We start from the raw sequence: 142,500 nt of genomic DNA on the forward strand, positions 1-142,500 counted from the left end.
ACGGCCAATTTAGCTTATTCAATTCACCTATAGCACATGTCTTTGGACTGTGGGGGAAACCAGAGCACCCAGAGGAAACCCACGCCAACACAGGAAGAACATGCAAACATGCAAGTCCACACAGATAATGCCAACTAACCCAGCCTGGGGCTTGAACCTGCAACCTAAAATAAAAATAAGCCAAATTAAGGCATAGTTGCGTGTTTGTGTAGAAAATGGATACAAAAGTATAAAATTTCCATACAAACATGGCATAAATGCAAAGTTGTGACTAAAAACTTATATATAGCTTATCATATACAAATATGTATTTCCCCATGTAGTTGGTCTGTAAATGTTTGGGGTCAGGAAGACCCCAAGGAACCTGACAGTGATTTTTTTTCCTGGCCTAGAGAGGATTAAATAATGAAATATGAGTTTTTAGGCATATTTCAGAATCTGAATATCAAAATTTCACAGTAAAATCAATTTGACCCAAGTATATTAGTCAAGAGGATCATGCAGAACCTTTGTATGCACAAACATAGCAAGATATATCGAAGTAGTAACGTTGTTGTCCCAACCCCATTTGATTTTCCAGTGGCGGGATTTGGCTCGCTTTGTGACATGATTAGATCCTGGAAAAAAAGCTAGCATTTCAAGCAAGCCCTTTACTGTAGTTATTATTGCAGTAATTATTTTATAATTGACAAAAGATCTACCTTTTAAGTGGATAAAACATAAACACAACACACTGACTAAAATAAAAAAGTGAAACACTATAATAATTGCACTTTAAGTAAGGGTATTTGGCCTTAAATTGCTTTATAACATAGAAAAAAAAACGATAATAATATAATTAACCAATTATTGCACTTAATCTCATGAATCACCACTTTTAAGACCACTTTTTTAATCAATGTGATTTAGTTAAATATTAAACTACACAGAAAATTGAGATATTGAAACGTAAATGTTTTAATTACTTTTTCCAAGTTCTTTCAATTCTGATGTCAAACGTTTGTCAGACTGTTAACAGGTTAAACAACTCCAGTATCCAGTGACCTTTGCACAGGAGCAGTGTAATAGTGGAGTGTGTCATTTGTTTGTTGATGTTAAAATAGCTTCTCCCACACCAGCTTTTAAATGCACTGTCAACTTTAAGAAAGCATTTACTCAACACAGTTACAACTAAACACCAACAACAGTTTACTGCGTGCATTTTGGCCATTCATTTTAACAGCAACGGCAAGTTCAGGCCTGTAAATGCCACATTTTGAATGTCATTATCTGTGTGAAACAATGACATTGTGTATCACGTGTCCAGTCTATGAGCATGTCTGAGTAGCCAATTTGAAATTCAAAACAACAGTTTCCATCCAATGATGCAAATTAAGCTTATGCACCAAACTGGAATATCGCATAAAACATTTACAAAATAAAGCACAGCTGCAATCCAATGAGTCAAAGAGAACAATAGTGTCACTTCCTGATAAACTGGCACAAAATATCAGAAAGAGAAAACTAGAATCAGCTGCAGCAGGAGAAACTTCTGTGGGTCTTTTTTCTCAACTTTTCGTGAGATGTAGAACTCTTTGGAAGAATACCCGCTTAACAAAGTCCTGGGGGTAATGATTAGGCATGAGCCAGTGTAAGATTCTGACGGTATGATAACCTTGGATAAAAATATCACGGTTGGATGGTATTGTGATCACTGCTTTAAAATATATTCTTTTTAAATGTCTGGGTGAAAACACTGTTTCTGCAGGTTTCATCACGTCAAATTTAAGACTTTTTAAGACCGATATCAATGAAATTTCAGACTATAAGTTTCTGTAATAACCAGTGGATTTTCTTAACTTGCCCAATTAAAATGAAAATTCAGTCATTTCTTAGCCACATATTTGAAATAATGTGTCAAAACAAGCAAACTCTTGTATATGAATACATACATATATATATATATATATATATATATATATATATATATATATATATATATATATATATATATATATATATATATATATATATATATATATATATGTATGTGTGTGTATATATATATATATATATATGTATGTGTGTGTGTATATATATATATATATATATATATATATATGTATATGTATGTGTGTGTGTATATATATATATATATATATATATATATATATATATATATATATATATATATATATATATATATATATATATATATATATATATATATATATATATATATATATATATATATATATGTGTGTGTGTGTATATATATGTGTGTGTGTGTATATGTATGTATGTGTGTATGTAAGAGTGTAAATTATGTAGCCAGAGCTACTTATGACTGCATTTTGTCTTCAAAACGAATGCTACGAAGAGCTATGACACCGCTGACAGCTTTTGTTTATTTTCATGCTACCAGCAGGCCGCTTACTTCCATGTGGACAGCTTAACCGCTGTTATCAGTTTGCCAAGTAGCTCGCCATGTACATCGGCAGACTTGAGACGCAGAGAGGAGTTGACTGTGATGACGGGGTTTGAGTCTGGTAAGGAATGGTTCCAGAAAGCAGGTACACCAAAAAGGCAAAAAATAAAATAAACAAGTAAATAACATGGTAGGAACAAGGTAAGATCTGAAAACATGGTGGTGTGGCGATCGTGAAGTGAAGAGCGGGGGCGGTGCTGTGGATGTCTGGGTGTTGGCAAGAACTGAAGGGGCACTTTCATTCATTTGAGGGGTATTTTTTTCTACATGAGAAAAAAGGGCATGTACTCTGCGCTAGGGCTGAGCGATATGGGCAAAAAATCATATCTTGGTATTTTTAGAAAGAATGACGGTATACGGTATTCGGTATTTTCCCATAAGTGGTTACTTGAGAGTTAAAGCCTTTATTAAAGCTTTATTGTACAATTTTTTGAGCAAAATAAAATTCAAACACAGGGGTTTCCCTTCCTGTTTACAAATAAACAGCTGCACAAAAAAATAACAGCTACACAAAATCTTTGATGAATAAAATACAGTACAGGTTTTTCTCCTGCTGAAAACTATACTTTGCACAACATTTCAAATTATAAATAAAATCTTTGATAAATAATTACATTACTGGGTTTTTCTTGCTTAACACTATACACAGCACTACTGTGCTGTTGTGCAAATAGCAAAGTAAACAGAACCATAGAAAACAGCTATATTGTCTATATTGGCAAAAACACACTTAAATAGTAACACAACAAAAAGTATTGTAGAATAGAAAAGAACCACATTGAATGTAAATGTAAAACACACAGTATTTAATGTCACAATTACAGTGTTGTTATAAGTGATCCTGTATACCGCAGTTGTGTGATTTATAAACAACAATTAAATCAGCTGTATATGTTTTTTAGTTACACATTTACATGTATGTATTGTGCACAATTATTAAACAGCGCACATATCGAAGATATCTAAAGAGAAGTCTTTCACTCCATGTAAAAAATCCTACACTTTTTCTTTTGTTTTGACTAAACTTGTTTTACTTAATATTAAATAAGGGGAAGAAAACGAATAGACTATAGGTATGAGAACGAAAAAGTTTCAGAGTACTGTGATGAAACGCTGGTTAAGCATATACATGTAAAAAGTCATTATAACAGACCAGAACGCAGAGCTAAATGTGTTATAACGTAAATGTAAAGAAGAGACCGTCGTGTGATAAATACTGAACTTATAATCAGTGAATTTGAGGTGGTTTCACTTTCAAAATGAGGCATAAATTTGTCCCATTTGGCGTTTTTAATTCTTTTGAACACATTCAGGTGCTGCTTGTCAATTTGACAAGGCTTCTGTGTTCGTTCTTGTTGTCAAATGCGGAAGAAATGATCAATAAAAGGTTTCTGATAAATCGCTGTGGCAGCTGCAGGCGCTGTGTGACGTGCGTGCACACGAGGGGGGAGTCAGATTTGGCCGGGGAGTCAGATTTCGATACAACACCAGCACTGCATGTTCCTCGAGTGTAGTGATGGGTCGTTCTTGAACGATTCGTTCATTTTGAACAAATCTTTTGTGAGGCTCATGGAGTGAATCATTCATTTTTGCAAGTGGAGCTCGCGTGCTACCTTGAAGTGGTACGTCAGTCCAGTGTTTCGAAACACTTGTGCTTCGAGGTCTCGACACTGTGTCGAAACGTCAGTTTGACGTCAGCCATCCCTAATTAAAATCTGTTTTATTTGTACTGTGCAAAGTATATTTGAAATTTTCTGTTAAAAATACGTGAAGGTCATGTGACCAAACAGCCAGTGACAGGCTGCAAAATGGCCGCCAATTATTGGCCTGATAAGCATGACAAAATATTCTCATTTGAACGTTTCAAAAGCACAAAAGAAAAAACTATTATTGTGAAAATGTACCTTAAAAAAGATGATTCACTGTGACATAGCAATATTGGCCAGCCAATAATATGAGCTTGAAGTTGGGCAGCTTGTTTGTTCAGCCAATGACAGATAAGGGGAGCGTTTGGGGAACTTGCTTATAATGATCATATTTACAACTACATTTAGCTCTCAAAATTGAAATCATAGATATTAAATCAATAGACAAAATAAAGCCTACTGACAGTAGTCACATTGCTCGGAAGCATTGCTACATGTTGACAGAATGAAATCCTCAGTAAATATTATCTTCTTAGTCTGCGGCATGTCTGAATTGGCCCGGTTGAAGAGCTCGGAATGACTGGAAAAGTGCGGTAAATCCATGTTAAATGTGGAAAAGGAAACCTAAAATCCCTCTACTGTCAAGAGATGCTTCCTTTCTTTCTTTTTTTTACTATATAAACCCAATCACCCGATTGGCTTTCAGGAAAGAGCTAGATCTTGTTATTGGCTCAAATACATCTTCGAGCCCAGCACGGCAGCCATAATTCCTCATGAAACGTCGGGTTCTTGGAGCTGACAGCGCTCTCAGATAAGCTTTTACAAATGAGGCTCAGAAGGGAGTATAACTTTTGAAGCATTTAACTTCAGATTTTTTTAATAGCTTTTTTTAACACGACCTTTCTGGCCTCCTGTTATGATTAGATGAAGTTGATGAAGGATGTTTTAGCATGGTGGAGATTACTACAATCTTTTCTGCACACGCACACCACGCTGCGATTACAGTATATTTTAGTCTATGCAGTCCTTGCCAAAACTAAAAATAAAAAATGAAACTGAATAAATCACAAGAGACATATGTGGATGTTTAAGACAAAAAAAAAAAGCTGAATTGTATGCACAAGTGTGAAGAAAGTGTATAATCATTACATAAAGAAAGACGAATGCTTCCCAGTTTTGCTTTAAAGCCAGCACAAACATTTGATCAATAAATCATTTCCATAATCATGCAGAAACACAGCATATAAATGGTTTACATCCACTATGATGCATTAATCACAATGCATAATACTTTCTCATTCATGATTTAAAAATAGATATTCACATTGCTGTAAATGTGCGTGACACGAGTTGATTAGTTAAATTTCCAAGGAATTTATTTTAATAGGCTTCTAAAACCTAGTTATATATCTCAAAGAGGTCCAACGTGTTCCTTGCAGATTATCTGGTTGCGAAAGTATGTCTTTTCCATTCTCAGCAACAGAGTTTTGCTCTAATATGTATGTGTGCGCATGCGAGTGTGTCTGATATTATACTGACCTCCCCCCCCCGGACCACAAGTATGACAATATCCCAGCAGCATCCACAAATTTCTCTCTTCTCCTCTCTTTCTGATTTGTACTCACTTTCATTCTCAATGGTCAATCTCAATGGTCTCTGAATGGACATTTACCACAAGAGCTCTGCGGCAATCTTGACAAAGCATTCTTCTCTCTGAATCGCTCGAATACTTGAGGACATAAAAGAATGCTGCGGCAATTCAGGGTTTTTTTTTTTAATGCTTTGACTTGTTAGTGTTATTAATCACTCATGTAAGTTCCTCTGAGTGTCATTTCTTTAAAATGTACCACTTCTTAAATAAGAAAGTGTGTCTTCTCACCGTGTGCGCAGATGCATGTGCATTTTATGTGAGGATAATTTTTTATCACTATTCAATATTGTCTGCAAGCTGATTCAGCCGCAGAGAGAAATAGTCCACAGAGTTGTCTTTGTTGAAATCGTATGAAATGCTGCATTGGAAAGGCAATGGTCCTCTTTTCTATGGGCACAGAGGGGTGCACAGGAAGCAAAAGACCTTTATGACAAAAGGTCAATGGGTGTACTCAAGTCTCACCGACAATGTGCCTCAGCAAGCAAAACCCAACTATTCAGCTGAATCACTAAAAGATGCTCTGATGTCGGGTTATTATCCATTCTGAGAACTTCTAATATCTATTATCCTAATAAGACAGAAAGTGCCTTGTATTGAGATTCAGGATGCCAAAAAAGGGATACAATAGGGAAGCAGTTCCCTTCAAAAACTACTTAATACAGTATCTACCACTATAAAATGTGTATTTCAGTACCTTAAAATTGTACTATTATGAAACTTTATGGGTGAATGAGGTACCAAGATGTCACCCAAAACATCTGTTACTGTATGTAGGTGATGGACAGGTGTCTTTTCTCTTTCATTACAAGAGTTCAGAACATTTTTAACTGAAAGTGTTACCCTTAATGATTCATACAATTCTACTGGCAATTCATAGTAAACATATACAAGCAAAATACAATTAAAGGTTACTCCTGATAATTAGGCATAGGACAATAAGGGTTTTCAAGATATACCGCGGTTTGGAAAAGTCAAGGTTTTAAAACCGTCAAAATTTTCTGTAATACCGTTCCTAAGGTGTGTGTAAGATTATTTATTTACATTTTTAAAAAGTTTTTTAGGACAACAGTATCTCCAGCAGAAAAAATATATCCAATGATCCCATTTTAAATTGTACAGAAATCTGTGTTTTTGAAACAAATGAAGACAGCAGAAGTCAATGATTCATTTGACTTATTTAGCCTGACATGTTTACTGTTCCAAAATATCATAAATCTTAAAAAAAAAATTAAGTTTTTGTTAAAAAATAATATATTTTAGTACAGTAATCACAATACCGTGATATTTTTATCCAAGGTTGTCATACTGTCAAAATATTATACCGGCCATGGCTACTGATAATACACCAAGTTCTTATAAAGCAAAACTATCAGTCTGAACATTATTTACAACATCAATACGGTTTATTACTATTAAATTATCCATAATAACGTGGAGGACAAGTTTCCTGTCACTTATTGACGTATTCAAAGGTGTGAACAAGTTTGTCAAATATTTTGTAAATAATGACCAGTTTTTGTGCACAAAATGATCATTTCAGTTTAGACGACATCAGTGTATTGCAGGAATTAATTGTATTGTATTTATTTATTTTTTTGTTGGTTTTCTTTTTGACTCTCAAACTGTTGGCAACCTATGACTTGCATTTTGTGAATCATCTCAGTTTCAGATAAACATATTCATACATCTTAAATAAACAGCCAATTAAATTTTTAGGAAGAACTATGTATTAAGTGGCTGAAACTTTTACCATTTTTGAAGCCTGAATGCAATAGAGTTTATATACAGAATGCTAATTTATAGGCAGAAAAGTGTGCTGCAACTTACTCTATTGTATTCTTATGTATTCTATTATGTCTACTAACTCCTTCGAGATATATATATATATATATATATATATATATATATATATATATATATATATATATATATATATATATATATGTATATATATATATATATATATGAGCAATTCCAGCGTTATGGATGTGACATTTGCAGCAAAATCTCAAAACATAAATTCACAGGGAAAGTATATGTCAACATTATATTGAAACATCTGTTTATATTTTCCAAGGGATCAGATAAATATCAATCTGTAAACATATTTTATAGTTTAAATAAGGGAAATAAACATGAGTTATGGATGTGACAAAAAAAGTCTGCAAGTTTACAGTAGACAACATACTTTGTAGAAATTCTGTGAATTAAACTGCACAACCCAAAAAGATAAGAGTTCTCTCTATAGAACAAAATTACTGATTTTAATGAGTTTGACATTTTTATTACAAATAATTACTTTTTTTTGCATTTATGAGGAAAAAGCTTCGTTATGGATGTGACAGATATGAAATTGGCACTTTTGTGATTTTGGTAAATATAATATAATAGTTTGAAAACATTAACAGATACATTTTTGAGTATTTTTAAAGTACTGTAAAATACTTGCTAACACCAAAAATGCAGAAACGGTTTCGATATTTTGGTGAAAACTTTTTTTTTTTTCATGGCAAGGTCGACATTTGCTCATATATATATATATATATATATATATATATATATATATATATATATATATATATATATATATATATATATATATATATATATATATATATATGATACTAGTAAGTAAGATAAAACTGACAAGACAAAATTATAGTCATTGTTGGAAGTGAAATTGAGACTTTTCATACTTGGAAACAATATATCAGAACTTGCATCATAATTCTAGCCAAAAACAATGCCATGTTGCACTTTACGGGTCCAACTGACACCATTAAATGTCACACGAGTTTACCAGAATGACAAATGCGTAAATGTGCGCAGCTGAACACATGCGGAGGAAAGCGGTGTCCCGCACGGACTTACCCGAGGACCAGTGGACTTCTGCGTTGAGGCTGCTGGCAGGCGCATCACCATCAAATACATAAATACACAAAGAGCCAGATTGTGACAGTACATTCTGTCTGACGATGAAGTGTTAACACGACTGACAGTCTACGGACAAGATTTAACTTAAGAATTGGCAAAGGTCCCAAAGTTGCATGAAATTCCAAAAGTTTGTTCCCAAATAAATTCGTCCTCAACGGGTTTCTCCTTTACATGTGTGCGTTTTCATAGTGCCAGAGAGAACGCGGACAAAGAGGATGATAGCCGCAGTGATACACTCTTTCCACTGTGCGGGATGTACTGTCCTTTTCAGAGCTACAGGTTGAATAGTTTGTCTTTCACTTTGGGACGCGTTTTAAACCTCAGGAGGTGGGATTGCGTGGCTTGAACGACAGGATGGTTGACCAATGACAGCGCAGTTAGAAGGGGCGGGGGCGTGCGACAGTCCGCGGATTAATCATCAGGCACTTGGTTACCGCAGTAATGACGCATTCTGTCTACGACTTTCTTCAACACGACGTTCCTGCGATAATTTATTTGTGGATTTCTGCTCTTTTATTTGAATCAACCTTATGCCCAGTTTTCAGCTCTGTTTTAAAAATGTTTTATTTGGTTTTCTTACATTGAACAGATTATTACACAAAGAGTACTTTTTGATCAATTTATTACTTCTGTTGGCAAAATTCAGTATACACAAAAGCCAGTACAGTGATTGTAAGCCATTATTTATTATTTTGAAGTCAGAGTTTAAGTTTATATAAAAACTATCTATGATCTGAGAAATAAGAAAACTGTTAAGTGTATTAATGTTTGCAAACATTTACATGTTTTATTTATTTATTTATTTATTTATTTATTTATTTATTTATTTATTTATTTATTTATTTATTTATTAATTTTTGTCTTTTTCTTCTTCCTTGATTGTTGTCATTCCCTGGCTTTTACTAATTGTTGTTAATTTTGAATTGTTCAATGAAAAAAAAAACACGTTCCTTCGAGACATTTTACATTACGTTTTTAACGAGTGTTTAATTAGCTTAATATATTTTACATTTTAATATTGTGATTATTATTAATAGTATTTTTAGAGTGATTTGTAATAGGGATAAATAATGTTTAAATATCATTGAACAAATTCAAACATAAATAAATAAATGAATGAATAAACTAACAAAAATATATCATGCTTATAAAAGGGTTTTAAATCCGTTTAGTATTTTACATTTAAATTTACTTTCAAGTAAATTTATTCTGTTAGTTAGAAAAACTGATATATTGATAAAATATAATAATAATAATAATAATAATAATAATAATAATAATAATAATAATTGTAAAATAGTTGTAAAACACATTATTTTATTATATATATATATATATATATACATATATATATATATATATATATATATTATATATTATATTATTTAAATTTGTATAATATATCAATAACAACAACAACAACAACAATAATAATAATAATTGTAAAACACATTAAATTATTTTAATTTGTTGTAATAATGATAATAATAATAATCATAATGATAATAACAATAACAACAACAATAACAACAATAATAATAATAATTGTTATCATATAGTAAATTAGTTTTATTAAACTGCTGTAAATCATTTATTAGAAGATGTGCTATTCTAAAAGTGCTATTTTTAGTGTGTGTGCATATGTATATGTATTTACAAATGAGAGAAAGAGAGAGAGAGAGAAATTCAATTCAATATAGAAGAAATATATAATTGAAGACTTGTTTATTTACATTTTTTGTTGCATAAATCAACAAATGTATAATATACATAATAAAATAGCATACAATTTGCATAACACAATATAATATATACTATAATATTCGCCATCCATTCGTCATTCTTTTAATAAGATATTTAATTTAATATTTTTGCGAAAGAGGGGTATAGTGAAATGATTAAACATAGAACATAAAAATATATACAGTTGAAGTCAGAATTATTAGCCCCCTTTGATTTTTATTTTTTTATATTTCTCAAATGATGTTAAATAGAGCAAGGAAATTTTTACAGTATGTCTGATAATATTTTTTCTTCTGGAGAAAGTCTTATTTGTTTTATTTCAGCTAGAATAAAAGCAGTTTTTAATTTTTTAAACACCATTTTAGGGACAAAATTATTAGCCCCTAATAATTGTGTGTCTTGAAAAATATCTAGTAAAATATTATTTACTGTCATCATGACAAAGATAAAATAAATCAGTTATTAGAAATGAGTTATTAAAACTATTATGTTTAGAAATGTGTTGAAATGTCTTCTCTCTGTTAAACAGAAAGTGGGGGAAAAAATAAACAGGGGGGCTAATAATTCTGACTTTAAATGTATATTTTATTACAGTCAACATTAAATGAATCCATTGAACAAACAATATAATGAAATAACCCCCAGTCAAAAACCTATTTAATTGCATTATATGGAGAACAAGAAAGAAAGAGAGGCAAAGCTCTGGCAAGCAGAACTCAGGTCTGCCTCCAAGCGGTGCTGCTATCAGATTGTGTTTTACAGAATCCACCTTCAAACATGACGGTTCTGCTGCTGGACAGTCCAGCTGGTCTCTGCCTGGCCGTGTGAAGTTCTTCAGGGGGGTGTTTAGAGAGACGAGGGGGGACAGGAGTGTCTATAATGGAATGTTAACGAGATCACTTTATGTCCTGTATCCACTTTCCTTTAACCATGTCCATGTACAAAACAAAGCTGCTTTCTGGCGTGTGAAATAAACTGTTGTTGGAGAAACGTTGACCAACACAGACGGCTGTTGTCACTTGGCTGGACTTGAAACAAATGTTTGACAAGGGGCAGAGAGAAAGGAGAGGGCGAACGAGCAGGAAAGGGCCGTGTTGCCCAATTATCACACCGACCCCTTCCACAGATCCTCAATGGCAGTTCACTGTCTGTTTATAGCAAGCAAAGCCGACAGAAAATTAGCAGGTGTCTGTAGACAAGAGCAGCCAGCCCAAACCAGCGGCTCCCTGCCGACTCCAACACAATTATTGCCAGGCTATGCACATTTCGTGGCTTTAATCAACACATTAGTCGAGAGAAGAGGTCTTTTCCCCCACCTTTACTTATTATGATGTCTAAGATAACCATGACAGGCCGCTTCACGTTAAGTGTCCTTAATACCTTTGTACTTTAAATTGTGCGGCGGTTCTTACTGCTGTTAAACCCATTTACAGCTTTTATAATTAGACATCTGGACCGAGCTTTATTGTGGTTTTACCAGCTTTCAGAGATGTTAAAGTTTTGACTCCGGCCCTGAGAGATTCCTTCAGCTAATGTCTTTGACAGCGATTGTCTTCTTCAAACACGTCTGTCCGACACTAGACGTCTAATCAGTCTATAAAGTGTTTTACTGCAGATGCTTTTTCTTTTCAGAAATGAGTGGCTTCATTTTACAACTAAAACAGTGTTTTTACAGTGCATCCGGAAAGTATTCATAGCGCTTCACTTTTTCCACAGATTTTTTATGTTACAACCTTATTCCAAAATGGATTAGTTTAATTTATTTCCTCAAAATTCTACACACAACACCCCATAATGACAATGTGAAAGAAGAGTTTTCGAAATTGTTGCAAATACATTAAAAATAAAAAACCTGAAAAATCACATGTACATAAGTATTCACAGCCTTTGCCGTAAAGCTCTAAATTGAGCTCAGGTGCATTCTGTTTCCACTGATCATTCTTGAGATGTTTCAGCAGCTTAATTGGAGTTCACCTGTGGTAAATTCAGTTGATTGGACATGATTTGAAAAGGCATACACCTGTCTATATAAGGTCCCAGGGTTGACAGTGCATGTCAAAGCACAAACCAAGCATGAAGACACAGGATTGTCTCGAGGCACAAGGCTGGGGAAGGTTACAGAAACATTTCTGCTGCTCTGAAAGTTCCAATGAGCACAGTGGCCTCCATCATCCATAAGTGGAAAATGTTTGGAACCACTAGGACTCTTCCAAGAGCTGGCCGGCCATTTAAGCTGAGTGATCGGGGGAGAAAAGCCTTAGTCAGGGAGGTGATCAATAACCCAATGGTCACTCTGTCTGAGCTCCAGCATTCTTCTGTGGAGAGAGGAGAACCTTACAGAAAGACAACCATCTGTCCAGCAATCTGTGCAGACGGAAGCCACTCCCCACCTGGAATTTGCCAAAAGGCATCTGAAGGACTCTAAGACCATAAGAAACTAAATTCTCTGGTCTGATGAGACTAAAATTGAACTCTTTGGATTGAATGCCAGGCGTTACGTTTGGAGAAAACCAGGCACCGCTCATCACCAGGCTAATACCATCCCTACAGTGAAGCATGGTGGTGGCAGCATCATGCTGTGGGGATGTTTTTCAGCAGCAGGAACTGGAAGACTAGTCAGGATAGAGGGAAATATGAATGCAGCAATGTACAGAGACATCCTGAATGAAAACCTGCTTCAGAGTGCTCTTGACCTCAGACCTGGGCGACAGTTCATCTTCCAGCAGGACAATGACCCAAAGCACACTACCAAAATATCAATGGAGTGGCTTCACAACAACTTGGTGAATGTCCTTGAGTGGCCCAGCCTCAGCCCAGACCTAAATCCTATTGAACATCTCTGGATAGATCTGAAAATGGCTGTACACCGTCACTTCCCATCCAACCTGATAGAGCTTGAGAGGTACTGCAAAGAGGAATGAGCAAAAATTCCCAAAGACAGGTGTGCCAAGTTTGTGGCATCATTTTCAAAAAGACTTGAGGCTGTAATTGCTGCCAAAGGTGCATCAACAAAGCGGTGAGCAAAGGCTGTGAATACTGATATACATGTGATTTTTCAGCTTTTTTATTTTTAGTAAATTTGCAACAATTTCAAAAAAATCTTGTTTCACATTGTCATTATGGGCTATTGTGTGTAGATAGAACTTTGAGGAAATAAATTAATTTAATTAAGTAAATTTTATGTAAGTCCATGGATTTTAAGGTATTCACTGACGGTCGAGGTGATTTTAAGTTCCCAGATGATCCTTCATTTTTTTTAGCAGTTGTTATCTCAGGATAACAGACTTAGAATGTTGCAACTGACCAATCAGTATCGAGTATTCCAAACAGCTCTGTAATAACTAGAGGTAATGAATAAGCCTGGTTATTCATTAACAGACATTTCACGCTGTTATTTCCAACATAGGCTCATTCTGAAAACATAGCCCTATATATTTCTGGAGAATTATGTAGCCAGAAGTATGTTTGGCTGCATTTTGTCTTTAAAAGGAATGCTTAGGGGTGGTATGGTGCCTTTCCATTTCGCACTTACCAGCTGACCGCTTACCTCCTTGTGGATGGCTTTTCAGCTGTCACCAGTTTGTCCAGCGGCTCGCAGCAGACGTCGGCGAACTTCAGACCCAGAGAGGAGTTGACCGTGATGATAGGGTTTGAGTTCAGTCAAGAAAGGTTCCAGAAAGCGGGTCAGAGCCAAAAAATAAAATAAACAAGTAAATAACAGGGTGAGAATATGGTAAAATCTGAAAATGTGGTAAAAAAATTAGGCTGCCTTTGATTTTGAAAACACAGTTGGTTGGGTTTAGGGAAGTGGGTCTGCGGGTCATTCTGTGCTTTTGAAAACACTATTGCTTGGGTTTAGGGAAGGAGGAGGTTGGGGTAGTCGATCAGTCAGTCAGTCAGTCGACAAGGCCACTGGTGGATTTATGCAAGAAAAGCAGGCACGAATGGCACTCGCAAGTGAAATTTCAGACCTGAAAAAGCATACACAACCGTCTATGGTGGATTCGCGAAAACAAAACTGCAAAAACCGTACCTCCTGTGATGTATTTGGCCCTCTCCAGAAATGTATATAACGGTACATTTTCAGAATGAGGCTGGGTTGGTAATTTTCTGACCCCCTGGTTAATATTCTTATTTGCATATTTGTGGTTTCATTGTCACTGATTGGACAAACAGCAGCCAGTATTAGGGCTCAATTATACAGAACACATCTAGAAAACGTGAGATGCAGCTTTCGGGAATGTCCTTTTTACTGTGCACCTCAGAGCACGAAGGTGTCTGGGCACATTCATTGAGTGCCTGTAAACATAAACTTCCAATGCTTGTCCTTCCTCTTGAGTTCTTCTTGGTCCACAGTTTTAGAACTGACACTGATGAATTGTGCTGCATATAGAAGTTGAATTTTTAACTTGCTATGCATCAAAAAAAAAAGCTGCTCTCATGTGCATGGTGTTTCATAAAGATGTGAGATGGAAGCGTAATGTTCATACACAAACAGTTGAAGTCAGAATTATTAGCCCCCCTTTGAATTTTTTTTTCTTTTTTAAATATTTCCCAAATGATGTTCAACAGAGCAGGGAAATTTTCACAGTATGTCTGATAATATTTTTTGTTCTGGAGAAAGTCTTATTTGTTTTATTTCGGCTAGAATAAAAGCAGTTTTTAATTTTTAAAAACAATTTTAAGGTCAATATTATTAGCCCCTTTAAGCTGTATACTTTTTTATAGTCTACAGAACAAACCATCCTTATACAATAACTTGCCTAATTACCCTAACCTGCCTAGTTAACCTAATTAACCTAGTTAAGCCTTTAAATGTCACTTTAAGCTGTATAGAAGTGTCTTGAAGAATATCTAGTCAAATATTATTTACTGTCATCATGGCAAAGATAAAATAAATCAGTTATTAGAAATGGGTTATTAAAACTATTATGTTTAGAAGTGTGTTGAAGAAATCTGCTCTCCATTACATAGAAATTAGGGAAAAAATAAAGACGGGGGCTAATAATTCAGGGGGGCTAATAATTCTGACTTCAACTGTATGTCAGTCATTTTTACATTGAAAAACAATGGAAACGTAGCACATTGGAATGAGCACATACAGAGCAGTTCTCAGTTATGCAAAATGTCACCATGTAGTTCTTTATCTAAGCCTCCATTTTGAGGGATGTAAACAATAACAATGTTTCAAACTTATTTCCTGTTTTACATTTTTCATTTCCGTAGCTACTGAGAATCCTGAAAGGTCCACATATTGATAACTAATGTTATGACAGAAAATATATTTTGTTCTTCAAAAAATCCAGCTTTTGTCCAAAGTTCTGTCACAGATTGTACTGGACACAAAAGAAAGATTTTCTTTGTAAATTTTCCTCAAGTCCCAATTGCAGATTTTGTTCTCACTAACAGGTTGGAACATTTATATGGTGTGGGAATGTGAAAAGGTGTATGATTTTGGGAAAAAAAACATCATAGATATTATCTGAAATTATAGAAAAGGATTTACCAGTGCAACCAGTTGTGCTACTTTTAAATGATGATTCCAGTTTGAGTTTGACCGAGCGACAAAGAAAGGTCTGGTTGGCACGTCTAACAGGAAAAAAAAGATAATTGCACAAAGATGGCTTCCTCCGCATTATTTATTCGGCAATGGCTATTTCAGTTTTATGATATAGTATTGTTAGAACTTTCAACAGCCAGAATAAATAAAGCTAGAGCCTCAACTCTTGATGTGTGGAAAGCAGTTGCAGACAAACTGGCAGAAAGACTCATGGATAACAGAAATTAATGTGCGACAACCTGAATCTTTAAATCTCTGATAGTCTGTGGATTTCTACTTACTTTTGTTAGTGTATTACTATGTGTGTATGGATGTATATACAGTTGAAGTCAGAATTATTACTACTTGTTTAAAATAAGCTGAAACAACACAATTATTCGAGTTTTTTTGGGACAACTTTATTGTTTTAAGTTCAATTCACTTAAATTTAACTTAACTTAATCCTCTCATGCTGTCCCTATACAAATTGATTGTGTGGAACCTAGCATTTTTTTACAGTGTACGTGCCCAGGGCTACATCTTTGGGAAACCGCAAATGTGAGCTTTGGCATACATCTGCCTGCATTTTGTGAGTAAAACGGAGGCTACAGACAACTAATAACTGACATTCACAGGGACACAGTATTGATGGACGAAGGTATGTTTTTGTGAGGTTAGTTCACATAACACAGAATTAACAGCACCCAAATGACTTGATGTGTACTTGAACACATTCGCCTCGCCTGCTTACCTCCGTATGGACAACTTTTCAGAGCAGTCATATGGCTCGATAGCTCGCCTTGTACAGCTTCTAGTTTTGACTTTCAAGTTGTAGTTCGGTTCTAGAAACCAAGTAAAACAAAACAACAACAAACAAACAACAACAATGTGAAATTGTGGTAAAAGCATGCAGCCGCGATACACTTTTCTCTTCTGGATTGCTTCTGAAAACACTATTCGTTGGGTTTAGGGAAGGAAGTAGGACAGTCGATAGCAAGGTTACATATTTTATTAAAATAACAGTAAAAATATATAACCGTGTAGCTAAGGCTAGCTAGTGAAGTGCCATGACCCTTTGCCTCCTTAGGAGAGCAACCAACTCCCATGCAGAAGTTTGCAGATTTGATACCAGCTTGGAGCGGATGGTGTAGAACCAGTGGGGTTACTCTTCACTCTTCTGACCTCTAAAATAGGTCCCCTAGTGACAGAAGCTAAAGGCCATGGTCTTTAGCCTCCTTGGTAGAGCAACCAACTCCCATGCGGAAGGTCACTGGTTAGATACCAGCTTGGAGCGGCTTGGGTGGTGTAGTACCAGTGGGGTTGCATTGGTCCTGTGACCCAGATGGGAGTGAGGTTCAGGGGGTTGAGTGTAACAGAGGCCAGCTAGTAAAGTGCTGTGTTCAGGTAAACATCACTCTTCTGAACTCTAAAATAGGTGCTCTAGTGACAGAAGCTAGAGGCCATGGTCTTTAGCCTCCTTGGTAGAGCAACCTACTCCCATGGGGAAGGTTGCCGATTAGATCCCAGCTTGGAACGGTTGGTGTAGTACCAGTGAGGTGCTACACATTGGTGCCATGACCCAGATGGGAGTGAGGTTAAGGGGGGTGAGTGTAGAGGCCATGGTCTTTAGCCTCCCTGGTAGAGCAACCAACTCCCATGCGGATGGTCACTGGTTAGATCCCATCTTGGAGCGGCTTGGGTGATGTAGTACCAGTGGGGTTACATTGGTGCTGTGACCCAGATGGGAGTGAGGTTCAGCGGGGTGAGTGTAACAGAGGCCAGCTAGTAAAGTGCTGTGTTCATGTACACTTCAGTCTTCTGAACTCTAAAATAGGTCCCCTAGTGACAGAAGCTAGAGGCCATGGTCTTCAGCCTCCTTGGTAGAGCAACCAACTCCCATGCGGAAGGTCGCAGATTAGATCCCAGCTTGGAGCGGTTGGTGTAGTACCAGTGGGGTTACATTGGTGCCGTGACCCAGATGGGAGTGAGGTTTAGGGGGGTGAGTGTAGAGGCCATGGTCTTTAGCCTCCCTGGTAGAGCAACCAACTCCCATGCAGAAGTACACTGGTTTGATCCCAGCTTGGAGCGACTTGGGTGGTGTAGTACCAGTGGGGTTACATTGGTGCTGTGACCCAGATGGGTGTGAGGTTCAGGGGGTGTAACAGAGGCCTGCTAGTAAAGTGCTGTGTGCAGGTAAACTTCACTCTTCTGACCTCTAAAATAGGTCCTCTAGTGACAGAAGCTAAAGGCCATGGTCTTTAGCCTTCTTGGTAGAGCAACCAACTCCCATGCGGAAGGTCACTGGTTCGATCTCAGCTTGGAGCAGGTTGTTTGGTGTAGGACCAGCAGGGTTACAATTGCAAGCCAATAAACCTAAACTTAAACTGCAACATTAACGATAGACTCTACAAATGTTCACTTGTTGTAACTTATCCATGGGTCAAATATTGACAGGTTCAATAAAAAAATAACTAAATAAATAATATTAAACCCAACTTTGGGTAATGACAACCTAAATATCACTAAGTAATGGCCAGTTTCCACTGAGAGGTACAGTACAGTACGGTATGGGCTCCTTTATCAGGCTTGCGTTTCCACTGTCAAAAGGGTACCCTTTTGGTAGGCATGGTGTATGACAGAAAGTTTCAGACAACGTCATTTGTATTCGAGTAAATCTGTACGGGCCGTTTACATTTCATATGAGAAGGACTTCTCATAAAACAGATGCTTTATACACATAAATACTTGTGTATAAATGTTCATGACTAACCTTTCTATGAACATCATTTGATTATAACTGCAGATCAATGATATAGTGCGAAATAGCCTACTGTAACGTCTGCAATTATATAAAATAAATAAACCAATGCAACATATATGATCACATATGAGCTCAAGAAGTTTGTTATTTCAAATATAGACGCGCAGTGAGCTCTCTAGAGAAAGTGAAACCTCTCGCACTTTTTCAGGCTTGTAAAACGACAACAGGACACAGTAGAATTTGTTCTTCTTGGCTTTGTGGCTGTTCATCAAGACGACGGCCAGGTTTGTTTGAGCTCGGTTCGACCATGGCTTGTTATTATATGTATATATTATTATGGTGTAATGTCTCGACTGTGTTTTTAAAAATGGTGGTAAACCAATAGCATTCAGCTGCACGTCTAGCTCCACCTTTTGGTACTCTTTTATCGTGCTAGGTACCCTTTGCAAAGGGTAACCAAAATGTGGTATAGTACGCTTCGCTTTTAGGTACCCTTTGATAGTGGAAACGGCCATAAAAGCACATCGAACCGTACCATACTGTAACACTCAGTGGAAATGGGCCATCAATAACACACAGCTAACCCTATACTTAAACATTAACATAAATCCTATAGTAAGTACTGTATGAGTTTACTCATTATCCTAATTACATCGTAACAAAACATATCTACACATGTCTATAAAGTAAACTAATAAATAAATGAACGTGAATAGTTATGACCTTCATTCTTGGATCATAAATATTGAAGTTCACAACAAATTCTCAGTGAAACTGTAAAGACGTTGAGTTCTTTTTTCACAGGAATCTTTGAATCCTAGCAGCAGAAGTCTGCGTTTCGTCTCAGCGTCTCACTGGACAAACAATTGAGATCTCATTTGTCATTGTGTGTTCCTACAGGTGTGTGTACAGTACATGTCGCTCTCTTGGTGTCTTAATCCTTCACGATGAAACATTGGGAGTTTGGGGACTCATATAACAAGACTTTTCAGATCTGAGGATTACTCAATACATCTTTGTCCATATTTCTCACAAGTGCCTTTTTGACCTAATCGTGGAAAAATGAAGAAAAGAGATGGACAGAGGACTTCAAACAAGAGAATGTGAGGTCAGATGCAGAGCCCTTTCACTTTAAAGTCCCTCATCTGGCTTTCATTTGTTGAATTCCATGTCTTTTACATGTACTGGCTGCAATTTTCACAAGCTCCCGTATCTGGAGGAGACACATGATTCCAGGCCTGGCTAAAGAGTTCAGATGGTCCAGCCGTTGACAGTTTTTACACCTTGGGGTCTGCTTCAATGGTTACCTCTCAATAAAAATTAAAAAATTTGAAATCCTCATGGTCAGGCGCACACCATATATATGAAATATATCAAATACCTTGCTTAATATATGAAGAGTGGGTAAAAAATAAAGAAAAAGACATAAAGAAAAATTAATAGGGTCAAGCTTTATTTTGATTGTCCTTTTGTTGAATTAAGTTACATTGCATCTACATGCTAACTAATTCTGATTAGATTATACTGTAAGTAGACTGTTAGGTTGGGGTTAAGGTTAGAGTAAGTTGACATTTACTTGCAAAGTCTCTTATAGTGCGGCTGCATTTCATTTTTTTTAAATGAACGTCTGACCACATACCTCTGTGTGGACGGCTTTCACACTGCAACCAGTTTGTCTAGTTAGCTCAGCATGTACGTTGACGAACTTGAGACACAGAGAGTAGTTGACCACGGCGATGGGGTTCGAATCTGGGAAAGAATGGTTCCAGTAGGTAAGGCAAAAACAGAATCCAAAAAAATAACATAAACAAGTGAATAACAGGGTAAGAATATGGTAAAATCCAAAAACGGGGTAAAAACCAGATGAGGGCTTTACTTTTTCTGGACGGCTTTTATAAATCGTTGGTTGTGTTTAGGGAAGTAAATGGGTGGGCGGGTCAATCGATAAAATTGGTTGGGCTTAGGGAAGGAGGAGGGTGGGTCAGTCGATTGGTCGGTCGGCCAGTCAGTCATTCATTCAGTCAGAAAGACAGTCAGTCGACAGCGGCCTCTGGTGGGTTTACTCGAGAACAGCGGGCGCGAATGGCACTCGTGAGGGAAATTTGAGATTTGAAAAGTTTGCACAGTGGCCTCTCGCGGATTCGCAAAAACAAAAACTGCAAAAATACGTACCTCCCGGAACTTATTTTGCGGTTTCCAGAAACGTCCATGGGACTACGTTTTCAGAATGAGCCTGGGTTGCACAATACAGCCAATTTAGTTTCAAGTTAAACTTTACATTAAAATAAATTAATTAATTAACTAATTAAATAAAGTTAATATTTATTTTAGTTGCAGCAGATATTAAGCAGACAGTCTACTAAGACTCAAATGCACCGTCGAAATAAAGTGTTATCATTAATAGTCCAGTAATGTTTTGGACATCAGCTGTCTTCTTCAAGACATGAAAATCTTCAATAAATGTTCAATTAATTCATGAAATGCTTAACTAAACATAATTTTAGTCAATCAACTCATAATTTTCTGTTTATTAATAGTTTAGGAAGTTAAGTTTAGATATTGGGTAGTGTTAGGTGTGTAAAATAAGGTCATAAACACCCAATCTCTTCGTAAAAGGCAGGTAATAAGCCAGCAGTTAGCTGTGAGAATTGGTAATTAAAATAAATTGTTCCTGATTTATTTTTATTATTATTTTTTTTCCACACAAATGCATAGTTTTATTATGAGAGCTAAAAGATAATTGGTATCACTTTATATTAATTTGTCCTTGTTAGTCTTTCTATGTACTTACTTCACTTTTTACAATTAATTATGCATAATTACATGCAAACTAACCCTAGATCTAACTCTCAACCTAACCCTAACCACATTGTAAGTTAAATAAACAGTTGCATTGTAACAAGTACACCTTAAAATAAAATGTAACCAAGATGGAAGTTCTATTAGAAATGTATTAGAAGTAATATCCATGTTCTGTGCAAGTTAAACTCATTCATTCATTCATATCCTTCAACTTAGTCCCTTTATTCATCATGGGTCGCCACAGTGGAATGAAACATGCTGCAACTTATCCAGCAAATGTTTTACACAGCAGATGCCCTTCCAGCTGCAACCCAGTACTGGGAAACACCCCTACACACTCATTCACACATGTACAATACAGAAAATTTAGTTTCAAGTTAAACTTTACATTAAAAATAAATGAATAAATAAATAAAAAGGTTAATTTTATAGTCTTTGTGAATGCATTGAATGCAATGTAGTTAGTGCAGAGCAGATGACATACAAAAGTGGGTCCCTTTATTTTAGGGTGTCCTTTTTACAGTGTAATTATACAACTAGTACTGAGTAATAGACACAAAAGTGATTGAGACAGAAATAGAAATTGTTCGGATGAAAGCAGGGTGTGAAAAGAACCATTGAGAGACAGTGTCCAACGAGTGGTGTGTCCAACACCTGCACCGCCTATTCACCCAAGTGTTTACACACTGTCATCCACAATTAATGGCTCTCAGGGGTAGGGCTGCCTGCTCTCTGCTGGGGCCCCAGACCCTTCCTGGGCCCTTATGAGTGCCTAATTGAGCATACCACCCTCCTGATTGAATTAACAGCTTGGTCCCAGAGACCTTCACCCCAGTAGAGAGGGGGGTTCAGTCCCTCTGTGCCAGCCGGACGGAGGAGGGGGGAAGGAGCACGGGGTTGAGAGCGCAAAGTTGTCAAAATGTCAGCAAAGCGTGGCCTTTGCTGTTGGCAAAACCAAGCTAGAAATGTGAACTGGGGGCATTCAGAGGTCCCGGTCTTCGCAAGGACAGGACTGCCAGGTGGACGCTGGGTCCTAAGGATGGATGTAGTCAGATTCTGTCCGGATTCTGTGGTAAAGTTTTGCATTCTTTAATTTGTGAACAAATAAATGTCTTTTTCAGTGGAATACTGATAACGGGCTATATGCACAGAAGTGTTTTTCAGCCACAGATACATTACAACACAGGCTCATTCTGAAAACGTAGTCCTATGTACGTTTATGGACACCACAATGAGTAGCCAGAGGTACATACGGCTGTGTTTCATTTTTTTAAACGAACGCTAAGGGGCGGTATGATGCTATTTCTTTTTTCGCTTACCAGCTGACCGCTTACTTCCGTGTGGACGGCTTTCCTGCTGCAACCAGTTTGTCCAGTTAGCTCGTCATGTATGTCGGAGAACTTGAGACGCAGAGAGGAGTTGACCACGACGACGGAGTTCGAGTCCGGGGAAGAACGATTCCAGAAATCAGGTAAGACAAAAACAGAATTCAAAAAATAAATTAAATCAATCGATAAAATTGGTTGGGTTTAGGGAAGGAGGAGGGTGGCCAGTCAGTCAACAACGGCCTCTGGTGGGTTTATGCGAGAACAGCGGGCATGAATGGCACTCGCGAGAGAAATTTGAGATATGAAAAAGCTCGCACAGTGCAAAACTCCAAAAATACGTACCTCCTGCGACGTATTTCGCGGTTTCCAGAAACGTATATATGACTACGTTTTCAGAATGAGCCTGGGTTGGATACATTTCTGGTGAAAGCTTAATGTTCGTTTTACAGCTTCGATAATGTAATTTCATTAAAATATAGTCAGTTAAGGCGACGCAGGGTTGCAGTAGGTAGTGCTGTCGCCTCACAGCAAGAAGGTCGCTGGTTCGAGCCTCGGCTGGGTCAGTTGGCATTTCTGAGTGGAGTTTGCATAATCTCCCTGCGTTCGCGTGGGTTTCCTCCAGGTGCTCCGGTTTCCCCCACAGTCCAAAGACATGTGGTACAGGTGAATTGGGTGTGCTAAATTGTCCGCAGTGTATGTGTGTGTGAATAAGTGTGTATGTGTTTCACAGTGATGGGTTGCAGCTGGAAGGGTATCTGCTGCATAAAACAAATGCTGGATAAGATGGCGGTTCATTACGCTGTGGCGACCCCAGATTAATAAAGGGACTAATAATAAAGGGAAATGTCATCATTTTCATGTGTTGAAAAAATCTTCTCTCCGTTAAACAGAAATTGGGGGAAAAAATTTTTTACGGGGGCTAATAATTCAGTAGGAGCTAATAATTCTGACTTCAACTATATATATATATATATATATATATATATATATATATATATATAATATATATATATATATATATATATATATATACATATATAACCTCTCTCTATATATAGAGATATATAACTTCTCTTTCTCATCAACTCATCAGGATGCACATTTACTGCAGGAAATACAACATAAATGTGCATCCTGATCTGATGCAGAAGACTCAAACAAAGTTTTCACAGTTTTTATGTGAACAAAAGTGTTCTTGGAGCTTCATTTGGTTACAGCTGAAGCACTGAAGGTTTTGAAGCACGTGGAATGTTTTGACAATGTTTTGGTTCCTTCCTTTGAACATCTTGGGATTATAACTGTCTATGGAGTCTGTCAATGTCTTTTGAAAAATGAATTTAATTTTAAATTTAAATTAATTTACTGGCTGCTTAAGACTGCTGTGGTAGAATTTCCTTTATAAGCCTGACTTAAAAGGACATTTCAAAGGAAATGATAATTATCTTATTTAATCTCCGTCATGTTGTTTTCAGGTTCTAAATATCAACTTTTTGTGTTCAATTCAAATGGATTTTAAATAAGTGAAGGGTGAATTGTCATTTTTGGGTGAACTATTCATGCAGAATACACTTAAAGTAGAACCAAACTGTGTGTCCTTAACTGCACTCACATTGTATTTACAATGGTGGTGCTAGAAGGGATACAGCTGCAACCGGACGTTAACGAGAATGATGTATATTATTTAATAAATTATCCATTAATTGTATTTTATTAACATCTACCCCGACCCCAACCCTAAACCCAACCATCACAGTAATGTAAAAAGAGTAATTATACAGAGTATTATTCATAATATTTATAAAATTTATTCATTTTCTTTTTTCGGCTTAGTCCCTTTATTAATCTGGGGTCGCCACAGCGGAATGAACCGCCAACTTATCCAGCATATGTTTTACACAGCGGATGCTCTTCCAGCTTCAACCCATCTCTGGGAAACATCCATACACACTCATTCACATTCATCCACTACTGACAATTTAGCTTACCCAATTCACCTGTATCGCATGTTTTTGGACTGTGGGGGAAACCGGAGCACCTGGAGGAAACTCATGCGAAAGCAGGGAGAACGTGCAAACTCCACACAGAAACGCCAACTGACCCTGTTGAGGCTCGAACCAGCGACCTTCTTGCTGTGAGGCAACAGCACTACCTACTGCGCCACTGCATAATATTAACTACATGTACTTACTATATGGTTATGGAAAGAATGAAGATTAGTTGCATATAATTATGCATAATTAATTGTAATGACTAGTACATGGAATGTGTAATAAGGATACCTCAAAGATCCTGTTAAGTGTAGCTCCTCCCCTTTCCCAAAAAAAACAATCAATAGGATTTTGTTTTATCATCTGAAAGTGAGAGTGGTTGAGCCACAAACGCTGTTCCACCGCTCCCTTTATGCAGAGTACGCAGGTTGCATAGGGTATCAACTCCGGAGGGGGCACAATCTCAGTTGCTCAAAAACAATTATTAATATGTACTTAATAATATAAACATAAACTGAAGCTGCTTCCCAAATGGCACACTATACACTATGCACTCATGCACTATGTATGCACTTACACACTCAACAGCATAGTATATGTATGTAGTGTCGTTCCAAATCGAAGACTAATGTTTTTTACTAAGCGGAAATTCAAACCGTTTCCCTGATGATGTTTGACAGTTGCCCAATCAGTGAAATAAATGACCAAACTACCCAATAATACCTGCCATTAGTATAACCGCATTCACCATCGGGAGGCGCTATAATCACTCTCGTAGGAGAATTTTGCTTTCGCAATTTAAAAATAAATAAAGTTATCCAACATGTGCACCCGATAGCTCCATTCACAAGTTTTCAGTACATAAGTAAGCGATTTGGGACGCAACTTGAGTGTAAATAAAATATATATTGATAATAAATACATTAAATGAATTTATTTTATAACAAATGCAACGCGTTGACGTTGACGGTCGCGAGAGTGAAAAAAAAACACGACTGAATGTTTTGAAGGAGAAGCTGTAATGTAGCCGTGGCGGGATCAATTTTGGCATGGCACCCCGCCATGGAAGAATGAATGTAGCGGAAACCATGTATATTATATAATTCTTTGCAGTTGTTTATTGTTTTGTCTATTTCTATACATTTCTTATTGCTGCTGTTGTTATTGCTTGTATCACTGCATCGGCACTAAAGTCTCTTTAGTCTCAGCCTGATCTTATGAGAAAACGTAAGTATTTTACGTTTTGACAGTTTAGTGGCTAATTCGTACGAATTCGTACGAGTTTAGTCGTACGAAATTGTGCGATTTTAAAAAGGAGGCGTGGCACCTAACCCCACCCCTAAACCCAACCATCATTGGCGGATGAGCAAATCGTACTAAATTGTACGAATTCGATCGTACGAATTCATACGAATTAGCCACTACATCAAAAAGTTACGAATTGTTGTGAGATTGTGTTGGTACATCGGTGGATTGGTGTGTTTTTAATAGGCCGGTTTTTCATTACTATATGAAATACTAAACCTGACTCATTATGTGAATTATGAAAGATCAATAATATAAAATATAAAGCCTCAGGCCATGAACCATTTTTATTGCATGCATTTACTAGTGATTATCTTTTTCTGATCGTTCACAAAGTTTTTGTTTAAAAATACACTCATTAATTCTTAAAAACTACAATTGCCTTTGATTTATACTAAAAGCAAAGGTCAGTTTTAGCCACCATAGATTATAGTGCAGGTTAAATCCACATTTTGGTTGTAGTTTAGACACATTATGAAGAGTGTTTCATACTAGCCCATTGTCTTAATGGTATGTCATCAGTTTTTCCTTTAAATGGCTAATTTCTTCTGTATTGTACATTGAGGTTCATTGCTGTAATTGGTCACAAAAGAAAAGGAGGTGGGCTGACCAGCACTTCTCCAGAGACACCAGCAGCTGCACAGGTACAGACACAGGATGCAGCATTGAGGATCGTCCATCTCTACAGGTACAGAGAGGGTTTTATTCCTTTCCTTTTGTAAATGTTTGAAATTAGGAATGTTTCTGCAGACGTCATGTCAGTTTTAATTTTAATGTAAACAATTATTTTATAATGTAAATATTTAAATGTTTAAGTATAATTTTGAGTGTTTATGTGCATATTTATGTATATAAATAATTAAAATACATGTTTAAATACATATGTGTGTGCGTACATGTTTGTGTGTTTTTATTCGTCTGTGGGGGCACCACAGTAAAATTTTGCATATGGCACCCTTTTGGCCAGCAGTGGCCCTGCACAAACGCATCAAATGAGAAGCATCTTGAAGGGGGATGTCAGATACTAGAGAGCATTTGATTGGTCACAATTTGATGAGAAGTTGAAGCATGAGGTAATGTTTACATGTTATCTCCTAAACACGTATTTTGGTGCCCACTAGCTTATACACATCCTCAAAACTAACACTACTTATGATAACATATATATACAAACTTTATTCTAATTTTAGGGGACCTTTAAAATAAAAAAAGTGTTACCAAAATTTCTAATTGAAATAAAATTTGGTATTTTAAAATCATCAAATGATATATCTCCACAGAAATACTAAATCGAAACTAAATCAGCATACTGGAGTGGTTTGTAAAGGATTTTGTAAAACTGACGTCTGAAGTACTGATCTTAAAAATTTTGCTTCGCTTTCACAGGAGGAAACTACATTTAAATTAAAATAGGAAACTGTTCTCCTGAAGGTAACAATGTTTCACAGTATTTATGCACTTTTAATCAGTTTAAATGCATTTTTTTACAGTAATGACTACTGGTTTAAAAAATAAGCTTAATTATTTATTTGTGTTCATTTTGGTTTGAACATGTTCTCATCCAACACAATCTCACGGCAATTCGTAACTTTTTGATTTAGTGGCTAATTCGTACGAATTCGTACGATCTAATTCGTACAATTTAGTATGATTTGCTCATCCCCCAATGACGGTTGGGTTTAGGGGTGGGGTTAGGTGCCTTTTTAAAATCGTACAATTTCGTACGACTTAACTCATACGAATTCGTACGAATTGGCCACTAAACTGTCAAAACGTAAAATACTTACGTTTTCTAGTGAGATCAGGCTGTCTCATCTCATCTAATGAATTTTGCAGTGCACCTGCATGCTGCATTCTTTGTTTTCTTAGGTTACTGTCCAGACATACATTTATTATGAAATGTCATGGAGGCAACTTGGCTTCCAAACAAAACATATCTAAGAGTGTAAACGAATAACGGAGCTCGGCCCCTAATTTCCAGTAAGTTGGTTGATTCCAAACAATTATTCAACCACAGAAGACTTCATTGTGTGAGCAGCTGGGGTTTGTATTCATGCTTTTTAGTCCTAAGAGGAAAGATATCATGCTCCAAAAGCAGGAATCAAATTCATACGTTTAACAAACAAAACAGATATCAGTCGACAGATCAAAGCCAGATTCTTCATCCTTAGTGGACCATTTTGAAAAATCCAATAATCAATTACAATTAGCCTTTTGACTACCGCGCCATGTGAATAATCAAACCTTAAACACAAGTATTCTTCAAAACCACAATCACATGGAGTCAGGTTTCTTTGTTAGCAATAATTTAGCCATGCCTTCATGCTGCATGATGGAGATGTCATTCAGTCAGTTAATAGTGCTCATAAATGAAATTCAAGCCAGATGAAGTTGTCTCGATCAAGGCAGAGGAAATTTTTCCAAGGCTTCATCATCTGTAAACCCTATCCATGGTCCTCATTTCTCTAGGACCCCCAGCACATTTTGGGGCTTACCATTGTGAACGGTGAACTACACAATGACTATATTTCCCATAAACCCCCACATAACACCTAGTTCAGATGACAAGATGGCTTACACGTTCCCCGATGTCCCTCAGCGCTCATAGTACGTAAGTAATGTGCGTGTATGGCCATACACCCAAAGCGCTTCACAATCATGAGGGGGGTCACTTGGATGATACGACGGCAGCCAGAGGACAGTGGTGCCAGTGCGCTCACCACACACCAGCTAGGTGCAGTGGAGAGACAGTGATAGAGCCAATTCGGTGGATGGGGGTGATTGGGAGGCCATGATCGTAAGGTCTGATGGAGGGATCTTGGCCAGGACATCGGGGTTACACCCCTACCCTTTTACCAGAAGTGCCATTGGATTTTTAATGACCACAGAGAGAGACCTCGGTTTAACGGCTCATCCGAAAGACAGCGCACACTGATGGTTTGATGTCCCCTTCACTTTTACTGGGGCATTAGGACTCACACAGACCGCAGGTTGAGCGCCCCCTGCTGGCCTCACTAACACCCCTTCCAACAGCAACCTAGTTTTCCCATGTGGTCTCCCATCCAGGTACTGACCAGGCTCAGCCCTGCTCAACTTCAGTGAGTAACCGGTTTTGGGCTGCAGGGTGATACGGCTGTGCCAATTAAACGCACACTGTTCCTACATTGGGTCAGAAGTTTAGTGGGTCATCACAGGCTCCCCCTCTGGTTATCTAATCCAAGTCTATAAAAAGTGTCTCTGGATGCCCCCCCAGAATCAAACCGCATCCTGAGTTTGTTTTTCAATTCCATTTAGCACGACTGATAATGCAATGATTTGTTATTGTTGGATTAAACTGATGACATTTAATCGCCCGTGAGATGTGAACTGGGTTTCATTCAATGTGACATTACGCTCTGGATAATTAAAGGGATAGTTCACCCAAAAGTGAAAGTTACTCACCTCCAAGCTGTTCCAAATCAGTATAACTTTATTATTTTTATTTTCCACATTAAAAATGGTTTTGAAAAGTGTATTGGCCAATACTTCTCTTTAATAAAAGAGAATCAGGACAAGGAACTTTATAAACAGTTTAATAATACATTTATATTATATTTACTTACATATATATTATATAAACTCACTGGCCACTTTGTTAGGTACACCTTGCAAGTATCAGGTAAGACTTTTTTTTTCTTCAGAAACACATTTGTTTGGGGGGTTCCTGGATTTTAGTTCTAACATCGGCATCAAAAAACACATAAAAATCCAATCTACATTCATTGTGAGGATACAAAATCCTGTGTAAATTTAGATCTTGGTAATGAAACTTTCTTTATAGCATAGTACTTTTTTTTGTGTCATTACTTTGGTGGTCAAAATGGCATCAAGGTTGGACGTCAAGGTTTTGACATTAAACCAATTTGCAATTTGACATGTTTTTTGATGCTTGATGTCAATTTGATGTTTCCATAAAATTCCATATACTGCCTTTACAACAAGTCTTAACTTAAGATATGATGCTTTTTATTAGGATTTTTTTGAAAACTCGTATTACAGAAGCAAATCTTTAATTGATTTTGGATCTTTATCCTATCTTTAAAAAACTGAGTCTAATCTAGTTAGTGAATATTAAATTGTATCAAGTTCAACAATCCATTCTCAAGTCTGTTACCAAGCAACAAACCCTGCTTGAGCTGCTAATGAGTTAAATAATCTGGATAAACAAAACTGGTAATGTTCTGTAGTAATGTTCTGAAATGCTTTGCTGTTCTCTGTATTGCTGGTTGCACGTTTTGTGCTATCTGTAATATAATGTTGCATGGCAGTCTGTAATTACTTATAAGGGTTTTGTTGTTGAAATGTAACATTTTCAGGGTCATCCAAAAGTCTTTCTAACATCAAACATGTTCACTTCTAACTTTCAATTATCATAGCCATTGTTTGACATCATACATACTGTATATGTTGAAAGCTATATATATATATATATATATATATATATATATACCAGTTTGAAAGCATAATCGGAGAGTCTAAAAACCTTTTTGTATGGGGAACTACTTTCGTCCGCCATTATTTCACATCTGCAGCTGACAGTCAGAACAGCAGAAACCATTGCTAATTCACAAACGTCACTTTAGACCTAGTATTTGAATGATTCTCTATGGTAATACCTAAAGTGATGACAAAACAGGTGATTTTGCTCACATTTTAAGATTATAAGGCTAAATGGCATTAAATGCCATCACTCTAGAGACATTTCCCAGTATTTCTCTGTTGCAATTAGGATATCACAATATTTAACCCTGAAAAGCCAAAGAAAAGCAAACACCAGACACACTACCAGAAACAATACCAGACTAAATACAGCACTACAACATACAAAAGAGAGAGAGATTGAAAATCTTAGAATTAGAAAGTAACTTACCAGTTTTATAATGATTTGATCAGCTGTAGTTTGAAATTACACAGTTTTTCATCTCTAAGGGTTTATTATGCGCACTCTGTCGCCATCTTGTGGCAGAACATCAAACGTCTTTGCTCTGCTCAGTATGACAGGCTAACTTATTCCGATACGCTATATCTTTTAAACTATGAATATTTAAATAGGCACTGTCCTATAAATAAACTGCATAGATGCAATCTAAACAATACATTGTTGCCTAAAAAAGCCTCAAAAGTACAATATGTTGTCCAACAGCTGCAATTGTTGTCAAACTGTAGTGAGTTTATTGATCCGCTGTCACTCTACGTGGGCGGAGTAATACAGAAGGGTGTGGAGGCTGTACGAGTTCTGATATTGCACGGCTATCAGCCAATAAGATTCGAGAGCCAGATAGAACTGTTGTATATTCATTCGTTCATTTTCTTTTCGGCTTAGTCCCTTTAATATTTTAATATTTCCCAAATTATGTTTAACAGAGCAAGGGAATTTTCACAGTATGTCTGATTATTTTTTTCAAAACCATTTTAAGGACAAAATCATTGGCCCCTCTAAGCTATTTTTTTTTCAATAGTCTACAGAACAAACCATCATTATACAATAACTTGCCTAATTACCTTAACCTGCCTAGTTAACCTAATTAACCTAGTTAAGCATTTAATGTCACTTTAAGCTGTATAGAAGTGTCTTGAAAAATATCTAGTCATATTATTTACTGTCATCATGGGAAAGATAAAATAATTCCGTTATTAGAAATGAGTTATTAAAACTATTATGATTAGAAATGTGTTGATATTCTTTCCATTAAACAGAAACTGGGGAAAAAAATAAACAGGGGGGACTAATAATTCTGACTTCAACTGTTCTGTGAACATTTCCTTGCTCTATTTTTGGGAAATATTTAAAAAAGAAAAAAGAAAAAAAATCAAAGGGGGGGGCTAATAATTCTGACGTCAACTGTATAAAACATTACACAATTTTGTATTTAAATCATAATTGGTTCAAATAATAATAATAGTAATAATAATAATAATAAGAAGAAGAAGAAGAAATGTTTTTCTTTTCCGTAGAAAAATGAATTAATCTGTTCATTCATTCATCAAAATGTATGTTTTGGACATTTTGCTTGGCAGTTGAGTGAATTGTTGCAGATTTTTGTTAAATTAATGACATTTTTTGTGATAGTTCTGAGTATAGTTTTTTATTGTGTGTATGGATGTATGTATGTGTGTGTGTAGTGTAAAGTTTATTTTATTAAGTGCCCAAATAGTTCAACCAAATGTGAAAATTCAGCCATTGTTTATTCACCTCTCACTTGTTCAAAGCCTATTTGCATTTCTTTCTTCTGTTTAACACAAAATAAGATACTTTTTAAAATGCTGGTAGCTGGCATCTTTTTACTTAGTATTTGTTTTCCTACTACGGAGGTTGATGGGTGCCAGCAACCAGTATTGTTCAATATCTTCTATTGTCAATAGAAAAAAATAAACTCAAAGGTTTAAAACTAACGATGGAGAGTAAACGATGAGGTAATTTTCTATCTCGGGTGAGCTGGCCCTTTAAGATCTATCATTGAGATTAGGCTGCACTGATTTTACCACAGACATATTATCATTGATTATAACGCCATCTAGTGTAAAGATGTGCTTATTACAATATTGGACAGAATGCCGCTGTCAGAATGTGTTTTTCTCAATCACCTGCTGTAACGTTTGGAAAAATAATCATATGAACGCAGTCTGATAATGTTACATACATAAATATACATATGAAATAACGCATTCTTGGCCATATGTATCACAACAGCATACGTTCACTCTCCGTTCATATGGACAAAGGGCTGAATATGGACGGTATTTTTAGAGCAGAGTCACACGGAGGCGGAGCGCGGATGCTTCACGGCCAAAGATGCGAGTGTCAAACAGCAGGTGGAGACTGACTGCTGAAGGAAAGAAACCAGACGAGAACCGACACATCCTATAAAAACCGATCTGATGGAGAAGAGAGGAAAATAACAGTGACTTGATGCGCTCTGAATGAGTGGGCCGGGATAGCGGTAAGGATCTTTTTTTTTAAGGTCGTGATATTTTGGCGATGTCGTGCGCTGTTTTGTGGGCAAGTGATTTCTAGCGCATTCGTGTAATCAGATATGATTGCGCTGGGTGTGAGGAGAACCGCATAGACTACTGTATGTGATATCAAAACATCTGCTCTGGAAAATCCTATGAGAAGTGAGAGGCTGTTTTGAGTAATTCTGTTTTAGATGACTCTTGCTTATGCAGCATGTCTGTTAAAACAGCGTTTGTTTACTGTACAAACAACATCTGCCTTTTTGGGGCCTGTAGACCTATTTTGATAATCAAAGCTTGCGATAGATGGGATTCGTATGCTAAATGTCACTAAAGTCATGGAAATATGTCATATTTTGACATTAAAATAACAAATATGTACATTCGATAGATAGATTGATAGATAGATAGATAGATAGATAGATAGATAGATAGATAGATAGATAGATAGATAGATAGATAGATAGATAGATAGATAGATAGATAGATAGATAGATAGATAGATAGATAGATACATACATACATACATACATACATACATACATAGATAGATACAGTAAATACATACATACTAACATAGATAGATAGATAGATAGATAGATAGATAGATAGATAGATAGATAGATAGATACATACATACATACATACATACATACATACATACATACATACATACATACATACATACATACATACATACATACATACATACATACATACATAGATAGATAGATAGATAGATAGATAGATACATAGATACATAGATACATACATACATACATACATACATACTTACATACATACATACTTAGATAGATAGATAGATAGATAGATAGATAGATAGATAGATAGATAGATAGATGGATTTCCTGTACAAACAACATGTATTTTTTGGGCCTATATAAAACTAAGTGGTTTTAAAGGCATCCAGTCTATTTCTTTCACATACCCAGCTGAATGTAAGTAACCAATAGGAAATGATAGTCAATCATTTTGACAATAAAATATGATATGTAAGTTTGACAATTGTGTTTGAGTAGATGGATAGATTGCATGACATATATTGAGGTTTTACATACATGCATGATTGCATCTGAATCACAAACTCTAAAAATAGTAACTCTATGAGTTCTTTTATATTGCCCAGCATGCATGTGTAACCTAATTACCCCGAAGCGGGAAGCGTCATCAAATGCAGAAGCAAAGCGTAAAAAATATGCATGCATGTGCAAGCTTTGTGGCATCACTCAACCTTAGATAGCACTCTTAAGCCTTGATCTCTACTCAGAACATAATAATCCCTGTGATTCCATGCTAGAAAATCTGCTTGTGGGTTATCCATTACCATCATTGAAACACTGCAGTATTCACTCTCTTTCTGTTTTATATTGTGCAGTGAACCATGGTGGACCCATTGGAACCCGACGACCAGAGTAAATTCAGGGGGGCCCAGTTTGAAAGCCCAGCTGCTGCCTCTGAAGCACCATGTCTACCTGAGCCAGGTGATGATAAAGAGATAGATGTTAGTGTGGATTCCAGCCCACAGACATCACCGGGTACTGAACCTGTACAAAGCTCTCAAGAACCATGCCAGCAGCAAAACAGTCAATCAGAAGAGGTAAAACTGCATCTGGACCTTTACAATTTTGATTCGCCAGTTGCAGAAGGTAGTCGGTATGTACTGACAAGCCCTCGCTCTCTTGAGGCATGTGCACGATGTGGAGTGAAACCTGTGGAACTTCTGCCACGTCCACTGTCTGATTTTGCACGTGAGGCACCTGGCCGCAGCATGCGTGTCGCAACAGGAATGTTTGAGATATATGAGCGGGATAGACATGCTAAACTCCGGCACTGTAGAGAAGAGAGAGAGCGGATTATCAGAGAGGAGAAAAGGCGATTTCTGCAAGCAGCTCTCAACAATAATAGTGATACACTGGCTTCAGAGAAGTCTGAGGAAACTGTAAATGCTGCATTGTCTCAACAAACCAATCATAGTTTAACAAATCCATCCTCTAAGATGGCTCCTCCTTGTAGCACCGCACCCAAAAAACAATCAACATCAACTGCTCCTAAAAGCATGATAGCAGGATCTGGACAGGTGACTTCAGTATCCACATCTAGTTCTCCTCCGGCCTCAAAATCAAGTCCAGTGAACTCTGCTGCTCCTCCCAAAGTAACCTCTGCAAAAAAATCCAAGTCACTTGAAGTAGAATCTGGGAGAAAACCAAGCAAACCAGTAATCCAACGATCAATTCAGTCAGTTCCTGGAGGTCAGGGTCTAAAAAAACCTTCCAGTGCTACGACAAAGGCTCCAAATACTTTCCCCAGATCAATACCAAAGCCTTCTTCTTTTCCAAGGACACCAACTTCACTTGCTCCAATAGTGTCGAAATCTGCTGTCCAAAGCCCTGCTAATGGCATCACGGGTGCATTTGGGCAGCATAATGGCCATATCATCTCCAAATCAAAGGTTAGGTGCAGAAGCCATTCTCTGGAGTCTTTGCAAAGAAGGCGTGACACATTTAGTTCTTCTACTGCTTCAACAACAAATACAACAATTACTACGTGTACCTCCTCTGAGTCTGCTTCTTCATCCTATAGCTGGGATGGGGCAAGAGATCACTGGGCTAAAACATCAAGCCCTCGTGCCCGCACTTTAGCGACATTTAACTCTCTGATGGGTCGCAGTTTAAGCTTGGGAGACCTTAGCCATTCTCCACAGACTACGCAAAAAGTGGAGCGCATCGTGAAGGAGGTGAAACGCAGAGGACTTAAAGCTGTTCCTGAACGTGACCGAAAGATTGCTGCATTAATGCTAGCTAGGTACCAAGAGGAGGATATAATGAGCCAGACACGCTATGTAGCACACCTGCAATGGGATAGTGAGCGGCGAGTAGAGGAGCTGAGAAGGGAACGTGAAGAGCGTGAGAAACAGAGGGCCGTGCAGCAGTGCCAACGTGCATGGCAATCACAAGTTTCTACCAGACAGCGTTGGCTTAATCAGCAGGAGCGTGAAGCTGCTAAAGCAAAACTTCGCCAAGCAGTGGAAAATGAGGAGCGTTGGAAGGAGTTGGCTGAGCAACAAGAACGCAGTCGCTTGCAGAAACTGCAACAGGCTGCTCGCGAGGAGAAACACAAGAAGTCATTACAAGAACAGAACCTCAAAGCTTTGGAAGAGGAGCGAGCTGCCATTCTTGAGCAAGAGAAACTGCTCCTCAAGGAGAAGCTGACAATTGCTGAGCTGAAGCGTCAGGAGCGAGAGCACCAGAATCAGGAAGAGCGTCGTGGACTCAACCGTGCTGAGAAGAGACGGCATGCAGCTCTTATCCAAGAAATTGCACGCCGTGAAACGGACGATCGAGAAGAAGCACGGAGAACTGCGGATGAGAAGCTAAGCAGGTCTTTGGAGAACTATGAGCAGATACAAGAAAAACGAGCACAAGAGTTGAAGGAGAAAGCTAAACGAGAAGGAAAGCTGATCCAGAAAGCGAGACGCAGTGCTGAAATACGTGAGCAACAGCAGAAGGAACAGATGGAGGCAAAAGCTAAGGAAGCTGAAAGACGAGCACAACAAGCCGCTCAAGTAGCTGAAGAACGGGCTCGGGAGAAGGCCCAACGTGCGGTGCAAAGCAGGCAGGAAAAAGAACGACTTCAAAGACTTAATCGTCAACGGGTGGAAGAGGAAGAGAAAGTGCGCCGCTTGGAATTGTTGCAGTCCATCGAGCGGAAACTGGAAAAAAGTGAACAAATTTTCAGAGAAAAGCGTGCAGTGTTGGAAAGTGCCCGATCTGTGGCACGTGCATCTTTTCATGTGCGGGATCGTGTTCGCGAAGAGACGAACATGCGTACCTTTGACAAGATGGCCCTGGAGGCTCAGCTACAAGCAAATTTAGTTGAAAAGTGAGCATTTCAACTGTGAAGGTTATTTGCTTTTTCCATGCACCTCTGCGTAGAAATAAGCTGTGCTTGAGCCTACATGCTAGCCACACCACCAAATTACAGCAACTCTTTTGATGGTCATGCCATCTAAAGATTCATTAACTCCTGATGCTGGATCATTTTCATCATGCCACCTGAAGAAATATTTTTCTGTACTTATATGTTTTAAATGTTAATCTAAGAACTGTGTGCTTATGTGTGGATGATCATATTGATGTCTGGGCATGATTGATTTTTGAAAACTGGCAGCCATGTTGCTTTGAGAACCGTATATAAAGAGTTCATTGTTTACAAGGAAGTTTGGCACTAGTGCAACAGTGATGACTTCTTTCTAAGGGTGGCTTTATTTCTCAGAACAAGAAAAAGAAAAAAGGATGGGAAGCCTTTCCCAGAGTAAATCTTTTAAGGGAGAGTCTTGTTTTTGGAATCTAGGCCACAGGAGTTTGAGCCATGACTTGACTGTGTGTAAACCAAACTCTAACGAAATGCTGACCCAGCATTACATCGTAGAGTCAGGACATGACAAAGAATGATCTCAGCACAGTGTAAGCGCTGATGAAGCACAAGAGTCGTTGGTCAGCAACAGACCCAGCAGGGCTCAAATCCATACTGACATCCCCTGCATTCCTCCAGGTGTGTTAATTTCCCTTTTTCCCTATTCTTTTTGTTTTCGCCTCATGAGCTTTATTTATGGTATTTTACTTCTTAACTGCGTATGGCATGTTCAGAATGGAATACCAGCTTGCTATTTGCTTTGCAGTATACTGCCAGTGTTTTAAAATGAAACAGTAGGCATTATGAACAGGATACTGCACAATCATCTTGACATTATAAAATACAAAACCCATGTGGTCATTATACAGAAATAATTGACCACAGAACTCTTAGACATGTATTATGCTTCTGGCAGACATGGTAAATCTTGCAAAAACATGATTAACACTATTAACACTCTTAAAGATCTGCATTTAAAGTTTTATCTGTTAATATATATATATATATATATATATATATATATATATATATATATATATATATATATATATATATATATATATATATATATATATATATATATATATATATATATATTAGTTGTCTTTATATTCTACTTTTTCAAATCTAAAGTTTGCATAGTCAAACTTTGGAATATGACATAAGTAATGACATTTATAACAATAATATCTTGCTAAAAATGCCATGTCATTCCACTTCATACCTAGAGGACAGAAGTGGATAAGAGCTTGATATCTAGGAGAAAAAGAACTGCAGTAGGGCATTTTTGGACACACCTCCCAGTCAATTCCTATGAGAGCTTAACCCAGAGTGATGATTGTCACGCCAGCCATCTGTCACAGGATTTTTTGTACTGTGCAGCAGTCAACAACCTGGACAAAAACTGTAGTTTATGCACAGCAAGTTTGTCAGTGCTTCTGCATAGACTTCATGCATATATTCATACACTGTACAAATGATGTCAACTTAGTGAATCAACTTTTATATATATATATATATATATATATATATATATATATATATATATATATATATATATATATATATATATATATATATATATATATATATAGTTGAAGTCAGAATTATTAGCCAGAAATTATTAGATTTCTGTTTAACGGAGAGAATATTTTTTCAACACATTTCTAAACATAATAACTGAATTATTTTATCTTTTCCATGATGACAGTAAATAATATTTTACTAGATATTTTTCAAGACTCTTGTATACAGATTAAAGTGACATTTAAAGGCTTAACTAGGTTAATTTGGTTAACTAGGCAGGTTAGGGTAATTAGGCAAGTTATTGTATAATGATGGTTTATTCTGTAGACGATCGAAAAAAAAATAGCTTAAAGGGGCTAATAATTTTGACCATAAAATTTTTCATCTGTAGGTTATGTAACCTAGCCTTTCTTTTATTCATTCATTCATTCATTTTCTTTTCGGCTTAGTCCCTTTATTAATCCAGGGTCGCCACAGCGGAATGAACCGCCAACTTATCCAGCACATGCAGCGGATGCAACCCTTCTCTGGGAAACATCCATACACACTCATACACTACGGACAATTTAGCCTACCTAATCACCTGTACCACATGCCATTGGGGGAAACCGGAGCACCCGGAGGAAACTCACGCGAACGCAGGGAGAACATGCAAACTCCACACAGAAATGCCCACCGACCCAGCCGAGGCTCAAACCAGCGGCCTTCTTGCTGTGAGGCGACAGCCCTACCTACTGCGCAACTGCATCACCTATATTATTAATTCATTCATTTTCTTTTCGGCTCAGTCCCTTAATTAATCCGGGGTCGCCACAGCGGAATGAACTGCCAACTTATCCAGCATATGTTTTACGCAGCGGATGCCCTTCCAGCCACAACCCATCTCTGGGAAACCCATACACACTCATTTGCACACGTCCATACACTAAGGACAATTTAGCCTACCCAATTCACCTGTACCACATGTCTTTGGACTGTGGGGGGAAACCGGAGCACCCGGAGGAAACCCACGCAAATGCAGGGAGAACATGCAAACTCCACTCAGAAACGCCAACTAACCCAGCCGAGGCTCAAACCAGCGACCTTCTTGCTGTGAGGCGACAGCACTACCTACTGTGCCAGTGCGTCACCTATATTATATTATATTATATTATATTATATTATATTATATTATATTAAATTATATTATATTATATTATATTAGTATATATTATATTATATTATATTATATTATAATAGTAGCCTTCTGTCTAACAAACAAAAATGTGTTATGGCATGGCAGTCAATATAAATAATAGCCACTGCCCTACCTTATGCAGCAAAATCCTCCTTTTAGACCTGGCATTATAAGCATTGATGTTGTCTTTGTTGTTTAGTCCTGTGGTTATGTCACTTTCGATATGCAGCCAGGGGCGAGGCCAGAAATGTAAAAATTAGAGGACCTAAGTAGGGTGGACCTCAGTGCCTACTCTTAAACTGAGGTATGTTAGCAAGTTTCTTATATTTATTATCTTTGATAATATAGTAATTTATTTAACAAGTGACATTTTTGAGTATCCAACCCTTTTGCAACAATAAATAAATAACTAACAATTTAATTTAACTCTGAAAACAAGTTAAACCAGAATAATATATTATACCTCTCTCGTGATACTCATTTGTCACGTTATTACTTATGTCCTTGACTAGCAAATCAGAATAGTTCGCTGGCCAGTACTTTTGGTTTCGTTTTAGAGCTGCAGCGAACTCCAGTAATAAACAGCGCTCATCAGTGCAAAGTGCGGAGTTGGACAGTTCCATTTTTGTGCGGAGGGAGACTTTAAATTTGTCTGACAAACTTATAATAACTAAAGTGTTTTGTTAATCATCAAAATTTAATTACATTCAAATAACGCCTTACACCTGTTACATGTTTCCCATGCAGTTTTTTTCTTTGCTGCTATCTCAGTGGTCTCTGGCCAGGGGGAGGCTAAGCCTTCCCCAGCCTTATACACTATCTGTCAAAATCTGTTATGCAGTCAAACTAATACTGTAGCTTAATTATGAGTGATTTGATATAACAGAGTGAAAAGCTTCTATGCCGTAATTGACTGTTGTCTGGTTTGTCTCCTTTGACGCAGGTTCGGGAGTGGAGAAGATGATGTTGACATCTGCGGTCTGATTCAGTTAAAATAACCCTCAAGAGACTGCAAAAGTCTTTCACTTTGATCATGGATCCTCATTCTCTCTCTCTCTGGCAGTGACTCAGCAAGGCATGATGTAATTGGGAGGTTTAATAAAGCCTGCAGCCATTTTAATTCCAGCACATCCAGATGGCACCACATTCGTGACTCTGGACCACAAAACCAGTCTGTATGAAATCTAAATTTGCAATAATTATGTTGCTAGCACACATTGTTATTCTTTTAGTGAACAATTAACCCATGCAAGCTATTCCACTGGAAAAAAAAGTTTGTTTTGGTAATCTTTAATCAAAGTCTGACCTCTAATGATGACAGTGTGATGGCCTTATCCACAACATTTACACTGCACTTTTCGCCCTATAGACTTACATTCATACGCACACGAACAGTTCAAGCTTGGTGAACTCTGACCGGCGAAATCGCATCAGGTGACTGCGTGAGACCAATTGAAGATCAAAACATGACCTCTCTGGACAGAAATGTAAAATATCAACCAATCGCTCACTTTTTTAAAAGTCTTATCATCTAGTTTAATCCCGCCCTTTTTCGCAGCGTCATACGACATAATTATGCATGCTCAAACTCTAGTGTGACCGCGGCATTAGTTTGCAATGGGGGAATGGTGCACACAAAGGGCGCAAAGTCTAAAGCACATGGCGCAAAAGCATTAAGGGCGTTTCCGAATCCACTTTTGCTATTTTAAAGATGGAAAAATACACTCTGCGCCGCAGCGCATGGTCTAACAGGGTTGAGCTTATTCTCTTAATGAGTTATGGGTGTGTTTTAAGAATAAACCAATCAGAGACTTATCTCCCATTCCCTTTAAGAGTCAGTTGCGTCACGCATGGCGCATTTGCTATTTACATTGCGGACTTTGTAAGTGGAAAAACTGAACGCTTCACTAGCAAGACAACAGTTTAACAGACCAGCCATTTGGCCTTTACTTTCACTTTCACTTTCTTTCGTGGATAAGGAAACGTGTTGGACGCATTCACTGAAAACATGCATAAGCCTACATCCTTAACTTTGTTTGTTAAGCGTAAAGATTTGTTTCAAAATTATTTCTAAATTCAGTTCGAATTTCCAGCAAACGAATACATGAACAATAATAACTAGTATTAAGGAGTTATATCCAAACACACATCCTATGCCCCATATGGTCCAAAACCTGACAGGTGGACCAATCTAAGCTTGTTTTTAATAAAACAAATATAAATATGCATATAATAAATAATACTACTACTAATAATAATAATAACATTATACAAAAGCAAGTTGTCGTGAATAAACTGAAAAAAAGACCTCTAAGATGAAGGCATGGAGGCAGTGGTTTTTATATTTATGTAGAAAATAACCATTTTTGTAATATTTTATTCCTTTATTATTTTTCATTTCTAAAGATATTTGTGTATTGCGATACATCCTGCGTGTTTTAAGCAATGTGTAAGCAAGGCGCAGAACTTACACGCTCTGCTCTTTCAGCTGGTCTATTGAACAGTCTATTTTAGTTCCTCAAAATAGCAACGTGCCAACAATGCGCCTTAACACACCTCTTTTCTAGACCAGAACACCCATGAGTCCACAAAGTGGGGCAAATGGATTTGCTATTTAAACAACGTGGCGGAAAACAGGTCAGTTAATGTTGCGGTGCTCTGAAAATAGCAACACATCGTGGAAATTATTACTGCGCCAGGTGTATGATAGGGCCCAAAGACAGTCCCACCTCCGACTCAATATTCAGAATCAGTTAAGCCCTGCTCACATTGTGAGATTTCAGCCAGGATTTTGTCATCTGACACAAATTTGGGAAATCCTAAATTTCTGAAATCCTTGGCTTGGTGATCTTTGATTGTTGGTTTGACATGTTCACTGACAGCCGCTTAGGGCCTGTTGCGATCAGATTTTCCCTCCCATGACGTTCTGGCAGTGTCAAAATTTCAGACACTTTCCTGCAGTGTGACAACAGCTGCGATGAGCGTCAATCCAAGAACCAATAGGAGCGACAAATTTAATATCGCAATCCATGCGACAATTCAAATGACCGTGGGGAAATGTCAAAACAGTTTTTTTTTTATTCCGTGTTTTATTATTGAGACTAACTGTGTACAATATTGCCGCTACAGATTGTTTACGTTTGCTGTGAGGAATCATTTCAGAACGCTGGAGAGTGAAAGTGTCATGGGTGGATGACCTCGAATGTTTTCTTTCATGTTTGGCACGTCTTCATTGTCGTTCAGTCTGACTTTATGACAGCTGAGATCTTTCAGTGTGACATTGGAGCCATGTTCGTGCAGTCTGACATGCTACAATCATTCAGGATCATATATATATATATATATATATATATATATATATATATATATATATATATATAAAATCGCATAGTGTGAGCCACCCTTTAGAAAATACACATAATGAATCATTCAACATAATGAAATAAAAGTCTCAACAACTTCCATTTCACGTGAATTTTTTAAGTTGAACAGGTATATTTGTAGGATTAGCTCAAATACATCATATGGGTCAAAATTACTAATTTTCCTTTAATGCAAAAAAAATATATATATTTAATAAATGAAGATCATAAATTAAATAAAATTAAATAAAAGACATTAAATAAAGACATTTTGTAAATTTCACACTATAATTACACCACAACATAATGTTTTTGTAGTATCATGTATTGATAAGAAATGTATTTGGACGAATCAATATTTAGATTTTTTTTAACGCTCAGATTTCAGATTTCTAAACAAACCATTCATGAATGGAGAGATATTATTTTTCCAGATGATGTATAAATCTCATATTTCCAAACATTGACCTTCATGACTGGTTTTATAGTCCAGAGTCGCATTTAATATCGCAAAACCACAAACCACCTGTGTACCTTGTTGTATATCACATGTTACATTTGTAGCTTTCAAATGGAGCCAACATAGTGGTGCTGGATCTGCTATTCCTTATTAGTGGAGATAATAAATAATAATTCATAACTCATAAGTTCATACATTTCTGAATGTTTCTGGAAGCTCTTAGGACTCTTGACAAAGCAACGCTTAAATGACAGTAAATAAATTACACATGCTGATTTGACTCATAATATCTGCCATGACATGAAGATGATTGTAGCTTCCTTATTTTACCTGTAACAAAGGAATATCTTATCAAATTGCTATATTTTTGTCTTAGCACCACTCTTTTATTACTGTAATGGAAATCTAGTGTTTCCATGTAGGCAGCAGATGCTTCATTGCTTCCACAAAAGATTTGTCATTTATGAAAGGGGGATATGCAGGGTTATACTTGCTTGAGAAACAACAGAAACTACTCTTTTGAACATCTGTATTTAAAAATAAAAATAAATTCTTAACATTTGATTGGTTGTGTTGTACTGTATAGATGGCTAAGTTATCAGCCCTTCTGTCTAATTATTCACAGGAAGGTTAATAATTCTGTTTTCAACTTTAATCACAGTTTACCTTAGGTTTAATTACACTTTTTGAAAGCGATTGTACAGGAAGCCTTGTATAAGTTATTTTATTTTGATTGAAAGCAAATAATTGACATTCCATATTTAATGATACTACAGTGTACAGAAAAAAAGGACAGAATCCATTAGGAATCAACAGAAGACTGCATTTGTAGGTTGCCCTTACTGAATCATCGCTACACTTTCAACTTAACTGCTTCTTCAGGTCCTTCTCTCAGTCATATTGCGGCTAGTCTTCAGACTGAAGGGTCTTCTGGCGGGTCATGATCTTGTAGGCTTTCTGTCTCAAGCAGCTGTCTGAAGTCAGACGGCGAGCCGTTTCTCTCAGCTCTTCAAGGCTGGTTGAGGAGGCTCCACGAGAGGAGGCAAATGACTGAGAGTGTTTCACTGTGCACAGGAAGCCAGGGAAGAACATGTGATGAGGAGTTAGATTATATACACAGAGTAATGTAAATGGAACCTTTAAAAAATAGAGCAGCTGGGGTATATACATACAATATACAGTTGAAGTCAGAATTATTAGCCCCCCAGAATTTTTGGCCACTTGTTTATTTTTTTTTCCAATTTCTGTTTAACCGAGAAGATTTTTTTTAACATCCCTGCTGAAAAATCCAGCTTAAACCAGCCTAGGCTCGTTGGCTGGTTTTAGCTGGTTGACCAGCCTGGTTTTAGAGGGGTTTTGGCCAATTTCAGGCTGGTTTCCAGCCATTTCCAGCCTGGTCTTAGCTGGTCAGGCTGGAAAATGACCAGCTAAATCCAGCTAAAACCAGCTTGACCAGCCTGGTTTAAGCTGGACATAGCTGGTTTTGGCTGGGCTTCCAGCCTGGCAAGTTGGTCAAGCTGGTTTTAGCTAGTCATTTTCCAGCCTGACCAGCTAAGACCAGGCTGGAAATGGCTGGAAACCAGCCTGAAAGTGGCCAACACCCCTCTAAAACCAGCTGGTCAACCAGCTAAAACCAGCCAACCAGCCTAGACTGGTTTAAGCTGTTTTTTTCAGTAGAGATATTTCTAATCATAATAGTTTTAATAACTCATTTCTAATAACTGATTTATTTTATCTTTGCCATGATGACAGTACATAATATTTGACTAGATATTTTTCAAGACTCTTGTATACAGCTTAAAGTGACATTTAAAGGCTTAACTAGGTTAATTAGGTTAACTAGGCAGGTTAGGGTAATTAGGCAAGTTATTGTATAATGATGGTTTGTTCTGTAGACTAAGGAAAAATATATAGCTTAAAGGGGCTAATAATTTTGATCTTAAAATGGTTTTAAAAAGTGTATAAACTGCTTTTATTCTTGCCGAAAAAAAATAAATAAGACTTTCACCAGAAGAAAAAATATTATCGAGCATACTGTGAAAATTTCCTTGCTCTGTTAAACATCCTTTATCATATATATATATATATATATATATATATAAAATCAGAAGAAATGGACAGCACCTAAGTTAATATATATGAGTGTGACAGCAAAGGGATATTTAGGAATACTCAAGGCCATGTCATATTTCAGTTTTTCTTTTTTTATAAATCTGCAAAAATGTCCACAATTCTGTGTTTTTCTGTCAACGTGGGGTGCTGTGTGTACATTAATGAAGGCAAAAATAAACTTAAATGATTTTAGCAAATGGCTGCAATATAACAAAAAGAGAGAAGTGAAAAATGTAAGGAGGTCTGAATATTTCTGTACCCACTGTATATCTGTGCACTTGTTAACTTTCTCAAATTTGGCAATTTATAATTTTACCCAATGATACTTTAACACAATACAACTTGAAATGCTAAAATTAATCAGAAAGTATTTTATTCACATGCAGTTGAAGTCCCCCTTTGATTTTTTTCTTTTTTAAATATTTCCCAAATCATGTTTACCAGAGCACGGAAATTTTCACAGTATGTCTGAATATACAGTATATCTCTATATTTTTTCTTCTGGAGAAAGTCTTATTTGTTTTATTTCGGCTAGAATAAAAGCAGTTTTACGTTTTTTATTAAACATTTTAAGGTCAAAATTATTAGCCTGTTTAAGCTATATATTTTTCAATAGTCTACAGAGTAAACCATCGATATACAATAAAATTCCTAATTACCCTAACCTGCCTAGTTAACCTAATTAACCTAGTTAAGCCTTTAAATGTCACTTTAAGCTGTAGAGAAGTGTCTTGAAGAATATCTAGTCTAATATTATTTACTGTCATAATGACAAAGATAAAATAAATCAGTTATTAGAGATGGGTTATTAAAACTATTATGTTTAGAAGTGTGCTGAAAAAATCTCTCCGTTAAACAGAAATTGGGGAAAAAATAAACAGGGGGGCTAATAATTCTAATAACTGTATATGATAAAAACAAAGCCAACAATTTGCTACATTTTTATCTTAAATTTCGAACCCAATGGTCAGGTTTGCCCATATTTTACCCAAAATTGAGTTAAAGCAATTCTTAAGAAGCATTTTTAGAGTGTGTTACTCAAGTTCTAGCAATAAATGACGGACTTCTCAAATTACAAGCACAAATATTCAGCTTTATAGGAAGTAACAATGAACGGCACTTTATAAAGATATAATCTGATTGTGTGTGCGCATATAGAATGTGTAAACGTATAATTTGATTGTGTGTTCATGCATGTAAGACTTACACCAATGATGTCTGGAGGCCCGTCTCTGGACACGACAGCTTTTGATCCGTCGAGCAGCAGCTTTATGCAGATACACTGCATTCTTCATTATAGATGGCAACTTGGCCTCGATCTCGGCAGCACAGATACATTCCTCAAAGAACTCTGGGAGAACAAGACCCAAAAATCAGTTCATACGGAGTTGACTAAAGCCACTTCATTTTGATCTAGATATTTGAAAATAATACAATCATTTAGATAGCTATGGGTTTAAAGAGCTTTCAAAAGAAGGTTTTTTGTCCAGTTTATGTAATGCAAAACATTATATGTAATGTAAAAATGATGTATTTGTAGCCTGGGTGTTTGTGACTCTGGTTTGTTATGATCTGAGTTTGATCTTCCACTCTTCTTTCAATTACAAAATAAGATACAAATAGTCATTTTATAAAGTCAAGCTCATCCAAATCCAAAGTTTGCCAACAGAAATGTTTATTACTGCAGCATTTCCTCTTAACCTGAGGACCGACTTAACTAACAACTTAGGCCAGACATGATGTGCTGAATTTTTATTTTATTTGTTTAGCTATTTCTGCACAGATGTTAGTAAAACATCTGCGGATTCATCTGAAATGATTTTGAGAGTGTAGTCACTAAAAACAATAAAAAATGAAATAAAAAATAATCACTTTTATATAATGTTTACAATGCAAATCCAGTCAGATCAACTTTTTTTGTAAACAAAGTCTCTCATATAATATATCTACTAATACAGTTGGCGTACGTAAGGCGTAATATGAATGTAATTTAATTTTGATGATTAACACAACGCTTTGGTTATTGTAAGTTTGTCAATCAAATTTCAAGTCCCCCTCCGCACAAAAATGGAACTGTCCAACTCCGCATGTTGCACTGGTGAGCGCTGTTTATTACTGGAGTTCGTAGCAGCTCTGAAAACCAAACCAAAAGTGCTGGCCAGCGGACTATTTTGTTTTGCTGGTCAAGGACATAAGTAATAAAATGACAAATGAGTATTACGAGAGAGGTATTATAATATATTACACCGGTTTAACTTGTTTTCAGCATTTAATTGGTAGTTTCATTGTAACGTAGTCTAGCCTATAGTGTAGTAATCTTGTTTAGGCAATCGTTTGGAGTTTTATATTTTAAAGGTCAAATATTTATTGCTGAATCACAAGTTCGGTTTTCGATAAAAGCAACAAGTAGTAATAATTTCATTTGAAACTGCTTTCAGTGAGTAATAAATAAATATTTAATAAATAAGTATTTAACAATATTTTTATATTTAATAAATGCCGCCTTGATGAACAGAATAATTTTAATTATATTTTTAAATAAAAGTAATAATAATAAAAAATAAATTAACTGACCCCAAACTTTTGACTGGTAGTGTAGATCAGTGAGTGAGTTTAATTAAATAATTTAATGTGCCATTTGAATATAATAGACGTTTGTTGATAGGCGGTGCTTTTGTTAAAACCTCTTCTTGGTCGGTCGCAAATCTTTTTAAATGCATTAAAGGGCAGCACAAATATTACCCTGGAGTTTGTTCACCCTCCGCCTATGAGGGCAGCACATATCTTAGCCTTACCCTGGAGTTTGTTTAACCTCCGCCTATGAGGGCAGCACATATCTTAGCCTTACCCTGGAGTTTGTTCACCCTCCGCCTATGAGGGCAGCACATATCTTAGCCTTACCCTGGAGTTTGTTCACCCTCCGCCTATGAGGGCAGCACATATCTTAGCCTTACCCTGGAGTTTGTTCACCCTCCGCCTATGAGGGCAGCACATATCTTAGCCTTACCCTGGAGTTTGTTCACCCTCCGCCTATGAGGGCAGCACATATCTTAGCCTTACCCTGGAGTTTGTTCACCCTCCGCCTATGCATAGATGGCATTATGAAGAAAGAACATCTCAACACAGCAACATCTCAAGACATCAGCCAGGAAATTAAAACTTGGCCACAAATGGGTCTTCCAAACAGACCATGACCCTAAGCATACTGCTAAATTAGTTAAAATGTGCTTTAAGGACAACAGAGTGAATGTTTTGGAGTGGCCATCACAAAGTCCTGATCTCAATCCTATAGACAATTTGTGGGCAGAGTTGAAAAAGCTTGTGCGAGCAAGCCAGCCAACAAATCTGATACATTTACACCAATTCTGTCAGGAGGAATGGGCCAAAATTCCGTCTAACTATTGTGAGAAGCTTGTGGAAGGATACCCAAAACACTTGACCAAAGTTATACAGTTTAAAAGCAAAGCTAAAAAATACCAGGGAAATGCATGTAAACTTTTGACTGTCTAGAAATTAATAAAAAATTCTATTAACAATTCTCTCATTATTCTGGCATTTAGCAAATGTAAATCATTTAGGTAATCCTAACGGACCTAAAATAGTAAACATTTAGTATGATTTACCATCAGACATTTAAAAAAATGTTCCTTTTTTTAGAGTGTGTGTAAACTTCTAGTTTCAACTGTAAATGTAATTGGGAAGCCTACAATTTAGACTTTTCTAATTAACAATAATTCCTACGTGTTGCCTTAAATCTACATAAAAATGTATAGTCTCTACAAAAAGGAACATCACTCTACAGAAACAAAGATGATGTTATTTTGTCTATAGTTTCTCAATCTTTAACCTTCATATTGTAAAAAACGTTCTGTATTTTATCTATTTCAGTATGTTCATAGTTGTTACGAGCTGTTTTCTGGTTTGGCATCACAAATAAAAAAATAAACTCAATATTATTTAAAGCATGGCTGGTGTAATGTACTCACTGCGCAGTTGGCTGACGTCTCCTTTCATTCGTTCATTCCTCTCGCGGCTGCGTTCTATTGTATTTAGACCCTGCTCTAAATCTTGAAGAGCCTCCTCAGCCAGTTTCAGCCTACGCTCAAGTTCCACACGAGACTCCATCTCTGCCTGATACACACAAACAACATATAATGCACATTATCAAGAGATGCAAGTTACTGAGAAGGAGACAGTCCAGTCATGGGTGTTTATAGAATTTCAATTGATTTTTATATCACTGAGACGTTATATAAGATGATGCAGAGATGGAGAAGAGGAAATCTGATAATGCTGTAAAAATACTATAGCACAGTAGTATTAGGCAAGGCTAGGCAAGTTTGTTTATATAGCACATTTCATACACAGTGGCAATTCAAAGTGCTTTACATAAACAGGAATAAAAGAAACAAGTATAAGAAACATAAAAACAAATAATAAAAATGGTTAAAAAAATAAAATAAATAAGCATAAAACTGATAAAATGTGTTATAAAAGAATTAAAAAGAAGAGAAAAACATAATAGTTCGATCTGTCGGACGTAGCACAGTGCTCATTCAGTAAAGGCACAGCTAAACAGATGTGTTTTCAGTCTTGATTTGAATGTGCCTAATGTTGGAGCACATCTGATCATTTCTGGAAGCTGATTCCAGCAGCGAGGGGTGTAGTTGCTGAAGGCCGATTCACCCTGCTTTGACTGAACTCTTGGAATTTCTAGTTTATTTGGTCCTAAAGATCTGAGTGATCTGTTGGGTTGTATTCAGTGAGCATATCTGTAATGTATTGAGGTCCTAGGCCATTTAGTGATTTATAGACCAGTAATAATACTTTAAAATCTATTCTGAATGTAACTGGGAGCCAGTGTAAAGACCTGAGGACAGGTGTGATGTGCTCTGATTTCCTGGTTCTGGTCAGAATTCTGGCCGCAGCGTTCTGGATGAGCTGTAACTGTCTGACTGTCTTTTTGGGAAGGCCAGTAAGGAGGCCGTTACAGTAATCCACCCTGCTGCTGATAAAAGCATGAACAAGTTTCTCTAAGTCTTCACTGGAAACAAAGCATCTAATTCTTGCAATGTTTGTGAGATGATAGTATGCTGATTTACTAACTGCTTTGACATGACTATTGAAACTCAGATCTGACTCCAGAGTCACACCAAGATTCTTGACCTTATTTTTTGTTGTTTGACCCTTAGACCCTGTGTAAAGAATCTTTACACAGCAAAGGAGCACAGAATTATAAAATGTGCATTTGCGTTAACTGTTTAATGCAGCAAAACATCTTTACACTGAATTCTGATCAGACACTGGCTCATTTTAGGGGTTCATAATGGGGTCCTATTATGGGGTCCTATTATGCTTTTTCACATATTTAAATCGGTTAGCCAGTGTGGCAACGTTTGGGCATTAAAAACTAAATAAATAAATAAAATAAATAAATAAAAAGTTAAATGTTTCTAAAAAGAAATTTATTTACAAATACTGCAACAAATGACTCAATGAAGCCGAGCCATTAGTGCCAAAGAAAAATCTAAGCAAAACATATTAAACCACCAGGCATAAAAGAATGTTATAGTGCTGCCAAAACACAGAATCAACCCTTTAAAAATGAATAAAATAGGACCCATTTAAATCGAATGTGTAAAGATGACTGACAAATAATCAAAAAAAAAAAAAATACAGTTTTTTGCCTCTATGACTGATTGGTGGTTTCATAAAGCATTTTCACATTCTTCTGAACTAATTTCATATCTTGATTATGTTGCGATCAGGGCTTAATTTGTGGCTCAACACCTCATTTTACCGATCCCCCTACTCACAGGCACCCCCACTCTTTACTTCCCCCCCAATTAAATTAAATTAAGCACTGGTTGTGATAATCAAATTGTCGTCAACTGCCTTTCTATATATATATATATATCTGCCTTTTATAAATGTGTCCTGGACTGATGAACTACACAGGAACATTTTGTTTTCACTATTTAGGTTTTCTCATTTGTGTTGGTACACTTCTTCACTTACAAGGTTTATACCAATAATTCATTAGTATGGCATAAGGCCTCCTTTTGCTGCCAATTCAGCATCAGTATGTCTTGGGAATGACAGATACAAGTCCTACACAGTGGCCAAAGGGATTTTGAATCATTCTTCTGGCAGAATATTCGCTAGGTCACTATGTGATGCTAAAAGAAAACATTTCCTGATTTGCTTCTCCAAAACACCCCAAAGTGGCTTAATAATGTTAGAGTCTGGTGACTGTTAAGGCCATAGGAGATGTTCAACTTCAATATCACCCAGACGTCCCTTTCAGCTTCCACTTGTAATTATTTTTGTTGAATGTGGTTCATCCTTCTTAGTGGTATACAAACATTACACTGGATATTGTGGCTCTTAATAGATCACAAAGACTTGCTGTCTTAGTCATAGATGCACCATCAAATGCACACCAACATTTTGTCCTGTTTTGAACTGATATGTCACCCATAATGCTGTGTGCATTGCAATATTTTAAGCAAAACTGTGCTATTACCCTGCTAATTAAACCTTCACACTCTTGGTCTTACTGGTAGAATGTGCAATCAATGAAGATTGGCCACCAGGCTGGCCAAATGTGGCCATGAATCCTCCAACACTAAACTGGACTGTTTCAGTTTCATTGTCCAACCCCCGTAATTAAGTCACATTTTGCCTGTCATATTTGACTCATTCCTAAATTGTGGATACATTTCAAGCATGTTCCATTCATTTTCTATAAGCTGGAATGATACTGTATACAAAATAATAATAATAATAATTAATTTACACAAACTGAATTAATTAATTCATTCATTCATTTTCTTTTTGACTCAGGACCTTTATCTATATCAGGAACCAACTTATCCAGTACATGCTTTACGCAGTGGATGCCCTTCCAGCCACAAACCATCTCTGGGAAACAATCATACACACTCATACACTACGGACAATTTAGCCTACCTAATTCACCTATACCGCATGAATTTGGACTGTAGGGGAAACCGGAGCACCCAGAGGAAACCCACACGAACGCAGGGAGAACATGCCATCTCCACAAACGCCAACCGACCCAGCCGAGGCTCAAACCAGTGAGCTTCTTGCTGTGAGGCTAAAGCACTACCTACTGTGCCACTGCGTCTCCCACTGAATTCATTATTAAGCTAAAATAATTCTAAAGGCTTAAATGTGATATGAAGCTTTTGATTCTGTTACTAATTACTGTTTAACTTATTGTTAAAGGTTCTGAGTTTGACAGTAACAGAGTTGACATTTCCACCATTTTGTGCTTTAGCTCAGGATGCTAATCTCAAACCAGATACCACTCAGCATGTCTAAAACAGCATGTCTAGATTTTTTTTAATGTCTATAGCATAATATTGTATTTAGAAAGTGAATGAGAGATTTACTGAAGTATCACAATAACAGAGTTGAAAAATAATCTACTAATTGTGGAATTCAATTTCTGTAATTCACCTGGAAGTGCTAAAAGATGATCCAGATATGGAGAAGAGGTAATGTAATACATAAGCTGCATGCAACATAATAATGTTGCAAAAATATCATAGTACACACATTAAAATATAATAATAATAATAATAATAATAATAATAATAATAATAATAATAATAATAATAATAACAACAATAAAATATTAGGCTAATATTAAAAAGAATTCTTTCAATCCATCTCACATTTAAATTGACTGTTTTATTTTACGCAATTTACCTTCAGCTCTTCCTCTGTGTGTTGTTTGTCTGCAGTGAGCTGTGTGAGGGACTGCTGGAGAGCTTGAGACTGAGAAGAATAAAACTCTCTCTCCTCCTGCAGAACTTTGGCTCGCTTTTCATTCTCTTTCAGCCTGCAGGGGGAGACAGAGAGAAGATTTGGATTAATAAAGGAGGAGACGAGATGCCAGAGATGCTGTAGCTGTCAACGTAAAGGGTTTTATTTTCCTATAATATAAATGTTTTGTTGTTTTTTGTGGAAATATATTTTGGTTATAAATCATTTCATATGTTATTAATTGTGTTTGGGAAATTATTGTATTTGAAATTGGATAATAGTGACACCAAGAGACAGTTTTAGTTTACTGTCAGTGATCTTGTTAGCCGTGTGATTATCAGTAAAACGGGAAGTTAACACGAGCAGTGAGATGCTTTTGTAAAAAAAAGAACTTCATATGGTTTTATATAAAAGAAGAACAAACTGATATATATATATATATATATATATATATATATATATATATATATATAGTTTTATTTAAAATATGTAGCGCTAAGCATCTCATCCAATGTGTGAACCCCTTTATAATTCAAATGCAAAATATACCACTGCTATTTTTTTCTGTCACTTCATAAACAAAAATCTGCTCAGTCATTTTGTATTAGCCGATTGGAAAATAAATCCTTCATAATATTATTAAGCATTTATCAGTCAATGTGATCACTAGTATACTGTGTGTCACTTTTTTTGAAAATAACTTTCGTCTGTGTCAGTATGGTGATGATATAAGATTTATTTTTAACATAGTGAAGAAATCAATGACATTTTATCAAGTTGTAATTGAAAATCTTGTTGTCTCATGCATAATGGACCGAACAGCAGAGTCACATTTATATAAATCCTTGTTTTGAGGTCATTCAGCCCCACTAGTCAATCCACTCTTTTTGTTTTCTGCTTCACTCACATCTAATCAATAGACTGGCTTATTTAGGGATCAATGTACATTTCCATTGTCACTAATGCACTTCCTGTCCTGTACAAACTATCTGTTTTCACAAGTGGGGTTCCAAATATTATATGCATACATTATACGTACATTTTTTAAAAATATTTTAAGAAATGATGTTTAACAGAGCAAGGAAATTTTCACAGTATGTCTGATAATATTTTTTCTTCCGGAGAAAGTCTTATTTGTTTTATTTCGGCTAGAATAAAAGCAGTTTTAAATTTTTTAAAACCCATTTTAAGGACAAAATTATTTATTTTAAAGCCCCTTTACGCTATATTTTTTTCCCGATGGTCTACTGAACAAACAATCGTTATACAATAACTTGCCTAATTACCCTAACCTGCCTAGTTAACCTAAATAACATAGTTAAGCATTTAAATGTCACTTTAATCTGTATAGAAGTGTCCTGAAAAATATCTGGTCAAATATTATTTACTGTCATCATGGCAAAGATAAATAAATCAGTTATTAGAAATGAGTTATTAAAACTATTATATTTTAAAATGTATTGAAATTTTTTTCTCCCCATTAAACAGAAACCGGGGGGAAATAAACAGGGGGGCTAATAATTCAGAGGGCTAATAATAATTCAACGATATATATTTATAATTTATTTATATTTATAATTTTACATTTATTTAGAAAATTTTCACCTCTATTATGATAGAATAGTAGCTGGACTGAAATGTATTTTCTTTTTTTATATATATATTACATCATTATATAATGTTTTTTAACAGGTGGATGGAAAATAAATTATAAAAGAACTTGATGTTTTGGGTGAACTATCACTTAAATCCCAGAAGTCTAAATCTGGAAATAAGCATGAAATACTCTTCTTAACCAGATCACCTCACCTCTCTTCTGCTTGTTCTTTCTCTTTCAGCAGGCTCCTCATCTGCTCCTCGATTTGCCGCAGGTTGCCCTGAAGCTGCACCTGAGGATTCTGGGAGTCTAAAGATCCCCGACGATCGCTTCCTGTTTCAGCCACATCCTGTCCTCTTTCTCGCAGCAGCTCGAGGGTGCGCTTTTTCTCCTGGGATAACTCCTGAAGAGACACCGTCATGCTTTTGTCATCTTGACTTTTTCAGTCATGGCAAATTGCACTGCAACCTCATCATTTATAAACAGAACTTGACTGTAAAGTGCTACTATGACCCATCTCAGTCTCAACGTTCTCATATTAGGCCTATAAAACAACTTCATGATTGCTTTAAATATTGTGTTTGCTACCTCTAAGGACTTCTGCAGAAGTGTGGAAAGATTATGAAGCTCCTCTTTCTCATTTTCCACTCCTTTCAGACACTGAGCAGTTCCGTCCAGATCTCTACCAACACAGAAGAGAAGAACACGTTCAGATCTTAATCTGTATTCAGGATAAACTGCACAATCAATCTGAACGAGTGATATCAGCCCAGGCTTCTATTGGAAATACATGCCACAACCTACATTACTGTGAAAGTAAAATACACTACTCCGTTTACATTCGGTTGCTTGTTTTAGATGACAGATTCACTAGAAGGAGCTCTCTATTAGGGCTGGGAGATATCGGTATCAGTATTCATTGACCGTACACCATTGTCAATAATGATTAAGAGCGATGCAGTGGCGCAGTATGTAGTGCTGTCGCCTCACAGTAAGAAGGTCGCTGGTTCGAGCCTCGGCTGGGTCAGTTGGCATTTCTGTGTGGAGTTCGTATGGTCTCCCTGCGTTCGCGTGGGTTTCCTCCGGGTGTTCCGGTTTCCCCCACAGTCCAAAGACATGTGGTATAGGTGAATTGGGTAGGCTAAATTGTCCGTAGTGTATGAGTGTGTATGGATGTTCCCCAGAGATGTGTTTTGGCTGGAAGTGCATGCACTGCGTAAAACAAATGCTGGATAAGTTGGCGGTTCATTCCACTGTGGCGACCCCAGATTCTTAAAGGGACTAAGCCGACAAGAAAATGAATGAATGAAGTTTTGTAATGCCAATAAGCTTTGGGTGTAAGTTTGTTATTTCCAATAGAGGCAGTTGGCATTTTCCAGCTACACCTATAGCTGAAAAACATCTGAACTTTTCCGAATGTCAAAGCGCACCGCGATTCATGTAAGTAGAACTAACAAATCTGCTTCACACTTTGTATGCAATATACCAACACAATCTCACGGCAATTCGTAACTTTTTGATTTAGTGGCTAATTCGAACGAATTCGTACGATCTAATTTGTACAAATTCGTACGATCTAATTCGCACAATTTAGTACGATTTGCTCATCCGCCAATGACGATTGGGTTTAGGGGTGGCATTAGGTGCCACGCCTCCTTTTTAAAATCATACAATTTCGTACGACTGAACTCGTACGAATTCATACGAATTAGCCACTAAACTGTCAAAACGTAAAATACTTACGTTTTCTCGTGAGATCAGGCTGAATATACACATTTCAGTCTTAACGGTAGACTAATTACTTCAGACAAACACAGAGCATCCAAACAGTGCAGCGCTTTTTACTATTTTATTTATTATATGCATATTTATATTTGTTTTATTAAAAACAAGCTTAGATTTGTCCACCTGTCGGGTTTTGGACCATATGGGGCAAGGCATGTGTGTTTGGATATAACGCAGTTTTTTGACCACACTTTGTTATTATTGTTCATTTATTCATTTGCTGGAAATTAGAACTAAATTTAGAAATAGTTTTGAAACAAATATTTGCGCTTAACAAACTAAATGAATTATGTAGGCTGATGGATGTCTGTGCGTACAACACGGTTCCTTATCCACGAAAGAGAGAAAGTAAAAGTAAAGAATGAGGAGGCTCATTCTCTCATCTGCGCTGCAGATGATTTGCTTAACTGTTTTCTTGCTAGTGAAGCGCTCAGTTTTTCCCACTTACAATGTCCGCCATGGTGCGAGGCAACTGACTCTTAGGGTGCTTTCACACTTGGTTCATTTGCCTGGACCGTACCCAAGTTCGACTGGCCCCCCTTGCCACCCTCTAGGTTGGTTTGTTTTCACACTGTCTTTTTTCCTTCTGAACCCTGGCTGTTTACGTCTGTTGCTAGGTGACAGTATGAAGTGACGTCAGCACATCGCATTCGAGGTCATTCTGCTTTTACTGAATCTTTTGGTTTTGGACATAGAGAAAGCGACTCGCGTCCATCTGCCGCAAAAATATTATAAACATTCAGAACATCACACAGTGTCTGCAGAAGCTGTGTTTGGAGGAGACAAGCAGATATTATCACTGTATTTGCCCTGGCTCGGTCCCGTTTGTCACCTAGGTACAAAACGTGACACACACACACACACACACACACACACACACACACACAAAGACACACAGGAATGAATGTTATAAAAACGATAGTTTGTTGTACAGTTGGCAGTTCACCTCCATCCTTTGGCTGTTGCTAGGTGTAAAGTCACGAAAGCAAATTGCCAAAATGGAAAGACTTCTGCACATCCCGGTCGATTTGCTTTTAATGAATCTTATAGTTTTGGACATACAGAAAGCGACTCATGTCCATCTGCCGTACAAAAATATTATAAACATTCAGAACATCACAGAGTCTGCAGAAGCTGTTTTTGGAGGAGACAAGCAGACATCAATGTGTATCACTGGGTTTGCCGTGGCTATGTCCCGCTTGTTACCAAGGTACGAAATGTGACACACACACACACGAACGAACGTTATGAAAACGATAGTTTGTTGTACAGTTGGCGGTTCACTTCTGTTATTTGGTACAATTGCATTCACATCAGAAGTGAATCGGACCAGAGTTCGCATGAACCGTACCCTAGACCACCTCTTTCAGGCGGACTCGGGTACGGTTCACAGGTGCGCACCTGAGTTCAGAAGACACATTCACACTAGCTAAACCTACCATACCATGACGTCAAATGAAAGCGCGTGCGGACCAAAAGTGCTAGTGTAAAGGCACCCTAAAGTGAATGGGAGATGAGACTCTGATTGGTTTAAAAGGACATTATGCTCAAAAAACACCTATAACTCATTAAGAGAATAAGCTCAACCCTGTTAGACCATGCGCCGTGGCACAGAGTGGATTTTTCTGTCTTTAAAATAGCAAAAGTGGATACTGACACGTCCTTAATGCTTTTGCATGCTGCGCTTTGGACTTTGCATCTAGATCGTTAAAATAGAGCCCTTACAGTTTAATTTGCTCTTGTTCTGTTCTCAGCTCTTGGACCACTTCCTCAAACTTTTGCTTTTCCTCCTCCAGCAACTGATTCAGTCTCTCCAGCTCCTTCCAAAACACAGATACACTCACATGAATGCACAGACATATTAATTCACCAATCACTTTTAATAAACATGGAAAACATATTTAAAAGTACCGTAGCTGTGCACAAACAGACGAAGTATAATATATGTAATAAACAAGAATTGAACATCTGCGGGTGTAAATTGATCAAAAATAGAAAACATACAGCTTTCTGTTCTCTTTGCAAGCACAGTTCCTCGGTTTCCTCCATGAGTTTATCTACCAAAATCAACACAGACAGAACAGGTCACTCTTAACAGTCTGGATCTCATGAAAATATATGTTTACTATTTTAAAAAGTGAATGAAAAAGAGCAAAAAGTCATACCAAGGTATTCTTGCTTTTCCTTAGCAAGCTGTAACCCCTGAGCCTCAAGACTCTCAATCATAGCTTCGCCCAACTGTGCATTCTTCCATGTGCTTTAAAGGAAATAAATCAATAAATGTAAACTGTATATAACATTGCAAACAAACTATTTTAAAAATGAAATACCTTAATAAAATGAATTTTTATTTTATGTTGGTATAATTTTGGTCACTCACACTTTTCCTGACTCTTGCAGCATCTCCACCCACTGGCTCTGCTCTGACACTGATTCAGCAGCCAGAACTATGTTTCCCTGAATAAAATAAGCAGAAACATCTAACAACCTTAACTTTTATTGATATTTTATTGTATTTCCTGGAAGTAATCAGTGGTGAGGTTATTGTGAGGTACTCAATCTTACAATAAATAAAAAATAAGGTTGCAATTTACCTGCAGCTTAACTAAATAAATTACAATGAATGAATGAATGACTAAAAAATAAATATAAAGCAGCTCATTTCAAGCATCAATTTTCCATTTATTTTGCTTTAAATCAAATAATATAGAGGCGGTTCATTCTGTGCGGCGACCCCTGATAAATAAGGGACTTAGCCAAAGAATGATTGAGTAATATAGAACATAATGCATTATTTACAGTAAAGTGAATCCTTTATTAGAAATGCAAAAGGCTTAAATGTGTTTGAGAACATTTGATTCTGTTACTGATTGTTGCTTAAATTATTGGTAATCTTTTTTAACCACTAAAAATAACGGAGTTGACAATAACAGAGTTGACATTGGGTTTTAAAGATATTTATGCCTTTTTGTAGAAGCAATGTAACATGGTTGACAAGATTTTTTTTTTTCACATACTACAGAAAAATTGATGTTTCAGGCTATTATTTACAAAGGCGGAGAAAGTCTTATATACATTAGGTATAGTGGGTCTCTTCAAGTTCATATTTTGAAGACAAAATGTCCGTAAATACATATAAAATAATTTTTTTTTAGATAACTTGATTCAATTTATGCTATTTTTCAAAACTCAGATTCAATCTGGATTATTATACAAAACTATTTCATTGCCAAAATTCATTTATTCATTCATTTTTTTATCTTAGACCCTTAGTCCTAATCTGGGATCGCCACAGCGGAATGAACCACCAACTTATCCAGCACATGTTTTATGCAGCAGATGCCCTTCCAGCTGCAACCCATAACTGGGAAACATCCATACACACTCATCCACACACATACACTACGGACAATTTGGCTTACCCAATTCACCTATACCACCAGTCTTTGGACTGTGGGGGAAACCGGAGCAGCTGGAGGAAACCCACACGAACACGGGGAGAACATGCAAACTCCACACAGAAACACTAACTGACCCAGCCGAGACTCAAACTAGTGAGCTTCTTGCTGTGAGGTGACAGCGCTACCCACTGCGCCATTGCATCGCCCATTGCAAAAATAAAAAAAATAGGGTAGGTAGGTAGGTTTATCTAGGACAAGGGGTGCCCAAACCTGGTCCAGGAGGGCCAGCCAGTGTCCTGCGGAGTTTAGCTTCAACCTCAATTAGACACACCTGAAGCAGCTAATCAAGCTCTAACTAGCATAATAAAAAAATCCTGGCAGGTGTGTTGAAGCACGTTGGAGCTAAACTCTGCAAGACACTGGAGTTTGGGCACACCTGATCTAGAATATGCAAAATGTACCTGCAATTCTAGAATCAGCCAGATGTCAGTGTAAGTATATAAAACAGAGAAGAAAATTATTTACAGTGAAGTCCTCATGATTGATAACCATGGCGAAGGGCATGCCTTGATCTTCTCTTGCCTCAACAATGCATCCACCTAATGGAATCACTCCCTTACATGGAGAGAAGGAAAAAAAAAATTATATATATATTTTAATTATATATAATTATATATATATATATATATATATATATATATATATATATATATATATATTATATATATATATATATATATATATATATATATATATATATATATATATATATATATATATATATATATATATATATGCATTCTCATTGCTCATGTTTTTTTTTTTTTTGGTTAAATCTTTACTTGAAGGCAGTGTTTACAAGGCCTTAATATATGTGGTGAATCTTTTATAATCATGACAGGACATGAAGGAGATTTTATCCAAGCTTATGACAACAATCATTAAAGGGCACCTATTTTACCCCTTTTTATGATTTAATATTAATATTATTGCTCTTCTGAGTGTGCCAGTTTATGTTCAGTTCAAAATACAATTCAGATTTTTTATTATAATGTGTTAAAAGTGTCATTTTGGGGGTGTATACACAGGTCGTTGTTTTAGGGGTGTGTTGCTTCACATGAAAATTAGTTTCGACTTCCCGCTCAACTTAACTAGGGGGCGGAGCCAAGAGCTCCCCCGCTTTGTGATTGGCATCAGACAGGCAGACAGAGAGAAGTAACATAAGTGCATTCATCTGTACATGTACGACTCGGACACAGATCATGCAGAGACTACAAAATCATTTGTGTCTTTGTTTAATTTAACAGGCAACTATTCAGATGGCGCTCTGTGGCGTGGCAGAAATATGAACAGTGTCCTGAGTCGTGGCTGGGCGCCGCGGACAGCCGCCGACCTGAGGCGCTGGTGTGTGTACCCTAATAGAAACCTATGTTCAGAATTCGAAAATTGATGGGACTGCACGTCGCCGAGCGGCGCTTCTGGTGTGTGACCTGCAGGCAAGCTCGTTATTTTCAATGGCGGGACATGCACGCTAGGCAACTCGCATGCACTTTTCAACTGCACCTAGTTAAGATCGCAGGGAGCTTCTATGACTGCAGAAAATGCAAACGGCTGAAGTTTAAGGAAGACGCAATGAAAAGTACACATGTTTGCAAACCCACCTAAAGTTACAAACAATGGCGCCGAAGAAAGCGATCATGTGGTGAATGTTGATCTTGTGTTGAGCCCAATGAGCCTTACATCTAAAAATAGAGCAAGGGTGTTTCTTTGGTGACATCGCTTTGACTCACAAGCTGAAAATGGCGACCGTGAAACAACAAACAGAGGATATGATGGCGCGCCTGTCAATCAATATTGGTGGGCGGGGAGACCGCACTCCTACGTCAAGCTGCAAGAACGTCAAGCTACAAAGACATCTCAAACAATGTCACTTTTGGATTTAAAATGACACTGGATTTAACTGAGCAAATAACACTTAATGATAGTTGCCATAAGCATGCACACAATCTCATTAACATTTATGAAACATGTTATGTAACAAAGGCAGGGGTGGGCAAGCTCGGTCCTGGAGGGCCAGTGTCCTGCATAGTTTAGCTTCAACTCTAATCAAACACACCTAAACATGCTAATCAGTGTCTTCAAGATCACTAATTATCTATAACCAGGTGTGTTTGATCAGAGTTGGAGCTAAACTGTGCAGGACACCGGCCCTCCAGGACCGACTTTGCCCACCCCTGAACAAAGGTGTTGTGACAGTCTCATGAACACCCATTCAAGTAAAGTGTTATCATATCCCGACTCATCACATATTGATGTATCAGTAATTGTATCACTTTTACATAGTTGTTTTTGCAATAAACACATGTGACTTCACCTTTTTTTGCCTGCTGCTTATTTATGTTTTTTAGAAGTGTGTAGGTTTAGGTATTATTTCTGAACGTATCCATTTGTACAAAATGATTCGTATTTTACAAATACACACAAACCGTAATGTAAAGGACCAAAAGCATTGGAGGATGCTACACGTTGTAATACAACATGTGAGGAGTCAGGAGTGAGAATGTATTGTCCAAACCTTTATGAGTTTTTTTTTCTTCTGTTGAACACACAAAAAAAGATACTTTGAAGAATGTTAGGAACATTTAACCGTTGACTTCCATAGTAGGAAAAGCAAATACTATGGAAATGAGTTGTTAAGTTTTCAACATTCAATCAGAGTTTGAAAAAAACTCAAACGGGTTGGTGAAGGGTGAGTAAATGATGACAGAATTTCAGGTGAGCTATCACTTTAAGGGTTCCACATGGAAAAATGTCAATAAAGAACCTGTTTTCTGCAGGTTGCAATATCCAGAATTTTGCTTGCCAATCTTAAGCCAATTGTAATGGAGTGTTTTGGTTGTATTTAGAATTTCTCCAACCAGAGCAGAGCTAGGGCACTAGATCGAGTGCTCCGACTTGGCCCGCCCAGGTCCAATAAAGAACCTTTATTTTTAATAGGGTAGAAGTGAAATGCAAATATGTGCGTACCTTGGGATGGATGTTGAAGTATCTATTGGTCTCGAAGCTTTTTTTCTCATTCTCAGCATAATACAACAAAAAACTTTCCTTGATGATGAAGAATCTGTTATAAAAGCACAAATAGAGGCAGTAATTATTGCAACAAGAAATCCAACAATGACCCCAGAGCACATAACAAACAATCTGACATAAAACCCCTCCACCGCTTTCTTCAAATCACCAGATGACCATAAATTTAACATTCAGATGGATGTTTCCTGGAATTGATCTCTATGAGCTCTAATGTACAAAAACTCACCGGCAGCACAGAGCGTCCTCGTAGATTTAACTTACTCAGCTTTAAAGGCATCATAATGACGGGTTACTCGATATCGTCTAAGCCATAAAGCTTTTAAAGTGCACTACACAAAAATATAATATGCTTAAACTCATTTTCGCAACAAGCAAAAGCACTTTTTAAGGCATCACTGTACTGACTGAACAACAAACACCTGACAAACACATGATAAACTGCTAAGTAAAGAAGGTTCCCTTTATATCTAATAACAAAAGCGTTTTAGGTTTATTTTGGCATACAATACAGGTCAAAAACTTTGGGATCAGGAGGACCAGAATGTTTTTAAAAGAAGAAAATATTTATTTGTATGTATGAATGAATGAATGAATGAATGAACAAATAAATAAATGTAGTAAACGTTTAAATGAAACATTTTCATTTTGAATGTAGTTTAAAATGTCATTTATTGCTGTGATTCAAAGCTGATTAAAAACATTCAGCATTATTAATCCAGTCTTATTTGTCATGATCCTTCATATCATTATAATATGGGGATTAGCTGTTCTATTATAGTCAGTTACACAGTAGAAGATTTTATGATTAATAAGTTATAACAACATATGTTTATGTTATTTTAACCATTTCAATGTAAAATGTTGAAAACATTTGATCTCTACTTCATAATTTTGTAAGTATTTATTTGTTGAAATTGTTTTTTTTACACTATACATGTCTTTACTTCCAACAATTTAAAGTGGTCTTGTTGAATAATAGTTAATACATCTACAATAAATATATAGGTAAAATAATACATTTCAATGGGACTGTATCCATTCAACCCAACCCCCCCCCGCCCCCTCCACACACACACACACACACACACACACACACACACATATACACACACACACACACACACACACCCATATACACATAAATTCTTGAAACATTAGTTTTCTATATTGATAATAAAACAAATAAAATAAATACAACAACAGTAAAAAATAATAAATGATTCTTGATCTTTAAATCATTATATTACAATTTATATCACAATATTAAATACATTTTATTTTAGAAAATAAAAAACATCATTAATAATAATAATAATAATAATAATAATTATTATTATTATAAATTATTTTTGAGCTTTAAATAATGTTATTACAATTGATATTACAATATTAAATACATTTTATACTAGAAAATAAAAACATAATTAATAATAATAATAATAATAAAAAATAATAATAAATGATTCTTGAGCTTTAAATCATTATATTACAATTTATATCACAACATTAAATACATTTTATTCTAGAAAATAAAAAAACATCATTAATAATAATAATAATAATTATTATTATTATTATTATAACTTATTTTTGAGCTTTAAATCATGTTATTACAATTGATATCACAATATTAAATACATTTTATACTAGAAAATAAAAACAACATTAATAATAATAATAATAAAAATGATGAATGATTCTTGAGCTTTAAATCATTATACTACAGTTGATATCACAAGATTGAATACATTTTATTCTAGAAAACAAAAACATCATTAATAATAATAATTATAATAATACTAAAAATAATATTAACAATAACACTAATAATAATAATAATAATAATAATAATAATAATAATAATAATAATACTAAAAATAATATTAACAATAACAATAACAATAACAATAATAATAATAATAATAATAATAATAATAATACTAAAAATAATATTAACAATAACAATAACAATAATAATAATAATAATAATAATAATAATAATAATAATAATAATAATGATAATAATAATAATAATAATACTAAAAATGATATTAACAATAACAACAATAATAATAATAATAATAATAATAACAATAATAATAATAATAATAATAATAAATGATTCTTGAGATTTAAATCAATATACTACAATTGATATCACAAGATAAAATACATTTCATTCTAGAAAATAAAAAACAACACTAATAATAATAATAATAATAATAATATTAATAATAATAATAATAATAATAATAATAATAATAATAATAATAATAATAATAATAATAATAATAAATGATTCTTGACCTTTAAATCATTACACTACAATTGATATCACAAGATAAAGTACATTTTCAACTAGAAAATAAAAACAAGACTAATAATAATAATAATAATAATAATAATAATAATAATAATAAAAATAATAAATAATTCTTGAGATTTAAATCATTATATTACAATTGATATCACAAGATAAAATAAATTTTATTTTAGAAAATAAAAAAACATCATTAATAATAATAATAATAATAATAATAATAATAAATGATTCTTGAGATTTAAATCATTATACTACAATTGATATCACAAGATTAAATACAATTTAAAATAAAAAACAACACTAATAATAATAATAATAATAATAATAATAATAATAATAATAATAATAATAATAATAATAACAATAATAATAATAAATGATTCTTGAGATTTAAATCATTATACTACAATTGATATCACAAGATTAAATACAATTTAAAATAAAAAACAACACTAATAATAATAATAATAATAATAATAATAATACAAAAAATAATATTAATAATAATAACAATAATAATAAATGATTCTTGAGATTTAAATCATTATACTACAATTGATATCACAAGATTAAATACATTTTATTCTAGAAAATAAAAAACAACACTAATAATAATAATAATAATAATAATAATAATAATAATAATACATTATTCTTGACCTTTAAACCATTATATTACAATCGATATCACAAGACTAAATGCATTTTTTACTGCAAAATAAAAAAACAACAACACTAATGATATTAAAAATAAATTGTTCTTTTTCATATTACAATTGAAATGACATGATTAAATACATTTCATACTACTCAATAAAACAGAAATGTAGTAACATTGTACAATTTGTACCGAATCGAGATCAAACAAATGCATCATTGGCTTATTTGAAAAGAATATTTGTATTGCTTAAAAACAGTTCTGATCCCAAACTTTTGTGCAATAGTGTGTGTACTGTCTGTTACCTGCGGGACCACTTGGCAGAGGGTCTCCCGAATGGTCTCTTCCACAAAACCCCATGCAGCTGCACTTTGGTGCTGATATCCAGAGCCTCTGAGTCTGCCTGCTCCATGGAGGTCCAGGGCGAGAGTAGAGAAGATCTGGATGAAGAGAACATTGCTGACTCTTTCAAAAGAGGTGTGGTGAGAAAATGTCGATAAAGTTAAAATAGCAGCAGATCCGCTTTCCAATAAACCTATAGAGACGCATTCAGATGGTGATTTCCTCCAGTGGCTCAGTCATGTGGAAATGATGCGGCTGCCAATAGTGACATCAGCTGCTATTGGACAGTGTGTGGAAATAGAAACACACACAGAGGGCGGGGGGAATAGAGAACAGAGGGTTACACCGAGAGGCTTTAGGATGCTGCTTTTTATTTATTTATTTATTTTAATCCGAGAGACGTCAATGTTGTATTGCAAGGAAAAGCTATTACTTAATGGATTACCTCACTTATGACGATGCGTTTATGATGCTGCACACACACACACACATTCCTATTATTATTATATTATTATTACTGTTTAGTGTGTATAATTGCTGTAATGTTCATTCATTTATATTATTTTCGGCTTAGTCCCTTTATTAATCAGGGGTCGCCACAGCAGAATGAACCGCCAACTTATCCAGCATGTTTTATGCAGCAGATGCCCTTCCATCTGCAACTCATCACATGAAAACACCCATACACACTCATTCACACACACACACACTACGGACAATTTGTCTTTGGACTAGTGGGGGAAACCCGGAGAAACCCACGCTAACACGGGGAGAACATGCAAACACCACACAGAAACGTCAACTGACCCAGCCCAGGCTTGAACCAGCGACCTTCTTGCTGTAGGCGAACGTGCTACCCACTGCGCCATCTTGCAGCCCATTGCTGTAATGTAAACAACTATAATAATAATAATAATAATAATAATAATAATAATAATAATAATAATAATAATAATAATAATAATAATAATAATATTAATAACAATGCAAAACTTACTATATATAAAAAACAACTAATAAAACACTAAGTATTTTTGGAAACAGTTTATCATGATTTTATCTTTTTTAGACTGTCTGAGATTTAGACTTTTATTTGAAATAAATAAATAAATAATCATAAAGATATTACTCATGAAAGCATTCGAATATTTACGTGAATCTAATACATACAATATTTAACAAATTAAGTCAAACTACATGTGTGTTATTTCCACAATTAATAACACATTTTATCCCAATAGCTGTCTTTCCCAAAACGACCATTAGTTTTTAGTTTATTTTTATTTATATAGCTTTTTTTTTACACAACACAGCTTTTCCCAAACACTAATTAAACACTAATTAAAATGACAAATCACACAACACATAACTAAAACTTCAAACATTCAGAATGCTCAAAGGCTAAGAAAAGAAGATACACTTTCAAGAAATTCTTAAAAACATGTAAAGTTGGAGTTTGTCTAATGTGAGGTGGAACCTTAATCCAGCACCTAACAGCGAAAGCCCAATCACCTCTTTGGCCCCGTGTACACTAATACGTTTCAGTTTTAAAACAGCGTTCTAGAATGAAAACGATTCGCTGGCATTTCACCAAGCGTTTCTGAACAACTCTCCGTCCACACTACACTGCTGAAAACGTACATCACGTGACTACACACACACCCTCTGGCATGCACTGTAGCAACAGCCTGATCTCACGAGAAAACGTAAGTATTTTACGTTTTGTCAGTTCAGTGGCTAATTCGAGTTTAGTCGTACAAAATTGTACGATTTTTAAAAGGAGTCATGGCACCTAACCCCACCCCTAAACCCAACCGTCATTGGGGGATGAGCAAATCGTACTAAATTGTACGAATTAGATCGTACGAATTAGCCACTAAATCAAAAAGTTACGAATTGCCGTGAGATTGTGTTGGTAGCAATGAGAGCTGTGCACGTTGGACGGTTCATCAAGGATCTACTGCTGGATCTCATTTCACTATAGTTGTTAAATGTGATATTTAATTCAATGTTTCTATCTAACAACATATTCCCTGACTTCGGTCTTTTGAATCTATTACTTGTTCTCAGGTAACGTGTTTTGGCTGAGCACAAAGATAAGTTAATATATTAATTAATGTAACAACGTACACTGATTCTGCACATTTGACTGATCGCTTGCATTTATTTCCTATAATGTATGTAACTTATTGTACGTTATACTTTTATAATGGCCTTTATTGATTATTAAAACTGAAAATTAGCAAAAGAGAGGGTATGTTTCATATTTTCAATGAAAATTAAAGGAGGCAGTAACGTTATAGGCTCCATTTTGTTATAAATATGCCTGAAGATGACAGTCATATAAATATGCATACAGTGAAGATGACGGTCAAATAAATATGCAGCTACACGATGCCTCAACATTTTTGGGGTCTAAGTTAATATCAAAATGAAAAAGCCAGTTCCTTCATAATGTTTTCAATTTATTGTTAAGACAGTGAAACAACATAGGCAGGGTGATGTGAATGAGGTTATGAAGTAGCTTACTCTGTTCCCTTTGATTCACCCGATGTGTCCTCGGGAGTTTGTTTTCCATATCAAACTTCCGAAGTCTGACTGAAGTTTATGTAGGCTACTTAATATTGAGGAAAAAGTCCCAATCAGATGCAGCCATGCCTCCATTTTCAGATGTCTCCGTTTTCCCCCATCCACAATGACATGGAGCAGCAGTGTTTTAAAATGAAAATGGCCTCTTCAGCGTTTTCGAAAAGCTTTCAGAACTCGAACATTCCGGCGTAGTGTTGACGGATGGCATAACCATAGCAAAACTTATACGTTTTAAAGCTAAAATGTGTTAGTGTAAAGGGGCCTTAGTTTACACCAACTCCTTAATACCATCAAAACACAAAACAAAAAAAAAAAACATGCAAGATACTTAATAAAAAAAGGAGGTGGAGGATTTCTAAAAGAAAGAAAGAAAGAAAGAAAGAAAGAAAGAAAGAAAGAGAGAAAGAAAGAAAGAAAGAAAGAAAGAAAGAAAGAAAGAAAGAAAGAAAGAAAGAAAGAAAGAAGAAAGAAAGAAAGGAAGAAAGAAAGAGAAAGAAAGAAAGAAAATTAAATGTCTAAGAGAGTCTTGAATTTCTGGTAAGTGGACAAACAAAACTTCTGCAGTGACTGTTTGTAAAAGAATATTTGAACAGTTTGTGTTTTAAAGCACACAGTGACTAAAATGCCTACAGTTTGTTCATTTCTATTAGAGCAGTGTGGAAAAGAGATCACAGACAGATTAATCTACTAAAGAGCCATTTGATGTGATTTGTGCATGCAAGTGTTTGGATTACAGATGACTTATTTCTTTCCTCACCACTTCAGCAAACACACTGGAGATCAGTGCTTGTAAATATGTCATGTTTACAGTGATTTATATTCATCCTCTGATGAACTTATGGAATAGTGTACATTTATGAGTATTTGTGTACATTTATGGGCATGCTAATGGGTCAGGGATTATGTAACCTAGACACTTAACACTGCCTCCATTTCCTAGTGGATTTATATTTAATAAAACTTCATCTGTGTCTTTACACATCAATAACAATTTTACTGCTTGAAATTTGGTTGCATCTTAAAAGAATGGTCATGGTCAAGTCATTTAGCTTTTATCCAAAGAGACTAATAAAACAAATAAGGATAAAGAACTACTTTAAAGGTCCCATAAAATTATAAAAAAAAGTGTTTTAGATGTTAGTAACAGTATGTTAGTTTTAAGAATATCTATAAGCTAGTGTGCTCCAAAACAATGACTCAATTTGCATTTCAGATACACCCAAAGCTTGCAGTTTGTCACTTCCGCCTAAATTCATAATGTATTTTTGACATCACCTCTTACTTCAGTTTCTCATGAAATTTTCAAACCAATCAAATGATTTCTAATATCAAACTTCCCATCACTAGAAATGTTAAAGGATGCAACAAAAGAAAAAAAATGCTAAAAAGATCAACATTGTAGTTGAACACAACTAAAAGCAACTGTTTGGCAGGGCAAAGGCAATAGAACAATAGAAACAAACACTGGAAAAAATAGAAACAAACACTGGAAAACAAGTACAAAATCAAAACATCTCTAGGTCTGACATCATTTAGGAGGAAAAAAAACGGAGCAAAAAGCTACATCCCCTGGTGGTCCATACAGAGTTTTCTTCAAAAAGTGATGCTGCCCTAGGAGTAATTAAGTCCAAGTTGGGCATGGTGAAAAGTGCTGGAGGCCTTGAAAGTCCATGCAAAGTCTATGCTGTTTTAGAAAAATTCGAGTCTAAGCTGGAGGAAAAGAGTCAGAGCACCTGAACATCCACCCATGGTCTCTCTAGAAGTCTATGCTGCCCTAGGACAAGTCAATCCAGGGCGTCTCCAGAAATCTATGCTGTCCCTGAAGAAGTCCAGCCCAAGCTGGGCATGGAGGAAGGAGCTGGGGCATCTGAAGGCCTATCCAGGGCCTCTCTAGATGTCTATGCTGTCTTGGGAAAAGTCAAGTCTCAGCTGGGCTTGAAAGAAAGAGCAAGAGACGATGGAGGTCCATCCAAGGTCTCTGTCAGATGTGACACTGCCTTGGGAGAAGTCAAGCCTCAGCTTGGCATGTAAGAAAGAGCTGGAGCCCATAAAGGTCCATCCAGGTCCTCTTCCAGATGTGAGGCTACCCGGTTAGAAGTCTCTCTAGAAGTCTATGCTGTTCTGGGGAAAGTCAAGCCCCATTTAGGCATGGAGGGACAAGCTGGACCCCGGGGAGGTCCATACAGGGTGTCTTCAGAAATCTATGCTGCCCTAGAACAAGTCAAGCCCAAGTTGGGCATGACGGAAAGTGAAGGAGCCCCTGCAATACAATCCAGGGCCTTTCCAAAAGGCTATGCTGCCCCGGGAGAAGTCAAGCCAAAGCTGGGCAAAGAAGAAATAGCTGCAGCATTTGCAAGTCCATTCAGTGCTTTCCAGAAGTCTATGCTTCTCCTAGAGAACTCAAGTCCAAGCTGGGCTTGCGAGAAAGAGCTGGAACCCATCCAGGGTCTCTTCGAGATGTGAGGTTGGATGAGGAGAAGTGAATCCTCAGTTTGGCATAGAGGAAAGAGCTGGAGCACCTGGATATCTGTCCAGGGCCTCTCCAAAGGTCTACACTGTCCCAAGAAAGACAAGCCCCAGATAGACATTGAAGAAAAAACGGGCACCTTTGGAAGTCTATGCAAGGCTTCTTCAGAAGTCTATCCTGTCTCAAGAAAACTCATGCCCAACCTTAGATTGGAGGAAAGAGTTGGAGCCCATGGAAAACCATCCATGGCCTCTCCAAAAATCTAAGCTGCCACAGGAGAAGTAAAGTCTCAACTGAGCATAAAAGAAAAAGCTAGAAGGTCTTGAGGTCTATCCAGAGGTTCATGATGTCCCGGGAGAAGCCCAAGCTGGGCAAAGAGGAAGGAACTAGAGCATTTGCAAGTCCATCCAGGGCCTCCCCAGAAGTCTATGATGTCCCAAAATAAGTTAAGCCTCAGCAGGGAATGGAGGAAATAGCTGGAAATCAGGACCTTTCTAGAAGACTATGCTGTCCTGGGAAAAGCCAAGCCCAAGCTGGGCATGGAGAAAGCCTCAGCAGAAGTCAATGCTGCCTCTGGAAAGGTTAAGCCCAAGCTTGGCATGGAGTAAAGATCTCTTCAGAAGTTTACAATGTCTTGCTAAAAGTCAATCCCCTGCTGGCCTTAGCGGTAAAACAGGAATACTTTGGAAGTCCATGCAAGGCGTCTTCAGAAGTCTAAGATGACTAGAGAGAAGTGAATCACCATCTGGGAATGGAGGAAAGAGCTGGAGCCCCTGGAGGTTCATCCAGGGCCTCTTCAGATTCTATGCTGCCCCAGGAGAAGTCAAGCCCCAACTGAGCATGGAGAAAAGAGTTAGAACACTTGGAAGTCCATCCAGGTCCTCTCCAGAAGTCTATGCTGTCCCAGGAAAAGCCCTGCCCATCTGTGTCTGTTCTGAAGGGAATTTGATGCGTGAATGAAGCGGATTTGACGCGCGAATGAAGCGAGTACACTCAAATGTTCACGCATCTATTTACGCGCGAACAGCGCGATTTATCCGCGCGTTTCGAGTCTGGTGTGAACACAGCATTATGCAGAGGGGCCTTCACCCCCTTATTCCTTGGGAGACTCAGATGGCCCATGATGGGTACACAAACTTTGTCAGAAAGTCTAACTGCTCCTTAATGGGAGTACTGCCAGATCACCTCAAGACACCCCAGAGAACAGGCACTAGTGGCAGCTTTATGGATTTTTGACTATCTACCTGACCTTTGGTGCTGCCCAGCTGTCCCTCAACAGGGAAGAGTACAGCTGGTTCAAGAGGTTCTTGGACCTGCGAGCCAGTCTCCTCGGTGGGAGCCAAGCAACTTTTTAAAAATCTCCAGACCCTGCAGGAACCTGAAACGATATTTTCAAGCAGCGTGGGCCAGCATGGGGCTTTTTTAAGGGACACCCATACTCACCAACATCTGCACGGCCATCGTAACGCATCCGAGTATGCATATGATGCCCTTGGAGCTGCATGACTTCCAATGGCTTTGACCCTAACCCCTCATTGCATACCTATCTTGATAAAAGTCTAACAGGACTATCCTAGTCACAGTGTGTTAAAATTGCATGTGGGACTCCCATGCCCAGGTTTAGCCTTGATAAAAGCATTTTGGGACAAATTATCCCTGTTGCAGAGTATTAAAAATGACATGCGGGAGGAAAACACGGTCTCTACTACAGGTGGCTTGTCAAGTCCACTCAACTGTATGAGGAACAATCAGAATTGCACAATGTTTTCCCATTAACATGGATAGTGTATAAGAAAGACTGAAATGTCAGAATATAATTTTGTCATATATAGAGAAAGGGCCCAGATTGCTGCCAGTACCCAAAGAACACAACTGCTTTGGTCTTAATCACTGGACAATTGCTCATATTTAGTTCACAATGACTCATTTTTTTAAACAATTACTCATTTCTCAGTTATTTGCTTCATTTATTCACAATATTAAAATATTTCTTACACAGCAATCTCAAATCTCATTAGACAGCCAAAAAAAAAAACATTCAGCAAGATTTGCATCCATTAGAAAAGAAATTAAGTTTATTCAAATCATGAACAGAGAGTTTTGCAACCACTTTAAGCTAAACAAATTCCCAAAAAATAAGGCAAAATTCTCTTGTGGAATGAACACAAAACAGATTTACTTAGAAATTATTCAAGGTCCTGCTTCTTTAAATCTCTATGCCGTCATTGTTTATTTCAGAAGCTCTGGGATCAGTCAGAATAAGTCAATATGGCACATTATGTCATGTGTGTGTGTGTGTGTATATATATATACAATTGTCTGAGGTTTAAAAATTTCTCTAAATTTCCCTTTTAAAGAAGTCATAAAAGAAACATTATCTACATGCCCTAAACGTCAGCAGATCTTCCACAATTCGAGGTTGACAGTGCACTTGACTTGTGCACTACAGTAAGATAAGCGTGCTACACAGCTAAAAGCATTAATACAGCTTTCATTTACTGTAGACTGGAACTTTTTTAAGAGCAGGAGAGCAACGATTTGCAAACCAGAACCATAATAGTTTGCTGGTGTCAACGTTTGCCTCAAATATCTCATAACACTTTCTTATTCAAGCTTCAGAGGAAACCTTTAGGTAACTTGGAGACAAAAGAGCAGCGAAAAAATTAGAAACCCTCAAATTCTCTTTAGATAATGAATAAGAGCCATATAAAAATGGAAGTATCGACCTGTTTTCCTACTCATCAGCTAAAATGAGACTAAAGCTATTCTGGATATCAGCATCAAACAGGATGTCAAAGAGAGAATTTGTTATTTTTTACAGAGAATACATATTTACAGTACTCAGGCTCTGCTCTGAGCAGGCATCACAGTACAAAACATCTGACTGACCAATGGTATCCTCTGTTGAGAATTCAACAACCAATCAGGTTTGAGCAATGGCAAATAATAAAGCTATACATGCGCTGAACTACACAGAGCAAAACGTCCATCCCCTAAACACTAAACATTTCAAGTGTCATTTAAGAAAATAATAATTAAGCAACTGTCTGGTGAGTAAGATGTCATCATTTTCCTCTGACCACATTCTTACATTTCTATGATTTGTTAGAAAAAAAAAATTACGTTTTCTTTTAAAAAGAAGTTTATTTATATAAACTTCATTTTACCTTGTGTAATGGGAAAATAAATCCAGTTAAGAAATTAAAAAGAAAGGGAAAAAACATGCATATAAAAAGAGCTAGTTTAAGGTGACAATCTCATCCATGTATGCTTACCCAAAATGCAATTTGACCAGAAAGTATATATATAAAACCAACAAACCAAAAAAGATGTGCAAAAATGGGACAATAAACTAAAGAAAAAGCATAATAGACCCTGGACCCATGAATTTAATGTCTTTGTAAATGTCTGGACATTTTCCATATAAAGATCAACAGAACACCAAATCTAAAGTATACATGACAACCAAACCACAACTGATTCTTTTTAAACCAGCACCATGGAAGCAAAAATAAAGAGACTTGGACACATGATGTATTTATTCGTGTACAGTATTCGTAATCTGTCATCCCACAATGCTTTTCAGGAGTGTCAGGGCAGTCCATCCCAGAAGTCCAGTGGTGCTTCTCAAAATCCGGTTTCTGACTGCAAAGTTCCTGCAATGTTCACTCCAACCACCAACCTGAAGAAACCGACTTGATTCAAACCACTTCTGTGAGGTTGTTGTTTGGCCGATGCTGTTTAAAGTTCCATTCGCACTTTTCAAGCTTTCTGCTTCTGATGATATTTCAAGTAAAGAACACTAGTGCTGGTGACCAATGGACAGAACCAGAGGAATCAGGCATCCTAGAACCAGAGCACCGACTTCCACTTTGCTGAGTCCCTTCCCTGCGCTCCCCCCAGGCGAGTGGCTGTGGCCTCCCATCCCACCAACTTCTGGAAGAACGTGAACAGTGGCCACGTACAGAAAAGTGCCGGCGGAGAACAGCATGGCCACACCGGTGGCGTTGACGTCTGAGAGAGCCTCTTTACTGCTCTGGACGGATGAAGAAATAAATGTTAGGTCAGAATGGTAAGAAACTTCATTAATGCTTAATTTATACTGACCGTGTGTCCTAACTACACACGGCGCAACAAGATTACAGGGACAAGCAATTTGGTTGTTTGCACCAAATGCCACATGATTCTTCAAGAAATGGTAATGGTTATAATTTAACCAATACATATTTAACACACAAAGGAGCAGTTGTGGACTAACAGTTAGTGAATTGAACCCAAAGGTTGCTGGTTTGATTCTCGGTACCGGCAGAATTTGAAGGTGGGGGGAGTGAATGAACCTCAATCTCTTCATCTTCTATACCCAGTTGAGGTGACCCTGAGCAAGGCACCTAACCCCTAATAGCTCCCCAGGTGCTGTAAACAATAGTTGCCCACTGCTCACAGTGCATTTGTGTGCATCCTTTGCACACACAGACGAAAAAGTGGTAGTGAGAGGACCAATTTCGACTATTGGAAATCACTGCAGGCACCCTGATCATGCTTGCATTCCCACTGCCAACAATACCCTTATTTGGTAGGCATGGTGTATGCCAGAATGTTGTGATTGATAATTATCACTCAAAGAAGAAAGCAGTACAGGTGTTCACATATCACAGCTGTTGTGCAATCAAGGGAATTCTCAGGGCAAATGGCATCATGTGAGAATAGCTGGCAAGGAATGGAAGAGAAGTTCATGATTTTAAATATACTAAGGTTTTAAGAGTAAAAGCACTGTTACCGTGCATACCAGCTCTCTTAAGGCAGGCACACTCCAAGACAACTGTGTTGCCGCTCACGTCTGGTTCCATCTGAACCAAAAAGTTGCTCATTTACACACCAAGCGGATAGCATTCTGTGCCTGCATGGGAGGACATGTTTTCCGCACCTGTGGATGGCAGAAGTCCGTTTTCTAGTTCAGAATGGGAAACTGGAACTGGAGCTCCAACGTTAACCCAATGAAAGGTAAAAGCGCAAAACACAATTAGATATCTGTGTGTAAGGCCAGCCTCAGCTGCATCTCGACACCTCTGCATTAAAGGACGCACTACACTTTGCAGTTAAACACACAGACTAGGGGTTTGGTATTTGGAATTTGGTATCAGTTCAGTAAGGGATCATAACCGGTTATTACGTACCGACATCATTTTTCTCAAATCCGCTATGTCAAGGTAGCATACTATGGTGAGGGAGGTGAGCACGAGTAATTAAATGATCCAACTATGTGAAAAGGAGACAACTGTGTACAATCCACTGCTCGAGTTTGATGGGACTTCCATCAAAAGTTTGATGGGTCTTTTACTGACACTGAGGTACAGAAAAACCCAGGAGCTCTTATTTCATTGCTAGGGAAATAAAGGCTCCATCTCTCTCCTTCTCTCTCATGGTGGACCTTTGGCCTGGTGATGTGCTCTTGAGGTAAGGGTTCCTCTCCTCTCTTGTCTGTTACAGTGATACTTGTGTCTGCAGAACAAGATTTCTTCACCACGTCTATAATGGATCATTTGATCGGCTTGGCCATTCTTAAGTGTCCATGTCTTTGCTTGGTGAATAGAGGTGATAGCAAGAGCCAATCACAACCATGTCTGTTGAGCGTGTGAACACAATGGCCAATCATAGGTTTTGAAGAACTTTCTCAACAGAGCTCAAAATGCAAGCAGGATTATTATTTAGATTTGTGTATGTGTTTTAAATGCTACCGTCATCTTCTGTGCCTGTACTTGTACGTGTTTTGTGGCCAAATTCAAAAAGTGTGTTTTCTTTGAGCAGGTAAAATGAAAGCTACAATAATGTAAAATAAAAAGAGTGTAAGAAGAGCAACACCAACGGACCATGATAAACCGAAATATCGAATTAAACCAAATCAATGACATGACAATTATAACTGAACTAAACCTTGAGACAAGTGTAAGTTCACACACCTAACACACACACACAAACAAGAATAGTTTTCTGCTTGCTGGTCAGTTTGCTTTTGATTTAAAGTTTCACGTATTAATTCTTTCGTTGCATAGACATTAATGTCTTTTTTGCTGTAATTATCACTCTTATTTAATACCCTGATATATAAAGTAAACTAGTAACAAGTAAAAGTAACAACGTTTTTACTGGGGCAGAGCAGATTTTTCTATGGGATTTAGTGAGGCCACCTAGTTACACACCTAGCATTTGTGTGTATACATATTTTGAAATTAACTGAAAAAAAAAAAAAACCCAGATCATTCACGTTTAGATGCAAAAAGCCGCTAAACGCCATTTCTGCTAAAAAAAATGAGATAATGACATTGAGTGAATGCTAAATGCATGTAGTACATGTTTAACAAATAGATTAGCTTCTAATCATCTAAATTCCAGCATCAGTGCATTTGGAAATAACAGTTTGTTGGCATAAGCTGCTAAACGCCACTTGCCTTTGACAGCAAAAGCCGTTATATCCCGAAAACCAATCAGAAGGCGCGAATCAAATCATATGTTTTCGAAGTAGCAGCGCACGGATACACCGGCTTTGAGGATGTTTTATTCCGCTTTCAATTTTAAAAGATCGAGTTTGATGAACTGCATGAGCCTGTCTGACTGTCAGTGAATGGCAAATGAAAACGTCCCATATCTCAAAACTCTGTGCATTATAAGAAAAAGAAAACACAATGTAGAGTCGGAAGTGTTCCATGCATTCGAACCGTTTTTTGCGCAGCGACGCTACTTTGAGTCTGATTTACTATACATTAAACGGCAACTTCATTTCATGAAAGACGAAGTTAATATGCCTTATGGATGCTATGAGGATAAACAAGAGACGAAAAAGAGACCAAGATCTTGAGTATAGTGAGGATGAATAAATGACAGCTTCTGAGAGACATCCTCTTTTTTTTGCACAGTAGGCCTACCTTGTGTTTTTTTTGCTAATGCAAGTTGTTTTAAAAGATAAATATAATGTATAAAACTATACATTATTTATATTACTTCAATAAATTATATATTTTTTTTATTAATGGACTGCACAGATATTGATGTTTCACAATGTTTTTACACTACATTATTGGAATCCAACAAGCTTGTTTACATTGCTCTACTTGCATTAAATCCAAATCCCAAATATCAGAAATGACAATAGATTAAGATTTAATGTCAGTTTTAATGTTATCGATTAATGCATTGACAGATTTCATTCAATGATTGTCCATCTGCTTGTCCCTGGTTTATCCTGCGTTACCACAGTGAAATGAACCGCCACTTACTTGTATGTATTTTTAATTTCAGGTGGTTTGTGTAATGTGTTTTATGTTTGGTAAAATAATCTCTAATTGCATCTTTAGTGATTTTCAACTAACATCACTGTCTTGTCCCGATAGGTGGATTTAGAGGTTTTTGCAAAAAAAGTACAAGTGGATTTAGCTGGTTGACGCAAAAGAAAATCTACCTTGTTAAAAACCAAAGAATTGTCTAAAGTGACATCTTTGAAAAAAAGTTATTTTATTAACTAGCTAGTAAACTTATCATTACATATAAAATGAAACTTCTAAACCTAATCAGAGGAGCCTGATAGTAAATGCTCATTTACAAGAAGAGATCTGATGGATTTAGAGGGTTTTGCATCTGAACTCTTCAATTCTAAAGTTATAATCAATTATCAATGTTAAATGCAACTTTTTATGCCCTTCACAATGCTTCATGTGAAGGTTGTTCTTGCCTTTATTAAAAACTTTGTGCACAATTTCCAACAAATGTGTCAGATATCTGTTGTTCTAAACTTCGTTGTTTACTAAATGTGTCTAAATCTAGTTATTTAAAATCCTAAATAAGATTCTCCAACTAACAATGGCAGACTTGAATAGTATTAAAACATTACTTTTATCTTCACATGGCAAGTATCAAATGTTGAGCAAATCTAGGACACAGAGTGGTAGAATCTTTTTTTTTTTGGCAGGTATTAAATATTCAGGACTGTTACAAGGATGATCGTTTTCATCTCGGCGGTAAAATCTGTGCATTTGAGCGATTTGCAGGCAGTCTTAAGAAACACAATGATGGGGTGTTTCACAGCAGGAGAGCCAGGGGTGAGTAATCTCCGCTCTGCCACCTTAGCGGTTCCCATGGCGATGCCAGGCCTGCAGGCCGCTCAGAAATCCAGTGTGGGCCTCCGTGGTGGTTACGTAACCCTTGTGAAGCATCTGAAGCTCAAGTGATGGCAATTAACACTGCCATTATAGGCTAATTATTAGACGTTACATAAAAGTACTAAAAACCTATATTCCAGGATGTAAGCCAATGCAGTGTGCATATATATTTATTCTTTTGTTACTGTTTTTTTTTTTTTAAATTATTTTCTGGCACCACTAATCCAGTCTTCAGCGTCACATAAAACTGAAGTTTATCCCTTTGAAGTTTATTACTCAATGCTTACCTATTATATATGTATTTATTATTTATTTATTTATCATATACTTATTAATTTGACAGTAAATAAATATTTAATGTTAATATTTCTATTTAATAAACTAAATTATTTTCGACATTATTGGTAAGAATACGTGTTTTAAGTACAGCAAATCAATGGTTTAAAACGTCTCTATTTTATTGTGTTCAGGACAAAAAGAACTTAAAAATGTAAAGGTTTTAAATCCGTAAGAGCAAAAATAAAAACCTTTGGAAACTAATTACATTGAAAAGAACTGGGCACTCTAAAATACAAAATATATAACTATTATTAATCTTGGATTCAATAAATGCCTTACATGTTTTAATATAAATATGTAAACCCAGTTTACTGTAAATAAAACTGACCTTAACAAGCTATGGCAACAAAAAGCTTCTTGTACATACCTGACTGAGTCCTACGTAGGTGACCATGGCCAAAACAGGGGCAGCCAGAGCAAAGACTAATAGATGTTTGCGTATACGGTTTCTTTCTAAACCTGCATGCATGAGGAAAGAGACAAGTCCAAATGCAGCAGGAGCCTGAAATACATGAAAAAACATATTAAAACAGACTTAATAAAATGTATTAAGAGGGTCATTTTAAACAATAAGGAATGCTTTGTTAAAACTTCAGTTAACAAAAAGTACACACCAAAAAGTCATTTTAAAGGGCACATAGTTTACCTCTTTTTTATGATTTAATATTAATATTATGGTTGTTCTGAGTGTGCCAGTTTAGGTTCAGTTTAAAACACAATTCAGATTTTTTTATTATAATGTGTTAAAATGTGTCATGTTGGGGGCGTGTCCACAGCTCGCTGATTTAGGGGTGTGTTGCTCCACATGTAGACTAGTTTTGGCTCCCCGCCCAACGTAGCAAGGGGGCGGGGCTATGAGCTCACCCGCTCTGTGTTTGCAACACAGACAGGCAGACTGAAAGGAGCAGGAGAGGATCCGCATTCAGTCGTACATGTACGGCTCGGACACAGACCAAGCAGAGAGTACAAAATCATTTGTGTCTTTGGACAGTTTTACAGCCAGCTGTGTGCTAGTTTCAAGTGCCGAGCTTGTACACAGAAACTAATAACCACGCACACTGAATTAACTTTGACTGAGGCACCGGATGCGCTGCTCGAAGCCGCGACACGGCACACCAGACACTCTGTAGCGCGGCAGAAACATGAAGTGTCCCGAATCGTCGCGCCACGCATTTTTGAATTCTAAACATAGGTTTCTGCAGCGGTCCGCGGCGCCCAGCCGTCGACTTAATTGTACCCTGATAGAAACCTATGTTTAGAATTCTAAAACGCATGCTAGTTAAGATCACAGGGAGCTTCTGGGATCGCAAGAAATGCAAACGGCTGAAGTATAAGGTAGACTCAATGAGAAGTACACATGTTTGCAAACCTACCTAAACATACAACCAATAATTCCGATTAGAGCGATAATGTGGAGAATATTGCTCTTGTGTTGAGCCCAATGAGCCTTGCATCTAAAAATAGAGCTAGGGTGTTCCTTTAGTGATATCGCTTCGACTCACGCTGAAAATGGCGGACGTGAATCAACAAACTGAGGATATAATGAGGCGCCTGTCAATCAATATTGGTGGGCGGGGGGACCGCACTCCTACGTAAAGTTGCGGTCGATCTGAAAACCGCTCCAATTGGTCCACCGTTTTTTATGTTGTTAAATTGGAAAAAAAAGCACTGGGTGTGCTTATATCACCCCAATATGACGGTCTATACACTATACATGCACATATGTCTGTTCAAACAGCTTGAAAAGTAGATTTTTTTTTTTACCATAGGTGCCCTTAAGCAAATTCAAAAACATTTATAAAATGTAAATAATTAATAATAATAAGACTAAAGGCTTTTAAGAGGGCAAGTGCTCACTTTCATAGATCTTTAACTAAAACTTTTTTTCCATATTTCAGTCAAATTATTCACACATTTTGAAAGGGAACATTTTTAAATCAACATTTACAACTAAAAAGAGTAAAAGACAAATTATACCATTATAATATGATTTACTATACTAATGCATTTAAAGGTACCATATGTAATTTGCACCAGAGAGTGCATATTTACAACAAACATAGGCATAGGCTGATGACGCCAAGACCAAGTGTGGAATCATGAGAGTTGTGGTCTTCATTAGATGGGATGCATACATATTGTGCATTTAATACAAAATAAAACAAACATAAAATACACAATGTTGCATGGTTTGTGGTATAAGCAAACAAATTTGTTTTAAGCATGTACCTTTCTGTGTTTGCTTGGACAAAGTATTTGATTCGATATGATCAGATTGTTACTAGCTAAAAACTAGCTATATTGACATTAAACTACAGTGGACGACAAGTGTAGAAAAACTTTAACTTCATTAAGGTTGACTGTACCTTATGCAACATAATCGCCACAAATACAATCAGCTGGACGCTGGTCTGAGACGTGGATGCAGCCGCTCCCAAAGCAACACCATCAGCTGGAGACACAGAGGGAAACAAATATGATTATTGGTCAGATTTACCAACACAGCATTTACAAGTCTGATCAATACTCAATGGACTGCAGAGTTTATAAATACATACACACACACATACACGCATACATACATACATACACACACACACGTACACGCATACATACATACACACAAATATTTATTTATATATATATATATATATATATATATAAATATATATATAAATATATATATATATATATATATATATATATATATATATATATATATATATATATATATATATATATATATATATATATATATATATATATATATATATATATATATATATATATATATATATATATATAAAGATGCAAAAGCCACTAAATGCTGCTTCCGATAAAAATGAGCTAATGACATTGACAAATGCTTTAGGCAGGTAGTTCGTATAAAACAAATATTTTTGCTTCAAATCAACAAAATCCCAGCATCCACCCATTGGGAAATAACTTGTTTAATTGTTAATACAAAATTTGTTTGCAAAAGCCGCTAAACGCCACTTGCCTTTGACAGCAAAAGCTGCTATGTCCTGAGAACCAATCAGAAAGCACGAATCAAATCATGTGTTTCATTGTACCAGCGCACAGATATGCCGGCTTTTATGAGGAGACTGTTTTATTCCGCTTTCGATTTCGATTTTAAAAGATGAACTGCATGAGCCTGTCCAATCGTCAGTGAATGGCAAATGAAAACATCCCTTACCTAAAACTCTGTGCATTATAAGAAAATTAATACTTTAATAATACAATACTTGACAGATTTCATTAATTCATTTACCTTATAATCCCTGGTTTATCAGGAGTTACAACAGCGGAATGAACCGCCACTTACTTGACAGATTTATGTATTTTTCATTTTAGGGTGGTTTGTGTAATGCGTTTTATGTTTGGTAAAATAATTTCTAATGGCATCTTTAGTGATTTTTCAACTAATGCCACTGTCTTGTGTCAATAGGTGGATTTGGAGGTTTTTGCAAAAAAAGCACAAGTGGATTTAGCTGGTATTGGCGCAAAAGAAAATCTACCTTGTTAAAAACTTAAGAATTGTCTAAAGTGACATTTTTGAAAAACAGTCATTTTGTTTACTAGCTAATAACCTTTTCATTAACTATAAAATAAAACGTCTAAACCTAATTACAGGAGCTTGATAGAAAATGCTCATTTACATAAAAGAGGTCCAATGGATTTAGAGGGTTTTGCATCTGAACTCTTCATATATATATATATATATATATATATATATATATATATATATATATATATATATATATATATATATATATATATATATATATATATATATATATATATATATATATATATATATATATATATATATATATATATATATATATTTTTTTTTTTTTTTTTTTTTTTTTCTTTATATTTGTTTTACAACATTACAATTGTTTTTTACTAACCACAAAATTAAAACTGAAAACAAGGTTAAAATAAAACATTTGCATAATTAATATTAATGTCATTATCTAATACATTTTTCCATTGTATTTGGGAAAATTGTATTTTTACACCTAAAGGCCTAAAACTACTGGGTCATTTTGGAACTAAGAAATGCTGTTTTTTAAATGAGTTTCTTTTACATTTTTAAATGTAAATGATTGAGAATTACTTGACGCTTTGTTACACAATCTTCTAAAAATCATTAGACTATGACGATTTGGTGCCCCTAAAAATATCCTAATCAATGTAAAATTCTGAATTATTTTCAAATAGTCATCTTGTGAAATAATATTCATATGACAATATATATTGCAGAAAAACTAAATATTGCAGCATCAGTTTTTTACCAATATCATAAATTCTGTCATAAAATAAATTCTGAATAAAATAAAAATTAAATGAATTATATAAAAAAAGTCTACATGTTGTCCAATAAGGTATAGAATAATGAATATGACTCCACCGCAATGTGAACCAATCCAAATAACATATTAGACTGAACATATTTGAACATCTAAAGATGTTTAAACCTTTTTTAAGGCCTACCTGCAGCATGGACGACCAATCCGAGTGTAGTGGTGACTTTAGAGCTGGCAGCCCTTGCTGCTTCTGGATCTAAAAATGTGAGAACAGAGATTCAAACACTACACAGCATTAAATTACAGCACTTCATTTTGTCAAGCAGAAAACAGTGGTATATGACATTCACCGACCCTCACTGCTGTGCATGTGTGCGCTGCCAATCTGATCCACCAGCAGCATGAAGACGAAGCCCAGCACTAGAGAAATGCCAATGTAAGCGTGGAGCTGCTCGTGACTATGGCTGTGTTCACCGCTGGGTCTCACCACTCCTTCTGCAACCTTCTGCTCAGAAACTTCTGCTTCCACCTGCCCATGGCCATGGTTGTGCACACCTACACCAAAGTCAACCATTGAATAAGTTATGGGGACTAACTAATTATACCACTAGCTTAATTTCTGTAAACAGCAACTAGCAGCACAATGCATCAAAATGCTACAAAACCTTTTAAATAGCTATGTTTCCATCTAAAGATATGAATTAGACATATGTGCAGAAGTGGAATATCTTATAAATCATTTGCAAATCAGTCACCGTTTCCATCCAACAAGACAAGGAGAACAAAACCATCACCTTCTTATAAGCTGGCACCAAATAAAAGAAAAAAAAAAAAGGAATTTGCTGTGGTAGGAGAACACACTGGCCTTTTTAATTTAATAAATTACCTGTGTAAGAGGCTAAATTATTATATGCGTTTGTTTACATGACAAAACATGTCTTTTTGACTCAAGAAGGTCCATACTGGCTCCCAAGGCAGATACTGATAAGATCAGGGCCTGGTGTGTGGACTTTGGGGGTTTTACGATGTGTTCACATGTTGATTGGTCAGTTTGAATGTCTCAACATTTGGGCTTTAGTCACATGGTCAAGAAAGATACAAAATAGATAGTAAAACGCTGATCTGTCTCTTTTTCCTGGCCTGTCTTTCCTCCTCTGCTCCTCTCCTCCTCTGAATCTTCTTTGACTCTACTGTAATCAGGCTAACTTCTGGGCCTGCTCTCTTTGTCTCTCTCTCCCTCCCCGTGTCTCTCCTGCTACCTCTTGTAACTTTAATTATACATTTAAGCTGGGTACAATTTATATCATATGCTTTATCAATCCATATTTGATCATTTTATACAGTTATTTTGTAACTAAATCAGTTGTAACCATACAGAATTATTGTCATTAAATCATCTAATTTTCAAGTATTTGTGAATTACTTTTGATTTAACATCAACACTTAACTGCATATGCATATGCATATGCATATGCATAATACAATACAATCACATAATATCAACGCTCTCCCACATTTATAGCTATTAATACTGATATAAGATTGCAGAAGAACGGTTTGACTAGAATGTACAGTTTTTTACCAACAATACTGATTAACTTTTTAGTCATTCGGCAGAACTACAGTTCGAACCGCTGTGGTAATTAACCCATTCCTACACCTGCACATATTAAATGTATGCGCATGTTCAAAATGTATGCACATCTTGGGGTTTCCAAAATGTGCATAAAAAGAAGTGGATGGAAACATTTAAAAATTTGAATAGTGTATAGCAGGTATTATATTTCATTTGAATCTGTTATACTGACCCAGTAAACATTTATTATTATGCACAACACTTTGTGCTTGCTATGAAAAAAAAAAACATATCTATTGTTGTAATCATAACTCTACAATGTGATATGATCATTGAAATGATTTGCCGGTTTCACTTTTATTTCCGAGTGCGCTCATGTCATCGCTGCTGTCAATCTGAGGGAAAAAAAAACACACATGCAAATCATACTTCCCGGCCACCGTAATTGTTTGGGAGCCACGCGGGAAATGCAAAACAACATTACAAAGTGTGAAACACTTTTACGATGCTCGAGACAAATTTACATTTTGGAAAACACTTTTACCTATCGTAAGACACAATTATATAGAAAAAACTATTGTACTAAGAATGAAACAAATGTACATTTTAGAAAAAAATTTACAAGACGCAAAACATTTTACCAGTTCCGAAACAAATTTACAATGACAGATTCTTTATGGAAAGGGAATGTACCACACACCGGAACTGACGCGGAATGTACCACACACCGAAAATATCAGCTCGTGACTTTCTAGACACAGGTTAACACGAGTCTACAACTATAAAAATCATGGTTTGATCAACACGATAAAACATTGTTTTGTCATTTAGAGCTATTCTGAGAAAAATATCAGCGTGAGAGTATGTAAAAACAAGTTAACTTGAGTCCACAACTACTGCACGACATATGCTGACTGATAAAGATATAAAAACCGACCTCACTGTGTAGTCCTAAATAGCTCAGTTAGATAGGTCCATTGATACTCGTGCGGAACCTTTTGACTTGGGTTTGAATCCCGTTGATGACATGTCAATTATAATCATTTCTTTACATTAAATTTGGTTATATACTGTTCTGCTACACAAATATTAAAATCAATAATGTTTACACCAAGTAATAAGAATCGTTAAAATATTGAACACATTGATGCAGTAGGCTATTTCTGGTGTTTCCGTCTGCTCCGCGTCTTTTAGAAACTCCAAACACCGACCAAACGTAGTGCAAAATCGCGTTAAGCTGCTCATGTGTTTGCCACAAAACAACCCTCGACTGCCGTCCATGTTCGCTCACCATAAACTTTATTTACACCATGTACTCCACAATACGAATTTACCGCGCTCACCACCATCGACAACAACACTTTTCCCCGCGTCACTTCTTGTGTGTGGTACATTCCGTGTCACTTCCGGTGTGTGGTACATTCCCTTTCCATAAAGAATCAGTAATTGTAAATTTGCTTCGGAACTGGTAAAAGTTTTTTGCGCCTTGTTAATTTTTTTCGAAAATGTAAATTAGTTTCGTCCTTGGTAAAATTGTTTTTCCTATGTAATTGTGTCTTATGATATGTAAAAATGTTTTTCAAAATGTAAACGCTTCGTAAAAGTGTTTCACACTTTGTAATGTTGTTTTGCACTTCCCGGCCACCGTAACAATCACTCTGTGTAGCAAACTGAACATTTTTTACAACTTTATTACGTATTGTTCACAGCCTATGCAGGTTCTGTTTACTAAAGTCATCACTGGCGTGCATGCGCGCATCCTCTCGGTAGTAAACAGTGCGTCAGCTCACGTGTGATTTCGCTGCTGCGAATACGTCATTAAATTAAGACAGAAATTACATTTGTGAGTGAATTATATCGTACAAGTACAGTATATCAGTGTTTCCCAACCCTTTTCCTGGAGGCACACCAACAGTACATATTTTGGATGTCTCCCTTACCTGACTAATTAACTTCAGGTGTTGGAGTCTCTTCTTATGTTCTAATTAGGTGATTCGGGTGTGTTTGATTAGGGAGACATTGAAAATGTGTACTGTTGGTGTGCCTTCAGGAACAGGGTTGGGAAACACTGCAGTATATGACACTTAAACATAAAACAATGTGAAGACTTGTGTGACCACCTGTACCTTTCTCTTCTGACCTTGAATTCATAATAGGCTGAATTTTAGAAAAGCTGGATTAAGATCATGTGTAGGGTTGAATCGAGATCGCAATCTTTTTTTGATTAATCGTGCAGCCCTATTTCTAAACATATATATTTATGTTTCATATTTATATTCATTATCTAGCTCCTTATCTAGTCAAGTTATCCTATTTCTAGACAAAAAAAATCTTATTGATCTTGTTTTAAGCATAAAATACTATTCAATATCAAATTCTGTAAGATCATTGTGATTGTTTTAAGATTATTCATCTTCTATTAAAGATTACGGATCTTCCATTATTCATTCTTCTTGGTAAATAAGGCTTAAAGTAATGTTATTCACCTGCAAATTTTGCTGAATTACAAGCAGACATAAATTAAGATCAGCACTTTATTTTTAAGCCTTTATTTTAGCTGCAATAACATGTTTAAGTTGGCCAATTAAAAAAAAAAAGCTTAATCACACTTAAAAACTTGATCTTTAATGACAAAATTAATTCTGTAATATTTGGTTTTAGTAGGATTGTGCTTTTTGAGAAACTACAAATAATAAATTTGCATTGTAACAACTGTCAAGTCTTGAATAAAAATGGGGAAAAATATACAAGTATGTGTGATCTGGATTTTCATTCATCCAATAATCTTGGCTCATTAAGCTAAGAGGAATTCTCCTGTTTAGTAAGTAGTTTAAAAGCTTTAGAACATGAAATTAAAAAGCAATTTAAAAGCTAGTTTTAAAATAATTTGATTAAATGCACTGCATGGAATAAATGCCGAAATACTTATTTTAAAGGGCACCTATGGTGAAAAATCAACTTTTCAAGCTGTTTGGACAGAAATGTGTGTAAGTATAGTGTATAAACTGTCATATTGGGGTGATATAAGCACACCCAGTCCTTTTTTTTCCAAGTTTAACAACATAAAAACGGTGGACCAATTGGAGCGGTTTTCAGATCGACCGCAACTTTACGTAGGAGTGCGGTCCCCCCGCCCTCCAATATTGACAGCTGCGCGCATTAACATGTCCTGGTAGTCACGTGTATAGTCATATCAACAAGAGAGGACGAGCGCAAAGCAGCCGGGAATAAAAGGTCTGTTCAGTTCACTAGGATCATCAATCATTATCAAATGTGATCAAGAGTGAGTTTCACAAGTTTAAAATGTTTTAAAACAGAGCACGTGTGTGTAGATTACTAGCCTTAAAGGGCCAGTACATAAAAACAGCAAAACCTTTTTTCCAGCTATAATATAGACACTTCAAACAGCTATAATAAATAATCTGTAGGGGGTTTTGAGCTGAAACTTTACAGACACATTCTGGGGACACAAAAGACTTATCAAATATGTAAAAAGGGGTATCCTATGTGCCCTTTAAGCCATTCCTTTTCTTTACTAATGCCTGGGTAACTTTTCTTATTTCAAGAAATGTCACTAAGTATAATTAGCTTACTGCACTGGCAGATCATTGACTTGTTCATAGGCTAGTCTACATAGTCTAGCATGTGAAGATTCAAACAGATACAAGTGTCCATAACAGATCAAGATTTACACATGGACACTTACGAAAATAAATGTTTTTTTTATTATTATTATTTTACTTGATGCTTTGTTTGTTTGCTTGCTTTAATGCCATCTCAACAGCATTGGCTACAGTATATTCATGACAGTGTATTCATTGAATACTAAATATTCAATATATAATACACATCAGTCATATAAGTGGATCAGTTTGATCAATGAGAGATAATCTAAAATTCCGTCAGACGACACCTTTTTAAACAATTCCCTTAAAAAACATTCTCTAGCATCATTTAAATATACACATTGTGTTAAAATGTTTTAAAGAAAAAGAAATGGAATTGATGCATTGACTGAAATGTAACCTGAAGCTCACCTTCCAGCATTTCCTCATAGAGAGCATGGACTCCCTCTGGTATAATGACAGCCAGTGCAGTGCCACACAACAGCCCTGCTCCCAACACTGTCACCAACTTCAGCTTCTCCTGAGCACATAAAAGCAAACACAAAATCATGCATTTCAATGGATGGATGGATGGATGGATGGATGGATGGATGGATGGATGGATGGATGGATGGATGGATGGATGGATGGATGGATGGATGGATGGATGGATGGATGGATGGATGGATGGATGGATGGATGGATGGATGGATGGATGGATGGATGGACAAACAGACAGAGAGACAATAGAATATTGCATGTATCAATACAAAATGATAATCAAACAATTTTCCCTAGTTTTTTTCCAAAAAGTTTCATCTTTAGTTGCCATAAGTGTTACTGCAATATTTTATATTCGCACATTCATTGAATGACAACTTGTGACACCCTCCCTCTATTGTTTACAATGGTACTTTGAATATTCGGTCTGAGATAACATGTTAGTATGACTTTAAAACAATATTAGAATTATTCAACTGACTGTAAACGATGTTGTACTTTGTCATTTGCTGCTAATATGATTTCCCTATTTAGAATTTGCAAAGAATCCTTTAATGAAATTATATTATTATATATCATATACAGAGAAAGTCTGAATGTGTGAATATAAAACCAACTTTTCTGGCGAAGGTTCTTAAGTGGGTGGTCGTGGGGCAACTGCAAGAACACCTGCAAGCAAACGCTTTGTTTGATGCATTTCAGTCGGGTTTTTAGATCAGGACATGGCACAGAAACTGCTTTAGTTAAGGTTGTAAATGACCTTTTCCTTATTGCTGATTAGGGGGCTTGTGGTATTTGAGTGCTTTTAGACTTAACCGCAGCTTTTGATACAATTTCTCATAGCATACTTTTGGACAGACTTCATAACTGGGTTGGTGTGTATGGGATTGTGTTAAATTGGTTTAAATCCTATCTGTCTGGATGTTCACAGTATATCTATGTGGGGGGGTCACAGATCGCGTATTGTTCCTTTATGTCACGGTGTCCCCCAAGGGTCAGTACTTGGTCCACTTCTCTTTATACACACACACACACACACACACACACACACACACACACACACACACACACACACACACATATATATATATATATATATATATATATATATATATATATACGAAAGTTTATGTAAATGCAAACTTTTGTTTTGAATACAATTAATGATTGTTTCACAGAACTACAGTGAAGTGAAATAAAGGCCTGAAGCAATAACTGCTGCTGAAACGTTTTAAAATGACTTTTCATAAAATAAAATTATTTTACTGCATTTGCTATTAAATATACACACACCTGCTATTCAAGGAACTTGAAAAGTAACATCTGTTTTTTTTAATAATGTTAATAAAGACTTTTTAACTTTTATGAATGCCTTGGATTTTTGATTTTGTTGTTTGTTGTTATTAACAATAACAGAGTTTTTGCAAATAACACAGATAATTATATCTTTAAATAAAGTATGACCAAAAACACCCAATCTTAATATTTGGTAACATAATAATTGCAGTAAATTGAAGTACTGGCCAGTTGCTTTATAGGAATCAGCATTCTCCACTAAAAACACAAGCTGTTGCGTCTTAGAGTATCATTAATAATTAAATCAATTTGACAAGGATTTAAGACACTACAGAGCTGTTTGAATAAGGTCAGCAATTGAGCTAAAGTTGGTTTCATATTTGCACATTCATTCAGTGACAGCTTGTACCATGCTCCCTATATTGTTTACCATGGTACTTAGAATATTCGGCTTGAAATCACATGCAAGTTTGACTTCAAAACAACATTAGTGCTATTTATTTGACCGTGAACAATGTTGTACTGTGATAGTCATTCACTGATAATATGGTTTCACTATTTAGATTTTTCAAAGAATACTTTAAAGAAATTAAAACCTACTTTACCTCAATTCGTCAGCGTAGGTGGCAAGTTAAACAGCTTGTGTCTAGTTTAAACTTTAAATTGATATCACTATCAACATTAAATATTTTAAGGCCATTTGTTCCTGGAATTTTAAAATCAGGGGTGCTCTTGCTTTTCTAGCTCTTAAATTGATAGAGGTAAAGTTGGTTTTATATTCACACATTCGTTCATTTCAAAGTCTCCATGTTGTTTACCATGTTACTTTGAATATTCGATCGGAATTAGTATGCAAGTATGTCGTCTAAACAACATGGACACTATCTAATTCACTGTAAACAATGTTGTACTTTGACAGTCATTTCCTGCTAATATGATTTCCCTATTTAGAATTTGCTAAGAATACTTTTCTAAAATGATATTAAGGAGAATGTCTGAATATACGAATATAAAACCAACTTTACCTCCATCTCAAATCGAGTCCTATATGGACTAAAAAGTCAAATGAAAATTAAATCTAAGCAAAAATAAATGCATACAGAAATAGAAAATAAACAAATGGAGCAATAAATAAAGACATAAATGGATAGATATACAGTACATTAGAAAATAATAAATACATTTGAAAAATAACATTTTAATTAATTAAAGATTAAAATACAACATAAATGACAAATGCATGCAGAAAAGAATAAATAAAAGAAAAAATAAAAGTAAATTGATTGAGTTAATTGAAATACAATATAGTAATATCTTTTATTTTTATACAGATAACGTTGTGTTATTTTTTCTATCCATTTAAAAAATTATATTAATAATATTAAAGGGTACTATGCTGTTTTTTTTTTTTTTTTTTTTAATAAAAATAAAAAATAAAAATCCTAGTAATGCAAAACATTTCGCTTGCATGGCACATATTCACAATTCTGATTGTTAATTATTTAGGCATCTGTTATTATTATTATTTTTTGCAGGTTCGGTGCTGCATAGTCCTAAGGAGATTCAGCAATCCACAGAAACAGAGGTAAAGTTGGTTTTATATTTGGATATTCAGACATTCTCTTTAATAATAAAATTTTAGAAAAGTATTCTTTGCAAACTCTAAATAGGGAAATCATATTAACAACCAATGATTATCAAAGTACAACATTGTTCAAAGTCAAATATATAGCGTCAATGTTGTTTAGACGACATACTTGCATGCTAATTCCGATTGAATATTCAAAGTAACGTGGTAAACAATATAGGGACTTCGAAATGAACGAATGTGTGAATATAAAACCAACTTTACCACTATTCCACAGTATTCATGTTGACCTGGCCAGAAATTACATTAGAAAATAATAAATACATATGAAAAATAACATTTTAATTAATTAAAGATTAAAATACAACATAAATGACAAATGCATGCAGAAAAGAATAAATGAAAGAAAAAATAGAAGTAAATTGATTGAGTTAATTGAAATACAATATAGTAATATCTTTTATTCTTATACTGCTAACGTTGTGTTATTTTTTCTATCCATTAAAAAAATTATATTAATAATAAAGGGTAATATGCTGTTTTTTATGTTTTATTTACACACCAATAGCAAAAAAAATAAAAATCCTAGTAATGCAAAACATTTCACTTGCATGGCACAAATACACAATTCTTACTGATATATATTTAGGTATCTATTAATATTATTTAATTTTATTTTAATTTTTTGCAGGTTCGGTCCTGCATAGTCCTAAGGAGATTCAGCAATCCACAGAAACAGGTAAAGTTAGTTTTATATTCGGATATTCAGACATTCTCCTTAATAATAAAATTTCAGAAAAGTATTCTTTGCGAATTCTAAATAGGGAAATCATATTGGCAACCAATGATTATCAAAGTACAACATTGTTCAAAGTTAAATAAATCGTGTCGATGTTGTTTAGACGTCATACTTGCATGCTAATTCCGATCGAATATTCAAAGTAACATGGTAAACAATATAGGGACTTCGAAATGAACGACTGTGCGAATATAAAACCGACTTTACCTCTATTCCACAGTATTGATGTTGACCTCGCCAGAATCACAGTTCTTAAAACCAACTTCCACCAGAAGCTGTCAAAGACTGCAAATTGAGAACAACAGTCTTAAAACGTAGTCGTGTCCATCCCAACTCACCTCAGAGAAGTTTACAGCCAACGGAATAGTTCCAGCCACATAACAGCCGATCAGCATCGACAGAGACAGCAGACTGATGGAGCTGAAGTCGTCCATTTCTGCTGAACTTCCACCGCTGACTCAGTTTGTAGATGACTGCAGGAGTTTAACAACAAACCCCGTGAAACCGGCCGACGTTTTGATGACAGCAGATCCTTCTAACTTGGATAGGTGCGTTAGCTGGTTAGCTAGCGAGATATAAACATTTATCCTGGGAGATCGCGATTAAACAATGACGTCTACAACTCATCTGCTGTGAATGCGGCTTTTGGGCTCTTTGTACATTGACCTGATCGATTATCTGAACGCTGTTGCTCAACTTTAAACACACAGAATCTCGTCACGCTTAGCAGGGGCTAAAATTCGTAACAACCAGGCTGCGAATAAACATGAATAAACGGATCCGCGAAGGCTCGTCACAGTCCGATTTTCTAACATCAAGCCGCGTTTAAGGTCATGATGATTCCCAAACAGGCGACACGGTTTGTCGCGATAAACTCAACTAGTTTTCTTTCTATTCCGCAGCATCAACCATACACTGAGCGCTAACTAGCCGATTGTGATGTTGGCAGTGTGAGGGAAGTACTTCCGAGCCACATCGCCGTCAAAACAAAAGCCACCCACCTCATCTGCATTTTACGTCATCGTTTAACACGTCGGCATTTACAAAATACAACTAAACGAAAATGGAAGACTAAGAATAAGAATCAACAAAATATTCGCTCTTCTGTTTTTTAACCCTTATTATGTCCTAAGATAGGACTTTTATGTCGTGGGCCTCGGTCACTCACGCACAACAGTAATCCTTTACTATAAAAGTTAACATTTCTTACACATTTCTTCTACCAGGTAGCTCTACTTATTTCTTAATTCATTTTAAATTGCGTTGTAGTCTGAAAAAAATATATATATTTCAATAATAAAAAAAGAATTCTGAAAGTGAGAATTTCCATGTGCTCTTAATTTTTATATATCCCATTTTCTAATTTCTCTTAAATGTAATATTTATTTATTATAGTTATTTTTGTTTATTAAAGCCATTCATTAACATTTTGTTTGGGGAAAAAAAAGCATTGTACTTTGTAACTATTATGATTAATTGTACTTATGATAACTCAATTTAGACCCACACGGAATCTGCGCGAGCAGAATTCTGCAGATTTTTAGCCCATCCTTATTTCTGTTTATTTACTTGTGTAAATGTGTGTAAATTTATATTTATTCAGTTTTTAAATTAATTACATTAATATTATTGACTAATATGAACATGTTTATTTGATTTATTTACAATACAGTGTGCAAAGTAATATTTTCTGTCTTTCAGTAGATCTATTATATGAGAGACTTGCTTTGTTTACCAAATAAAGTAAATCTAATTGGATTTGCATTTTAAACATTAAATACAAGTTAAAAATATATTATTTTTATTTCACATATTGAGGTTTTAGTTATGATACTACCAAAATAATTCTGCAGAAATCCGCAGATTTTTAGCAAAATTCTTCGCAGAAATAGCAAAGAATGTCAGCAGATTCCGTCTGGCCCTACTCATTATACATATTAACTGTGTCACAGTCTTCACTTACTCACTCATTCATGCTTTTAATTTACTCTAACGCATGTGTCATACTGGAGGGCCACAGCTCTGCATTGTTCAGCCTAATTGAGTCCTGCAGGCTTGCTTGAAACCTACAGGTAACTGTGTTAATCCTCCTATTATCCTTGGGGTCAATTTGACCCCATTCAAAGTTAAACATATGTGCATATATAATTGACATTTTTTGTTTTTTTGCTTCAGACTGAATGAATTTTCCTAATTTAATGGGGAAAAGTTGGTAAACATAAAATTAACATAATATTATTTTTTTAATGCCCTGTACACATTTTGTCACATCGGTGTTCTTTGGGAACAGTTTGACCCCAGGGTCTTTTAGCTGTATAAAACAAGAAATCTTTAAAAAAGTACACATATTTGTTTTAAGTGATATTGAGGTAACTATAACATGCTATGATTTCATAATATGCACAAAAATGTTATAAGTATAATAATAATAATAATAATAGAAAAACTAACACAATTATACCTGTAGTATTGTGAGAACCACTGACATTTCACATGACATGGGGGTAGGGGGAACCCTAATTCTTATGAGAACGTTGATATTTCTCATGCCATCCGGGATCGACACATTATCTTCCAAAAATGGAAAATTATTATGGTCCCGCTCCCCACTTAAACGGCAGGGTAGATAGACTAAAAATGGTTCCAGGGCCCACCGGATATGCTGTCAGTCATGTTTAAGACATAAAATCAGCATTCCAGCTTTTCATTACACCACCAATTGAAAATGATATACCTCAAATGACAAACTTAGAGGAGAGGAGGGTCTATGGGGACAGCTGGAAAAACTTTCATGTGACACTAACCTTTTGGCAAAAAAAAATAAAAATAATAAAAATTCATATTCTGGAGGTTTTAAATTTCAGGGGTCAAATTGACCCCTGAGGACAAAAGATGTTAGAAGAATTTAGGGTATTTAAAAGTAGGGTAAGTAGGGTACTTCAAAGTGCACACAGGGTGTTAAGGGTGCAATGGGAGATCTTGGAGAAGGACATTTTTTGTGGTCTTGGGGAGCGGTCTGGGTGAGTAAGCAGACTCGGATGATGGTTTGGGCATCATCTCATTCTTTCGCAAGTGAGCCACTGGTCTGTGTACTAGACGTTCTGTGCCCTTTGTAACTCACCATTTCCAGGTTTTTTTTTTTTTGCTCTCTCTCTCGCATTCTGGAGTTCCAAAAGTCATTTCCAAGAGTGGGAAAGAGATATGGAGGCATGCGGAGGTCCATGGGGGCCAGGAAGTTGAGGAGTAGAGAGAGAGCAGAGCTCTAAAGAAAAAAAAAATCCCAGATATTAATACCTGTACCACGTGTGACTGCTTAATCAGTCTGCCTTTATTCTCCATCAGTTGTCGCAGGAGAGTGATCACACAGACAGTAATACAGAAATACCCATAGGGCTATTATTATTTAAGGATATAGTGCTTGGAAATATGCAGGGAGGTGCGTTTTGTGCAGCAATGTTCAAGATCCATGGGTGGCGAGCCGGTGCTGAGGTGTTGGTCAAGGGTCTGCTGTAGAGAGGACGACACAGCATGAGTCCTGCTGTCATCATGCTCAATATCTTCTTTGTCAGCATCGGGTATGTACTTCTCTCTAAATGAGCTGCAGCTGTCCCCGATCGGTATGTGCCGTGTGCTGATTAGGGTGACTGAGCCATCTCCATGGTGACGCTGACAGAAGTTTGGCACACATGACATTACCAAACAGAACTGTGAACTGTTGAATAATGTTCAAACTGAATTTTCATACACTGAGGTGACCCAAACCCAAACAAAAGCTGGTTTTCAACCATTGTAAGACTTAGTCTGACAGTGGTCTGCTGCAGGTTGGGACCAAGCGCCCCAAGAAAGAAGATGGCTGTTGAAGTGCATGTGTACTTCAGTCCCCAAACCTTCTATGGTCTCAAGGCTGATGACTGGCAGATTCCTGTGAATATAGCTGGACTGCAAATTATGAGACCCTTAAACCACTATTTGTGAGAGTTGAAAAACCTCATAAGGCACTATTCACAAATTGTGTCTTTGGTGTGTGCAAGTTCATTATTTACAATGGAGGCATGTGGCCTGCAGGCTCAAAAAGGAAGCAATTTCCTTTGAGAGAACGGTTGATGGTTGCCTAGCTATGACAGATGCCACTTGAGCAGGAGCTTGAAAAGCTACATGCCTCGCACTTTCCACATGCTTTTAGTCACGATAAGTGAACAGCTCTTAACTCTAACCTGAATGATGAAAAGTGTAATTTATTAATTTTGTTTTACCTGCGCAGGCTGGTGATGTTATATATGTGGTTGTACCCCGTCCTGTGGTATTTTACATTGCATACACTATTCCATGGGCAGGGCAAGTGGCTTTTCAAAAGACTTACACATGCATCAGTTCCCGTTTCTACCGACCAACAATGTATACTGAAATTCAGACAAGCTGAACCACATACACTACATGTCAGAAAACCAGTGTGACAGTGAGACAAGGCCCCATTTCAGCCTCTGTGGGACCACTGGAGAAGAGCAGTGCAGAATATCAGTACAGTACATACTGGTCATTTGTGACTATGCCACACAATAGAGGAATTACCAACCTAAGTCACACATGAAGTCACACGGGTTCTTGGTTGCAAAAAAACTGTTGCAATAGCAAACATGTTGTGTTGTGCGGTAGGATACCAAAATCGACACTGCATTTAGATTAGATTCAACTTTATTGTCATTACACATGTACAAGTACAATGCAATGAAATGCAGTTTAGGTCTAACCAGCAGTGCAATAGCAGCAAGTGCAGGATACAGGTATAAGTTATAGAGTGCAGTTATAGAAAAACTACGGTGATATTTACAGATGGATGTACTATGAACATTATATCCAGGTTGTATTAGCTATGAACAGAGATTTACAATAAATTAATATATGTACCTGTTGCTGTTAATAATCAGAAGTGTGCAGATAGATAAACACAATTACAAATGTATATGTACAGTGGATGTGTACGTAATTACAAATGTCCATGTGCAGTGGGTATGTACAGTTCAAATAAGTGAATCAGTGCAATGTAGTGCAATGAATATGTGCAAATTTTAAACAGTGCTGTGATTGTGAGGAGTATAAGTTAAAGGGGAGTGGGGGGTGTATTAGGGGGGCAAAAGAGTCAGTAGCCACATTTCCACTATCGGGCCAGTGCGAGCCAGGGCTTTAATCGGGCCAGGCCGGGCCAATAGCCCGGGAGGTTGAGAAATGAGGCCGAAATCATGTCGCGTTTCCACTGTCGGGCTAGTTGCTCGCAGCGCGTCACGCAAACACCGCCCCCAGAACGTCCCCCGAATCCAACGTCACACAACCCGTCACACAACCCGCCCACTTCAGCGGGAACAAAAAACTCAAATTATAACCACAAACACAACCTGGCATCACTACGAGAGCTGGAAGATGGAGAACACCGAAGCGATTGCTTTTTTACTGTTTGTGGTCTGTTGGTGTAAGGCCAGACAGCGATCCCTGGATAAGGACATTCGAGTTCGGCGGCATTTACTTCGAACACAGATTTTTCTTAGTGAGTTGATCAAGCGCGATAGCAAAACAAATGTAAGGGAAGAAAGCATCTTGTCTCCTCTTTACCTGACAGGAAAACTCCGCCTTTGTACGTAACCCCGCCCCGAAGCCCCAGTTGGCCCTCCTTGGCCCAAGGTATTCGGCGGGCCGAAAAAGGCCGGACGCTGGCCCCAAGGAAGCCCCGCTTTGGCCCGATTACGCCCCGGAAGTGATAGTGGAAACGCGACTGGCCTTGGCTCGCCCTGGCTCGCTCGCTTTAGGCGCGATAGTGGAAACGCGGCTAATGAGGGGCAGAGTTCAAAAGGGAGACAGCTCTGGGGAAAAAGCTGTTCCTCAGTCTGCTGGTTTTTGTCCGGGGGAGCCTGAAGCACCTGCTGGAAGGCAGGAGAGAAAACAGTCTGTGAGCAGGGTGAGAGGAATCCTTAAGAATACTGCATGCTCGGCGCAGACAGTATTTCTTCTGGTTTCTTCAATAGCTGGCAGTGAGATCCCTGTGATGCGTTGGGCAGTTTTCACCACCCGCTGTAGTGCCTTTTTGAGTCATTGTCCTGCTGCAGAACCCAAGTTCTCTTCAGCTTAAGGTCACTAACAGATGGCTGGACATTCTCCTTCAGAATATTTTGATACACAGCAGAATTCATGGTTCCATTTTTCAGCAAGTCTTCCAGGTCCTGAAGTAACAAAACACCCCCAAACCATCACACTACCACTATCACATTTTGCTGTTGGTGTGATGTTCTGTTTCTGAAATGTGGTGTTACTTTTATGCCACACATAATGGGACAAACACCTTCCAAAAAGTTCAACTTTCTCCTCAGCCTACATTAGTAGTAGTAGTAGTAGTATTTTTCCAAAAGTCTCAGGGATTACCAATATGCTTTCTGACAAAATTGAGACAAGCCTTTATGTTCTTTTGCTCAGCAGTGGTTTTTTGTCTTGGAACGGCCATGCAAACTTTTTGCCCAGTCTTCCTTTTGGTGTAGTCATGAACATTCACCTTAACTGAGGGCAAGTGAGGCCTGCAGTTCTTTTGATGTTGTTATTTTATTTTATTGTTTTAATCGTGTTGTCTCTGCGCTCTTTTTTGGAGGTATTTTGGTTGGCTGGCCACTCCTAGAATGGTTCACCAGCGTTTCATGTTTTTGACATTTGTAGGTAATGGCTCTCACTGTCATTTCACTGCCGTCCCAAAACTTTAAATATGGATTTTTAACCTTTTCAATACTGGTAGATCATTATCATTTGTTTTTGAATTACTTTGGATGTCTGCATTGTCTAATTTTTTCCATTTCCTTTTTATTTTATTTTAACATGTACATACCCATGTACCAGATATAGCATAAACCGACAAGCAAACAAATGAACAAAACAAAAGGCTTCTTAGTATTTTACATCAGAATACAACATCACCTCTTTTACTAATCTTAAAGTAAAACATTTCCAACTCCACCACTTTTTAAAAACAACATAAAAGATCCCTAATCAAAAATTCTTTATTCATTTCTTAATACACAAGCAATTTTTTCCATTGACATGTTTGTCATAGCTGCCAACACTCCTGTTTTTCCCAGGAGTCTCCCGTATTTCAGACCCATCTCCTGTTTTGTCATTTTTCCCTGAAAACTCCTGGAATTTCACACCCCTTTCCCCCGGTCTATCTATAACACCCCCGGATCGCCGACTATTCCGATTTGGTGTAATAAGCTGTTTCACTTGCAGAATACATATTTTCATAAATATACGCTCCGTCTTTTTTTAGCTTAATCTAAATGAAATAAAAAATAAAGACGACATTGGAATATAAACCTTAAGAATCTTTTTTTTTTGTCTCACTTTTGATGATGGTTTACTTCCCTTCACCAGGCAGGTGCTATTTAAATGATTTCTTGATTGTAAACAGATATAGCCGTAATAAGGCCTGGGTGTGGCTAGCAAAATTGAACCCAGGTGTGATAAACCAGAGTTAAGGTGCGGTCACACTTGACTTTTCCTCCCATAGACTTCCATTCATACGCATGCGAATGCGTCAGACCGGAAACGCGGGGTCATGCGTCGAGTTTCGCAGGTTGCTGCTGTGCAAAGTTCAAGCTTGGTGAACTCTGGACAGAAATTTTAAATATTGAGCAATCGCTCGCTTTTTTAAATGTCTAATTATCTTGTTTAATCCCGCCCCTTTTCGCAGCGCCGTACGACAGAATTTCGCACACACAAAGCCTAGTGTGACCGTAGCTTTAAGCTGCGGTCACACTAGGCTTTTCCTCCCATAGACTTCCATTCATACGCATGTGAATGCGTCAGACCGGAAACGCAGGGTCATGCGTCAAGTTTCGCATGTTGCTGCGGTGCAAAGTTCAAGCTTGGTGAACTCTAACCTGCGAAATCGCATCACTTGACTGCGTGAGATCAATCGAGGATCAAAACAAGACCTCTCTGGACAGAAATTAAAAACATTGAGCAATCGCTCACTTTAATAATGTCTAATCATCTTGTTTAATCCCGCCCCCTTTCGCAGCGCCGCACGACAGATTTTCGCACACACAAAGCCCGGTGTGACCTTAGCTTTAAGCTGCGGTCACACTAGGCTTTTCCTCCCATAGACTTCCATTCATACGCACGTGAATGCGTCAGACCGGAAACGCAGGGTCATGCGTCAAGTTTCGCATGTTGCTGCGGTGCAAAGTTCAAGCTTGGTGAACTCTAACCTGCGAAATCGCATCACTTGACTGCGTGAGATCAATCGAGGATCAAAACAAGACCTCTCTGGACAGAAATTAAAAACATTGAGCAATCGCTCACTTTAATAATGTCTAATCATCTTGTTTAATCCCGCGCCCTTTCGCAGCGCCGCACGACAGATTTTCGCACACACAAAGCCCGGTGTGACCTTAGCTTTAAGCTGCGGTCACACTAGGCTTTTCCTCCCATAGACTTCCATTCATACGCACGTGAATGCGTCAGACCGGAAACGCAAGGTCATGCGTCAAGTTTCGCAAGGTCATGCGTCAAAATTGCATCACTTGACTGTGTGAGAACAATCGAGGACTTTAACCTGCGGTCACACTAGAGATTGTTTGTGTGAAATTCTGTTGTACGGCGCTGCGAAAAGGGGCGGGATTAAACAAGATGATTAGACATTAAAAAAAGCAAGCGATTGCGCCATATTTAAAATTTCTGTCCAAAGAGGTCATGTTTTGATCCTCGATTGGTCTCATGCAGTCAAGTGATGCTATTTCGCAGGTCAGAGTTCACCAAGCTTGAACTTTGCAACGCAGCGATCTGTGAAACTTGACGCACGACCTTGCGTTTCGGGTCTCATGCATTCATGTGCGTTTGAATGGAAGTCTATGGGGAGAAAAATCCAGTGTGACCGCAGCTTTATGTTTTAACGGGTGTAAAAACAATTTTTCATGCAGGGCTATGCTTTTTTTGACTTTGTTTTTGTCTTAATAAAAACTGTTTTTCTGAAATGGCATGATTTGTTTACTTGTGTTACCTTTGACTAATATTTAAATTTGCTTGATGATCTGAAAACAGTCATGCAAAAATGTAAGAAATCAGTTAGGGGACAAAATTTTTTTTCACATCACTGTATACATCGACTGTATCTCCTAGATATTTACATTTAACAATAGTTTCAAGCATTTCCAAGCATACGCATATCATCAAAATTCGGTGTTCATAGGAGTGAATGTCTGAAAATATTAAATATCCCCTCCTTTGATTTCTTGTTTACAATGTAACGACGGCCTATGGCCAAAGTGCACAGATTTCTGACCACTCTGGGCTCCAAACCAAAGAGTGCCAGAAACAATGTCTTGCAAATATGAAACCAATACTGATTGAAGAGTGCTTGAATGTGTGCCAGTGACTGTTGGCATGTTGTAAAATCAACAAAGAAATGAAAAATGTTATTTATTCCAGGCACTAATGTAGTCTTCTGAATGCCAACTGCACAATTCTTGTCACTGTTACTGTTCATCAATCACATGCAAATGTTCAATTTTGTAATTGAGCCTTCAGATCTCACAATTACTACTTCATTTTTGTATTTAAAATGCAGGATGTGCTGTTCACACTTTTAGTTAAAGTGTTTTAGTTTCTTTAGCCTTTTTAAGACTAAATATGAAGATACAAAATAAATAAAGTTTGTATACGTGTGAATATGTTGCAAAACAACGCAGAGTGCCAGGAGTTCCTCTGTCACACACGATAATAAAGGTCAGCTGCAGACAAAACTCTGATGCCTGTATAGAACTATAATGGAGAAAACACCCCCCACAACATGAACAAAAAATGACACATTAGTACATTTTATTTAATTATATGAAAAATTTCTTCTCACATCCTGTCCAGCCTTTGTTTTTTTCATTTCTTTTAATCAAACCAAACTTGTCAAATGTGAACAAGTGAGTAATTGTGGACAATATGTTTAGAAAATAAATAAATAAAAATTGCACTAATTGATCAATTATATTTGAAAAATAACAATAAACTGAAGCCACAGTACTGTGGCGGAGTGGGTAGCTCAATCACAGCAAGAAGGTCGCTGGTTCGAGCCCCGGCTGGGTCAGTTGTCATTGTGGAGTTTGCATGTTCTCCCCATGTTCGCGTGGGTTTCCTCTGGGTGCTCCGGTTTCCCCCACAAGTCCAAAAACATGTGATAGAGCTGAATTGGGAAAGCTAAATTGTCCGTTGTGAATGAGTGTTTGGATGTTTCACAGTGATAGGTTGCAGCTGGAAGGGCATCCGCTATGTAAAAAAACAGGTGCTGGATAAGTTGGCGGTTCATTCCGCTGTGGTGACCCCGGACTAATAAAGGGACTAAGCTGAAAAGAAAATGAATGAAGGAATAAACTGAAGCCCCGATAGTCCTTTTAAAAGCGCGCACACACACACACACACACACACACACACACACACACACACACACACACACACACACACACACATATATATATATATATATATATATATACATATATATATATATATATATATATTTAAAACAAATTAACTTGCTGTAGTAAATCTCACAAGACATAACAATAAAGTTGTAAGTAACACGCTGAATTAAAAGTTAAAGTTTGAAAGGTTAAAACTAGTACATTTAAAATTTAAATATTAAACAATGGATACACTGTGAAGTTTATGTAGAAGTAACAGCTATAGTAAATACATTTGCACAAAAACCCATACTGGTTTAAATGGTATGGCATATTGTTAAAAGATTAATTATGCTAATTCCCTTTTTTCTGAGCTGATTGGACCAAGGAACCTTTTATTCAGTAATTAATATTTGACCTTTAGTGTAGAGGACACCAACTAGCACTTATTTAAACATCCATTTTAAGGATCCAGGGTATAAACACGGCTGGATTGCTCATGTCTGCCCCTGGGTATCTAAACTTTTCAAGATGTTAAAACATATTTTGACATAAACCAGATGTATTTTGTCATTAAAACCATGTTATTTTTTGACATTGGAGTTTTAAAATAGAGATGTTGAACTGAAAATTTAAAAAGTTATAATAATACATCCACAAAATATCCACTGAAAATCCTGAAGCCAAACACTAGATGGAACTGTTGTATTGTTTGTTAATTTCTTACTTGTTGCCCAAAAGCTTTTTATTTTTCATGGGTTTGGTTTATATTCTACATTTGACAGATGCATTTATCTAAAGTGATTTCCGTTGCATTCAAGGTATCTAGTTTAAAAGTTCATGCATTCCCTGAGGGCTCAACCTGTGACGTAGTTATTTCTAACAACATTACTTGAAAATCTTGAATCTGAGGGTTTCAGAAAATCTAAAGAGTGAGAAAAGGACCTTAAAGGGTCCAAATTAGTCATCAAAAATGACTTTTAATCTATTTACATAAATAAAATGTCAAAAATGTCTTCATGGAACACAATATTATTCTAACTATTTATAGAATAAAAGAAAATGCAACAAACTTGAAGCATCCGGGGTCTCTCTCTCTCTCTCTCTCTCTCTCTCTCTCTCTCTCTCTCTCTCTCTCTCTCTCTCTCTCTCTCTCTCTCTCTCTTATTAATAGATAAACATTATATTATATAACATAATATTATATTATTCATTTTCCTTCAGCTTAATCAGCTTATTTATCGGGTTATTTATCGCCACAGCAGCATGAACCGCCAGCATATGTTTTACACAGCGGCTGCAACCGGGTACTTGGAAACCACCATACACACTCTCATTCACACACATACACTACGGACAATTTTTATTCCATCATTTTCTTTATGGCTTTGTCCATTTATTAATCAGGGGTCGCCACAGCGGAATGAACCACCAACTTATCCAGCATGTTTTACGCAGTAGATGCCCTTCCAGCCGCAACCCAACACTGGGTACAACTAGCCCAGTCGGAACTTGAACCAGTGACCACTTTACTGTAAGGCAACAGTCCTAACCACTGAGCCACGTACCGTACCACCCCCTATATTAATATATTATATTATATTATATTATATTATATTATATTATATTATATTATATTATATTATATTATATTATATTATATTATATTATATTATATTATATTATATTATATTCATTTTTGACAGAATACCTTATATACAGGTCACCTTGACATTTGTTTCCTGAGCAATCACCAGAAATGTTTGCATTTGTTATTGCATATTGCACTTGTAATCAGACTTAGACATTTCTCTACTCAAACACTTCATGACAATAAACTCAACCTGAGGAAAATTCACTGGAGTATAAAATGTGACAACCAATCACCAACTTTCTTTTTACTACAACTGGAGTCTCTCTAAGAGGAAAAATAATAAATAAATACCCCTATTATAATTTGCTTATGCGCATGCAATGTTTTGGGTTTCAAAGGCCTACATTCCCTTTTGTTCTTAAGAATCAATGAACCCTGTTTGCATATTCATAAACTCAGTTTTTTTGTGTTTTTTTTACAGCACCCATTTTTCAAACCAAAACTTATTATGCTTAAAAAACACACATGGAACACAGTATGTCTGATAATATTTTTTCTGTCTTATTTGTTTTATTTCGGCTAGCATAAAAGCAGTTATTAATTTTTTAAAAACCATTTTAAGGTCAAAATTATTAGCCCCTTTACGCTATACAGTTGAAGAATTATTATCCCCCTTTGATTTTGTTTCTTTTTTTATATATTTCCCAAATGCTATTTAAAAGAGCAAGGAAATTTTCATAGTATGTCTGATAATATTTTTTCTTCTGGTGAAAGTCTTATTTGTTTTTATTTGGCAAGCATAAAAGCAGTTTTTAATTTTTTAAAAACCATTTAAGGTCAAAATTATTAGCTCCTTTACGCTATATATTTTTCGATAGTCTACAGAACAAAGCATCGTCATACAATAACTTGCCTAATTACCCTAACCTGCCTAGTTAACCTAATTAATCTAATTAAGCCTTTAAATGTAACTTCAAGCTGTTAAGAAGTATAAAATATATAAAATACATTTAGGGGCTGAAGACACGAAGTGATGAAGTGTTTCAGGTGTAATTTTGTCCCATTCTTTCTGCAAACAAGTCTTAAGGTGGTCAACAGTACAAGATCTCCATTGTCGCATTTTGTGCTTCAAAAAGTACCACACATTCTCTATTGCAGACAGGTCTGGACTGCAGGCAGGTCAGTCAAGTACCTGTATCCTCTTCCTCTGCAGCCAGGGTTTTGTAATTGTTCCAGAATGTGGTTTTGCAGTGTCTTGTTGAAATATGCATGGAAATATACAGTTGAAGTCAGAATTATTAGCCCCCCTTTGATTTTGTTTATTTTTTATATATTTCCCAAATGCTATTTAAAAGAGCAAGGAAATTTTCATAGTATGTCTGATAATATTTTTTCTTCTGGTGAAAGTCTTATTTGTTTTTATTTGGCAAGCATAAAAGCTGTTATTAATTTTTAAAAAACCATTTAAGGTCAAAATTATTAGCTCCTTTACGCTATATATTTTTCAATAGTCTACAGAACAAACCATCATTATACAATAACTTGCCTAATTTCCCTAACCTGCCTAGTTAACCTAATTAACCTAATTAAGCCTTTAAATGTCACTTCAAGCTGTTAAGAAGTATAAAATATATAAAATACATTTAGGGGCTGAAGACACGAAGTGATGAAGTGTTTCAGGTGTAATTTTGTCCCATTCTTCCTGCAAACAAGTCTTAAGGTGGTCAACAGTACAAGATCTCCATTGTCGCATTTTGTGGTTCAAAAAGTACCACACATTCTCTATTGCAGACAGGTCGGGACTGCAGGCAGGTCAGTCAAGTACCTGTATCCTCTTCGTCTGCAGCCAGGGTTTTGTAATTGTTCCAGAATGTGGTTTTGCATCGTCTTGTTGAAATATGCATAGAAATATACAGTTGAAGTCAGAATTATTAGCCCCCCTTTGATTTTGTTTCTTTTTTTATATATTTCCCAAATGCTGTTTTAAAGAGCAAGGAAATTTTCATAGTATGTCTGATAATATTTTTTCTTCTGGTGAAAGTCTTATTTGTTTTTATTTGGCTGGAATAAAGGAGTTTTAAATTTTTTAAAAACCATTTTAATGTCAAAATAATTAGCCCCATTAAGCTATTTTTTTCTATAGTCTACAAAACAAATCATCATTATACAATAACTTGTCTAATTATCCTAACCTAAGCCTTTAAATGTTACTTTAAGCTGTATAGAAGTGTCTTGAAGTTATTAAAGTTATTAGTTATTGAGTTATTAAAACTATTATGTTTAGAAATGTGTTGAAAAAATCTTCTTTCCGTTAAACAGAAATTAGGGAAAAAAAACAGGGTGGCTAATAATTATATATATATATATATATATATATATATATATATATATATATATATATATATATATATATATATATATATACATACATACATAAACATACATAATGTATATATACGCATATACATATACACACACACACATATATATATACATACATACATATACATATATACATATACATACAAAAACATATATATATATATACGAGGAATGCATTGAATAATATTTGTTGTCTCGTCTGCAATGAAATACAAGTCAAAGTCATTTTAGAAATCCCTACTTTCCTTTTTTTATTTGCATTTTCCAAAATGTCTCAGCTTTTTCCGATTTGGGGTTGTATTTACCAAATATTATTGCAAAAACATAAACTCAACCTAAATAAATATTGCAAAATGCAGTTCTCTCGTTTCAATACTCCTGGAATCTTTCAATGTGAAAAAACTACTACTATCAAATAATTCGAATATTTTTGGGAGGTCATGCTTATTTAGTTGTCCTTAAGAATCAACAAGCACGATTATCATATTCATAAATTCACATTTTGGTGTTTTTTTAACATTTTTCAAACCCAAGCCCATTATGCTAAAATAAGACACATAGGACTTTATCCAATTAGTAATTTACAAACACAAACCCAATTGTTCACCTGATTGATGTCATTTCAAAGTGAATGCGTGCAGACGTGTTACCTTGATGGTGTCTGCTAAAATCGTCATGCCTGTCAACAGATAAAGATGGAAAAGAGAGAGGGAGAGAAATGGCACTGCGTCTTGCAACATTTATGTGGCAGGTTTGAATTTCAGGGAATTAACCATTTGCTCCAAAGCAAAACAGAGGTAAATCAATTTTCCATTTTCTTAAGACTTAACTTCTATCTGGTGTCAGGCTAATGACAGCGTGCGCAGCGGGACAGCGGTCGTTCATCAAAGCAGTTTTAGCTGAAGTGAAGAGCGTCCTCCCTCTCTCTGCTCGTTAGTTCCAGCAAAATTACTTCTGAGGGTTACTGCTATTTCGTGTAGTGAGTGGAATAAAAAGCCAATGCAATCAAATTTAGACCGTCTCTAGAAATAATTGAATGTCTTGGTCGGTGCGTCGTGTACTCATGCCCCAATCAGTTTTGGCCAATGTGATTATAACAGACTTCATAAGCTATTTTATTACACTAAGAAGGATAAACAAAGAAAAGCACGTGCCTTGAAACAAGATAAACTACTGTGTCTTTCATTCAAAGTTCTTTTTAAAATATTGGATTTAGTCCAAAAAAAAATTGTATCCTTACTTTAAACAAGCCATTTTCATGTCATGTGAAACTATTGAAACTATGACATCACTCCTCGCTCTACAGGTAGTGTTTTGCCATCTGCCATGAATTTTTATTTTGCAGATATTTTGTGGGGAAAAAAAAGCTTACTCCCATTTCGATTCTGCGTAAAAAATGTTAAATAAACATAATAATATTTACAGTTTACCCCCCCCCCCCCCCCCCCCCAAAAAAAAAAAAAGCCGGCTTCCACACAATTCATTCATTTTGATCCATTCATTCATTATCTTTTCGGCTTAGTCCCATTCATTCATTTTGATCCATTCATTCATTATCTTTTCGACATAGTCCCTTTATTAATCCGGGGTCGCCACAGCATAATGAACCGCCAACTTATCCAGCACATGCCCATCCAGCAGCAACCCATCTCCGGGAAACATCCATTCACACTCAGTCATACTCATAAACCACAGACAATTTAGCCTATCCAATTCACTTGTACCGCATGTCTTTGGACTGTGGGGGAAACCGGAGCACCCGGAGGAAACCCATGCGTTTCTCCACACAGAAACGCTAACTGACCCAGTCGAGGCTCGAACCAGCGACCTTCTTGCTGGGAGGCGACAGCACTACCTACTGCGCCACTGCTTCGCCCCATGTTGTTCATCAACAAATCAATTAAGTTAACATAACACATTTAAGTGGATTGAACATAAAAAAAATTTATTGTCCCCCCCCAAAAAAATCTCAATAATTGTGTTTTATCGCATTTTATATAAGTAGTTTGAAAAAAAATAAAAATGTAGTGTTGTAAATTGACCTCAAAATATGTAATTGATTGTGATTTTAAAAGAGAATTTGTGGAATTTACAATACAATGAAGCTTGTGATTACATTTGGGAAATTTCATATTCGTAGATGTAGCATGAATACTTTTAAACCTTATGTATGAACTCTTTTAAGTGTATTGATTGTAGGAAATTTCAAGATACAATAGCTGATGAATTAACGTTAATTGAATAGTCAACTTGCTATCTATTGAGTATGTAATGTATTACATACACTGATAATTCGGAGATATCAATATTAAAGCTAGCTAGTTTTATATCTGTAATGTAAACTGCAAACGTTTGCAAATTGTATTTTATTATTTTTATTTGTTTACTTGTTGAATTGTAAATTTGTTGTCGTCGTCGTCACTATTAGTAAAAAAAACAAAGCCATCTGTCATTCCAATTGAATATAAAGACTGTCTGTAGCCAAAGTAAACCTCATTAAGGCAAGCATTCAAAATATTGTTATTATTATTATTATTATTATTATTATTATGCTCTTAATTTTTAATATTAATCCACAATGGCATAACTTTATTAGTGTCACGGTTGCACAAGGAAGACAAGGATGGTTATCTTTTAAGAGCATTTATTTAAAATAATGCAGCTCATTCAGAGAGATGAAGCAGGTAAGTGGTGTAGCAGAGGGTGAGCGATCTCATACACAGTTCATAAGGTAAACATCAGATCTTCAGTTAAACACCAGTTAATCTTAGTCAGTTCCCTTATTCAGTTGTATTTGTATCTACAGGCGAAGAGAGACATACATGAAAGAAGACGAGAGGAGGAGGGAGAGAAGATGAGGTGAACCATTCAACTTCGATTCCAGCCAGTGAGTGAGTGAAGGAGGGGAGTATTGTGTGTGGTGATTGCGGGTGCAGGTAATTAGTATTCTAGTGATTGTTCACGGGTGTGGTGAGAGGTAGATGGTGAGGCAGAGAGGTGATTGGAGCAGCAGGAACGAGCCGAGGGTGTGACAATTAGCAACATCTTTTTATTTCTGCGATGTCATGGCTAACAACAGTAGCCTATACATTTCTGTCAAAGATACCCTCAGGTACTGCTTATGTGCTATTCAGTTTTTATGTAATTTTAATAGTTTGATTTAATAATTTTAAGAGTTTGATAACCATCTTGCTTGACATTTATAGCCATACTAAAAGCATCAGCAGATAGTTTACCACAGATCTAAAAAAATAAATAAATAAAACTAGCATAGCCTAATGTTACATGTATTTATGATATATATGAACTCTAGAACTGTGAACTTTCTGTGAAAGCAAATATATTAGTCACTCAGTATGTTCTTTTAATGCTTGTTTTTAACTTTGGTTCTCTGTAAACTCTGTAAACACAAATATATAATTTTATAGAATTATAATTTTTATAGAATTATCCTTGCTAATTTGATTAAACGACATTTAAAATGTAATAGATGGTTGAATTCTTGTCAGAATTTAAATTATTTTATTGTAAATTTTTGTATTACATTATCAGGATAAATATAATAATCTCAAAAAAGAAAAAATCAATAGATTTACCAGCCCAACTGAATGTGATTTGCTTTACCTGACTGTAAATCTAATGCAATGCTAAGTTATTTTGTGCACCTTTTAAATCTGCTTAAATTGATCTAAAACATTACAGGAAAAAGTTGCAGTAATTGTAGCAAAACGTCAACAAGTCAAGACCCCAGACCAGTTGGAAGAGGTTCAGAGATGCTGTGTAAATAATCAGTAAATTACTATCCCCATCATTAGAAACTGATAAATGAGATAAAAAAATGTGCATTACACACCTGATGGCAAACCCAGTATCTCACACATCACACAGTTGTAGTTATGTTACATTTAAAGTTTTTTTTCTGTGTTCATTTATAATATACATGCATCAGACACTGATTTCATCAATACAACTTATAATAAATACATGTATTGTCTTTGTATTTCATTAAGTTGTTCAGATTGATTGATGTACGAGAGATGTATCGAGGCAATGATTGATGTAAGCGTAAACTTTCCAAAATAAAAATCTATGTTAAATAACCAGTTAAAATAATTAGGAGTCTCTATAGTAAACAATATACTTTATTTGATTTAAAATGCATGCTTTTTCTTTACCACAATGAGTATTTTAGATTTAGATTAAATTAAATCAAGTTTGAATCAAAGCTAAATTATACTGCCAGTATTTTTTTGCTAAATTCCCGTAAGTTGTTTCAAAGTATAATTTTTTTTCAGTGTAGGCTACCACAGCGGTTCTTAAACCACCCAAAATCCAATGCCAGTGACTTGCAACCCCCTCTGTCTTTGGAGGTGGCTAAACATATTTGCCACATATATACCAATATAAACATTTATACAAGACTTGTCTTGTCTTTATTTTTGAAAATTATCAATCATTCTCATCGTCGTGGGACCCCCACTTCGGGAACCACTCTTCTATAAAAAAGCAACTTTATAAACAGTGTTCAGTCTTGAGAACAGCAGATTGTTCAAAGGTGGAGTGTCTAATTTCTGCCACAATGATGTCACTAAGCTAAATTGGATGAATAATGAGGGGTTTACTGACTTTTGATATCACTGGGAAAAACAACTAGATTTGATCATGTTTATACAGAGGCCATCCTATTAAATCTGCCATTGGTAGGTGTTCAATAAAATTGTTAACATGTGAAATGATAAAGTTCAAGAAAGTACAATTAGAAAGAAAATGAAGCATGGTTGTTTGGAAGAGTTTGAAGAGTCTTCATCTTTATTTCTATAGGACTTTTACAATGTAGTTCACGAGTTCACACTTGCAATAGTTTCAGAATAAAGCGTATTTGGCGTGCTGTCCGGGGAGAGGGCTCTGAGCTCGGGGAAGACACCCAAACTCGAGCTATTCCTCTTATCAAGAAACAGAGAGGAATAATAGGGATTCGAGCGAAGTATCTAGCCCGGTGCCAGAACGCTCCCCCCGGGATTGTAATGCTTAAGAGGTGAGGTGACGGGGTGGAGGAGGGATGCTAAAGTCGTAAGATGCTGCAGGTAAGACAGCTTTGGTATATATAGGTTTGGTCAAGAACTGATTGGATAATAGAATAATTGTCAATGACGTATTTGATACTGAAACTTCTGCGCATGCTCCTCCCGAAATTTGTTTATAAAACATCACAATGTGTCAAAGCAGCTTTACATTGCTTCCATTTTTACATATATACACTGCTTCCAGTTTTCACAGTTAAAGTTCAGTAGAGTTACTTTCAGTGTCTACGTTTACATGGACATCAGTAATCGAATTATTTGTCTTAATCTAATTAAGACAATAATAAGACTAAGGTGTTTACATGAGTTGCTTTTTGAATGTTACTTTCATGATCCCGTTTTACATGTTATAGCACATAATTTGATTTATGTCATTGCGTCACTGCGATATCCTCATTTCCTCTGGAGTTTCATTGTAATTTCAGGTGTTTCATTATTAATTTGTCGACTTTAACTGCGGTTTGGCACTTTCACTTTCATTCGGTCATGCCCCCCGTGACAAACAAGATATTAGATGCAACTATGAACTGCTGGGAGAGTGTTGTTTTAATGGAAGAAAAAAAAAAACTTGACATTTCACGATGCAGGTGTCTGTGGTCTGCACTGACTCGGTAGGTGCAAAGAGTGTCGTGTGTGTGTGTGTGTGTGTGTGTGTGTGTGTGTGGACTATCCTGTCGCAAAACGCGGCGAAAAGTCCTACATGACGGTAATAGTTCGATTAAGGTGTTTACATGTCTGTACTGCGACTAAATAATGCGACTAAAATCAGCATAGTGCACATGTCTTGATTCGATTTCTCTTTACTTCGATTATGACCTTAATCAGATTAAATTAATCAAAAATCGCTGTTTACATGGTAGACTCTTAATCTGAGTATTGTCTTAATCGCATTAAAATCGTATTATTGGTGTCCATTTAAACGTAGTCAGTGTCATGTAAATGCCACTGCTTAAAGCCCAAAAGCTGAAGAGCAACTCCAACAATTTGCAGCTCTGCAAATCCCAAACCAAGCAAGCCACTGGCGACAGTCGTAAAGAAATTATCAATCAATTATCAACAAACTTCACCAAACTGAAAAATGTGCCAGTGAATACGAAGATTATTTGAGAGGAGAGCTGACCAGCCCGGGTGAGATGAAAACCATCTCTCTTCAACAGGTCAGGTTTAGCCCAGATACTAAGACCCAATCCATTTTTTTATCCCTACCCCTTCCATGAATGCAACTGTGGATGTATTAAACATGCTTGTTTGTTGTAAAAAATACTAATAATGACAAAAAATACAAATTTGTGGATCTCCTTACAGCCATTGTAGATGGTGAATTCTGGGAAATTTTCATACTCCTTTGTTTCGAGTGTGGTCCTGAATAATCTCCATTTCAAGGGCTATCAAGCCCTTTCCCTTAGCCATACGCTTTTAAGGGGTAGAATTTGGATCGGGCCTAAATACTATTTAGTGGGCATCAATTAGGGTGCTTTTACACCTGTAGATTGATTGTTTTGTTCCGAAACAGGGATTGAAATTGTTATAATGTTGCTTTTTGCTCTTGGTGTGGTTCACTTTCAAGCTGCTGTCACACTGGACTTTTCTCCCCATAGACTTCCATTCATACGCACGTGAATGTGTCAGACCGGAAACGCAAGCTCGTGCGTCAAGTTTGGCAGATAGCTGCATTGGAAAGTTCAAGCTTGGTGAATTCTGATCTGTGAAATCGCATCACTTGACTGCGTGAGACCAATCGAGGATCAAAACATGACCTCTCTGGACAGAAATTTAAAATATGGAGCAATCGTTCACTTTTTTTAATCTAATCATCTTGTTTAATTCTGCCCATTTTCAAAGCGCCATACAACAGAATTTCACAAGCTCAAACTCTAGTGTGACCGCGGCTTCACACTGCAAAGTTTCTAAACGGACTAAAATTATTAGAACAAGTCACGTGTGAGTTTCCAGGATTCGTCTCAGCTGTACGTCGTTATTTTAATTTATGATGAGAAATGAAAGATTATGAGCGAAGAGGTGCAATTTAATTTTGAATGGTGACAGCCACAGTCATAGTCATCACCAAATATAAATCAGGAATGACTTTATCATACATAGCCACATTTAAATTGTCAAGGGATATAAAATTTATTTAAATTCTATGTCAGAGATCATGTTAACCAAAAAAAGTTAATTATATATATATATATATATATATATATATATATATATATATATATATATATATATATATATATATATATATATAAAATAGTAAATAGTTAACAGTTAGACAGCATGCTTTTACTAGCTTTTAGTTTTTTTAAAAGCCATTTTAAGGTCAAAATTATTAGCCCCTTTCAGCTATATATATCTTTTAAGTCTACAGAACCGACCATCATTATACAATAGCTTGCCTAATTATCCTAACCTGTCTAGTTAACCTAATTAACCTAGTTAAGCCTTTAAATGTCACTTTAGGCTGTATAGAAGTGTCTTGAAAATTATCTAGTCAAATATTATTTACTGTCATCATGGCAAAGACAATTATTAGAGATGAGTTATTAAAACTATTATGTTTATAAATGTGTTGGAAAAAAACTTTCTGTTAAACAGAAATTGGGGGGAAAAAAACAGGGGGGCTTATAATTCAAGGGGGCTAATAATTCTGACTTCAACTGTATATGCCTATTACATAGCCTTAATACATTGGATCGTTTTGTTTTTAATCGCTCCAGAGTTTGTTTCAACCGAGTTGAGACCAATTGACTCACATATGCCCAAATGGAATGAGCTAAGGGGGCAAACGTGCCAGGTTGCGATCTCTGTGTAAAAGTACCCTTAAGCAGCTGTCACAATAGACTTTTCACCTCATAGATTTCAGTTCATACGCAAGCGAATGCAACAGACCCTAAACGCAAGTTTCGGTTGTCGCTGCATTGAAAAGTTTGAGCTTGGGGAACTCTGACATGCGAAATCACATCATATGACTGCATGCGACCAATCGACGGTCAAAACATGACTTCTCTGTACAGAAATTTTAACTATGGACCAATTGCTCTCTTTTTTTTAGAGAGATTTTATCTTGTTTAAATCTGCCCCTTCCTGCAGCGCCTACAACAGAATTTCCCAAGTTTAAACTCTAGTGTGACCGCGGCATTAGACATCCAGCCACTACTGAGTGATGAGAGTCAGATGTGGAACTCATCACCATGATAAGCAGGCATGGGTCCAGAGCATATTACAGTGTCTAAAATCGTCTTCGCAAGATCACACACATCATTAACATTACTTTTAGTGATCTCCGACTGACGTAGATGGATGTTACTGAAATTATGTTTAGACTCGCACTGAAAATGCTGGAATGTTTCACAATCTGAAGTATTATTGTGGCTTTTTATTCTCTTTTCTTCATTTATGTTAAGCTTCTTCAGTAAAAAGTGCTATAGAAAAAGCCACAGCTCCGTTTTCAAAATGCTCCAGTTTCCTGAGTTGAAGATATCAGAGTAGAGACGCCAAGTGTAACTGTAAAACAAAAATGCATTAGTGTAATGACCATTAAGCGCAGCTTTTAGCATTTTTTTTTTAAAACTCAACTACCAGAAAGAGAACATAAATGGTTGTAGGATATCACAGAGAGTGAAGGATTCATCTGTACTGCCTTCAAAAATTGATCAGACGAGGGTCATTCCAGCCTGATCTCACGAGAAAACGTAAGTATTTTACGTTTTGACAGATTAGTGGCTAATTCAGTTCAGTCGTACGAAATGGTACGATTTTAAAAAGGAGGTGTGGCACCTAACCCCGCCCCTAAACCCAACCGTCATTGGAGGATGAGCAAATCGTACTAAATTGTACGAATTAGATCGTATGAATTCATACGAATTAGCCACTAAAAAAAAGTTACGAATTGCCATGAGATTGTGTTGGTCATTCAGGAGACCGGACATTTAAACTTAGATTGCAGTAGGATTCAGACGTGCCTTGATGCTTTCCTGCTCTGGATTGTATCTCTTCAATGTAGCATTTTTCAGCTTACGAACGCAATTATAGCCTTCAGTTTTTTTTCTTCTTTTCTCTCTGTTATGGTGGTTTGCTCCTGCAGTTTCCTTGACTCCAGAGTGTTTTTGGTTTACATTATAAGGTAAATAATGTGGACTGTTACACATAAATCCCGCCTCCATTATTCCTTGCTGCAACCAAGTGAGATGAAAATATAATATATTCGGTGACCTTCACAAATCACATCCAAAACTGCATGGAAAAACGCAAGGCATTTCCTTTACCAGTGTAAAATAATTAGTGTTTCTCCATGCAGATTTATTTAATTAGGCAGGCATACTTCACTCAAAGTATTACTTAAAGTATGAGTAAAATGTAGACATTTTAAAAGTGCTCAAGAGTAGTGAGTAGTGAGTATTACGCTGATGCATTTACATGTATATTCAAGGTCTAGCCAGCGTCTAAAAACAATGTTATTTTGATGTCCAATAACGATGTCAAATGATGTTGACATTTGGTTGACTTTATGTTTGGAAAGTGACCAAAATCCAACGCCGAGCCAGCATCTTAAACCAACGTCATTATTTATTCATCAGTTATGGCAACCAAAATCCAACGTCTGATAGACGTCATAGTGATAACATTCACACAACATTAAGCTGTAACATCATTAGTCCTGACTTTGAGTTCTGACGTCAACCTGATTTTCATATCCAAACAAAATGTGACGTCTCCATGATGTTACGGTACAACGTCAATCTGACGTCATGTTGACTTCTTGTGCCTGCTGGGTGTTTAAGGCCATTTCGGCCATCATACAGTAAACATCCGACGACATCTCATCAGTGACGTGCATCTAAACAGTCTCTGGGTCAATTTATATAAAGATTTTGAACATCTTCTTGGACACTTTTAGTACTTCCAAACAAAATTAAATGGAAGTAATTTCATTTGAACGCAATTCTATAGACAATTCAATAAAATACAAAAAAAAAAGATGTGTTATAGAATTATCTGTCTTAGACTTGACACATGGCAGATAATTCAGCCTGATCTCATGAGAAAATGTAAGTATTTTACGTTTTTTGTCAGTTTAGTGGCTAATTCGTACGAATTCGTATGAGTTCAGTCGCACGAAATTGTACGATTTTAAAAAGGAGGCGTGGCACCTAACCCCACCCCTAAACCCAACCGTCATTGGGGGATGAGCAAATCGTACTAAATTGTACGAATTAGATCGTACATATTCGTACGAATTAGCCACTAAATCAAAAAGTTACGAATTGCCGTGAGATTGTGTTGGATAATTAGGTTTATTAAGTCTTACCTCCCTGACTCGTCATCCCTCCTTTTTGCTTCATACAAAAAAATCTATCATGAGGCATGCTTAGCAAGATAACCATCATATTGTTTAAACTTTAGTTTTGTCGATTTGCAAAACAAAAAAGGCTGTTACGCCGGTTTTACAACGCATGAGCGGCGCGTAACAAGCAGATAGCCTGCTTTTTTTGGCGCGCATGTTAACTACCGGGACTCGCATCGGCAGAAGAGCAGCGCGTGCGAGAGCAGCGTGTGCGAGAGGCGAACGGGTTCTCTGCGCACACACGGAGATGCGTCAGTTTGCTTTTTGATTAAACACATTGCTTTCACCAGCGTTGGTTCGGTTGCACATAGAGAATAACGTCGTTATTTCGGAATTACCACTCTTAATAAATACACTTGCATATGAAGTAAATCATATCTCAAAGCATTTACTGGGGCACTGGAGATTTTTACTGGGGCACGTGCCCCAGTGAATTGGGTCTAGCGACGCCCCTGATTTGAGTATTTGTAATTAGTTACTTTACACCACTGGTAATAGGTTCACTTACTAAAACTGAATTTATACTATTGCTATTTACATGGTCCTTAAAGCTCCACTGTAAGAACTATGATATTATAGTAGCTACATATCTGCCACAATACATTTATTATAAAGGATGTGCAATGCATATAAAACACAAGGTTGAGCTGTTTCCTCAGTGGTGTTTGAATTCAACTCTCAATAGCACTTCAGTTTTCTGCTATTTTTATTAAAGGAAAAATCCTCTTGCACCTACGGCTGAACCATGATCATCCTCACATACTCGACATTTTAGAAAACTGTCCAGTGTGGTATGTGTGGAGTTATTAAAGTTTTTTTTTCATTATATTTATTTGATATTTTACATGTTTGTATTATTCCATGAAGCTGTAACAATAAGCCATCGCGGCCAGAAACATTGTGAATATCAGTCAAACATTTATGAGCACTGGTGATGCTCTTGGCTTGAGGGCCAGCCTTCACACACGGCGGAGGAAAAGCTTATGACACAATCCCTGCAAGAGAAGCCCTTCCTGTGAGAAACAACGTGTATTGCTTTCATCAAAAGCCCTAGACGCAAAACAATGTCAACGTATTTTTCAAGAGAATCCAGGAGAAGGTCTCCAGGAGAAGAGGGACATGTCTGGATTTACTGCGCTGACGGACTGTATTCACTTTACTGATCGTGCTGTTGTTTAAAATGTCTTCATTCAGAGTTTAGATTCATTAAAGAAAGAGGCTTTTGATTGTGACTGTTAGAAGTGTTGATTATTTCCAAAAAAGGGTTTAATTAAGCTGAATGTACCCTTCAAATCTTTAAAACATCACTTGCATATTCATTCATTCATTTTCCTTTCGGCTTAGTCCCTTTATTAATCAGGGGTCGCCACAGCGGAATGAACTGCCAACTTATCCAGCTTATGTTTTACACAGCAGATGCTCTTGCAGCTGCAACCAAACTCGGGGAAACACCCATACACTCTTGCATTCACACACATACACAACGGTCAATTTTTAAAACTCATTCATTCATTCATTTTCTTTTCGGCTAAAGGGGGCCACACACCAGAAGTGCCGCTCGCCGGCGCGCCACGTAGCGCCATGCAGTGCCATACATTTCAGAATTCCAAACAGGTTTCTATCAGGGAACACACACTGGCGCTGCAAGTCGGCGACTGTCGGTGGCGCCCAGCCACAACGCAGGACACTGTTCATTTTTCTGCCACTCCACAGAGCGCCATCTGAATAGTTTCATTTAAAATAGCATGCGAATGTGCGCGTCTGGTGTGCGATACTTTCAACTGTCATGTGCACGCTGTGTTGCGGCGCTGAGTGACGTATCCGGTGTGCGACAGCACAATCAACCGCCGACTCATCCAGCATATGTTTTACGCAACGCATGCCCTTCCAACGCTGAGAAACGTCTATACGCAATTGCATTCACACACATACACTACGGCCAATTTAGCGTATTAAATTCACCTATACCACATGTCTGTACTGCCTTCAAAACTTGATCAGACGAGGGTCATTCAGGAGACCAGAAGTTTAAAGTTAGATTGCAGTAGGATTCTGACATGCCTTGATGCTTTCCTGCTCTGAAATGTATCTCTTCAATGCCCTTCCAACTCTGAGAAACGTATATACGCTCTTGCATTCACACACATACACTACGGCCAATTTAACTTATTAAATTCACCTATACCACATGTCTTTGGACTGTGGAGGAAACCGGAGCACCCCACGCAAACACAGGGAGAACATGCAAACTCCACACAGAAATGGCAACTGACACAGCCAGGGCTTGAACCAGCGACCTTCTTGCTGTGAGACGATAATGCTACCTACTGTGCCACCGTGACGCCCATCACTTGCATATTATGCAGCATCAAAAATAAATAAATAAATAAATAAATAACTGCTACTTAAATGAACATAAAGAGAGCACAGTTTTAATAATCCTTGATATACTTCAAAGTAAATTGAAAAGTTAGCTGAATTGACTTAATTTTAAGGTTTATTTTGAGTTAGTTTCAGCAGTTCAATACAGATCCTAAGCAATCTTTTTTGGGGACTTCATTTGGCTTCTGCTACCATTGGTATAAGTTTACTTAATATGTGGGTGTGTCATAGCCAGTGTTAAAAAACACAGTCTTTGGGCTCTATGTTAACGGTCAAGTGCAAAGTCTAAAGGGCAGGGCGCAATAGCATTAAGGGCGTTTCTGAATCCACTTTTGCTATTTTAAGGACAGAAAAATACACTCTGCGCCGCGGCGCACGGTCTAACATGGTTGAGCTTATTCTCTTAATGAGTTATGGGTGTGTTTTGAGCATCAACCAATGAGTCTCATCTCCCATTCCCTTTAAGAGTCAGTTGCGTCGCGCCATGGTGCATTTGCTGATTACATGGCAGACTTTATAAGTGTAAAAACTGAACGCTTCACCTGCGATAAAACAGATAAACAGACCATCAGTGTATAGAAGGTGCTCAGTGTCATTCACGCAGCTACTAAACACCAGTATGGTAACACGCATAAAATTAAAGCTATGAAATAAACATTTTTATTAACATAAATCTCTAATGTACATCACTGATGGGAAACAACTAAAAAGATCCATATTAATGTCAACAAAAAGCATAAAAAGAGATGTGGCATGCAGGGAATTCTGGGAAAGTCAATTTACGGTTATTCGTAATATATATTAAGAAAACATACTTTAGAGGCGACGCAGTGTAGGTAGTGATGTCACCTCACAGCAAGAAGGTCGCTGGTTTGAGCCTCAGCTTGGTCAGTTGGTGTTTCTGTGTGGAGTTTGCATGTTCTCCCTGCTTGTTTCCTCCGGGTGATCTGGTTTCTCCAACACAATCTTACGGCAATTCGTAACTTTTTGATTTAGTGGCTAATTCGTATGAATTCGTACGATCTAATTCGTACAATTGAGTACGATTTGCTCATCCCCCAATGACGGTTGGGTTTAGGGGTGGGGTTAGGTGCCACGCCTCCTTTTTAAAATCGTACAATTTCGTACGACTGAACTTGTACGAATTCATACGAATTAGCCACTAAACTGACAAAACGTAAAATACTTACGTTTTCTCGTGAGATCAGGCTGGTTTCTCCAACAGTCTAAAGACATGCGGTACAGGTGAGTTGGGTAGGCTAAATTGTCCGTAGTGTATGAGTGTGTATGGATGTTTTCCAGAGATGGGTTGCAGCTGGAAGGGCATCTGCTGCGCAAATCATGTGCTGGATAAGTTGGCGGTTCATTCCGCTGTGGCGACCCCGGATTAATAAAGGGACTAAGCCGAAAAGAAAATGAATGAATGAATGAATGAAACATACTGTTAACCAGGGTACATATTTTTACTGTAGCATCTTTACAGTTTTTACTGTTGAAATCACGGCCATTTTTTACAGTGCAACAGTTTTTTTCACTTTAAGAACAGCCTACTACTTTTAATTAACTTTTAAAAGCACATTTTAAACGTTGACTTTTTATTTATTTATTTATTTACCTATAAGCACAGTACAGTGTTAATGTTCACTATTTATAATGAAGTGGCTGACAATAATAAATGTGCACATGTTATTTTTTTAATGGAAATTCACTATCAAGGACCACGCTCCAACCGTTGCTTGAGAAACTTTATTACTAGTTGTAGGGAGAAGTAGGTAATGGTTATGAAGATTGAGAAGAGAAGTATGGATGATGCTTGGACTGGCTGATCAGGGAGTCTTGTCCAGGGAGACTCAGAGTGGGGGCTTTGTCTCGTAGGTTAAGGTAGAACCTTTAGAAGACCACCCCCCCCGATGCAGCCTGTGGAAGAAGAGAGGGATGTTAAGAGGTATGGGGAGGGGAGGGGGGGGTGGGGATGAGTGGATGAGTTTTAGAGGGAAATTGGGTGGGAGGGAAGGAGAATCTGAGACAAACGGTTTAGGGAGGGTCCACTTCCTCTAAATAGTAGACGGAGGAGGCTGATTAGTTTAGGCGTGGTCCCGCTACAGAACTTTATTAATTCATAACTCCATTTTTTAAAATGGATGCATTTTGATGCTTCTATTAAGCCTTTTTATGTGAAATTCCAAAATAGGTAGATGGATACATATCTATGGTCAGTTTGGCAAGACACATGATGAACAGAGCATGTTAGAGTTTGTATGAAAGTTGGCAATGCATCCAGGGCACTGTGCCACACAGTATTGCACACAGATGTATTTGGTGTTTTGCATGCATGTGCCGTTTTGGCATGTATCTGCATTTTCCCCCAGTAGATTTAGGATCAGTTATTTCCTGCCAACAGGGTACTTTGATAACTACTTTGCGCTTCACTGGAGTTGAGGTCCCACTGGGTGTTAGATATATAAATTAAACGGTACAACTATATGTAAACAAAATGACAATAATGTGCTCCATCAGTTTGGTGTGTGGCGATGCATGACGTGCACTTCAGTAGACATATTTAACCATAATTTACTATTAAAAAGTAAAACGTAAATAAAATAAATCAATGTATTGTGTATCATCATCATCGTCATCTTCACCATGTTTTTCAATACAACCTCATGGCAATTCGTTACTTTTTGATTTAGTGGCTAATTCGTATGATCTAATTCATACAATTTAGTTCAATTTGCTCATCCCCCAATGACGGTTGGGTTTAGGGGTGGGGTTAGATGCCACGCCTCCTTTTTAAAATCGTACACTTTCGTACGACTGAACTTGTACGAATTCATATGAATTAGCCACTAAACTGACAAAACGTAAAATACTTACGTTTTCTCGTGAGATCAGGCTGGTTTCTCCAACAGTCTAAAGACATACGGTACAGGTGAATTGGGTAGGCTAAATTGTCCGTAGTGTACGACTGAACTCGTACGAATTAGCCACTAAACTGACAAATCGTAAAATACTTTCGCTTTCTCGTGAGTTCAGGCTGTGTTTTTAGTTTTCTTGGGTTGTCAGGAATAGATTAAATGACAGGGTCACAGCAGAATGAACCGCCAATTATTCCAGCATAAGTTTTACACAGCGGACGCCCTTCCAGCCGCAACCCATTACTGGGAAACACCCATACACTCTCACATTCACACTTGCACTCATACACTATGGCCAATTTAAGTTATCCAATTCACCTATAATGCATGTCTTTGGAATGTCCTTCTTGCTGTGAGGTGGCAGTGCTAACCACTGAGCTACCGTGCTGCCCCTCATACTTAGTTATGTTAGTAAATACAATACATTAACTAACATTAACTAAACTGAACCTTATTGTAAAGTTTGACTAATGTTAATTTACAAATAATGCTTGAGGGAAAATCATTCAGAGATTGTATTCGATTTACATGGATGGCAAAAATGTCGGTGGTGCCAAACGATACTGCCCTTACCAAAACGGATATCAGAAATTAGAATTCCACTCAGCTTCCATCTTACTGCCATGTGAAACCCTTCACACCACAGATCGAGCCTTCTTGTGCTTTGTTTTGAGTGGCTTCATAATTTATAACCCCCATGAAATATTTCCACAGTCCACAGTAAGGCTGTCATCTTCCATCCTAGAGACGACCCGTCAATCTAACTTATTCTCAAACCCCTCACACTGTCGAGACATATCTAATATTTACCTTTATCAGAAACTACAGAACAAGGGGCACCATTAGACCCAAGCCTCACAAAACGAGACATATAGTAGTGGAATTACAAAGCATAGAGAATACAGTGTCTATTTGACTGTGCCAAATTGAATCCTAATATGCTTACCCTGAATGCTGCAGATGGGATTAACCGCTTAGGATTTCATTTTTTTTTCTATTTTCTTCTCAAGGGATTTTATGAGTTTTCTCAATGACCCTAAGCATCATAACTGCTTGAGATAGCGAACACGTGATGAATTATTTAATATGAGCCTCATTTTTATTGTTAACAGAAAAACAATTACATTTATATATATATATATATATATATATATATATATATATATATATATATATATATATATATATATATACAAGGGTGCAATTCTGGTCTGAGAGGTGGGGGGGGGGGACCAAATCTGAGTGATGGTGATACTGTAGTTGTGGAATGTTAATATATTTGCTGAGAGTGCGAGTAGCTAGGGACACCGGCCCTCACGGCCAAAAAACGGACCGGCCCACCGGGAATTCTCCCAGTCATCCCGATTAGCCAATCTGGGCCTGTGCTAACGTTATATCTAAAAAAAAGTGAGGGTGACATGTCCCCCCTGTCCCCCCCGGGAATTGCGCCACTGTATATGTCTCTATATATATATATATATATATTTAAAGTACGTGTGAAATCAAAATGTACAATGTTTTTTTTTTTAGTAGCACACATTGTTATCCTATAGGTGAACAATTAATCTGTGCAAGTTACACTCTAAAAAATCTGGGGTTATTTTTTCTACCCAAATGTTGGATTGAGGCATTTGAGTAATTTTTAGGGGTTATTTTCAGAGTCTTGAGTAGTTTTTGGATAGTGCTATGTAACCCTGGGTTATTTTCTGGGTAATTATTTCTAAGAGTTGAATCAGTGCAACCCTAGCACCACACAGACACATCAACTCAGCTCATTGGGTCAAATCATCTCAAATTAAACTATAATTTATGTAAAAATAACCAATTATTGGGTAGAAAAAGCAACCCATTTGTGGGGTTAAAAATAATAACCCAATTACTTGGGTTAATTTAACCCCTGATGTGTTCTGTCCTGTATTTACCCAGCAGTAGGGTTAAAAACAACTCAGTTTGGGTAGTTTTTAACCCTGTGTTTTTTAGAGTGTAAGCCACTGAAAAATAAAATGTTTATTTTAGTAATCCTTAATCAAAGTCTGACCGTTTGATTCTGCATTTGGAGCGGTGGTTCTTCTCTATTGAGGTCACTTTGATGGCTTTAGTCACTATATTTCTAATCTCGCCTATCTTACCATTAGTTTGCCACAAGTGAATGACAAAGAAAAAGAAAGCTCCACCCCCTAATATTTTGTTTCAGTTGAAAGTACATCAACACACTGAAATAAAAGTATTTTTAAAAAGTCTTATAAAACGTATTGTTCATATAAACTTTAAATTAACAGCTTTATTTCAAGAGAAAACATAACTATTTAAGTATTTCCAAAAATTGTTTAATTTGTACAATTACAGCCATATGACATAACAAGATTTTTAAAAGGTGTCATGGCCCAAAACTTCAACCCTAAACCCAGCCAACATTGGGTGATGATCAAATCATACTAAAATATACAAAAGAGATCACAGAAATTCATAATATCAACCTCTAAATTAAAGTCACAAATGCTGTGAAATTGTGTTAGAGAAGATTACATGATTTAAATGTTAGTCTTAGTAAGATTGTATGTACGTAGTACGATTTAGTAACATGTGAGAATCAATGGAATTCAAATTTGTGATGTCTATGAGGTTTGATCAGTGCTTCAATTTGGTCTACATTTCAATTTAATGATCATATTAAATTTCCTACCACTTTTCTGGGGCCTACTCTCTCAATCTATTGAGTTGCCACAAATTGCCTGTGCATTTAAAATGAACAAACTAATATATACGTATATATATATATATATATATATATATATATATATATATATATATATATATATATATATATATATATATATATATATATATATACACACAGTTAATTGAAGTCAGAATTGTTAGCCCCCCCCAAAAAAAAACAGAGTAAGGAAATTTTCACAGTATGTCTGATAATATTTTTTCTTTTGAAGAAAGAAATTTTTTTATTTCAGCTAGAATAAAATAAGTTTTTTATTTTTGGTTTAAATTGAGGGTCAAAATTATTAGCCCCTTTAAGCTAATTTTTTTTTCCGATAGTCTACAGAACAAACCATCGTTATACAATAACTTGCCTAATTACCCTAACCTGCCTAGTTAACCTCATTAACCTAGTTAAGCCTTTAAATGTCACTTTAAGCTGTATAGAAAAAGTGTCTTGAAAAATATCTAGTCAAACATTATTTACTGTCATCATGACAATGATAAAATAAATCAGTTATTAAAGATGAGATATTAAAACTATTATGCTTAGAAATGTGTTGAAAAAAAATCTTCTCTCCATTAAACAGAAAAAAACAGGGGGCTAATAATTGTGACTTCGACTATATATATATATATAGACTGACTTCATGCAAATGTATTGGAATGTTCAGACTCCATTTTGCATAGTAGTGTGTGTTTGTATGTGTGTGTTTATGTGTGTAATATATATTGTCACAAAATATTGTCATTTACATAATCACTGAGAAAATCACTGTTAGTCAGGATAATTTATATTTTGTGATAAGTGTCTCTTCACCCACTCATTGTTTATTGCATAAAGTAGTGGAGTGGTCCTCACGGTAACAAAAGTGCATATGCTGCGGTTTATCACCAAGGTAAATTTATATTTACAGTCTTTTATCATTTTACACTTACAGTTATAGCACTAGAGCTTCTTATTTACACTTATTTTTAATGTTCCTAAAATGTATGCACATCTCTTGTTATGGAGGGAGTATTGTAATGCTACAAACACTCCTCTCTTTAAATATTTTAAAAAGCTCCTATGGCCTACTCTGAGGCAAACGTGTACTTGTGATTTATTTATTTGTTTTCAATAATGGATTTGTTGGCGACGTGGTGGCGCAGTGGGTAGCACGATCGCCTCACAGCAAGAAGGTCGCTGGTTCGAGCCTCGGCTGGGTCAGTTGGCATTTCTGTGTGGAGTTCGCATGTTCTCCCTGTGTTTGCATGGATTTCCTCTGGGTGCTGCGGAGGAAAATAGTGGAAAGACATGCAGTATAGGTGAATTGGGCATGCTAAAATTGACTGTAGAGTGTGTGTGAGAATGAGTGTGTATGGATGTTTCGCAGTGATGGGTTGCAGCTGGAAGGGTGTCCGCTGCGTAAAACATATGCTGGATAAGTTGGCGGTTCATTCCGCTGTGGCGACCCCAGATTAATAAAGGGACTAAGCTGAAAAGAACATGTATGAATGTATCTGTTCTACACTCAAAATATTGTTGCTGTTTGTTCAAACTTTTTTAAAATGAGCAGAAAATCATAGGGGAGAGAGGCGCACAAAGAAACACTTTTTGCTTTTGGCCAAATAATGAACCAAGTAATGGGGTTAGACAAACCATATTTTTTTTAACCAACACAAACACACACAAACCTCTTCTACAAATGAGCACTGGTTGTATGATCGTCATACCTATGGTTTCTGTGCAGTATTGGCCAAAGTGCCAGGAGAAAAAAAATGTTACTATTTACCCCACCTGCAAGTTGTAACAGTCAGGGGGTTAGTTGTAACACATGCTTAAAAAGGCAGATTTAACATACAACTCATTTAAATCCAGTTTACTTTAAATATTAAACTATATTTCCTCAGTATTTGGCTAAATTTTTTCAGTCTACATAGCACAGTATGTTTATTTATTTATTTATTTATTTATCTATTGGACGAACACATTTGGATTTATTTGCATTATTATCTATTATTAAACAATGCAATTATTTGCATTATTAGCAATAAAATATATTTTTTTCTTTTTAAAAAATATATTTTCTATCAAAAAACATTTTAATATAAAAAGTTCTCATCATTACACTCAAAATTCCAAAATTATTTTATTAGTTTAATTGGTGTCCAACAGTGTGTGGCTTATTTGTAACACTTACAACTAACCCCTCTGTATCATGTTTTCATCAAAACTGGCTCGCAGTCACTGTGTTTTTTACATCATTCAAAAAGGTTTCATCTTTTAGCCTAGAAGACGGTGATCACAACAATATAAGATTTTACGTACATACTTTGACAGATTTAAAAAAAAAAAAAAAAAAAAAAAAAAAAAAAAAAAATATATATATATATATATATATATATATATATATATATATATATATATAGACTATATATATATATATATACATACATATACATACATATACATATATACATATATTGACTATATATATTGACTATATATATATATATATATATATATATATATTTATATTGACTATAATAAAACATACTTTTATGCAGCAAAAATGGTTTCTCCTGTGTTTCTCATCCAAATTTTCCCGAACTTTTTCAATAATTGGCAGGAAGACGTATGATGACACTCTAGTGAATACCTTGCAAGCATGCCATGGTTAACCCTGAGCAAATACTTTAAAACTCTGTGTTACATTTTACCCTGCGTTACTTTGTGCCCCGCGCTTCCATAATTCTCGAGATTTTTGCGGCAACATGGTCATGTTCAGTATTTTTTGTCACTATTATGAATTTTTACAACAAACAAGCACATGTTTTAACACACTCATAACTTCGTTCGTGTTTTACTGTCATGCTTTTAAATAAAAAAACGGTAAAATAAAAAACGCTAAATTTCACAATCTATAATCCATAATCATAACTCCTGCATAACAGTCCCACAACATTCTGACACTCGATGACACTCGAATACCCTGTCAGAAAAGTCTAGTGGCTGGGAATGACATCTTTACAGTGTCTGCTATAATGTTAATGTTGTTTTTGGTGTGTTTACATTGATGAATATGGCCACTGTGTAAATGCACAGTATAGTTACGAGCTTATCGCCACATTAGATTGTTATGATAACATAATATATGCCTTCAGTGATTTTCCGAACATAAATACCAAAAAATAACACAACTCCAGCAGTTGCGGTCGTCTGATCTCATATGAAGCAAGAGATCATGATGACATCTGAAGACATGTGCAGGTGCTGTAGTGCAGTCCCATTTCTTAAGGGTAAATTTTGAAGCCCTTCCCCTACACACTCGGTTTTAAGGGCCAATGAGAAGGGGAAGGGGTTGGGGTACAAAAATAGAATTGGGATTAGGCCTGTGTCTCTGGGCTGGCCTGAGAACGCCTCGGAATCCCCCGGAGAAGCTGGAGGAAGTATCTGGGGAGAGGGAAGTCTGGGGTTCTCTCCTAAGACTGCTGCCCCCGTGACCCGGTAGAAAATGAATGAATGAATGAATAAACTCAAAACTATAAATCCTAAATTCACAAAAAATGAGGATTCTTAAATGGTCTTGTAATGTTCCCCAGCATAAATCATTTGTGGTAAAAAACGAAAAGAAAAAAGTGTGGTAGATGCATTCAGTTACATTTATTTTACCCAATATGCTTTACGGTAATTATGCAAAATGGATCTTCAGCATTTTCCTACTTCTCCTTTTTCTTTCTGACAATATGTTTTAATAAATAAACACACCACTGCTGCATAATTGCTCCTATAGGTCTATTATTAATATAAAAATAAAGCATTCATCTTAAGGGTAGATATCTCATTAGCTTTTCCATTTAGAGAGCTGATAAAATGATTTCGAGCTCACATTTCTTGACCATGTGACTTGTCAACACTTTCCTGAGTGCTTTATGTACAACCAATTATCTAACCTAATTAAAGCCCTTTTTGCACGACGCTGCATAATGCATACATATCTCTTATTATCCCGAGTCCCTCTGAGCAGGCGTCTTCAGGTTTCCATCAAAGCCTCTGTCACTGTGAAGTCTGTGGCTGATCTGAGACACTGTGGGATATTCCAGCACAAGGCTGACATCAGGCATAGGATAGATTTCAGCTTTTGATTTTGGGAAAGGCATTGAGTTGTGTTGCTTTCTCACTTCTCTAAATATATAATTGATTTGGAGATAAGCGAGAAAGCAAGCAAGCCAAACAGCTTTCATTTCAGGGATTTCCCATGATTTCTCAATTTTTATCTATATTTGATAAGGCAAACATCGCTTAGTTTTGTTGTGCATACTGAAAAGTTTGAGGATAGGAACCTGTCTGTGTGTGTGTACCTTGTATTTCTTACATTGTTCAGATCAGATGTCCCCACAAGTATACACTGTAAAACCCAAAAAGTTAAGGTAACTCAAACCATTTGAGGAAACTGATTGCTACAAACCATTTAAGTTCAAAACCTAATCCTAATGAGTACTGTGAACTTAATCCATTTGAGTAAACGAAGCAATTTGAGCACAGTAAAACCCAATAAATGAAGCGAACTCAAACCAACTGAGTGCTGTAAAACCTAATAAGTTAAGAGAACTCAAACTATTTGAGGAAACTGATTGCTACAAACCATTTAAGTTCAAAAACTAATGCTAATGAGTACTGTGAACTTAATCCATTTGAGTAAACGAAGCAATTTGAGCACAGTAAAACCCAATAAATGAAGCGAACTCAAACCAACTGAGTGCTGTAAAACCTAATAAGTTAAGAGAACTCAAACTATTTGAGGAAACTGATTGCTACAAACCATTTAAGTTCAAAAACTAATGCTAATGAGTACTGTGAACTTAATCCATTTGAGTAAACGAAGCAATTTGAGCACAGTAAAACCCAATAAATGAAGCGAACTCAAACCAACTGAGTGCTGTAAAACCTAATAAGTTAAGACAACTAAAACTATTTGAGGAAACTGATTGCTACAAACCATTTAAGTTCAAAAACTAATGCTAATGAGTACTGTAAACTTAATCCATTTGAGTAAGCAATTTGAGCACAGTAAAACCCATAAATGAAAATAACTCAAACCAACTGAGTACTGTAAAACCTAATAAGTTAAGACAACTCAAACTATTCGAGGAAACCGATTGCTACAAACCATTTAAGTTCAAAAACTAATGCTATTGAGTACTGTGAACTTAATCCATTTGAGAAAAGAAGCAATTTGAGCACAGTAAAACCCAATAAATGAAGCGAACTCAAACCAACTGAGTACTGTAAAACCTAATAAGTTAAAACAACTCAAACTATTCGAGGAAACCGATTGCTACAAACCATTTGGGTTAAAAAAACTAATCTAAATGAGTACTGTGAACTTACTCCGTTTAAGTTGTAGTAATGAGGTATTTATTTAACTCATTACCTTCAACACTGAGTTCAAAACTCTTTTCAAATGAGTAGAATTAACGTTCAGTCAGTTTTGAGTTCACTGCACTCATTTCATTTGATAAAGTTGACTGTTGGGTTTAACAGTGTAGCAATACCAGTAAATTGTGACTTTGTGAGGACATTTTTTTTTTAATCTCCATGAGGAAAACGCCTCATAAACCACACAGAATAAAGCATGTTCCTGTGAGGTCCGAGTTAGGGGGATAGAATATACAGTCTGTAAAGTATAAAGTGAAGTAGGAAGTCCCCATGAAGATAGCTATACAAGTGTGTGTGCACAAAACAATCTCACAGCAATATGTAGCTTTGTGATTTAGTGGCTAATTTGTATTTATACATTTTAATATGAGTTCTTTCAAAATTCATTATGATCCTTTTAAAAGTCTTACATTTTCATACAAATGAAATGCGAATACGCCACTTTTCTGACAATACATCTAATAGTTATGGTTTCCTTGTGAGATTGGGCTGGTGAGTGTTTGTGTGTGCTGCTTAAAGAAATAATGCACACATTTGATACTTACAGTTTTGTCAATGTCAGTGTCAATTTTATTTATATAGCACTATTTAACACAACCAGAGGTGTGCACAGTACAAATCAAAACATATAAAAAAACAAATGTATATATATAAAATTATTGCTAAAACAGACAATTTTCACTGATAAACTGATAAGTTTTCAACCTAGATTTAAAAACAGACAGGGATGAAACAGATCTGATACAGAGGGGCAGGGTATTCCACAACCTAGAATCCTAAATACTAGTTTTAACTGTAACTAATGATCAAATGTAAAAATTTGACCTCTTCTCAACAGGGAAAACCACAAATGAAATGGAAAATGGTATCAAAAACAGCCACGAACATAATGAAAGGCTGGTAAATCTGTCCAGTGCATTGTTAAGTTTTTGAAACATTCCGAAGTATTTTTTATAAAATATGTGTCAAAATGAGATTTGTCATCAAAAATCATTCCATTTGCTGAAACACAGAGAAAGTTGAGGCCAAAATAAAACTCAAATTCTCCCCAGAGTGGATAAAAACATAAGAGTTAAACAGCTGCCTCTTGCTGCAAAAGAACACATTCGGTGTGAACGGGGTCATCCCTCAGGAAGCATATCTGTACACACTCTAAAGATACAGTCCCAGTTGCCATGCCTCCAAACACAAGGTGTGAAACAATAATCATCCTTTATATAAGAACAGAGCAGGTGACCTCCAATGTTTTTTTTTTTCATACAGTTGAAGTCAGAATTACTAGCCCCCCCTAAATTAAAGTAACTTAAAGGGGCTAATAATTTTGACCTTAAAAGGTGTTTTAAAAAATTAAAAACTGCTCTTATTCCAGCCGAAATAAAACAAATAAGACTTTCTCCAGAAGAAAAAACATTATCAGACATACTGTGAAAATTTCCTTGCTCTGTTAAACATCATTTGGTAAATATTTAAAAAAGAAAACAAAATTAAAAGGAGGGCTAATAATTCTGACTTCAACTGGATATCATGATGCTGCACAGCCCTATTCTGAAGGACAAATCGGTCACATCCAAAAAAAAAAAAAAACAAGGTCAGAAAGAGTTCAACCCTTCTCAAGCCACGTGTCCTCTTTCTGTATGGAATTATCCAGATCGTGCCGGCTCTTGAAATTAGCTGATAAGAACTTTGGCATGTAAATAATTTGCAATTAATGGAGCGATCCCTCAATAACTCCCTCCCCTCACTCCGCTCCTGTCATCCAGCGTCTTCCTAATCAGAGCCTGGACACCTCAATGCCTCACCGAGCTCCAACCACTTCCGGACCTGAAGGTTGCCACTGACTGGTGATTAATGCCTGTTCTCTTTAATGAGCAGACAGTTTCATCAAAGCCGTCCCCTGCTCCTCCTCATTTCTTCACCATTCCAGCGCTAACTGAACCAGTCTTATGAGCCCCTCGGCTTAAAAAAAAAAAAAGCATGTCATTGTTTGTTGCTGATAGATTTTTTTGTTTCTTGTTGGGCCATTCAGGTGTCAGAATGTTCTATTCAGTTCCCTCCCGAGACACTTAGCTGCATTGTGATTCATTTGGCAGTCAATTCAAAAACCTGTTCTTTATTCGATCCGATTTCCCAAGATTAATCAAAGGGTCTTGTTGTTTTCGCTCCTCAGGTAATATCCTTGAGCAGCAGCTGCTGATCTGATGAGTTGCCTGCAGACTTTTACCCTAAGGTGTTCGGGAGAGAGATTTTTGCGTGACGCATTATTGTTTTGGAGTCAGACAGAGCAATTTGGATCTAAGTCTAACAGGTTGCACAAAACAAGTGCTCATTTCAAACCGTGCAGACATTTGGTTCTGTAAGGCATAACATGCTTCAAGAAGTCGAAGACCATTTCTTAGACTGCCAAAAAGTGTTTGTTATTTAGAGTTCTTGTCTTGTTTATAGTCCAAATAAAAACTCTTAAATCAAGAAATATTTTCTAGACAAGTAAAACATGTTTTGTTTTCAGAAATAATGTTAAAGTCAAGTGAGCTTTTTTGCAAAACCAGCTAAATAATCTGCCAATGGGGTAAGCAAAAAAATCTTGTTTTTGCTTTGTGATAAGTTTGTTTTGCCTAACCCATTGGCAGATTATTTAGCTTTTTTTTTCAGGAAAAATCTTTCTGAATAATAATAATAATTCCTTACATTTATATAGTGCTTTTTCTAGATACTCAAAGCGCTTTACACATTTTTGTGGGGAATCTCCTCCTCCACCACCAGTGTGCAGCATCCACCTGGATGATGCAACGGCAGCCATATTGCACCAGACCACACACCAGCTAATTGGCGCAAAGCCTAAAAAGACATGTCTGAATCCACTTTTGCTGTTTTAAGAACGAAAAAATACACTCTTTATCACGGCTCATGGTCTAACAGGGTTGAGCTTATTCTCTTAATGAGTTATGGGTGTGTTTTGAGAATAAACCAATCAGAGTCTTATCTCCCATTCCCTTTAAGAGTCAGTTGTGTCATTTGCTATTTACATGGCGGACTTTATAAGTGTAAAAACTGAATGCTTCACTTGCGAGAAAACAGTTAAACAGAGCATCTGCAGCAAGAGGATAATGATTGAGCCTCCTCCAATTGGCCTTTCCTTTCACTTTCTCATTTCCGTGGATAAGCAACCGTGTTGTACGCACAGACATCCATAAGCCTACATCATTAATTTAGTTTGTTAAGCACAAATATGTTTCAAAACTATTTCTAAATTCAGTTCTAATTTTTCAGCAAACGAATTAATGAACAGTAATAACGAAGTGTGGTCATATCGAAATTGTGTGTGTTATATCCAAATACACATGCTATGCCCCATATGGTTCAAAACCTGACAGGTGGACAAATCTAAGTTAGTTTTTTATAAAAAAATATATGTAAATATGCATATAATAAATAATATTAATGATAATAATAACATTATACAAAAGCAAATTGTCATGAATAAAAAAGCCCCCAAGGTGAAGAAGGCGTGGAGGCAGTGGTTTTTGTATTTATGTAGAAAATAATAATTTAAAAAAAATTTTAATCCTTTAATTCTTTTTCATTTGTAAAGATATTTGTGTATTGCTGTACATCCTGCGTGTTTTAAACAATGTTTAAGCGAGGCGCACAACTGACGCGCTCTGCGCTGGACTTTAGACCTGCTTTCAGCCAGTCTATTGGACAGTCTTTTTTTATCTCCTCATTAGTGAAGTTTATTTATAAACTAATTTCGAGAGGAGCACAGGCTTATGATTGATAGCAGCTGGTCCTCATTACCTAACACTGATTCACCAATCAGAAGATTCCTTAATCACTATAAATAACCAGACTATCTTACCTCAGCCATCTTCGTCTTGAAGAATCCCCCTTTCCACCCTTACTCCTCCCATTTCCTTGTCAGGGCAGCACGGAAGCCTAATGGTTAGTATCATTGCCTCTCAGCAAGAATATCACTGGCTCAGATGCTACCTGGGAAAGTTGCCATTTCTGTGTGGAGCTTGCATGTTCTCCCCGTGTTTGCGGTGGTTTTCCCTGGGCTCTCCGGTTTCCTCCCATAAACCAAAAACATGTAACATAAGTAAATTGACATCATAGAAAAGCGTTGAATCCAGTATTCACACTCTATAGCATTTATAATCTACTTCTACCATTATCAAGCAGGGGGAGTTCTCGAGACCTACCTGAACTCGGACTCCCCTCTCGCCCTGCAACAGGGGTAGCACCCCGGGCTCGAGGATCTCACAAGCTCAGGGCTCTCTCCCGGAACAGCATGCCAAACACGCTTCATAATCAATCATCAGCTAAGGGCAAACTCTTGAAATAGCAACACGACAACAATGCGCCGTAACACACCTCTTTTCCAGATCGAAACACCCATGAGTCCACAAAGTGGTGCAAATGGATTAGCTATTTAAACAACGTGGCGGAAAATGTGAAATTTAAGGTTGCGTTGGTCTGAATATAGCAACACGTCATGGAAACACGTCTTGTGCCTTATTGCACCAGGTGTATGATAGGGCCCAGAGTGATGAAGTCAATAATGATATGGGGATGATTCGGAGGTCATGATAGACAGAGGCCAGTGGGCAAATTTGACCAGGATGCCGGGGTTAAACCCCTACTTTTTTTTCGAAGGACATCCCAGGATTTTTAACGACCACAGATTAATATCTCATCCGAAAGATGGCGCTCACTGAGTAGTATAGAGTCTCCATCAATATACTGGGGCGTTAGGACCCAAACAGACCACAGGTTGAGCGCCCCCTGCTGGCCTCACTAACACTACTTCCAGCAGCAACCAAGCTTTTCCATGTGGTCTCCCATCCAGGCACAGCTCTGCTTAGTATCAGTGGGTGACCACTGAAGAGTTGCAGAGAGCCGGAATACAAGACAATATATATTTTTTACTTGTATAGGAAATGCTTCTTGATTTAAAAGGAGAGTTCACTCAAAAATAAAAATAATGCATTTCATTAACTCACCCTTGTTTAAAATCTTTTTATTTTTGAGAACACAAAATAAGACAGAGAAAAATGTAGGAAACCTGTAACCATTGACTTTTATATTATTTGTTTTTCCTATGATGGAAGTTAATGGTTACAGGTTATTCGCTTTCTTTAAAATATCTTCTTTTGTGTTGCACATAATAAAGAAACTCATGAACTCGCTCTTTAAGATCTCAAAACTCAGGGCTTCTGGTAGTACCCAGAATAGCTAAGTCGAGTAAAGGAGGTTGAGCCTTCTCATTTATAGCTCCTAAACTCTGGAATAGCCTTCCTGACAACATCCGAGGCTTAGACACACTCTCCCAATTCAAAACTAGATTAAAGACCTATCTGTTTAGTAAAGTATACACTTAGTACACCACTTAGCGGGTTTCCACACAGGTTCTGCATCTTGTTTATATACACTATGAACAGCAGCTAAGCTAATTATTCTCTTTATTCTCCATTTCAACCTGGGGATACTCTTCCCGAGGCCCTCAGACTATGCAGAGTCACTGATTCGATCCAAGACCAACGACGAGATGATCCCAAGGTTTCCATATCCTGGACCAGGCCATATCCTGAGCAGCTACTGTGGTGGTCATGGAGGAGTGGAACATGAGACTGATTCCTGTGACGCTCCAGGGACAGACGAGTATTCGCTGAGGCCAGCTTCCAGCCTCCGCCGCTGAGACTGCAGCTCTGCACAAGACGTTTGGCCAGCGGAGAAATTAAAATGGTCGTGCCCAACTGAGTCTGGTTTCTCTCAAGGTTTTTTTTTCTTCACTTTCGTCAATTAGTGAAGTTTTTTCCCTCTCCGCTGTCGCCACTGGCTTGCATGGTTCAGGATCTGTAGAGCTGCGCATCGTTGGATTTGCTCTTCAGTGTGATTTTTAAACCACACTGAACTGAGCTAAACTGAACTGAACTTAAACACTACAAACTGAACTACACTGTTCCTATTTACTATGACCTTTTATGTGAAGCTGCTTTGACACAATCTACATTGTAAAAGCGCTATACAAATAAAGGTGAATTGAATTGATTGAATGTTTGAAAAACTGGAGAGTGAGTAAATAGCAAGTACAGTTTCACTTATGGGTGAACTATCCCTTTAAGAATGTTTAGATATTTTGACTACAAACAGGACGAGATCTCTAGGTAAGCAAAGCGTATTTTTGCAGTGTAAGAAATGTTCTTTGAGTTCTTGAAACATGTTTACAGTACAAACATGCTGCAGAAAACCCAATGAATGAACGTCATGTCAAGCTTTAGCAGTTGCTATGATACAAAGACAAAAGAAAACCACCAACTCTGAATGCTTGAAAAAATGAAATTTTGAAATCTTATGTTATTTGGTGACTCAGGTTGTGTGTTAGGGACCAGGGAACTGATTAATGATGTTCTTAATCATTGTTGGTAAAGCACAACATGGCAGGCAGGATGTTGTATAAAATTATACTGTAATGGAGTTAAACTAACAGAAGGGAATTAGCAAACGTTTTAAACACTTTAATTATAAAATGAGCAAAAACAATCATGGCAGAAGTCTTCCATAAGGGGCATATCTTCAAGGGCACCTATGGTAAAAAATCTACTTTTCAAGCTGTTTGGACAGCCATATGTGCATGTGTGGTGTATAGACTGTCATATTGGGGTGATATAAGCACACCCAGTGCTTTTTTTTCAATTTAACAACATAAAAAACGGTGGACCAATTGGAGCTGTTTTCAAACCGCCCACAACTTTACGTAGGAGAGCGGTCCCCCCGCCCACCAATATTGATTGACAGGCGCGTCATCATATCCTCAGTTTGTTGATTCACGTCCGCCATTTTCAGCGTGAGTCGAAGCGATATCACTAAAGGAACACCCTAGCTCTATTTTAGATGCAAGGCTCATTGGGCTCAACACAAGATCAATATTCTCCACATTATCGCTCTAATCGGAATTATTGGTTGTATCTAGGTTTGCAAACATGTGTACTTCTCATCGAGTCTACATTATACTTCAGTCGTTTGCATTTCTCGTGATCCCAGAAGCTCCCTGTGATCTTAACTAGCATGCGTTTTAGATTTCTAAGCATAGGTTTCTATCAGGGTACACTCAAGTCGACGGCTGGGCGCCGCGGACTGCTGCAGAAACCTATGTTTAGAATTCAAAAATGCGTGGCGCGACGATTCGGGACACTTCATGTTTCTGCCGCGCCACAGAGAGTGTCTGGTGTGCCGTGTCGCGGCTTCGAGTGGCGCAACCCGTGCCTCAGCCAAAGTTAATTCAGTGTGCGTGGTTATTAGTTTCTGTGTACAAGCTCAGCACTTGAAACTAGCACACAGTTGGCTGTAAAACTGTACAAAGACACATACGATTTTGTACTCTCTGCTTGGTCTGTGTCCGAGCCGTACATGTACGACTGAATGGTGATCCTCTCACTCCTTCTTCTCTGAGTCTTTCTGTCAGACTTTGTTGCAAACGCAGAGCGGGTGAGCTCATGGCCCCGCCCCCTTGTTACGTTGGCGGGAAGCCGAAACTAATTTACATGTGAAGCAACACACCCCTAAATCAGCGAACTGTGGACACGCCCCCAACATGACATTTTTTAACACATTATAATAAAACAATCTGAATTGTGTTTTGAACTGAACCTAAACTGGCACACTCAGAAGAACCATAATATTAATATTAAATCATAAAAAAGAGGTAAACTATGAGCCCTTTAAGTTATGCTGAGTATTTTCAAATCTAGCAATGAAATCATTGCACTCCCAATCAATTTGAAAGCTATATGTAATAAATCCATAGTAACTAGTAGTGTTGTGTTTAAGGCATTACAAGTAAGGCGAGTTGTGTGATAATATTTCCAAGTAACAATAACTTTTCCAATTAACAAGTAAAGTAATTTCTCATTTCCACTGAGATGTACAGTATGGTACGGGTCACCTTGGTCAAGCATGCGTTTCCACTGCCAAAAGGGTACCCTTTTGGTGGGCGTGGCGTACGACAAAGATTCAGACGACGTCATTTTTACTTGAGGAATCGTCAGTAAAGCCGTAAGGGTAGTTCACATATCATATGAAAACCTCTTCTCATAAAACAGATGCTTTATACACATAAATACTTGTGTATAAATGTTCATTACTAACCTTTCTATGAACATCATTTGATTATAACTGCAGATCAATGACAGTGCTAAATAGCCTTGGCTGTAATCTTCAGCAGCACATGTAGACTCTTGATAGAAAGTAGTTTTAAGTTGCAGAAGCATCATTTGCTGCTGTTTTTTCTGGCTTCTCCTTTGTTTTTTTGCGCTTTACTCTCGTGTTTGTCTCGTTCTGACAGGATCAAATATCAGAGTGCTTCAAGGATCACGCACACGTGAGCTCAAGAAGTTCATTATTTCAAATACAGACGCGTGGCGAGCTCTCCGGAGAAAGTGAAACTGCTCGCACTTTTAGACGGGCTCGTAAAAAAACAACAGGACACAGCAGAATTTGTTCTTCTTGGCTTTGTGGCTGTACAAGGTTTGTTTGAGCTCAGGTCGACCATGGCTTGTTATTTTATGTATATATTATTACAGTGTAATGTCTCGGCTGTGTTTTTAAAAATGGCGCTTGTAAACCAATAGTGTTCAGCTGCACGTCTAGCTCTGCCTGATGGTACCCTTTGGGCCTGTTGGTAGCCTTTGCAAAGAGTGACCAAAAAGTGGTACGGTTTGGTTTTAGGTACCCTTTGACAGTGAAATAGGCCATAAAAGCGTACCAAACCGTACTGTACCACACGTGCCATAAGGCAATTCTTAAAAAAAAATTGGTGATAATATTTGAGTCACTTTTAAAAAAATGTAATAGGAGTTACTTTATAGCTTAATTAATTACCTTTGAAAAGATAAATGATAAACAAATAACTAACAAGACAAAAAGTATAAAAGTAGCAAACACTGCATTAAACATCAATAATCTGTATATACCGCACTCGTGTTTATTAAAAAAAAGAAAAGAAAAGAAAATAAGAAAAGCTTCTGGTGCTTTTACCAGACATCTAAATATTTTCAATTCACTTTGGGCTGAATGTGGATTTATATAGTTGCGCATTATAAGCTGATATTGGAGTGCAGTGCAAAAAATTTGTTCAAGGTCTCAGATCAGTGCTTTGCAGGTGCATTACGAAGAGCAAAACAAAAATGTATTTCCAGAAATAGGTTTTCTTTCAGTTATACAACATCTTAAATTGATAGCTAAGCAGACGCAAACTGCATAAGGCCCAAAAGGGAATGATGAATATGAATATCCAGAGAGATAGGGTGATTAAACATCACCTTCGTAAGTCAGTCTTCGAGGATTCAATTTTTTCCAAACCTACCATTAGGATGGAAAAAAATGCTATCCTGCTGAGATACAGCAGACGTTGCCCCACTTATTTATAGCCATGGACTGTGGTTAAGTATGAAATGAACTGAAACAAAAAATCATGAATATTTCAGCCAAGTTACAGTATACTAAATCAATGCTACAGTGGTAATGATTTTGGTAAATTACACTGTATTTAACTTTAATATGAACAGTATTTTACTGTAGGACAGTTCAGAATCAGAATCAGAATCAGAATCAGTTTTATTGCCAAGTGTGCTTCACACACACAAGGAATTTGTTTTGGCTACAGAAGCTTCCAGTGTACATAAAGTGACATGTGACAACACAAAATAATCAGAAAAAATAAAATAATAATAATAAAAAATGATGAACATTAAACAGATGCGGTTAGTGAAGAAACCTGGATGTTGAGTTGTATGTACAGATTGTTATAAATATACAGGTTACAAGGTGCTGTGTACAAGTGCGAATGTAGAGAGTATTGCATTGTATATTGATATAAGGTGCTGTGTACAAGTGCGTATGAGAAAGTATTGCACATATTTATTGCACCGTAGAGGAATATTTAACTGTTCATAAGGTAGACAGCCTGAGGAAAGAAACTTTTCCTGTGTCTGGCTGTTTTTGTGCTCGGTGCTCTGAAGCGCCGACCAGACGGTAACAGTTCGAACAGGTAGTGTGCTGGGTGTGAGGCGTCCAGAGTGATTTTGCGAGCCCTTTTACTCACTCTGGAAGAGTACAGTTCTTGAAGTGTAGGAAGGGTTGTGCCAGTGATTCGTTCAGCAGTCCGGACTATTCGCTGTAGTCTACGGAGGTCAGTTTTGGTAGCTGAGCCGAACCAGACGGTGATTGAAGTGCAGAGGATGGATTGGATGACAGCTGAGTAGAACTGTACGAGCAGCTCCTGTGGCAGGTTGAACTTCCT

The 142,500-nt window shown here is 36.6% G+C and overlaps 4 protein-coding genes across 16 annotated transcripts in view; 1 reads left to right on the top strand and 3 right to left on the bottom strand.

Moving 5' to 3' along the window:
* The window catches only part of smoc1 (SPARC related modular calcium binding 1), a 113,123-nt gene extending 104,156 nt beyond the window's left edge, over window positions 1-8,967 (bottom strand). For all 12 annotated transcript variants that reach the window (XM_056477607.1, XM_056477606.1, XM_056477609.1 and 9 more), the window contains exon 1: window positions 8,636-8,967. In XM_056477607.1, coding sequence (XP_056333582.1) covers window positions 8,636-8,728 — 93 coding nt within the window. In that variant the 5' untranslated portion in view covers window positions 8,729-8,967. The remainder of the gene's footprint in view (window positions 1-8,635) is intronic.
* Window positions 8,968-33,043: 24,076 nt separating this feature from the next.
* On the top strand, window positions 33,044-41,014 carry ccdc177 (coiled-coil domain containing 177). Of its 2 annotated transcripts, none has more exons than XR_008839203.1 (3): window positions 33,044-33,144; window positions 34,554-37,729; window positions 40,738-41,014. XR_008839203.1 is itself a non-coding variant. In XM_056476382.1 (3 exons), the coding sequence occupies exons 2-3, from the start codon at window positions 34,560-34,562 to the stop codon at window positions 40,790-40,792; spliced, it is 2,553 nt and encodes an 850-aa protein (XP_056332357.1). In that variant the 5' UTR covers window positions 33,044-33,144; window positions 34,554-34,559; the 3' UTR covers window positions 40,793-41,014. The 2 variants fall into 2 exon arrangements, 1 of the variants encoding a protein (XP_056332357.1); XM_056476382.1 differs by having other exon boundaries at window positions 34,554-37,057.
* A 2,532-nt stretch (window positions 41,015-43,546) lies between these two features.
* On the bottom strand, window positions 43,547-67,167 carry plekhd1 (pleckstrin homology domain containing, family D (with coiled-coil domains) member 1). The gene is made up of 13 exons (XM_056476344.1): window positions 66,682-67,167; window positions 63,333-63,426; window positions 60,831-60,920; window positions 59,285-59,361; window positions 59,070-59,161; window positions 58,909-58,961; window positions 58,630-58,724; window positions 55,708-55,801; window positions 55,332-55,522; window positions 53,466-53,598; window positions 49,715-49,859; window positions 46,936-47,079; window positions 43,547-44,680 (listed from the first exon to the last, which is right to left on the bottom strand). Exons 1-13 carry the CDS (start codon window positions 66,831-66,833, stop codon window positions 44,523-44,525), a joined length of 1,518 nt encoding a protein of 505 aa, XP_056332319.1. The 5' UTR covers window positions 66,834-67,167; the 3' UTR covers window positions 43,547-44,522.
* A 6,664-nt stretch (window positions 67,168-73,831) lies between these two features.
* Window positions 73,832-94,895, bottom strand: slc39a9 (solute carrier family 39 member 9). Its single transcript, XM_056477228.1, has 7 exons — window positions 94,283-94,895; window positions 90,193-90,301; window positions 84,934-85,134; window positions 84,767-84,835; window positions 82,630-82,715; window positions 80,631-80,765; window positions 73,832-75,810 (listed from the first exon to the last, which is right to left on the bottom strand). Exons 1-7 carry the CDS (start codon window positions 94,376-94,378, stop codon window positions 75,577-75,579), a joined length of 930 nt encoding a protein of 309 aa, XP_056333203.1. The 5' UTR covers window positions 94,379-94,895; the 3' UTR covers window positions 73,832-75,576.
* Window positions 94,896-142,500: the final 47,605 nt, after the last annotated feature.

This window comes from Danio aesculapii, chromosome 17 (assembly GCF_903798145.1).
Source record: "Danio aesculapii chromosome 17, fDanAes4.1, whole genome shotgun sequence".
NCBI lineage: Eukaryota > Metazoa > Chordata > Actinopteri > Cypriniformes > Danionidae > Danio > Danio aesculapii.

Bases quoted from the DNA above. Each gene is read 5' to 3' on its own strand.
- ccdc177 (XM_056476382.1), top strand. From the start codon at position 34,560: ATGGTGGACCCATTGGAACCCGACGACCAGAGTAAATTCAGGGGGGCC. The intron at 37,058-40,737 runs GTGAGCATTTCA...CCTTTGACGCAG, and splicing joins CAAGCAAATTTAGTTGAAAA to GTTCGGGAGTGGAGAAGATG.
- plekhd1 (XM_056476344.1), bottom strand. From the start codon at position 66,833: ATGTTCTCTTCATCCAGATCTTCTCTACTCTCGCCCTGGACCTCCATG. The intron at 55,802-58,629 runs GTAAGGGCTCTA...CTGTGTTGGTAG, and splicing joins GAACAAGAGCAAATTAAACT to AGATCTGGACGGAACTGCTC. The intron at 49,860-53,465 runs GTAAATTGCGTA...TGTGTGTATCAG, and splicing joins ACACAGAGGAAGAGCTGAAG to GCAGAGATGGAGTCTCGTGT.
- slc39a9 (XM_056477228.1), bottom strand. From the start codon at position 94,378: ATGGACGACTTCAGCTCCATCAGTCTGCTGTCTCTGTCGATGCTGATC. The intron at 82,716-84,766 runs GTAGGCCTTAAA...CTGTGTCTCCAG, and splicing joins ATTGGTCGTCCATGCTGCAG to CTGATGGTGTTGCTTTGGGA. The intron at 75,811-80,630 runs GTATGTACAAGA...TCATCCGTCCAG, and splicing joins CCTACGTAGGACTCAGTCAG to AGCAGTAAAGAGGCTCTCTC.